Genomic DNA, 122773 nt, shown 5'->3' on the forward strand with positions numbered 1-122773 from the left:
CATCAGTGTGAAAGCAGCCTTGGGCCCCTTTCACACTATCAGTCTGACCCAATTGGACCCTCCATTCACCTCTAAGGCCGGGTACTCACGACCAAACATGTCCGTTCGGACAGGATTTCAGCGGACGGTTTTAAAACAAGTTTGGAAATAAATGTCTGCTGAAAAACGGCCCGGCGGGCAAATGTACGGTGAAATTCTGTACGCTCGTAACTACACACGACCAAACATGTCTGCTGAAACTGGCCCGCGGACCAGTTTCAGCAGACATGTTTGGTCGTGTGTACGGGGCCTAAGGAGTGGCAGATGTAAACCAACTTGTGTCCTACCTCCAATCCGATCTGCATACGCAGAGCAGACACGGACCCGTCATCCGCCCGCTCTGTTTATTGTGGCCCACGATCGGTTACCAAGTCGCTTAAGTGGCCCTTGCGCTTCAAAAAATTTGGGGACCCCTGGTGTAGATCGTGCTGGACTGACTCGATCGGTCAGTGTTGTAGGTTGGTAGGGTGTGGGCAGATGTAAAGAGTTGGTTTCCAGAGGTCCGAGTTTAAGAAAAAGATGGTGGTGAGCCCTGTTTGGCTGCTGTTGGGCTGCTACCTCGGTGTGCGGCCTTAAAGTAGATGTAAACCCACTGACAGCTAATTTACATGCATAGAAGATTTCTACAGTAGGATGTAATACATGTCGAATGCATGTACCCTACTATACATAAAGTCCCCCCCTTACCTGCCTGGAGCCCCGCAAGCTTGGAGAATCCGTGGGCGTTTCATTGATCGCCGTTCGGTGGGTGGAGTCATGACGTCAGCGGACTCCTCCGCCCACCACTACATGCCCACAGGCCAGCCAGCCAGCGTTGCGAGGACGAGCCTTGTGCTGGGGAGACTGGCGTGCATGTGGAAGGAGTGAGAGAGCGCGTTCTGGCAAGAAACAGAGCGCGCTCGTGTCACTCCTTCCGCATGTGCAGGAAAGGCAGACACAGAACGTTTCCCGGGAGTCGGGACAGAGAGGCAGACAGGCGCAGACAGGCAGAGAGGCATTTAGGCACCCTACATCTACAACCTACATCTGGCACAAACCCCCCCCCCCACCTTGAAATGTAAAAACACCCCACTGTGCCCCTTGCCTACATCTGCTTCCTTCAATATATTTTTGTCAATTCTGTGTATCTCCCTCTCCACAACTGCACCTCTGATCCCCTTTACATTACACAGCACCCTGCACCTCTGGACCCCTTTACATTACACAGCAACCTGCACCTCTGGACCCCTTTACATTACACAGCACCCTGCACCTCTGGAACCCTTTACATTACACAGCAACCTGCACCTCTGGACCCCTTTACATTACACAGCACCCTGCACCTCTGGACCCCTTTACATTACACAGCACCCTGCACATCTGGACCCCTTTACATTACACAGTACTCTGCACCCCTTTACACTACACTGCACCTCTGGACCCCTTTACATTAAACAGCACCCTGCACATCTGGACCCCTTTACATTACACATCACTCTGTACACCTTTACACTACACTGCACCTTTGGACCCCTTTACATTACACAGCAACCTGCACCTCTGGACCCCTTTACATTACACAGCCCCCTGCACCTCTGGACCCCTTTACATTACACAGCAACCTGCACCTCTGGACCCCTTTACATTACACAGCAACCTGCACCTCTGGACCCCTTTACATTACACAGCACCCTGCACCTCTGGACCCCTTTACATTACACAGCCCCCTGCACCTCTGGACCCCTTTACATTACACAGCAACCTGCACCTCTGGACCCCTTTACATTACACAGGACCCTGCATCTCTGGACCCCTTTACATTACACAGCACCCTGCACCTCTGGACCCCTTTACATTACACAGCACCCTGCACCTCTGGACCCCTTATATATTTAAAAAATAAAACCCCACCCTCCCATCAATAGTACAAAAATATATTGTAAAAAAAAAAAAATTATTGTAAAAATGTATAAAAATTATAAAAATGCATTGGTCACCAAAAAATTTTTGAATAAAAAAAAAAAAATTTAATTAGAAAATAAAAAAAGAATCTGACACTGTCCACTATCCTGACACCATCCCGCACGTACTACCCACCACTGTACACTCCGCATTCCTGTGATTCGCACCGCATTGCTGTTCAGATCACATGCGATGTCTGTGTAATGCGATTTTAGACATACAGGGCCAGATTCACAAAGAGATACGACGGTGTATCTACAGATCCCCCATCGTATCTCTGACTTACACTGGTCCTATCTATGCGTCTGATTCATAGAATCACATACGCATAGATAGGGCTAAGATCTGACAGTGTTACACTGTGTTACACTGTCGGATCTATTTTTAAATTTAAAAATGGCGCCGGGGGCGTTCCCGCTGATTTACGATAAATAATATGTAAATCAGCGAGATACGTAAATTCACAAACGTACGCGGACCCGTCGCAGTGTTCTTACGTCGTTTCCGTAGCGGTTTTCCGTCGTATACTTACCCCTTCTTTTATCAGGCGCAGCCAATGTTAAGTATAGCCGACGTTCCCGCGTCAAATTTGAAATTTCCTACGTCGTTTGCGTACGCCGATTCACGAACACGCGCGTCGCAAGTCCCGCTCACGTCGCAACCACTGACGTCCTAGTGACGTCAGTGGGGGCAATGCACGCTGGGAAATTCCCCGGACGGCGCATGCGCATTTAAATCGGCGCGGGAACGCGCCTGATTTAAATATGACACTCCCCTAGCCGCGGAATTTGAATTCCGCCGGGGGATTTAGGATCCGCTGTCGCAAGTATGGAGGTAAGTGGTTTGTGAATTACCCACTTGCCTCCTAAACTTGCGGGAGCGGATCTTAATTCACGTAGATCGAGTGGATCTATAGATCCGCTGAGCTACGTGAATCTGGCCCACAAACTGTATGGCTGAAATCGCATCACATTTGGACCAAACACTCACAGGACCCTTTTTTTGGTCCACACCAGAATCGCATAGGTGTTTACACCCATGCGATCCGATTCATGTCCAAACTGTCAGTTCACAGTGCGATATGCGAGCTGAAATGGGGGGTGTCATTACTATTGTATGACACTCCCCAGCAGTTCGCACATGGCAGTGTGAACTGCTGTGCGAGTTGTGTGCGATGTGGGAACCCGCAGTGGATTCGCAGGGTTCCCGAATCGCACCAGTGTGAACCAAGCCTCAAAGCATACAGCCTACAAATGTCACCTGACTGCTCCCACCAAGGCTCGGGTTCACACTGGTGCGATTCGGGAACCCTGCAAATCCACTGCGGGTTCCCACATCGCACACAACTCGCACGGCAGTTCACACTGCCATGTGCGAACTGCTGGGGAGTGTCATACAATGATAATGACACCCCCATTACAGATGGCTCTGGCTGGGTCTTGGCAGAAACCAGGTGGCTGGAGAGCGCTGGGTCAGAACTGAGAACAGGAGCCCTGTCAGGAAGGGCATGCCAATGTCCAAAATGGTGGCCATAGAAGTCGGCCAGTGACCTCTGTTCCTGCGGGAGCGCCTGTGCGCGGCGTGCACCCCCCTGAGCGTTTGGCGCCAGACAGGCTATTTAAACTGGGCCACTTCCCGGACTCAGGTGCTGTCCGTTTCTATAGCGTTTAGTGTATCAGATCCTGTTATCTTGATTCCTGTTTCTGTTTATCCGACCCGGCTTGTCTCTGACACTCCTGCTCTCCGCCTGCACCCGACCCGGCTTGTTTGACCCTGCTTCCGCCTGCCTCTCCTGCTACCTCGCTGCCAGCCCAATACCGACCCGGCCTGCACCTTGACTTCGCTCCTGCCTCCACCTTGGTTTCTGACGTGCCCGATAGTGTATGACCCGGCCTGCCTACTTCCGCTGCTCCTGGACTCCTCCGGCACCAGTGTCCTCCTGCGGTTCCTTCAGCGATTCCAGCCCAGCGACTCATCAGCGATCCTGCCAGGCACTCGTGCGACTATGTACCCTTGCGCTTCCTGTCTACTCTATCAGGAGCTCGGCGTCAGAGCTGTAAGAGAGGCCGTCCTCCGCACATCAGGCTCTACCGCCAGGGACGTGACAAGCCCCGTGTCGCTGGATCAGCAGCTGGAAGCGTAGCCGGGACGTAAGCCAGGGGGTCATCAACACCCGGAGAGAGCAGGTACAGAGACGTGAGGCAGAGGCAAAGACGGGACACAAGCCAGGTTCGGTACACAGTCAGGCAATGAGGCACAGGAACATCAGGCAGAAGCGGAGTCAAGCACAAGCCGGGGTCACAAGTAGGCAGGCGGAGGTCAAAGAGAACGTTCAGGCAAGCCGGGTTAGGATACGGGAAACAGGCACTAGTTGAAAGACCACTCAGCAAAGTGTGCATGTCACTGGCAGGCTTAAATAGGCGGACTGGCACCAATGGGCGCACTCGTGCACGCGCACGCTGGCTCGTGCGCTCACGCATGCACCAGTACATGTCCTTTCTTGTGCATCTCTTGGAATGTCCACACCTGCGCACCACTGCGCGCTTGTTGCCCGGGTTTCTCTTGCACACACGCTTTGGCCTCTTTTTACTGCTAACACTTCAAATAAAATACAAATATACTTACCTATTGGATACCGGGCGCTCCATTACTTTATTTTCTTCCACATAAGCCTGAAGAAGAGGCACAGTGCTACTTTCAGGTTGGTGGATGCTTTCCACCTTCACCACTAATGGTCGCAAAGAAGGTGAGGTCGGTTTGCTTTTGATATGCCGAATGACCTGAGGCCAGTGCTGTTTGGTTTCAATATGAGAACCTTCCTGGAGGTTACCAGATCTTGTCTTTCTCTGAAACTTTTTTTTTTTTCACATAACTTTTTTGTCATTGAAGTACCAATGTGGTCTGCAGCTGAAATTCATATTTTCCATCTTCAAGCTGTTTATTTTCACACTACAGGTCACTCTTCACCAAAATACCATGACGCAACATGTGGTCTGCTCGGAGGGTGGAGTCCAGTTATTGGGTGACATCTGACAAGGGCGCTGGTTCCACTTGTAACAATGATCTCGATGGTGCTGCTCCTGAGTCTGATTACAGGTACATTGGCTGTGGTTGGAGAACCCCTGTATGGTTGGAGAACCCCTTTATGGTTGGAGAACCCCTGTATGGTTGGAGGACCCCTGTATGGTTGGAGGAACCCTGTATGGTTGGAGAACCCCTGTATGGTTGTTGGAGAACCCCTGTATGGTTGGAGAACCCCTGTATGGTTGGAGGACCCCTGTATGGTTGGAGAACCCCTTTATGGTTGGAGAACCCCTGTATGGTTGGAGATTTTTATTTTTAAAACTACAAACATAAAAAAAAATTAACAAATATACAAAATAAACAAAATAACACAAAACAAACAACACACACAAACCATCATACCACTGACCTCCACCCTCCAACTGCAAAGAAAGAAAAATAACATCAGAACGGGTATTTACAACAGGCTCACTGGTACAAGACCCCTGTATGGTTGGAGGACCCCTGTATGGTTGGAGGACCCCTGTATGGTTGGAGAACCCCTGTATGGTTGTTGGAGAACCCCTGTATGGTTGGAGAACCCCTGTATGGTTGGAGGACCCCTGTATGGTTGGAGAACCCCTTTATGGTTGGAGAACCCCTGTATGGTTGGAGGACCCCTGTATGGTTGGAGGACCCCTGTATGGTTGGAGAACCCCTGTATGGTTGTTGGAGAACCCCTGTATGGTTGGAGAACCCCTGTATGGTTGGAGGACCCCTGTATGGTTGGAGAACCCCTTTATGGTTGGAGAACCCCTGTATGGTTGGAGGACCCCTGTATGGTTGGAGGACCCCTGTATGGTTGGAGGGTCCCTGTATGGTTGGAGAACCCCTGTATGGTTGGAGGACCCCTGTTTGGTTGGAGGACCCCTCTATGGTTGGGGTAACCCTGTATGGTTGGAGGACCTCTGTATGGATAAGGAACCCCTGTATGGCTGGAGAACCCCTGTATGGTTGGATGACCCCTGTATGGTTGGAGAACCCCTTTATGGTTGGAGAACTCCTGTATGGTTGGAGGACCCCCTGAATGTTCCCTCCATAATCCACCATAATCTAAGGACCTCTTTTGTCTTTGACAATGAGTTCTGATACTTTGTATAACCATGGTCCCTGGTTTGGTGTGTTGTGTTTTTGTTTTTGTTTTTTTGTTTTTTTGTTTTTAGCTTAAATTAGCTTTTATGTGTTTTGGAACAAATCTACAAGAAAATATGAGATTTCTTTTTTTTTTTTATCATGAGAGCTTTTAGTGAATGGAAATGTATTGGCTGGAATTTAGTCCAATTTGGTTTTAGTGTGAAAACACGTTGCCGCGTGTGTTTGAAGCTTGTAATGTGAGCGCCCTGTGCAGGCAACAGGATAAAATCTTGTAAAAGTCACCTTGATCCACTGCAAGGGGAACGTTTTTCATAATCCAAGTTCAGGTGTAACATACTACAGTAGTGTGTGTGTGGATAAATATCCCAAGTATTAGTTTGGGGGATGTGTGTAAGACTATCAGTGCTGGGGCAGCCAGTCACACCTCCCTAGTTCATTAACTCTGACCCCCGGCCATCCCTTTAGTCTTACAATTGTACCGGCTCCTTTACTGGAGCCGATCGGCGCCGTTCGGCTCCGGCCCCCCCCCTCAGGCCAAAAGAAGTACTGCACACCACTTTGGCCTGAATCCTGCTCGTCTTGTGAGACAACACTCGCAAACCGAGTCAGGATTTTTAGAAATACATTACTCATATTGCGAAAACGCTCGTTAACAGCTTTACTCGCAATCCGAGGTTCCACTGTACTCTGATTTCACTGCACACTATGAGCTTCTCATCTGAGGAGCTGCTGAAAGTCAAAAAGAGCCCGACTTATTTCCTGGCTGGAGAGATTACCAGCACCATCTAGCTTTTTCCTCCCCAGCCTGACTGTCCCTGGCCCCAGTGCCGATCCTGACCTCCCTGGGGCCCTTAGCAAAATGACATGGCACATTAAAAATGAGACACGGGGGGCGCTGACGACAGTGACATGTCACATTAAAGAAAGTTGAGAAGCGGGGGTAGGGGGCGTTCTGCTGTCGGAAATGATATCCTACATTAAATTGAGAAGCAGCAGGGGGTGCTGACTTCTTACCTCTTCTCCCATGCAGCCAGCGAGTTGAGAAGCAGGGTGAGGGGCGAAAATTACTTCTCACCAGGCGGGGCCTCTAGTAATTTAGGGGGCCCTTCGCAGCTTTACGGGGCCCTAAGCGGCTTGCATAGTGAGCCTATAGGGCGGATCGGCCCTGCCTGGCCCCATCCGTTTCATTCATTGGATCTCGGCTCTTTTAATCATGGATGCTCAGGATCATCTATAGTAGGGCTGTATCTATGGTAGTCTGCATGCAAGGACAGTCTGCCTATCAGGGCCGATCCTAGGGTCACGGACGCCTGGGTGCAGAAATATTTCTGGCGCCCCCCACATGGGCGTGGTCATCTTACTAACTCCTCCCCTTTACAAATGTTTCTATGGCTACGACTCAAACACAGAGATGCTCCTCTAAGAAGTCTTCATTACCCTGGGACCCTCCCATGATCTTTTAACAATAAAGAAAATTAGTACACTAATGGGACCTGGAGTCTGTTAGAAAGAGCCCCCAGACATAGTACAGGAGATGGTCAGAGACTGCAGACATAGTACAGGAGATGGTCAGAGACTGCAGACATAGTACAGGAGATGATCAGAGACTGAAGACATAATACAGGACATGGTTAGAGACTGCAGACATTGTACAGGAGATGGTCAGAGACTGCAGACATAGTACAGGAGATGATCAGAGACTGAAGACATAATACAGGACATGGTTAGAGACTGCAGACATAGTACAGGAGATGGTCAGAGACTGCAGACATAGTACAGGAGATGATCAGAGACTGCAGACATAGTACAGGAGATGGTTAGAGACTGCAGACATGGTACAGGAGATGGTTATAGACTGCAGACAAACTACAAAAGATGGTCAGAGACAGAATAATGGTCAGAGACAGAATAATTAGTGGAGCCTAGTACCAGAGCGAGTTCCGGTACTAGGCTCTTCTGCAGTACTCAGCCCAGATTCCGTGGACAGCGGGAGGTATGCACTCTTGTCAGTTGCAAGCAGGATGGGGAACCGCAGCACCCGCTACATGCACTCCACCTCTGGACACACACAAGGAGGAAGGAGGGGAGTTCTCTAGAGCTTCGGCGCCCCCACCTCTGCGGCGCCTGGGTGCGGAAGCACCCCGCGCACCCTGCCTAGGATCGGCCCTGCTGCCTATAAATGCCCACTCGTCCAGACTGACATCAACCCATCTAAAGCTCTTTTCTTCCTGGGGTGCTCAAAACACTTAGCAAATACAGGTAGATTTTGGGATCTTTGGTGTTGATGTTGGGAAGATTTCCCCTCACTTCCTTTCCTGGTAACCTTTCCACCACACAGGAAGTGTAAAGCCTCGTACACACGATACGATTGTTGGCCAACCGAGCGTCTGATTTTTGTCAAAAGGGGGCGTGTGCCAAGATCTTGTTCCGCATACTAACGGTACACAATCGTCGTGCCACAAACATGATGAAGCCTGTTTTAGGCGCATCTTAGTTTGTGGGTCTGGCGCACAGATACGACGGCGCACATTTGCACTTACGTCGGCGTATCTTGTTATACGTCGGCGTAAGTGCTTTGTGAATCTGGGCCTATATATATTCTTCTGTGGTGCATAGGTGGGATTGTTGCTTTATATTTTTTACAGATCACAGATCCTGAGTTTATTTTTATTTTTATTTATTTTTTTAAAGTGTATTTTGTGCGTGTACTCGAGAGAGGAGCCGGACTGCAGGAGTTGGGAGTAGGCAGGCCTCCCCCAGAGGCAATCTGCCACCTTTCTCCATGCCCCGGGTGGCAATGGCAGGTGTGTGAGGGGGTCCTCCCACACAGCCCGCCCTACCTGCTCCGCTTTGAAGCCCAACGGGGCAGAGGGACTCCCTATAAGGGAGTGAGAGGATTAGCCCGCTCAACCAGCCCCATTAGTCCTTCGCCTCTCTTTAGAGACCGCGTGGTCAATGTGCGTGTGTTAACCCAATTTAGAGTGCGTGTGTAGGTGTGGTGGTTTTTGTGGGAGGGGGGTGGGCGTACTAAGCACAGGCTTACCTTGCATAGCACACCCACCGGGAGCCGGGCTGAGACCACCAAACTCAATTCACATGAAGCCGAGACCGGGATCCGAACCTCTAGCTGCAGAGGTGAATGGCTTTTCAGCGCAGTGCCAATCGCGTTGAGTCACCGCAGCTCCCTCTGAGTTTAGTTAATTAATAAGTATACTTCATATATATAATAAGTGGGCGGTGAATGTGCTTTGTTCCCCCCAGGTGTCGGCTCTATGGCGGTGATCCAGGATCCTCCGTTCCTCAACCTATCTGCCGGTGACACGGCCCGGATGTCCTGCGTTGTGAAGAATGTGAAAGTGGGGGTGACTCTGCACCATTCCTGGAATTTAAATGGATCCTGGGATAATCTGGTGAACTCATCCCGAATGACCATCACCCCGAACTCTCTCACCATCTCCTCTGTCACCCCTAATGACTCCGGACTTTACATCTGCACAGTGCGGGACAAGTACTTGTATCCATACACCGGGGACGGGACATTGCTGTCAGTCACAGGTAAGAAACAATCATTTCAGTCATTGTCTAATAATAACCAACCAGTCACATTGATGCCCAATCCACACTCAGATCCAGTCCACACCTCCAGGGGGCTCTTTTAGGAGATTTTGCACTTTTCAGTTTTAGTAAATAATCCCATTTACACTATTATTATTATCCATTTATATAGCTCTGACCAGGGCCATCTTAATAGCATCATGGGCCCCATGGCAAAGAAATGCTCTGGGGCCCCTACAATGGAGACAGTGCAGTTAACCACTTAAGCCCCGGACCAATATGCTGCTAAATGCCCAAAGGCGTTTTTACAATTCGGCACTGCATCGCTTTAACAGACAATTGCGCGCTCGTGCGACGTGGCTCCCAAACAAAATTGGCGTCCTTTTTTCCCCACAAATAGAGCTTTCTTTTGGTGGTATTTGATCACCTCTGCGGTTTTTATTTTTTGCGCTATAAACAAACATAGAGCGACAATTTTGAAAAAAATTCAATATTTTTTGCTGTAATAAATATCCCCCAAAAACATATATAAAATTTATTTTTTCCCTCAGTTTAGGCCGATACGTATTCTTCTACCTATTTTTGGTAAAAAAAATTGCAATAAGCGTTTATCGATTGGTTTGCGCAAAATTTATAGCGTTTACAAAATAGGGGATATTTTTATTGCATTTTTATTAATTATTTTTTTTTTACTACTAATGGCGGCGATCAGCAATTTTTTTCGTGACTGCGACATTATGGCGGACACTTCGGACAATTTTGACACATTTTTGGGACCATTGTCATTTTCACAGCAAAAAATGCATTTAAATTGCATTGTTTATTGTGAAAATGACAGTTGCAGTTTGGGAGTTAACCACAGGGGGCGCTGAACGTTTTAGGCTTCACCTAGTGTGTGTTTACAACAGTAGGGGGGTGTGGCTGTAGGTCTGACATCATCGATTGTGTCTCCCTATAAAGGGGATGACACGATCGATGCACCGCCACAGTGAAGCACGGGGAAGCCGTGTTTACATACGGCTCTCCCCGTTCTTCAGCTCCGTGGAGCGATCGCGACGGAGTGGCTATAAACGAATAGCCGCGCCGTCGTCCCGGATCGCTCCCCGAGGGAATCCGCCCGCCGCACGCAGCGGGGGGGGGGGGTCCCGATCGGACCCCCGACCCGCGGAAAGGCAGGGACGTATATATACGTCCTTCTGCCTGTCCGTGCCATTGTGCGGACGTATATAGTCGTGCGGCGGGCGTTAAGGGGTTAAACAGAAATCAAGTAGGTCGGAGGCAGACAAGCAGAGCTTCCTCTTTTGGGTGGAGCTCCGCATTAACTACATGAACAATCATTCTGTACAGCAAAGTAACAAAAGGGCAGCGTGGGCTCAAGGACCAGCTGCTTTGGGGAAAGTGCAGGGCCCCCCCCATGCAGCTGGGGCCCCTGGGCAGTGCCCTTTCATTAAGACAGCCCTGGCTCTGACATATGTTGCAGTGCTGTACAGAGAATACTGAGCCAGTCACATCAGTCTCAGCACCAGAGGAGCTTCTCCACCAGGTGGTGCTGTTTTTCAGGGAGCTTTTGGCTAAAGCCTCATACACACGGTCGGACATCCGACAAACTTTCCCTTGGATTTTTGTCCGAAGTGATTTGTCCGGTCACACCTATAGCATACACACGCTCGGACTTTTCTGAAAGCTTTTCTAAAACTTTCCCAGCATCACAGCCCGGATTCAGATAGGAGTTACGACGGCGTATCTCCGTATACGCCGTCGTAACTCTGAGTGCCGTCGTATCTATGCGACTGATTCGTTACGCATAGATTTCCCTAAGATCCGACCGGCGTAAGTCTCTTACACCGTCGTATCTTAGGCTGCATATTTACACTGGCCGCTAGGTTGGCGCTTCCGTAGATTTACGCGAGGAATATGTAAATTAGGTAGATACACCGATTCAGAAACGTACGTCCGCCCGGCGCATTTATTTACGTCGTTTACGTAAGGCTTTTTCCAGTGTAAAGTTACCCCTCATAAAGCAGGGGTAAGTCATGTTAGGTATGGACGTCAGAAACAACCGAACAGCGTTGTATTTTACGTTGTTTGCGTAAGTCGTTCGCGAATAGGGCTTGTGACGAGATCCTTTCTCGCCCAGGTCCTGCTCTCCCGACACTCCTCTGCTACCAGTGAGTCAGCTTGCAGATTGCAATGTCTGATGGTCCAGTCATCCAAGGTTCCGGGATCCGAATTACAGCTATGTGCCATTCGGACCCATTAAGAACAAACACCAGGCAGGCTGTATGTAAGTTCAAACAGGACTCTTTATTTTCAAGTACACAGCACACTTTTATACAGAATTTTGGAACATCCCACTCCCAACAACCGCTTTCCTATTGGTCAATTGTAAAGTATATGCAGTCTTCACTCAAGTCCTCCTTGACCATGCAAATGAGGACTTGAAATTGTCAACAGGGATTGGTCCAATAGCTTGGATAGAAAGACTTGTGTATTGAGACAAAAGCCCCAGGGGGTAATCAATGTACACAATAACCCGGTCTACTTAATTACTACCTCTGAGAGGTTACATTGCTTTAGACAATAGAATGCTAATTCAATACAGCTGACAGGCTTCTAACCTTTAGAACAATACAAAGTCCCTTAGCGTAAACACATACATCTTCAAACATACATAATAGATTCAATTAACCTTCAATCCCCAATTCTAGCCAGACGGACTGACTCCGACACCCGCTCTTAACCTGCAGAACACAATAAAAGGTATTTCACAAGCTGGTTCCACTTAGCATTTCAAAAGCCTTGCATTGAATGTCCCTCTCCTGTGTAACAGATGTCAAGTAGAAACACTTTAATATCTCAAGGTCCATGACAGGGCTGTACGTAAGTTACGTTCACATCGAAAGCATTGACAGTTTGCGGCGGAATTTGGAGCATGCGCACTTGGAAACATTCACAGCATCAATTACGTGGGGTCATGAGAGTTTTACATAAAACACGCCCACTACTAGCCACATTTGAATTAGGCGGGCTTACGCCGACACATTTACACTACGCCGCCGTAACTTAGGGCGCAAGTTCTTTCTGAATTCGGAACTTGCGCCCTAAGTTACGGCGGCGTAGTGTATCTGAGATACGCTACGCCCGCCGAAAGATACGTAAATGTATCTGAATCCGGGCCCACGTGTTTTTTCTGCTCTTTACCCCCACCCTTTGGTTAACTGTTGCTATTGTTGGTTGATTTTCACATTGGTTCTGAGCATGCATAGTTGCACTTTGTACAAAAGTCCGATGGCTTGTTGTACACACGGTCGGACTAGGCACCATCGGACTTTTGTTGTCGTAAAGTTTGTCTGTTTGCAGACCGAACTTTTTGTCCGATGAAACCCAAAAAAAGTTGGTCCGATGGAGCGTACACACGATCGGACAAATTTGAAAACTTGTTGATTTTGAAATTTGTTGGCCGAAAGTCCGACCGTGTGTACGGGCCTTAAATCTGCTGGCATCTCAGGTGAGAGAAGCAGCAATCCTGGGGCCTGTCCTGCAGGATTTTCCCAGGCAAGCATAAACCATGTTGGGGAAGACGAAAGTGGGGGCTCCCGAGAGGCCTACACCATGTGCTCATGCTGCATTGGATCCTGGGCCTGTCCCCATGCAAGGGGAGTCCTTATCAGCATTCCAGGATAAAGTGGTGAACAGACTTCGCCGCATTTCAAAGGAGGTACAGAAACTTGCTGTCCTGAAAGCGGATTTCAGGAAAAAGAAATCTCTGCACAGTAAGTCTGGAAGCAGTAGGAGATAAAACTCCAAGCTAAAGTCTCTGGAGGAGGCATTGAGGAAGCAGGAGAAGCTGGTTGCTTCTCTGAAGGAAAGCAGTGGTGCGTTTAGAGAAAAATATGAGAATGGGGAGAGATTCCAACAGATGAAGGAGAGTGCCTGTGTGAGTACCAACCAGAGGATGGATGCCAGAGCACCAATGACAGTATGGATGGGGGGTAAGGAAGTGGCTTCACATGGTGGCCCCAGTACTACCCCAGTCTCAGGATCTGTCATGTCTGTGTCAGTATCTGCCCCCTTCCTCCCCAGCAGCCTGGGCCATCTCAGGAGGAGGTTGAGGAAAATGGCGGATTGCTGCAGGCCATTACAGAAATGGAATCTCCCTTGAGTGGCACCAACTCATCAGATGAGGATCATGGTAAAGGAGTGCTTGCTGAAAATCTCTCAGGCCTCGTACACACGACCGAACATGTCTGCTGAAACTGGTCCGCGGACCAGTTTCCGCGGACATGTCCGACCGTGTGTAGGGCCGACCGGACAATTTTCCGGCCTAGCGGACAGGTTTCCAGCGGACAAACTTTCTTAGCATGCTAAGAAACTTGTCCGCTGGAAGCCTGTCCAAGACATGTCCGCTGGCCCGAGAACCCGTGCATGGCGTCAAAGTGATTCGACGCATGCGTGGAAGCATTGAACTTCCGGGTTCACACACGTCGCCGCGTATTCTGTCCGCGGGGAATTTGGTCTGATGGTGTGTACACACATCAGACCAAATTCAGCCAGCAGACATGTCTGATGAAAACGGTCCGCGGACGGTTTTCATCGGACATGTCTGGTCGTCTGTACGAGGCCTCACAGTGTATGGATGCCATTCCTGTGATTGCTACAGAGAAAGAGACTGCATCTGTCAATGGATCCTTGCAATCAGAAGGGAATGCAGGAGGAGATGGTGGGAATCCAGACAAAAAAGTTCCTGTTGGCTGTGAGGACAAGGAACAGGAATCCCATATGGACACCAACACTGCAGAGAAGGAGGGCCGTATGGACACTAAAGCAGCCAGTGTTTTTTCTGAACAGAAGACTTTACCTGATGTCGGGACTGCTAGTAATTGTGGTACTTCTGGGACTATGGTGAGCGGGAATGCTATGTTGGAGGGGAGGAGGGAGGATCAGGTGGTGGGTAATTTACCAAACCTGATTGCAGAGGTTCCATAGATTTCCCTAAGATCCGACCGGCGTAAGTCTCTTACGCCGTCGTATCGTAGTTGCATATTTACGCTGGACGCTGGGTGGCGCTTCCGTATATTTACGCATAGAATATGCAAATTAGGTAGATACGCCGATTCAGAAACGTACGTCCGCCCGGCGCATTTTTTTACGTGGTTTGCCTAAGGCTTTTTCCGGCATAAAGTTACCCCTGCAACATGAGGCGTACGTATGGACGTCGGGCCAGCGTTGAATTTTCAGTCGATTACGTCGTTTGTGTAAGTCGTTCGCGAATAGGGCTGTGCGTAAATTATGTTCACGTCGAAAGCATTGACTATTTGCGGCGTAATTTGGAGCATGCGCACTGGGATACGTTCACGGACGGCGCATGCGCCGTTCGTTAAAAACGTAATTTACGTGGGGTCACACTGAATTAACATAAAACACGCCCACATCTTCCAATTTTGAATTAGGCGGGCTTACGCCGGCCCTTATACGCTACGCCGCCGTAACTTCGGGCGCATAATCTTTCTGAATACCATACTCGCGTCACAAAGTTACGGCGGCGTAGCATATAGGAGATCCGCTACACCCGCCTAAAGATACACGGGCCAGATTCAGATACCTTTAGGCGGGCATAGCGTATCTCCTATACGCTACGCCGCCTTAACTTTGACAGGCAAGTCCCGTATTCAGAAACAATTTATGCCCGAAGTTACGGCGGCGTAGCGTATACGGGCCGGCGTAAGCCCGCCTAATTAAAAACTGGCTGGTAGGGGGCGTGTTGTATGCTAACTAATCGTGACCCCACGTCTTCGACGTTTTTAACGAACGGCGCAATGCGCCGTCCGTGAAAGTATCCCAGTGCACATGCTCCAAATTACGCCACAAATAGTCAATGCTTTAGACGTGAACGTAACTTATGCAAAACCCTATTCGCGAACGACTTACGCAAACGACGTAAACCGTAAAAAATTTGACGCTGGCCTGACGTCCATACTTAACATTGCGTACGCCGCATATTGCAGGGGTAACTATACGCCGGAAAAAGCCTTACGCAAACGACGTAAAAAAATGTGCCGGGCGCACGTACGTTTCTGAATCGGCGTATCTACCTAATTTGCATATTCGACACGTAAATCTCCGGAAGCGCCACCTAGCGGCCAGCGTAAATATGCAACTAAGATACGACGGCGTAAGAGACTTACGCCAGCCGTATCTTAGTAAAATTCTGGCGTATCTTGCTTTCTGAATACAGAAAGAAGATACGCCGGCGCTTCCTAGAACTTACGCGGCGTATCAATAGATACGCCAACGTAAAGTCTATCTGAATCCGGGCCACACATTTGTATCTGAATCTGGCCCTAAATGTGTCTAAAACCCTTAATTCCGTGTCATCTGTCCCAGGTAGGAGCTATGCTAATGCTGGACACTCTACGAAAAATCGTCCAAGCAAACTTTGAAAAACGAACGTTCGGCCGTGAGCGCAAACGATATTGCCATCATGTAATGACCGATAAATCGTTCAGTGGACATAAATAAAAAAAAAAGGGTAATTTTTTTTACATATACCTAGTACCTGCGAGTGTATGTAAAGTGCCTTACAAGTACTGTACAGACATTTTGCAGCCGCAGTAGAAGGAGTTGAAGCTCCGAGAGCATAGTCTGCCCTGTTCCAGTGTGCCCCTGACACCCCCACTACAGCCCCTGAGACCTTAACTACAGCTCCTAACACCCCATATACAGCCCCTGACCCCCTACTACACCCTAGACGTGAAAAAGGGTATTGTTTCACTTTAAGTAAATTTTCGTTTTACATACATGCTCTGGTCCCGTTGTGTACTTAAAAGTGGGGTATGCCTGTACCAAATAACTGCATCCTACCACTATATATATTTTATTGTAATTCATAAATTAAAATGTTTATTTTCTTCTATTTTTTCCCCGTAGCATTAACCACCCTGGTCACTCCTATTAATAATACTCAGCATAAAGGTGAATCTTCAAGCAATGACTATCTCTACCTGTGCTCTCTGATACCCCTCACCCTCCTCTGCTTGGCGGTGATCCTGTACTGGAGATGTGCGGCTAGAAGAGGTGAGGAAGCCGAATTCTTCATGTCAGATGATTTATAAATACAATTATATAAAAAAAAAACTCTGGGGCAGGATGTAAGTGTAGATATGTGGATTGGAGATCCTGGAACCCACAATGATAAAGGGACGTACTAAACTTCATATTGGGATGATGGGATGATGGGATTATTGGCTGCAATACTGAGAACTCTCACTAGATGTCAGTGTACCTTATACACATATATATGGAAAGGACTCTGTTGTTTCTCAAAATATGTTATTCGTTCCTGCAGTGCTTTTCACTTGCTGATTTTTTTTTTTTTTTTTTTGCAGCTGTACAACAGAATCATATTTTTGCTTCTAATAAATGTAATAAAAATTAATTACTTCTTAACCACTTCAAAACTATTTTTGTTTATAGCGAAAAAAATAAAAACCGCAGAGGTGATCAAATACCACCAAAAGAAAGCTCTATTTGTGGGGAAAAAGGACGCCAATTTTGTTTGGGAGCCACGTCGCACGACCGCGCAATTGTCAGTTAAAGCGACGCAGTGCCGAATTGCAAAAAGGGGCCCGGTTCTTTAGCTGCATTTTGGTCCGGGTCTTAAGTGGTTAATATATATTTTATGGGCCAGATCCACAAAGAGTACGCCGGCGTATCTACTGATACGCCGGCGTACTTTCAAATTTGCCGCGTCGTATCTTTAGTTTGAATCCTCAAACCAAGATACGACGGCTTCTGGCTTTGATCCGACAGGCGTACGGCTTCGTACGCCTTCGGATTGTAGGTGTAATACTTCCGCGCCTGCTGGGTGGAGTTTGCGTCGTTTTCCGCGTCGGGTATGCTAATTAGCCTTTTACGGCGATTCACGAAGTTACGCGCGGCCGTCGCATTCTCTTACGTCGTGGCTAGTCGGCTTTTCCCGGCGTATATTTAAAGCTGCTATTTCTTGGCCTATCTTTAGACTTGCCATGTTAAAGTATGGCCGTCGTTCACGCGTCAAATTAAATATTTTTTTTTTTTTTGCGTAAGTCGTCCGTGAATAGGAAAGGACGTAACTCACGTCGACGTTGAAAAAAATTACGTCGGTGCGACGTCATTTCGCGCAAAGCACGGCGGGAAATTACAAAACGGAGCATGCGCAGTACGTTCGGCGCGGGAACGCGCCTAATTTAAATGATCCACGCCCCATTTGAATTAGGCGGGCTTGCGCCGGAGGGATTTACGCTACGCCGCCGCAACTTTACAGGCATGTGCTTTGTGAATCAAGCACTTGCCCGTAAAACTTGCGGCGGTGTAACGTAAATGCGATACGTTACGCCGCCACTATTCTACCTGAATCTGGCCCTATATATATATATATATATATATATATATATATACACACACACACCCCAAGGGTCTTTTCTGTGTATCATTTTTGCATCATTAAGTTTATTATACAGCTGAACACTATTTATTTATATGTTCATTTATTGAAAAAAGTTATTCCCCGTTGATGATATTCTCAGCATTGCACCTTATGTTTATTCTTGCAGGATCCCAGACACCATCAGCTGAGAGAAGAGATGGACAGACACGTACGCAGGTTAGTGGCAGAGCTCTTACCCACTGATCCACCACAGACAGTCCCTTATTGCACTAACCCAACCCAGAATGGCTCCTTGGCCTTTCTTTCTCCCTTTTTGGCTCCTTGGCAAAAATCCCCCCCCCCCTTAAGTTGGAGGCACGTGGCCTGGGATCAGGGCGGCCATCAGGAATTATGGGGCCCCTTACACAGCTTCAGGCATGGGCCCCCTTCAGGCATGCTGCCGCCTCAAATTGAGAAGTGGGGGTCTGCCACGAATTGAGAAGCGGGGGGGGGGGTGCTGCCTCTAATTGAGAAGCGGGGGGTGCCATGAATTGGGGGGTTGCCCTGGGGACCTGTGGGATCCTTACAAAAAAAATATATATATATAAAAAGGGGGGCCCTGGGGACCTCTGGGTCCTTTAATAAAAAGTAAAAGAAATAAAAAAATATATAAAAAAAATAAAACAAATGTTTTTTTATAAAAACATGGGCCCTTTAATAAAAAAAAAAATATTTAAAAAAATATTATTTTTTTTATAAAAAAAAGAAAAAAACGGGGGTTGCCATCCGGGGGCTCTGGGGACCTCCGAGCCCCTAAATAAAAAAAAAATATATATAAGACCTCAGGGCCCCTTACAAAAAAAAATTGGAAAAAAAAAGGGGGGCTGCCATCGGGCCCCCTGGGGACCTCCAGCCTCTTACAGGTGTACTTCCTGTACCCCCCTGATGGCCTGATATGGTTCAGGGGGGGGAGGGCCCACGCTTTGTGCTTTAGACACTGGCCCAGATTCAAGAAGCACTTGCGCCCGCGCAACCATAGTTGCGCGGCGCAAGTGCTTACTTGCTCCGGTGCAACGAGTGCTCCTGATTCAGGAACCTCGTTACACCGAATGCAGCCTAGGATGTGACAAACATAAGCCTCCTTATGCCTTCATATCTCAGGCTGCGTTCTTGCGTTGGCCGCTAGGGGGCGCGGCCTTTGTGATCGGCGTGTAGTATGCAAATTGCATACTACCACCGATTCACAAAAGTTGCGCGGGCCCTGCGTACGCAAGGTACGGAGTTTCCGTACGGCGCCTTTAGCATAAGGTTGCTCCTGCTAATAGCAGGCGCAGCCAATGCTAAAGTATAGCTGCGCCTCCCGCTCGCGACGTTCAAATTTCACGTCGTTTACGTAAGTGAACCGTGAATGGCGCTGGACGCCATTCACGTTCACTTACAAGCAAATGACGTCCTTGCGACGTCATTTGCCGCAATGCACGTCGGGAAAGTTTCCCGACGGAGCATGCGCTGTTCGCTCGGCGCGCCTAATTTAAATGATTCCCGCCCCCGGCGGGATCATTTACATTAGGCAGCCTTGCGCCCAGCTGCTTAGCATATTGCACGCGCAATTTACGGAGCAACTGCTCCGTGAATCGCGGGCAAAGTGCAATATTTGCGTGGGCGCAGAGAAAAAAAATTTGCTCTTTGCCCACGCAAATATTGCGCGATTCTACTTGAATCTGGGCCCATGCAGGGTTCATATTGTTGGAAAAGTAGATGAAAACCCAACCTCCTCTTGTGCTTGAATAGAAAATGTTGCATTTGAGATGAATGGCCATCTACACAAGTTCCTAATTCGTTTTCTCTTGCTTTGGTCTCCCTAGGAGAACGACGCCGGTGATCTCCATTATTCCACCCTTCTGCATCACCCATCTGCTGGACAGAGGAGGGAGGAAAGAAATGGGAATAAAGGGACTGATGTGGTAGAGTACGCTCCAGTGAGGATAGCCATTCCTCCCCAGCCCTTCACAGGTGACTCTACAGACAAGGACTTGGGCAACGTGTGTTATGCGTCCCTGAGGATGTCCACTCCGGATTCCAGACCCCTGGAGCAAAGTGCCACTTACCCCGACTGGGAATAATCTGCCGACTTACCTCAGACAGAACAGTGACCATAGTCCAGGCGGACAGCGAACTAAACCAAATTCAGCTTCTGTTCAACTGCCTATTGTCCTCAAATTTAAGGAACTCACCTAGTTTAGGATTGTCCCTGGATAACTTTTTACCACTGGAAACATACAAATTTCAAATAATTACCAACGTTACCGTTTTACCCTCTTTGACTGCCCTAGATCCTCTTCTTCTCATCACGATGACCGAGGATTGTATGTGTTCAATAATGGAAGATCAATATTTAAAATATGGATAGCCAGATTCAGAGAGGTTTACCAGTAGATACGCCGGCGTAACTCTGAATCTGCGCCGTCGTACCATTTAAGTGTATGTTCAAATTGAGATACACTTAAGTGTAGCTAAGATACGACTGCCTGCGCTGTCGTATCTTAGCTGTCTAGTCCTGCCGGCCGCTAGGGGCGTGAACGCTGATTTACGCCTAGAATGCGTAAATCAGCGAGATACGCCTATTCACGAACGTACGCCTGCCCGTTGCAGTAAAGATACGCCGTTTACGTAAGGCGCTTTCAGGCGTAAAGTTAGCCCAACAAAAAGCTGGCCTTGCCAATGTTAAGTATGTACGTCGTTCCCGCGTTGAATTTTGAAAATTTTACGTTATTTGTGTAAGTCGTCGGTGAATGGGTCTGGATGTAATTTACGTTCACGTCGAAACCAATAAGTCCTTGCGGCGTACTTTGGAGCAATGCACACTGGGATATGTCCACGGACGGCGCAGGCGCCGTTCGTTAAAAACGTCAATCACGTCAGGTCATGGTTTATTTACATAAAACACCCCCACCTCTTCACAATTTGAATTAGGCGCGCTTACGCCGGCCCATTTACGCTACGCCACCGTAACTTAGGAGGCAAGTGCTTTGTGAATACAGCACTTGCCTCTCTGACTTACGGCGGCGTAGCGTAAATACGATACGCTACGCCGGCTGAAACATACGCCGCCCTACGTGAATCCAGCTAGAAGTATTTATAGTTTCAATTTATTATCTCATGATGTAGAAGAGATGCATTAGATCTAAATATTTAATTGTATTCGTTTTTTTGGTTGCTTCCATAGCTGAGCTACGGATCAAGTGTATGTTCTATTTGATTGATATACAGCTTTAAATGAAAATGTATAACGGTTTTGTATTTATTGTCTTTCTTTTTCCAGTTTATACTGTAAGCATTAATTGCAATGTGAATAAAATTACTAAAACTTGTCTTGTCTTGTGTACTCTAGGAGAATGGCTAGGATATAGTGCAATGTCCCTTGAGAGGTGCCTCTTAGCATAAGCAATTGGTGAAGGTTTCTATGCAGTAGCTGTAAAGGGACAGTCTTTAGTCCTAACTCTTCAGCCGGCATCAGTTGGGGTCCAGTTGTACTGTTGGTGCACATGAGAATAGTCCCAGTCAACCCTGCAGGCATCAAAAAGGCTACTCTATGGCTGTATGGTCAGTTTCTAAGGGGCTAGGTCATGCTTTCTAGCAGCAGATAGTAAATCACAGCAACAGAAGCTCACCAGCGCCAGTGATATCGCAGCTCACCCTCCGGCCATACACATCCATTAGTCCACTCTCTTCTCTGCACCTAGGAGACTCTGGCTTTTGGCACATCCGGCCTCAGCACTTCAGGCCCCGTCCAGGCTACTGCTATGCAGCAGTGGTGGTGCTCACTGGACAGCGATGTGCACTCTCTGGGCTCTCTAATGGCAAGAGGAAGGTGACAGCCTGAAGGAAATGCAGCTTTTTACCTTCCTCCTGACAATCTCCCTCTGGCAAATGCAGTTCAAAAGCTCTTGATTACAGTAGAGTCTCTCTCCTCTGGACTACAGGGCCCACAGCACAATGCTTTCCTGACCCAGGGCAGCTGCAAACAGTGTTTCTCTCACTCTCTATTGTTAACCAGGCATTTGGCTACACCAAAAAAAAGGAGGGGCAGAGTCCATCAACATATAATGTCCACAACTTTAGATTAAACTAAATAGATGACTGAAAGCAAACTTAAGTCAACATTTACACAAACCCTAATAATTCTAATTTGTCAGGACTATTGGGGTTAAAAAGATTAATTCCTGAGGCCTTTTATATTGTATATTTTATATATATATATATATATATATATATATATATATATATATATATATATATATATATATATATATATATATTATGAACAAACCAGAAGCCATATTATTATTTGGTTGTACTCATCCGTCTTCTTCCTCCAAACACGGCGAGTGGAGTTTAAACCAAAAAGCTCTATTTTTGTCTCATCAGACCACCTTCTCCCATTCCTCCTCTGGATCATCCAGATGGTCATCCATGACGGCGTAGTGTGTTACTAATGGTCTTCTTTGAGACTGTGGTCCCAGCTCTTTCCAGATCATTGACCAGGTCCTGCAGTGTAGTTCTGGGCTGATCCCTCACCTTCCTCATGATCATTGATGCCTCGCGAGGTGAGATCTTGCATGGAGCTCCAGACCGAGGGAGGTTGACCGTCATCTTGAACGTCTTCCATTTTATAATAATTGCTCCAACAGTTGTTGCCTTCTCACCAAGCTGCTTGCCTATTGTCCTGTAGCCCATCCCAGCCTTGTGCAGGTCTACAATTTTATCCCTTGATGTCCTTACACAGCTCTCTGCTCTTGGCCATTGTGGAGAGGTTGGAGTTTTTCTGATTGAGTGTGTGGAGCAGTGGCGGCTGGTGCTCAAATTTTTTTTTTGGGGGGGGCAAACGTAAAAAAATAAATAAAAAATAAAAAAATTGCAGCCTCACTGTGCCCATCAAATGCAGCCACTGTGGCATCAATTGTCACCACTGTGCCATGCCATCAAACGCAGCCACTGTGGCATCAATTGTCACCACTGTGCCATGCCATCAAACGCAGCCACTGTGCCATCAATTGTCACCACTGTGCCATGCCATCAAACGCAGCCACTGTGCCATCAATTATCACCACTGTGCCATGCCATCAAATGCAGTCACCATGTAATCAATTATCACCACTGTGCCATGCCATCAAATGCAGTCACCATGTAATCAATTATCACCACTGTGCCATGCCATCAAATGCAGTCACCATGTAATCAATTAGCACCACTGTGCCATGCCATCAAACGCAGTCACTGTGCCATGCCATCAAACGCAGCCGCTGTGCCATGCCATCAAACGCAGTCACTGTGCCATGCCATCAAACACAGCCACTGTGCCATCAATTGTCACCACTGTGCCATGCCATCAAACGCAGCCACTGTGCCATGCCATCAAACACAGCCACTGTGCCATCAATTGTCACCACTGTGCCATGCCATCAAACGCAGCCACTGTGCCCCTCAATTGTCCCCACTGTGCCAATTGTCACCACTGTGCCCTTTAATTGTCGCCACTGTGCCCATTGTCACTACTGTGCCCATTGTTGCCACTGTGCATGTCACTGTGCCCTTTAATTGTTGCCACTGTGCCCATTGTCACTACTGTGCCCATTGATGCCACTGTGCCCTTTGTCGCCACGGTGCCATGTAAAATGCACTTACCTTAATCCTTCGACGTCCCTCGATGTCTTCTCCCGCTTTGGTGACGCTTCAGCCAATCAGGTTAACGATAAACAGAATCGGCGAACCTGATTGGCTGAGACGGCCGTCAGTCTTATCCAAGGAATGCACCCCGTACGTCCCGAGGATAAGCATCCGGGAGACGAGGGCTGTACTCGGAAAGCATATAAGAGCCGCTAGCTCTGATAGGCACTTCCGCACAGCCAACCAGCTGCCGTTATTCAGGTGGTTGGCGCTCAATGTCCGGACCCCTTGAATAGACCAACGGCAGCTGGCAACAATAACATTCATTCATGCAATGCATGAATGTATGTTATTTTCAGTGGCGGTGCGGAGCCAGAGGGGGCGGCGGTCCAGCGCCCTTTATGGACGGCCTGCCGCTGGTGTGGAGCGGTGTCTTTTATACAGGTAATGAGTGGAGAACAGGAGGGCTTCATAAAGAAAAACTAACAGGTCTGTGAGAGCCGGGAATTCTTACTGGTCGGTAGGTGATCAAATACTTATATCATGCAATAAAATGCAAATTCATTATTTAAAAATCATACAATGTGATTTTCTGGATGTGTGTTTTAGATTCCGTCTCTCACAGTTGAGGAAAAGATTACCTGTGATAAAATAGATAGAACTCGCTCTGTAAGTAGGAAAACCTGCAAAATCGGCCGTGTATCAAATACTTGTTCTCCCCACTCTATACCCCTAAAAACTTTCCACATTTTTTCATATTACAACCAAAAACGTAAATGTCTTTTATTGGGATTTTATGTGATGGCCCAACACAAAGTGTCACATAATTGTAAAGTGAAAGGAAAATGATACAAATAAATATATGAAAAGTGTGGGGTACATTTGTATTCAGCCCCCTTTAACCACTTAAGCCACGGACCAATATGCTGCCTAAAGACCCAAGGTGTTTTTACAGTTCGGGACTGCGTCGCTTTAACAGACAATTGCGCGGTCGTGCGAAGTGGCTCCCAAACAAAATTGGCGTCCTTTTTTCCCCACACATAGAGCTTTCTTTTGGTGGTATTTGATCACCTCTGCGGTTTTTATTTTTTTCACTATAAACAAAAATAAAGCGACAATTTTGAAAAAAATTCAATATTTTTTACTTTTTGCTATAATAAATATCCCCCAAAAACATATATAACATTTTTTTTCCTCAGTTTAGGCCGATACGTATTCTTCTACCTATTTTTGGTAAAAAAAAATCGCAATAAGCGTTTATTGGTTGGTTTGCGCAAAATTTATAGCGTTTACAAAATAGGGGATAGTTTTATTGCATTTTTATTAATAATTTTTTTTTACTACTAATGGCGGCGATCAGCGATTTTTTTCGTGACTGCGACATTATGGCGGACACTTCGGACAATTTTGACACATTTTTGGGACCATTGTCATTTTCACAGCAAAAAATGCATTTAAATTGCATTCTTTATTGTGAAAATGACAGTTGCAGTTTGGGAGTTAAACACAGGGGGCGCTGTAACATTTAGTGTGTGTTTACAACTGTAGGGGGGTGTGGCTGTAGGAATGACGTCATCGATCGAGTCTCCCCTATAAAGGGGATCACTCGATCGATGCAGCGCCATAGTGAAGCACGGGGAAGCCGTGTTTACATACGGCTCTCCCCGTTCTTCAGCTCCGGGGAGCGAACGCGACGGAGCGGTTATAAACGAATAGCCGCGCCGTCGTCCTGGATCGCTCCCCGAGAAAACCCGACCGCCGCGTGTAGCGGGGGGGGTCCCGATCGGACCCCCGACCCACGTCTAGGCAGGCACGTACAGGTACTTTGATGTGCCTGTCCGTGCCATTCTGCCGACGTATATCTACATGCGGCAGTCGGGAAGTGGTTAACCACTTCCCGCCCGGTCAATAGCAAATTGACGTCCGGGAAGTGGTTTCGTTATCCGGACTGGACGTCAAATGACGTCCAGCAGGATAACAGCCGCCTGGCGCCCGTTGGGGTGCGCATCGTGGCGATCGGTGGTGCGGTGTGTCAGTCTGATGCACCGCTACATCGATCGCGGTAAAGAGTCTCTGGCGGAGGCTCTTTACTACGTGATCAGCCGTGTCCAATCGCGGCTGATCACAATGTAAACAGGAAGAGCCGCTAATCGGCTTTTCCTCACTCGCGTCTCACAGACACGAGTAGAGGAGAGCCGATCGGCTGCTCTCCTGACAGGGGGGATCTGTGCTGATAGTTTATCAGCGCAGCCCCCCTCAGATCCCCGCCCAGGACCACCAGGGATGGGCATCCACACTGGACAACCAGATATGCCCCCTAGACCACCAGGTAAGCCTATCTGTGCCAAGGCAGCTGCCAATCAATGGCCAGGCAGCTGCCAACCAGTGCCCACCCAAAATCCCTGCCAGTGCCACCAGGGATACCTATCAGTGCTGCATATCAGTGCCCATTAGTGCCATGTATCAATGCCCAGTAGTGCCTATCAGTGCCACCCATAAGTACTCACCATTGCAGCCTTACAGTGCCCACCAGTACACCCATGAGTGCCCATCAGTTCAGCCTATCAATGTGCATCAGTGCTGCATATGAGTGCCGCCTACCAGTGCCCATTATCACTGCCACCTCATTGGCGCCACCTTATCAGTGCCCGTCATTGAAGGAGAAAACATACTTATTTACAAAATGTTATAACAGAAAAAAAAGAAAAACCGCAGAGGTGATCAAATGCAACCAAAAGAAATCTCTATTTGTGGGAAAAAATGATAAAAAATTCTGTTTGGGTACAGTGTAGCACGACCGCGCAATTGACATTTAAACAGCGACAGCGCAGAAAGCTGAAAATTGTCTTGGACAGGAAGGGGTTTATGTGCCCGGTATTGAAGTGGTTAAACTGACCGGGCCGGGCAAGGAGAGCATTCGTCAGAGAAGCAGCCAAGAGGCCCCATGGTAACTCTGGAGGAGCTGCAGAGATCCACAGCTCAGGGGGGAGAATCTGTCCACAGGACAACTATTAGTGGTCTCTCCACAAATCTGCCCTTTATGGAAGAGTGACGAGAAGAAAGACATTGGAGAAAGAAAGACATAAGAAGTCCTGTTTGCAGTTTGTGAGAAGCCATGTGGGGGAGGGGACACAGCAAACATGTGGAAGAAGGTGCTCTGGTCACATGACACCAAAATTCAACTTTTTGGCCTAAAAGCAAAACACTATGGGCTAGATCCAGAAAGAATTTACGTTGGTGTATCTATTGATACGCCGCGTAAATTCAAAGCTGCGCGGCGTATCTTCCTTCGAAATTAGGCTAAGATCCGACTGGCGTAAGTCTCTTACGCCGTCGTATCTTAGGGTGCATATTTATGCTGGTCGCTAGGTGGCGCTTCCGTCGATTTCAGTGTAGAATATGCAAATGACCTGGATACGCCGATTCAGAAACGTACGTGCGCCCGGCGGATTTTTTTACGTCGTTTGCGTTCGGCTTTTTCTGGCGTAACGTTACTCCTGCTATATGAGGCATAGCCAATGTTAAGTATGGACGTCATTCCCGCGTCGAATTTTGAAAATGTTATGTCGTTTGCGTAAGTCGTTCGCGAATAGGGATTTGCGTAAATTACGTTCACGTCGAAAGCATTGACTATTTGTGACGTGTTTAGGAGCATGCGCACTGGGATACGTTCACGGCCAGCGCATGCGCCGTTCGTATGAAACGTCATTTACGTGGGGTCATGTTTTATTTACATAAAACACGCCCACCTCTTGACAATTTGAATTCGGCGCGCTTACGCCGGCAGATTTACGCTACGCCGCCGCAATTTACGGAGCAAGTACTTTGTGAATACTGCACTTGCCTCTCTAAATTGCGGCGGCGTAGCGTAAATAATATACGCTACGCCCGCACAAATTTACGTCCCCCTACCTGAATCTAGCCCCATGTGTGGGGGAAACTAACACTGCACATCACCCTGAACACACCATCCCCACCGTGAAACATGGTGGTGGCAGCATCATGTGGTGGGGATGCTTTTCTTCAGCAGGGACAGGGAAGCTGGTCAGAGTTGATGGGAAGATGGATGGAGACAAATACAGGACAATCTTAGAAGAAAACCTGTTAGGCCCCGTACACACGACCGGATCTGTCCGCTGATACTTGTCCGCGGACCAGTTTCAGCAGACATGTTCGGTCGTGTGTACGGCCTATCGGACAGTTTTCCAGCGGACATTTGTCCAGCCGACCGTTTTCCAGCGGACAAAAATTTCTTAGCATGCTAAGAAATCTGTCCGCTGGAAGCCTGTCCGTCGGACATATCCGGTCGTCTGTACAGACTCACCGGACATGTCCGATCGACCGCCATCCCTCGCATGCGTCAAAGTGATTCGACGCATGCGTGGAAGTATTTACCTTCCAGGGCCACGCACGTCGCCGCGTAATCGTCGCCACCACGTCACTGCGTATCCTGTCCGCGGAGATTTTGGTTTGTTGGTGTGTACAACCATCAGACCAAAATCCGGCAAAATCCGGCAGCGGACATGTCCGATGAAAACGGTCCGGCGTACCGTTTTCATCGGACAGTCCGTCCGTGTGTACGAGGCCTTAGAGTCTGCAAAAGACTTGAGACTGGGGGGCGGAGGTTCACCTTCCAGCAGGACAACGACCCTAAAGTAGAGCCAGAGCTACAATGGAATGGTTTAGATCAAAGCATATTCATGTGTTAGAATGGCCCAGTCACAGTCCAGACCTAAATCCCATTGAGAATCTGTGACAAGATTTGAAAATTGCTGATCACAGACGCTCTCCATCCAATCTGACAGAGCTTGAGATATTTTACAGAGAAGAAGAATGGGCAGAAATGTCCCTCTCTAGATGTGCAAAGCTGGTAGAGACACCCCCAAAAAGACTTGTAGAGAAAGGGGGTTCTACAAGGTATTGACTCCGGGGGGCGCCATACAAATGCCCCCCCCCCCCCCCCACACTTTTCACATATTTATCTGTATCATTTTCCTTCCACTTCACAATTATGTGACACTTAGGCCCAGATTCACATACAATTACGTTGCTCCTGGTCAGCGTAACGTATGTGATTTAAGTTACACCGCCGCAGGTTTACAGCGTTAGTGCCTGATTCTCAGAACACTTACCTGTAAACTTGCGGCGGTGTATCGTAAAAGCGCTCGGCGCAAGCCCGCCCAATTTAAATGGGGCGGGCACCATTTAAATTAGGCGCGTTTCCGCGCAGAGCGTACTACGCATGCTCCGTCGGGTAAATTACCCGACGTGCATTGCGCTAAATGACGTCGCACTGACGTCATTTGCTTAGACGTTAACGTAAATGGCGTCCAGCGCCATTCACGGACGTCTTACGCAAACGACGTAGATTTTTTTAATTTCGACGCGTGAACGACGGCCATACTTAACATTGGCTGCGCCTCATAGACCCAGGGGCAACTTTACGCGTCGCAAAGGCTACGGAAACGTTGTAAATTCTGTGCGTCGAGCGCGCGTACGTTCGGGAATCGTCGTAATTTGCTAATTTACATAAGCGACGGGGAAAACGACGTCGGCGACACCTAGCGGCGGGAAAAAAAATTGCATTTAAGATCTGACAGCGTAAGAGCCTTACACCTGTCAGATCTAATGGGTATCTATGCGTAACTGATTCTAAGAATCAGTCGCATAGATACCCGGGGCCAGATTAGGACTTACGACGGCGCAAATGGTGTTGCGCCGTCGTAACGCCTTTGAGAATCTGGGCCTTTGTGTCTTATTGCACAGCCTGCAAAGGAGGTCTATGACTACAGAACACCATTCTGAAGTCTTCTGCTGTAGGTCTGACCTCCGTTCCCATCTATTGGAGATGTCACGGGGGGGAGGGGTCGGTGATAAAAGCCCCCTCTACACCCCATAATAATACAGTACTTTATGGGGGTTATCTTCACACACAGATTTTCTATGTTTCATTTACCTGAAGAGCCCCCCTCCCGGGCCACATAGCAGCTGCGTGGGCTTTTATGGATACTCTTACGTCACTAGTTCTTCTGAAACTGATATCTGTGGTGGGAAGCAGAGGAAGAGGTGTGCAGATCTCGTTCTTGAGGAATAGAAAGTACTAAAGACACAAGAATTTCCAACAGAGTCTGAACAGGACAGAAGAGCCAATCAACCGCAGAGAAGATCTCTGATCTCCATTTTATTATTATAAAGAAATGTAGCGCTACCCCCTCAGGAGCTGCTGGTTGTTTTGGGATCGGCGTATTAAGTTACCTCTTACCGTTGTCTAGGGGTGTAGTTGATGAGTAGATTAGTGAGCGAATGTCCAGTCAGTAAATAAAGGTTTTCTGAATGCTTTATTCTCGGCCCAACATGACCAACATCAAAATGAAGTATAGAGAGGAAAAGTTGATGAAGCGAGAGAGAACTTTGCAGTATCAGGCCTGGATATGAGAAAAGAGCAATCCTGCTCTCAGTAGTAGTAGATACAGTTCGTCGTCACTCTAGCCAGAGTGGGTGAAGTGCCCCCGGACAGACTCCTGCCACAAGCCTGGCAGCCGAAGTGTCACTTTAAAGTTGCTGGGAAGAACAGGCCTCTGCCACAGACCTAGTACTTGGATGAGATGAATAGATTGAGCGAATCCTCCCAGTAGATTAGATTAGGGTCACCGGGTGACAGTTGAAGTTAGGGTTGCCAACTTTCTGAAATTGAAATAAGGAACATGGGAGGGGGCGGGGCGGGGGGCATGGGCGGGGCAGGGGCGGGGCGGGGATGTACCATATTAAGAATATAGAAAGTGAAAAAATGCGCATACCAAAAAAAACAGGTTCTAGAACAGCAGCAAACTCAAAAATGTTATACAACATAAAAACGGATAATAATGAATGGGAGTTGCGCTAAAAAAAGAAATATATGGGTGACCATATGAAAAAACAAAAATAAAAAAGTTGTGCTAGAGACACCTCTTAATGATGACCACAAGGTCAACTGAATACAAAGTCCCAATATGTGTACACATGTAACAAGGGTGAAACAAATGTGTATTAATCCAAAAAGAATAAATAAGTTCAATTCTGTGGATAATGCTGGATCAATTCTTGTGGATAATGCTGGATCTGTATCCGGGTAAACACATTCAAGCTGACCCTTACCAGAAGTATAGATCCCAAGGATCAAAATAAGCCATCCACGATGTAACCAATGAAAGATCCAATCTAGATTGGTGCAGAAACTCCAACTTCAAAGGACTCGACCCAATAAAGAAGAAAAACAAAGAAAACAATAGTGCAAAAACGTATGGTGAACAGACACTCTGGCTAACTCCCAGTGACTAATATTAACAGACACTGTGAAGGGAAGAGGGAGCACCACCACCAGAGAGAACACACTGACCCTTACCGGAACTAGGCGACCCTCTAGGGATCAATATTGCATAGTAGTGTGTTAACGGTAATCAGCGGAGAAGCGTTCTCAAAAGGTCCTTGGCTTGTGCAGGTCTAGCAGAGTCCCCCTCTATGCAGCTCTGTAGGAAGCAATAATACAGCTTCCTACAGAGCTGCATAGAGGGGGACTCTGCTAGACCTGCACAAGCCAAGGACCTTTTGAGAACGCTTCTCCGCTGATTACCGTTAACACACTACTATGCAATATTGATCCCTAGAGGGTCGCCTAGTTCCGGTAAGGGTCAGTGTGTTCTCTCTGGTGGTGGTGCTCCCTCTTCCCTTCACAGTGTCTGTTAATATTAGTCACTGGGAGTTAGCCAGAGTGTCTGTTCACCATACGTTTTTGCACTATTGTTTTCTTTGTTTTTCTTCTTTATTGGGTCGAGTCCTTTGAAGTTGGAGTTTCTGCACCAATCTAGATTGGATCTTTCATTGGTTACATCGTGGATGGCTTATTTTGATCCTTGGGATCTATACTTCTGGTAAGGGTCAGCTTGAATGTGTTTACCCGGATACAGATCCAGCATTATCCACAAGAATTGATCCAGCATTATCCACAGAATTGAACTTATTTATTCTTTTTGGATTAATACACATTTGTTTCACCCTTGTTACATGTGTACACATATTGGGACTTTGTATTCAGTTGACCTTGTGGTCATCATTAAGAGGTGTCTCTAGCACAACTTTTTTATTTTTGTTTTTTCATATGGTCACCCATATATTTCTTTTTTTACCATATTAAGAAACCCATCAGGATTCAGAAATGATTGACACATTATGAGGGAGTGGGACATCACAGGAACACAAGGGGGAACACTGGGTAGACAGATGGAATGTTAGGCTAAACTTGTACTATCTCTTTAAATATTATCAACTATATTTGAGTTTTAAAAATCCACATAATTACACATAGCCTACCATATCAGCCTCTGGAGACGTCTGACGAACAAGGAACCTCGACATCGTTCCCTCCTGTGCCCACAGCCTCTCGCTCCTCTTGTGATTATCTCCTGCTGCCTGCTGCTTAATATCACACACTCCGCCGTGAGAAATAGAAAAAACGCGACGGCATATGGTACAATTGGCCTTGTATTCATTGTCCCTCACGCATTCCAGCCACGGGTAGTAATTTTCCCATTCAATTCTGTATTTTTGCGCTCTTTTCTTTTTTGCTGGCTGCTCGGAGGAGGTAGTAATTTTTAAAATTCTTCTCTCTGTCATCATCACCGCAGGCGCCGGGCGGAAAAAGTAAGGGGGGGGGGGTTGTTGTGATGAGTGACTGTCTGTGGCCTTCTGACCAATGCCTGTGAGCTGTGACCAACCATTGACCAATGACTGTCTGTGTGCGTCGGCGTCCCCTCCCCCCCGCGGCCTTCTGACCAATGCCTGTGAGCTGTGACCATTGACCAATGACTGACTCTGTGTGCGTCGGCGTCCCCTCCCCTCCGCGGCCTTCTGACCAATGCCTGTGAGCTGTGAGTGTGACCAATAACTGCCTGTGTGTGCGTCGGCGTCCCCTCCCCTCCGCGGTTCTGACCAATGCCTGTGAGCTGCCTGTGAGTGTGACCAGCAATGACTGCCTGTGTGTGTCGGCGCTCGGCGTCCCCTCCCCTCCGCGGCCTTCTGACCAATGCCGTGCCGTGCCGGATGACGTCACGACGTCATCCGGCACGGCATTGGTCAGAAGGCTGCGGAGGGGAGGGGACGCCGAGCGCCGACGGCGACGCACACAGAGTGACGAACTGAAGTACCTGTACCGCGGAAAACGGAACAAAGTGCGTTCCGTATCGGTCTGATACGGAACAGCACTTTTGTGTTGAAAATACGGTACGATTCCGTATTTTACGGAACGGTTGGCAACCCTAGTTGAAGTGTACCTGTCAATGTCCCAGTCACCAGATCCCTGATGGTTCGTCCAAGCCCCTCAGATAACCTGCCTCCGGGTTCTCCTTGAGCCGATTCCCCACCGTTCAGCACATAGCTTGGGATCTCTTCAATAGAGCCGGGGACCCAGCAAGTCACTGGGGCCCCTTTCAGCAACATGGAGCTCTGCGTAGCATGCCACCCCGGCCTGGTAGGCCATATCACCGGGGTCTGTTGGATGCGCACACCCTAAAGGTGGGTGCGGCACCTGGAACCTGGAACCCGCGAAGAACCAACGAAAATGGCGTCTGCCACAGATATACTCTCCCCCAACATGCCCCGCAAGGGAAAACTCCTCTAATTGGCTGCTGGGGAAAATTGCTCTGCCAGAACCCCTCTAGTGCCAACTGTCACCCAGGGGTGGGATCGCATCCCTGGAGCGCAGACTGACCTACAGGACAGTTCAGGAATGACAGCAGCCTGAATTTAGCAAATTATGAATGGGAGCAAAATAACCCTCCCATTCCCCACTAACTTTAGCGTAGTGCCCATACTGAAAGTAAGGGGGCGCTACTGAAAGAATATGAAAACCTTAGTGAGCCCATTCACATTTCTCCATTGTGGCATTGCGCGGTAGAATACGGACGTTCCTGCAATACACCCTGTCCCTGTGCGATCTATGGTGGGACATTTATTGTTAATGGCACCCAAGGCATTGTACAGTGAAGTAAAGGGCACAGCGATGCACATAGCGAGCTTTGTGGTGCGATGTATTTCTAAAAAAGGCTCATTGGTGTCAGTGGGAGGAATAGTGTCCCATCATTGGTGTCAGTGGGAGGAATAGTGTCCCATCATTGGTGTCAGTGGGAAGAATAGTGTCCCATCTTTGGTGTCAGTGGGAAGAATAGTGTCCTATCATTGGTATCAGTGGGAGGAATAGTGACCCATCTTTGGTATCAGTGTGAGGAATAGTGACCCATCTTTGGTATCAGTGGGAGCAATATTGCCCCATCATTGGTGTCAGTGGGAGGAATAGTGTCCCATCATTGGTGTCAGTGGGAGGAATAGTGTCCCATCATTGGTGTCAGTGGGAGGAATAGTGTCCCATCATTGGTGTCAGTGGGAGGAATAGTGTCCCATCATTGGTATCAGTGGGAGGAATAGTGTCCCATCATTGGTGTCAGTGGGAGGAATAGTGTCCCATCATTGGTGTCAGTGGGAGGAATAGTGTCCCATCATTGGTATCAGTGGGAGGAATAGTGTCCCATCATTGGTGTCAGTGGGAGGAATAGTGTCCCATCATTGGTATCAGTGGGAGGAATAGTGTCCCATCATTGGTGTCAGTGGGAGGAATAGTGTCCCATCATTGGTGTCGGTGGGAGGAATAATGTCCCATCATTGGTGTCAGTGGGAGGAATAGTGTCCCATCATTGGTGTCAGTGGGAGGAATAGTGTCCCATCATTGGTGTCAGTGGGAGGAATAGTGCCCTAAGGGCCGGATAAATGCAAGCAAAGGGACACAGTTTGGAGAGCACTGCTTAGAGGAACAAGAGTACATAGGAGGGTTCCACAGTTACTAATAACTGTGATGGCAAATCACAGGCTAGCACAGTGATCATGTGATTGGGTGCCGGTCCTCCCGGGTCCCAATTGTCAGTGCGAGACCTGGACCTGTTGGTGACAGCTCAGTCTCTGTGATGGGGGGGGGGGGGGGGAACAATCGTTTGCAGCTCTGACACTAACAGGTAAACTCATATGGGGCCCCATGGAAGAAGGCCCACCGCCATGAGGCCACATATTCTGGGAATAGGTTAACATTGAATCTTAAGTAGGATTTTAGCGCAAGTAAAAAAAAGCAACAGAAAAGTAAGCATCAATGTTTAAATATTTTTTAGCCACTTCAATACCGGCCACTTTAACCCCCTTCCTGCCCAGGCCAATTTTCAGATTTAAGCCACTCGCAGGCGCCCGCAAAGGCGCACAGAACGTCGCTCTGACACACCACATCTCCGATCCTGGTAAAGAGCCTATGTGTGGTCTTTACCATGTGATCAGCTGTGCCCAATCACAGCCCATCACATGGTAACCAGCTTTTCCTCTATAGGCGTGGGTAGAGGAGAGTCCATCAGTGGCTCTCCTGACAGGGGGGGGGTCTGCACTAATAATCAGTGCATTGATTATCAGTGCAGACCCATCAAGGATGTCCACAACTGCCCACCAGGGATGCTAATTAAGGATGCCAATCAGTGCCCATCAGCAATGCCTGTCAGTGCTTGCTCATCAGTTCTGCCTATCAGTGCCCATCAGTGCCACCTATAAGTGTCCATCAGTGTGGCCTATCAGTGCCATCTATCAGTGCCCATCGGTGCCACCTATAAGTGTCCATCAGTGTGGCCTATCAGTGCCATCTATCAGTGCCACCTTTAAGTGTCCATCAGCGTGGCCTATCAGTGGCATCAGTGCCACCTATAAGTGTCCATCAGTGTGGCCTATCAGTGCCATCTATCAGTGCCACCTATAGGTGTCCATCAGTGTGGCCTATCAGTGCCACCTATGAGTGTTCATCAGTGTGGCCTATCAGTGCCATCTATCAGTGCCTATCAGTGCAACCTATAAGTGTCCATCAGTGTGGCCTATCAGTGCCATCTATCAGTGCAACCTATAAGTGTCCATCAGTGTGGCCTATCAGTGCCCATCAGTACTGCATATTAGTGCCCCATCAACAGTACCCATCAGTGCCACCTCACAGCGCTCATTAGTGAAATAGAAAAAATACTTATTTACAGAATTTTATAAACAGAAACAAAGAAAAACTTTATTTTTTTTCAACATTTCAGTTTTTTTTTTTATTTGCTTAGGAAAAAATTAAAAACCCCAGTGGTGAGAAAATACCAACAAAAGGAAGCTGTATTTGTGGGGGAAAAATGATAAAAATGTCATATGTGTACAGTGTTGCATGACAGCGCAATGACAGCGATGAAAGCTAAAAATTGGCCTGGGTAGGAAAGATGGTCGTGAAAGTGGCCCCCCGGTAATGAAGGGGTGAAGCTATGCTATGTGAATGGGAACCTGTAACAGATATAAAGTAAGTTTTATTGCAATTTGGCAGCAAAAGTGGAAACTTTTTGTATCCCTGAAGAACATGGAGAACTTTGAGCTCCTGAAACGCGTCGGGTATTTTGTGTTGTCTTGTTTGGAGTCAATGGGATGGATTCAGGTACAGCTGCGCGCTCCTTACGGAGGCGCAGTGTACCCTTTTTACCCTGCGCCTACGCAAATTATTTGCGCTACGCTTCATTCATGAAGCAGTAGCCACGTAAGGGCGCCTAATGTAAATGATCCCGTAGGGAGCGGGAATCATTTAAATTAGGCGCCTTCCCGCTCTGAGCATAGAGCGCATGCTCCGTCGGGAAACTTTCCCGACGTGCATTGCGGTAAATGACGTCGCAAGGACGTCATTTGCTTCAAAGTGAACGTGAATGGTGTCCAGCGCCATTTACGATTCACTTACGCAAACTACGTAAATTTCAAACCTCGCGACGCGGGAACGACGGGTATCCTTAGCATTGGCTGCCCCTGCTTTTAGCATGTGCAGCCTTACGCGAAACCCGACGTACGCAAACGACGTAAACTGCGTACGCAGGGCTCGCGTAACGTTGTGAATCGGCGTTAGTATGCAATTTGCATACTATACGCTGACCACAACGGGAACGCCACCTAGCGGCCAACGTAAGAATGCAGCCTAAGATATGCGGGCATAAGAGCCTTAATGCCACGCATATCTTAGGCTGTAGTCGGCGTAACGAGCTCTCTGAATCAGGAGAACTCGTTACGCCGGGGCAAGTAAGCAATTGCGCTGCGTAACTATGGTTACGCAGGCGCAATTGCTCTTTGAATCTGGGCCAGTGTTTCTGGATTTTTGGACCTGTCCTTTGGCGCTCTCGTTACACTTTGTAGACGTGATTCTGCCTCAGTGGTGTGAAATGCTCTGTGTGGTCATACAAGGAGCAGGATGTCTCTAAACTCACATATGGTCACATACGGTCCCTCGTCTATCGTCATTCTCAGAAGTTTTGTTTTTTTCTTCTACAAGAGTCTTCGGAGGATTCTATTTCACGGGAGTTTCGGTATGACACAGGTCATGACAAGTGCAACCAACAAATAGAATTCTCCACCATCACCACATACAGAGGATGAGGGGCGAGAGAAGTTCTGTTTTGTGTAAATGTCGTGTGCAGATCCCTTCCATTGACCCCTCAAGACTTCCAAAAACGACAAAATCAGGATGACGATGACCATCTGGCTGCGGGTCAAGAATTGTTAGACAAACTTCCAAAAAAATTGAATTACGAAACACATTACTGAATCTGTTAAATTGAAAATGGCAATTTTTGGAACTAATAGGCAAGGGGGTGTCAAAAAATATCATTGAGGGGGTGTGTAGTGCACTGGGGAACATGTGCCAATGCAAAAAAAAAATGACATTTGGCGAGGAGCAGTGATTTCTTTTTTTTAAATGATTAAAGTGGAACATTAAAAATGGCCAATTTCTTTAAATAACATGCCTGGGAGGTGTCCTCATCCTGCGAAGTGTCCTCAACCTGCGAGGTGTCCTCAACCTGCGAGGTGTCCTCAACCTGCGAGGTGTCCTCATCCTGCGAGGTGTCCTCATCCTGCGAGGTGTCCTCAACCTGCGAGGTGTCCTCATCCTGCGAGAACACTGGGAGGCGTTCTCATCCTGGGAGGTGTCCTCAACCTGGGAGGTGTCCTCATCCTGCGAGAACACTGGGAGGTGTTCTCATCCTGGGAGGTGTCCTCAACCTGGGTGGTGTCCTCAACCTGGGAGGTGTCCTCATCCTGCGAGGTGTCCTCATCCTGCGAGGTGTACTCAACCTGGGAGGTGTTCTCAACCTGCGAGGTGTCCTCATCCTTCGAGGTGTTCTCATCCTTCGAGGTGTCCTCAACCTGGGAGGTGTTTTCAACCTGGGCGGTTTCCTCAACCTGGGCGGTGTCCTCAACCTGGGCGGTGTCCTCAACCTGGGCGGTGTCCTCAACCTGGGAGGCGTTCTCAACCTGGGAGGCGTTCTCAACCTGGGAGGCGTCCTCATCCTGCGAGGTGTCCTCATCCTGCGAGGTGTCCTCATCCTGCGAGAACACTGGGAGGTGTTCTCATCCTGGGAGGTGTTCTCATCCTGGGAGGTGTCCTCAACCTGGGAGGTGTCCTCAACCTGGGAGGTGTCCTCAACCCGGGAGGTGTCCTCAACCCGGGAGGTGTCCTCAACCCGGGAGGTGTCTGTAACGGGAGGGCCCGTGGAATGCAGAAGCTCCTACAAAGTATGAGCCAGGAAATAATGGACATATCTTGGATTGCTTTAACATGGGTCGGTAATTCATAATATATTCCAGGATATCTTGAACTATTACTGGCTGTTGATTCTGAACTCAACAGGTTAATTGAAAGATGTCATCACCTCCAGCTACCTGGCTGTTGTGTACTATAAAGCTTGCTGGGATAATTAAGTCTGCTACTGTGATGTAAATGAAGCTAGGATGGCTTCTGAAGCATCTGTCATTGTGTTGTGCTAATTGACCCTGTATTGTGTGAAGGTCTATTGATGATAATGTGTGTATTGCAAGTTAACAGACAGTCTAAAGGTCAGATGTCTGACTTATCAGCTGTAGTTAATTAGCTCATGTAAAGAATGAAAGAGCTGGTGCCAGAATGTCTACTAAAAGAATGTGTATTGTATAGCAGGTGAGAAGGGCCGGGATGTCTACCTTGAAAGGTCATATCTCAGAGTCACCTTGTCTGGGTAAATGATTACTTAATTAGCTCATGTAAAGAGCTGGTGCCAGAATGTCTACCAAAAAGATGTGTATTGGGTTCATTGTTCATTTTGGTTACTAACTGTATATAAGAGCCTGATTTTCTCATTAAAGAGTCTATTCGTTTTAGACCTCAAACTGAGCTGTGTCACGTTACTGGGGGAATTCATATGGGTCATGTTCGCCGGATTGTGAAGAGTTCGAAATGGAATATCTTAAACGGCTTTAACCCCTGTCCTATTTGGGGTTCCATTACAGTGTCCTCATCCTGGGAGGTGTCCTCATTCTGGGAGGTGGCCTCAACCTGGGAGGTGGCCTCATCCTGAGGGGGGGGGGGTGTCCTCATCCTGGGAGACGTCCTCGTCCTGGAGGTGTCCTCATCATTGGGGGTGTCCTCATCCTAGGAGGTGTCCTTATCCTGGGAGACGTCCTCATTCTTGGGGGTGTCCTCATCCTGGGAGGTGTCCTCATTCTGGCAGGTGTGCTCATCCTGGGGGGGGTGTCCTCATCCTGGGGGGGGGTGTCCTCATCCTGGGAGACATCCTCGTCCTGGAGGTGTCCTCGTCATTGGGGGTGTCCTCATCCTGGGAGGTGTCCTCATCCTGGAGACGTCCTCATCCTTGGGGGTGCCCTCATCCTGGGAGGTGTCCTCATTCTGGGAGGTGTCCTCATCCTGGGGGGGGGGTGTCCTCAACCTGGGAGATGTCCTCATCTTAGAGGACGTCCTAATCTTGCCTGTGAAGGGTCATCCCTGAGTGTGATGTACAGAAATTCCTGCAGCAGTGCTGACATTTACAAAGAAATTAAGTATTTGAAATGGCTGGAAAATGACATTTCACTGACAGCTTCTTTGTTTTTGTTTTTTAATAAGACAGCACACAGACCCCTCCAAGGGTCTGCTATGTGTTTTGGGGAAAAACAAAGAGAAAAGAAAGGAGGGCGCACCGACCTAATGCATTACCACTTAAAATGTTATTAAAAACAGAGTAAAAGCAATAGTCCTATCACAAGGAAAATTGAGTAAGCGCTTTTCAGACAGCTGGACTGGACCTTGCGGTACCTGCCAGTGGAACCTCAGACATCTGGATGGCCGACGCGTTTCTGGGGCGTACCCCCTTCCTCAAAGCCTAAGTGGTCCGTGTTTTGGGGGACCTTTAGAGGGATCTGTGCACTGAAAAAAAAAACATTTAGATTATAAATAATGAGTATTCTAAAAATGGTTGGGATTATTTTGTAATTTTTGTGCTGTAGCACATCCTACAGCAAGAATGAAATTTTTTTTTTAGCCCCCACAAAATATATACCAGACCCTCAGTCATGGATTCTAAAGGGATACCTTGGGCAAAAAAACAAGAAAATATGTGAGGTCCCCCAGAAAATCCATACAAGATCCTCAATCCAAGGCATGCATTCTGGCTGGGCAGAAAAGGAGGGGGAACAAGTGAGCCTCCCTCCTGAACCATACCAGGCCACAAGCCCTCAACCTAGAGGAGTACCCATGCTTATAAACACAAGGGCCTCTTCCTCACAACCCTGGCCTGGTGGTTGTGGGGGGTCTGTGGGTTGGGGGGCTTATCACAACCTAGAAGCCTCCTTTAATAAGGGGTCCCCCAGATACCCCCTGGGAAAGAGTGTGGGGTACTCATTCACAAAAATGAGTGACCCAGAAATATAGACATGTGCATTTTTGTCTGAATTTCTGGTATTTTCATGTTCGCTTTTTAAAAATATGATAACAAACGCGCAGATTCTGAAATCCGAAATAAAAAATGCTTTATTTTCATATCCATTACATTTTCGTTTCTTTGCGACAACAGTTCGATATAGACAGATAGAAGATTCGGTGACAATAGCGATCTGTGTCTATCGCACCTGCAGTTCAATGTGCCTAACCTAACTATATTAGTCCGAGATTATTCGACATAGAGAGAAAAGATTCGGCATTATAGAGAGAAAAGATTTGACATTATAGAGATATGAAGAATCGACATTATAGAGAGAAAAGATTCAACATTATAGAGAGAAAAGATTCGACATTATAGAGAGAAAAGATTCGACATTATAGAGAGAAAAGATTCCACATTATAGAGAGAAAAGATTCGACATTATAGAGAGAAAAGATTCGACATTATAGAGAGAAAAGATTCGACATTATAGAGAGAAAAGATTCGACATTATAGAGAGAAAAGATTCGACATTATAGAGAGAAAAGATTCAACATTATAGAGAGAAAAGATTCGACATTATAGAGATATGAAGAATCGACATTATAGAGAGAAAAGATTCGACATTATAGAGAGAAAAGATTTGACATTATAGAGAGAAAAGATTCAACATTATAGAAAGAAAAGATTCAACATTATAGAGAGAAAAGATTCGACATAGAGAGAAAAGATTTGACATTATATAGAGAAAAGATCCGACATTATAGAGAGAAAAGATTCGACATTATAGAGAGAAAAGATTCGACATTATAGAGAGAAAAGATTTGACATTATAGAGAGAAAAGATTTGACATTATAGAGAGAAAAGATTCGACATTATAGAGAGAAAAAATTCAACATTATAGAAAGAAAAGATTCAACATTATAGAGAGAAAAGATTCGACATAAAGAGAAAAGATTCGACATTATAGAGAGAAAAGATTCGACATTATAGAGAGAAAAGATTCGACATTATAGAGAGAAAAAATTCAACATTATAGAAAGAAAAGATTCAACATTATAGAGAGAAAAGATTCGACATAAAGAGAAAAGATTTGACATTATAGAGAGAAAAGATTTGACATTATATAGAGAAAAGATCCGACATTATAGAGAGAAAAGATTCGACATTATAGAGAGAAAAGATTCGACATTATAGAGAGAAAAGATTTGACATTATAGAGAGAAAAGATTCGACATTATAGAGAGAAAAGATTCGACATTATAGAGAGAAAAGATTCGACATTATAGAGAGAAAAGATTCGACATTATAGAGATATGAAGATTCGACATTATAGAGAGAAAAGATTTGACATTATAGAGAGAAAAGATTTGACATTATAGAGAGAAAAGATTTGACATTATAGAGAGAAAAGATTCAACATTATAGAGAGAAAAGATTCGACATAAAGAGAAAAGATTTGACATTATAGAGAGAAAAGATTTGACATTATAGAGAGAAAAGATTTTACATTATAGAGAGAAAAGATTTGACATTATAGAGAGAAAAGATTCGACATTATAGAGAGAAAAGATTTGACATTATAGAGAGAAAAGATTCAACATTATAGAGAGAAAAGATTCGACATAAAGAGAAAAGATTTGACATTATAGAGAGAAAAGATTTGACATTATAGAGAGAAAAGATTTTACATTATAGAGAGAAAAGATTTTACATTATAGAGAGAAAAGATTCGATGAAGCAGCTAAAAACATCCGATTGCCGTGAGTGGACATTTCTGGTGAAATGCTCCGCACATAGGCTATAGAAGAATTCTAATGTTGATTGACTAGTAATAATAATTAATAAATATATAGAACTACTGTCATACAACATTAGAATTCTTCTATAGCTTGTGGGCGGAGCATTGGACTGGAAATGTACGATCGCCGCGTCTTACAGTTTATCTGCTTCGTCGAATCTTCTTAGAACATAAGCCTTCAATGACAGATTCGACCTTCATTAAATTCTGATTTTCGGACGAATGCATTTTCTTTACGAAACAAAATCAATAAAAACGAGTGCATCTGTCTAGAAATAAATACACTCAAATGTTTATTATGTAAATGTTTATTAATAAGAGGAAAATCCCCAAAAATCCCTCCTTGTTGTTAATCCATCACCAATCATGATACCTGCTGCTGCTGCCGCCACCCTGCCTGAAACAAAACCCCCCAAAAAACTTGAAAACGCAGCGCACCTGACCGACCCAAAGGATACTCCTAGCTGAAGCATAGCTGTTATCATCTATATAAGGGAAGGGGCGGGGATAGTGGTGACATCATTGCCCAGAGGTCATATTTAGGGAGGGATTTCACTGCTATCCCCGCCCCTTTGCTTCCTTAGGAATCAGCGATGTGGGAAGCTGTAAAAAGTCGTTTTGAATGGAAGATCCCTCAGGGGGTTTATTTAGCAGCGAAATTTGCGTTTCAAAAGAGAAGCAATAAAATTTACGTAAAAATTAATACTTACAATGGAACCTCGGATTGCGAGTAACGCGGTTAACAAGTGTTTGGCAATACGAGCGCTGTCCTTTAAAAAATCATAACTCGGTTTGCGAGCGTTGTCTCGCAAAACTAGCAGGATTCAGGCCAAAGCGGTGTGCAGTACGGCGTTTGGCCTGAGGTGGGGGGCGCCGGAGCCGTTCGGAAATGCTCGGAAAGACCCAGAAATACTCCATTCCCAAGCCTTTCCTAGGTTTGCCGGGGTCAGCCAAGCTGGCCTCGGGCCTTTCCAGGCTTTTTCCAAGGCTCTCCGGAGCCCCCCACTACTGGCCAAATGCGGCAATGGTGAGTCTGCATTCATGGCAATGGTTAGGCTGCATTCATGGCAATGGTGAGTCTGCATTCATGGCAGTGGTGAGGCTGCATTCATGGCGATGGTGAGGCTGCATTCAAGGCGATGGTGAGGCTGCATTCATGCCGATGGTGAGGCTGCATTCATGCCGATGGCGAAGCTGCATTCATGGCAATGGTGAGGTTACATTCATGGAGATGGTGAGGCTGCATTCATGGAGATGGTGAGGCTGAATTCATGGCGATGGTGAGGCTGCATTCAAGGCGATGGTGAGGCTGCATTCATGCCGATGGTGAGGCTGCATTCATGCCGATGGCGAGGCTGCATTCATGGCAATGGTGAGGTTACATTCATGGAGATGGTGAGGCTGCATTCATGGAGATGGTGAGGCTGAATTCATGGCGATGGTGAGGTTACAATTATGGCGATGGCGACGCTGCATTCATGGAGATTGGGAGGTTACATTCAGGCCATGGCAAGTCTGCATTCATGGAGATGGCGAAGCTGCATTCATGGCAATGGTGAGGCTGCATTCAAGGCGATGGTGAGGCTGCATTCAAGGCGATGGCGAGGCTGCATTCATGGAGATGGAAAGGCTGCATTTATGGAGATGGAAAGGCTGCATTCATGGAGATGGCGAGGCTGCATTCATGGCAATGGTGAGGCTGCATTCATGGAGATGGCGAAGCTGCATTCATGGCAATGTGGAGGCTGCATTCATGGCAATGGGGAGGCTGCATTCATGGTAATGGGGAGGCTACATTCATGGCAATGGTGAGGCTGCAGATGGGCACTGATTAGGCTGCATTGATGGGCACTGACCTTCTTTTTGCTTCACAATTCTTTATTTAAAATTTAAGTTTTTACCTGTGTAGCGCCCCCTTACTTTCAGTATGGGCACTACGCTAAAGTTAGTGGGGAATGGGAGAGTTATTTTGCTCCCATTCGCAATTTGTTAAATTTAGGCTGCTGTCATTCCTGAACTGTCCTGTAGGTCAGTCTGCGCTCCAGGGGGTGTCGTTTCCACCCCTGGGCAACAGGTGGCGCTAGAGGGGTTCTGGCAGAGCCGCTTTTCCCCAGCAGCCAATTAGAGGAGCTGAGCCTCGCTGTGCATGCTGGGGGAGAGTATATGTGGGGCAGACGCCATTTTCGTTGGTTCTTCTTCTTCGCGGGTTCCAGGTGCAGCACCCACCTTCAGGGTGTGCGCATCCAACGGACCCCGGCGATGGCCTTCCAGGCCGGGGTCGCACGCTACGCGGAGCTCCATGTTCCTGATAGGGGCCCCAGTGACTTACTGGGTTCCCAACTCCACTGAGGAGATCCCAGGCTGGGTGCCGTTCAATTGGGGGGTCGGCTTGAGGAGAATCCGGAGGCAGGTTGTCCAACAGGGCTTGAATGAACCATTGGGGATCTGGTGACCGGGACATTGACAGGTACACTTCCACTGTCACCCGGTGACCTTAATCTAATCTACTGGGAGGATACACTACGGCGGTGTAGTGTATCTCTCGCGGCGTAACGGCGCCTAATTCAAATCGGCGAGTAGGGGGGTGTGTTTCATTTAAATGAAGCGGGCCCCCGCGCCGAACGAACTGCGCATGCGCCGTCCCTAAATTTCCCCGCCGTGCATTGCGCTAAATGACGTCGCAAGGACGTCATTATTTTGACTTGGACGTAAATTACCGATTCACGGACGACTTACGCAAACAAAATTTTTTTTTTTTAATTATACGCGGGAACGACGGCCATACTTACCATTGCGTACGCCACCAAACAGCAGCTTTAACTATACGCCGAAAAAAGCCGACTAGAGACGGGGTAAAAGAATGCGACGGCCGCTCGTACGTTCGTGGATCGTCGGAAATAGCTAATTTGCATACTCAACGCGGATTACGACGGGAACGCCACCCAGCGGACGCCAAAGAATTGCATCTTAGATCGGAAGCCGTACGCCTGTCGGATCTAACCCAGAAGCCGTCGTATCTTGTTTTGAAGATTCAAACCAAAGATACGACGCAGGAAATTTGAAAGTACGCCAGCGTACTCGCTTTGTGGCTCTGCCCCGGTATATCCAAATATCACGCCCAAGTTCATCTCTTCACCACACACAGCCACAAAGGCAAGACAATTCTTATTGGGCCGTGTATTAGTTAATTTTAATAGTTCAAAGAATGTCAGGCGAAATGGTCGGGGGGCGCAGAAGCCGAGCAGAGCCGAAAATGGGCCTGCAGTACCTCATTTGGCCTAAGGGAAGCGGGCGCAGAAAACACGCCGAAGTGTCCCTAGGCCTTTTCGGACGTATTCGGCGCTCTCTGGCGCCCCCCCCCCCCACCTCTGGCCGCAGTCGGTATTACATCTCATTGAAGTCAATGCGGAACAAATTATTTTTGTTTCCATTGACTTCAATGGGGAAACTCGCTTTGATATGCGAGTGCTTTGGATTACGAGCGTTCTCCTGGAACGGATTATCCTCGTAATCCGAGGTTCCACTGTACTTGTTAATTCTCTCTGACCATTTGTGGGGTCAGGCACTGATGTTGGACGAGAAGGTCTGGCTCGCAGTCTCCACTCTAATTCATCCCAAAGGTGTTCTATCGGGTTGAGGTCAGGACTCTGTGCAGGCCAGTCAAGTTCCTCCACCCCAAACGCGCTCATCCATGTCATTTATGGACCTTGCTTTGTGTACTGGTCCAAATCATTTGATGGAGGGGGGTTTTGGTGTGGGGGGATTATGGTGTGGGGGGAGGGTGGATTATGGTGTGGGGTTGTTTTTCAGGGGTTGGGCTTGGCCCCCTTAGTTCCAGTGAAGGGAACTCTTAAGGCGTCAGCATACCAAGACATTTTGGACAATTTCATGCTCCCAACTTACTCACTGCACTCCAATGGCCTCCACACTCACCACATCTCTTCCAATAGAGACCCTTTGGGATGTGGTGGAACGGGAGATTCGGCATCATGGATGTGCAGCCGACAAATCTGCAGGAACTGCGTGATGTCATCAGGTCACTATGGAGGGAAATCTGTGCGGAATGTTTCCAACACCTTGTTGTATCTATTCCACCAAGAATGAAGGCCAAAGGGGGTCCAACCCGGGACTAGCAAGGGGGACCTAATAAAGGGGATCCAACCCGCTACTAGCAAGGGGGACCTAATAAAGGGGGTCCAACCCGCTACTAGCAAGGGGGACCTAATAAAGGGGGTCCAACCTGCTACTAGCAAGGGGGACCTAATAAATGGGGTCCAACCCACCACTAGCAAGGAGGATCTAATAAAGGGGGTCCAACCCGCTACTAGCAAGGAGGATCTAATAAAGGGGTCCAACCTGCTACTAGCAAGGAGGATCTAATAAAGGGGTCCAACCTGCTACTAGCAAGGAGGATCTAATAAAGGGGGTCCAACCCACTACTAGCAAGGAGGATCTAATAAAGGGGGTCCAACCCACTACTAGCAAGGAGGATCTAATAAAGGGGGTCCAACCCACTACTAGCAAGGAGGATCTAATAAAGGGGGTCCAACCCAGGACTAGCAAGGAGGATCTAATAAAGGGGGTCCAACCCAGGACTAGCAAGGAGGATCTAATAAAGGGGGTCCAACCCAGGACTAGCAAGGAGGACCTAATAAAGGGGGTCCAACCCGCTACTAGCAAGGAGGATCTAATAAAGGGGGTCCAACCCGGGACTAGCAAGGAGGATCTAATAAAGGGGGTCCAACCCGCTACTAGCAAGGAGGATCTAATAAAGGGGGTCCAACCCAGGACTAGCAAGGAGGACCTAATAAAGGGGGTTCAACCTGCTACTAGCAAGGAGGATCTAATAAAGGGGGTCCAACCCGCTACTAGCAAGGAGGACCTAATAAAGGGGGTCCAACCCGCTACTAGCAAGGGGGACCTAATAAAGGGGGTCCAACCCGGGACTAGCAAGGAGGATCTAATAAAGGGGGTCCAACCCGCTACTAGCAAGGAGGATCTAATAAAGGGGGTCCAACCCAGGACTAGCAAGGAGGATCTAATAAAGGGGGTCCAACCCAGGACTAGCAAGGAGGACCTAATAAAGGGGGTCCAACCCGCTACTAGCAAGGAGGATCTAATAAAGGGGGTCCAACCCGGGACTAGCAAGGAGGATCTAATAAAGGGGGTCCAACCCGCTACTAGCAAGGAGGATCTAATAAAGGGGGTCCAACCCAGGACTAGCAAGGAGGACCTAATAAAGGGGGTTCAACCTGCTACTAGCAAGGAGGATCTAATAAAGGGGGTCCAACCCGCTACTAGCAAGGAGGACCTAATAAAGGGGGTCCAACCCGCTACTAGCAAGGAGGATCTAATAAAGGGGGTCCAACCCGGGACTAGCAAGGAGGATCTAATAAAGGGGGTCCAACCCGCTACTAGCAAGGAGGATCTAATAAAGGGGGTCCAACCCAGGACTAGCAAGGAGGACCTAATAAAGGGGGTTCAACCCACTACTAGCAAGGAGGACCTAATAAAGGGGGTCCAACCTGCTACTAGCAAGGGGGACCTAATAAATGGGGTCCAACCCACCACTAGCAAGGAGGATCTAATAAAGGGGGTCCAACCTGCTACTAGCAAGGAGGATCTAATAAAGGGGGTCCAACCCAGGACTAGCAAGGAGGATCTAATAAAGGGGGTCCAACCCACTACTAGCAAGGAGGATCTAATAAAGGGGGTCCAACCCACTACTAGCAAGGGGGACCTAATAAAGGGGGTCCAACCCTCTACTAGCAAGGGGGACCCAATAAAGGGCGTCCAACCCGCTACTAGCAAGGAGGATCTAATAAAGGGGGTCCAACCCACTACTAGCAAGGAGGATCTAATAAAGGGGGTCCAACCCACTACTAGCAAGGAGGATCTAATAAAGGGGGTCCAACCCAGGACTAGCAAGGAGGATCTAATAAAGGGGGTCCAACCCGCTACTAGCAAGGAGGATCTAATAAAGGGGGTCCAACCCACTACTAGCAAGGAGGATCTAATAAAGGGGGTCCAACCCACTACTAGCAAGGGGGACCTAATAAAGGGGGTCCAACCCGGGACTAGCAAGGAGGATCTAATAAAGGGGGTCCAACCCGCTACTAGCAAGGAGGATCTAATAAAGGGGGTCCAACCCAGGACTAGCAAGGAGGATCTAATAAAGGGGGTCCAACCCAGGACTAGCAAGGAGGATCTAATAAAGGGGGTCCAACCCACTACTAGCAAGGAGGATCTAATAAAGGGGGTCCAACCCACTACTAGCAAGGGGGACCTAATAAAGGGGGTCCAACCCGGGACTAGCAAGGAGGATCTAATAAAGGGGGTCCAACCCAGGACTAGCAAGGAGGACCTAATAAAGGGGGTCCAACCCGCTACTAGCAAGGAGGATCTAATAAAGGGGGTCCAACCCAGGACTAGCAAGGAGGATCTAATAAAGGGGGTCCAACCCAGGACTAGCAAGGAGGATCTAATAAAGGGGGTCCAACCCAGGACTAGCAAGGAGGACCTAATAAAGGGGGTCCAACCCGCTACTAGCAAGGAGGATCTAATAAAGGGGGTCCAACCCACTACTAGCAAGGGGGACCTAATAAAGGGGGTCCAACCCGGGACTAGCAAGGAGGATCTAATAAAGGGGGTCCAACCCGCTACTAGCAAGGAGGATCTAATAAAGGGGGTCCAACCCAGGACTAGCAAGGAGGACCTAATAAAGGGGGTTCAACCTGCTACTAGCAAGGAGGATCTAATAAAGGGGGTCCAACCCGCTACTAGCAAGGAGGATCTAATAAAGGGGGTCCAACCCAGGACTAGCAAGGAGGACCTAATAAAGGGGGTCCAACCCGCTACTAGCAAGGAGGACCTAATAAAGGGGGTCCAACCCAGGACTAGCAAGGAGGACCTAATAACTAGTGTTGCTCACGAATATTCGTATTGCGAATATTCGTTACGAATATTGCATATTCGATTATTCGCGAATAACTCGAATATCGCGGCCAAAATTCGATATTCCGAATATTCGCATTTTTTCAAATTTATTTTTAAAACAGATCACATCCTAGTGATCTCCATCGACGTCTAAAAGCATTGCTGGTATGATTAGAGACCCTGGGCCGAGTAGCTAAGCTGAGGCGATCCTTTTTATGTTGACGAATATTCGCTATCGCGAATATTTGTATTACGATTATTCGCGAATACTTTCTCCGCCCTTCTTTTGCATCAGAGCCAATCAGAGTTCTCCTACCACAGTTGTCAGAGGTTAGCAACCTCCATAGCAACCAATAGGAACCTGCCTGCACGACCATTATATAAGATCACTCCCAGCAGTATTTCAGTGCAGATTCACAAGGTGGCTAGAGAGAGTGGAGTGTTTCTGTGCGTTTTTCCAGTGTATCACATCTTCAAAGAATTTTCCATCTTTTGTCCCGTCTCATCATTTGCATTTCACCTCTTTAATGAGAATAATAACTGTTTAACATAAAGACATTTAAGAGATGTCAACGTAAACGGTTTACTTGGCTTTTTTTTAACTCAACAGAATCAGGGGCCCCAGTGTGCGGTTGATCTTTACCTAACTCAATACAGGTCAGCCTAGAGGAGAGATCTGTATTTTCCAAATCTATGGTTATTCAATATTTATTAAACTAATCAATATACAAATTGGTCAAAGTAAACCCTCAAATCTATATAACAATGTATTTATTTGATTAATACCTTGTTGTTAGTTGCAGGGTCCATTACGTAAAACCACACTTTTTCCAAAGGGCAGGTGAAATTGAATGTTTCAGAATTTCGTAATCAATTTCGCATTCGCATTAGAGAAATTTCGCGAAAATTTTTTTTTGATAAAATATCACGAATATTCGATTTTAGCGAATATTTCACGAATATTCATCTATATATTTGTGATATATATTGCGAAATCGAATATGGCGTATTCTGCTCAACACTACTAATAACATGGCCGGTGTATATAAATACACACATATTATTATATGAATACCTTTAGAAATACAGAAGAGTGACCTCAATCCCGTTCATCAGGTTTTGCAACTTTCCTGAATGTTTGTCTTTATTATTTCAGTATTCAGTAGTTTGAATATTATTTGAATACTGAGTCTGTCACACCGTCTCTGGATATCTAAACTTCAATGACATGAAATAGACCCTAATACTAAACTTCCACCCCCCCGACCACACCATACCCCCCCCCCCCCCCCCCCTGTTATATTTGATATCTTTTTATTTTTAGTATTCTCAGCTTCTTCAGATATTTTCAGCGGTCGTCTGACACTTCCTTTTTCCAACAGTGCTCAACAAAGCCAAGGGCGGCATTATATCATTACGCTGCAAATACAAACGACCCCCACAGGGCTCAGGCTGATTGTTGCAGAGTGTCACTTAAAGCGGGGGTTCACCCGAAAAAAAAATGTAACATGACATTCAGCCGAGTTGTCAGAATGACAATCGGCTGTTTTTTTTTTTTTTTTTTCAGTGCAGCACATACCGTATTTTCACCGCCGCTTCCGGGTATGTAATGTGCGGGACTGGGCGATCCTAAGTGATTGACATCCTTCCGACCGGCGCATACAGAGCGTCACTAGTTGATGAAAGAAGCCAAACGTCAGTGCGCAGGCGCCATATAGAGCCGACTCGCAGTCCAGCTTCTTTTGGCAACTTGTGACGCTCTGTATGCGCCGGTCGGAAGGATGTCAATCACTTAGGAACGCCCAGTCCCGCAGATCACATACCCGGAAGCGGCGGTGAAAATACGGTATGTGCTGCACTGAAAAAAAAAAAAAAAAACAGCCGATTGTCATTCTGACAACTCGGCTGAATGTCATGTAAAAAAAATGTTTTTGGGGTGAACCCCCTGCTTTAAAGGGGAGGTTCACCCAAAAATAAATTTTTAACATGACATTCAGCCGAGTTGTCCTAATGACTTTCACCGCCGCTTCCGGGTATGGTCTTCCCTGGGCGTTCCTATCTAATTGACGGGCTTCCGACCGTCGCATACAGCGCGTCACGAGTTGCCGAAAGAAGCCGAACGTCGGTGCGGCTCTACACGGCGCCTGCGCACCGACGTTCGGCTTCTTTCGGCAACTCGTGGCACGCTGTATGCGACGGTCGGAAGCCTGTCAATCAATTAGGAACGCCCAGTCCCGCAGAAGACATACCCGGAAGCGGCGGTGAAATACGATATGTACGGGAAAGAAAAAAGAAAAAAACAGCCGATTGTCATTAGAACAACTCGGCTGAATGTAAAGTTAAAAATTTATTTTTTGGGTGAACCTCCGCTTTAATCACTTGAGACCCGCGCTATTGACAAAAGACGTCAACAGCGCGGTTTTCAGGGGCCAAGTGGACGTCTTTGGACGTCATTTGAAATGCATTACCCGCGCGCGCCACTGGGGGGCGCACGGCGGATAACCACTGTGCCGGCGCATCGCTGGGGACCCAATGCGTGTACCTGGCGGCCGCGATGTCCGCCGGGTACACACGATCAGCGGTGACACAGCAGGGACGTGGAGCTCTGTGTGTAATGATGGGGTGTAAACACAGAGCTCCACGTGCTGTCAGGGAGAGAGGAGACCGATCTGTGTCCCTTGTACATAGGGACACAGCATCGGTCACCCCCTCCAGTCACCCCCCCTCCCCCCACACAGTTAGAACACACCCAGGATACACATGTAACCCCTCCCTCACCCCCTAGTGTTAACCCCTTCCCTGCCAGTCACATTTATACAGTAATTAGTGCATTTTTATAGCACTGATCGCTGTATAAATGTGAATGGTCCCAAATTTGTGTCAAAAGTGTCCGATACGTCCGCCGCAATATTGCAGTCCCAATAAAAATCGCAGATCGCCGCCATTACTAGTAAAAATAATAAAAAAAATCATAATTCTGTTCCCCATTTTGTAGGCGCTATAACTTTTGCGCAAAAACTTTTACAAAAATACGTCGAAAAATACGTATCGGCCTTAACTGAGAAAATTTTTTTTTTTTTTTTTTTTTTAAATGGGATATTTATTATAGCAACAAGTAAAAAAAAAATATATATTTTTTTTAAATTGTCGCTCTTTTTTTGTTTATAGTGCAAAAAATAAAAACCACAGAGGTGATCAAATACCACCAAAAGAAAGCTCTATTTGTGGGGAAAAAAGGACGTCAATTTTGTTTGGGAGCCACGTCGCACGACCGCGCAAATGTCAGTTAAAGCGACGCAGTGCCGGAAGCTGAAATTTCGCCTGGGCACGAAGGGGGTTTATGTGCCCAGTAAGCAAGTGGTTAAGTAAGACGACTAAGGACATCTAGTGACAGAGAAGCGGTATTGCGGGTCACAGTTGCGGAAGTAGCAGCGCTGTTTTTTTTGTTTTGTTTTAAACCCGTGCTGGGGGGGGGAGGGGAGGGAGGGGGCTGTTTAAAAAACAATTGCAGAGAGCTCGGCTTCAATATACAATATACACATTAACTGTAAGTGCCGGGGTAAGAATTGTAACAAATAGTTAACTGAAGATTGTTTATTTTATTGTGCTCAATGCGATATGAAAAAAAAAAAACTCGGAATGTTTATTATTATTTTAGGGCTCCGGGAAAAAAAACAAAACAAAGTACACCTGTGTCCTGGGGCTGTCCCCGCACTGCAACGGTTAAGATACAACTAACTTTTGGATTCCCATTTTGGATCTTTTTTGTTTCCTGACGCCAACGTGGCAGCACACCTGTGAGCTCCATCATGGATTGGCGTCAGGAATAGAAAATTACGGTAAGTATTTGATACAATTTTATTTTTTTCCCCCCATCTGTGTCCCCTAGGGGAGATTTCCCTTCACTTCCTGTCCCCACAGCCATAACAGGAAGTAAGAGGGGACATTCCTGCAAAGTGAGGGAATCCCTGGTGGTCACCCCATTGGAAGATTTCCCCTCTATTACTGTTCTTTGGGATTTTCTTTCACTTTCACATTTATTAATAACAGTAAACATGAAAAAAATTGGGTGAATTTCCATAACGGGGACACAGACAGCAATAGAAAACTGACAGGGGTTCTAATCCTTTTCCACTCCTAAAAAAAAAAAAAAAAAAAAAAAAAGTTTTGCACACTTTTGACGCTATTTCTGGACCATTGTCATTTATACAGCGATCAGTGCTATAAAAATGCACTGTTACTGTGTAAATGACAGTGAAGCGGTTAACCAGTAGGAGGCGGGGAAGGGGTTAAGTGTGTCCTAGGTATGTGTTCTAACTGTGGGGGGGATGGGCTACCAGTGACACGACACTGATTGCTGCTCCCGATCACAGGGAGCAGAAGATCAGTGTCCTGTCCAGGGCAGCCATCACAAATTTTGGGGTCCCTTACACAGCTTTAGGCAGCCCCCCCCTTGGAGCCGAGAACAAGGGGGGGGGCCTCCTCTCTCCTGTGGTAACGAAAGTGTCATCTCTTCCCAGGGACGGGGGGGGGGACGGGGGGGGGGGTTGGTGCTGACAAACAAAACAAAGTCAAGTCTTCTCTTCTCTCTCCTGCCGCAAGTTGCTGAAGTCAGACGGAAAAAAATGGGGGGGGGGGGGGTCCCCTGCCGCAAGTTGCTAAAGGTGGGGGGGTCAGACGAAAAAAAATAAAAAATTGAAAAAATTTAAAATAATGGGGGGGGGGGGGGTGCGCCTCTGCCGCTAGTTGCTAAAGGTGGGGGGGGTCAGACGAAAATGTGTTTTAAAATAAACGCAAGTTTCTAAAGGTGAGGGGTCTAACGGAAACAAAAAAAAGGGGGGGCTCAGGACCCTGCTGAAAGTTGCTAAAGGTGGGGGGGGTCAGACGAAAAAAAAAAAAAAAATTTTACATTTAAAAAAAAAAACCCTGAAGGCTTTCACACTGAAGCGGGGCGCTAGCGGAACCTCTCCAAAAGTCCTGCTAGCCGCATCTTTGGAGCAGGGTGTTTACCGCTCCTCCCCCACTCCTTCCCATTGAAAGCAATGGGAAACCGCGGTAATACCGCCGGCAATGCGCATTACCGGTGGTAGTAACCCTTTTATGGCCGCTAGCGGGGGTTAAAACCGCACTGCTTGCAGACGAATATCGCGGTAAAAACGACGGTATAGCGGCGCTAAAAAATAGCGCCGCTATGCCACCAGCGCACCTCCCTCGTCCAGTGTGAAAGGGGCCTTAGGCGCTTTTTACAGGCACTTTTTTTTTAATGCTAAGACCCCTTTCACACTGGGGCGTTTTTCAGGCGCTTTAGTGTGAAAGCACTCGGGCTTTCACATTGGGATTGCAGATGCAGCTTCTTTCAGGCGTTTTTTTTTTTTTTTTAACGCTAAAGCGCCTAAAAAACGCCCCAGTGTGAAAGGGGTCTTAAAAAAAAACTGCGAAAAGCGATCTATCCGATAGAGCAGGGGACAAGCGGACATCTTGCCACCTGGCATTTCACTTTGCGTCCTTGGATGGACACAGCCTTCACAAGTCTTGACATGTGGGTTATGTTCCTGTTCATAGGAGAGGTCTCCCAATAGACGGAACATAACCCACTTGTCAAGACTAAAGGAGCCGTGTCCATCCAAGGACGCAAAGAGAAAAGGGTTTTACGGAGAGTACAAAAAAAAAAATCCTATTTTCACACCGAGTTTTACCGCTAAACTCAACTTATATGGGGTATCACCTGGAGGGGGAGGAGCCATCACATGCAATGGGAGGAGTTATATCACCTGGAGGAGGAGGGGTCATAGTAATGGCAGAAAAAAAAATTAAAGACACTGGGGTAGGTTCAGAGAGCAATTACGCCGGCGTATCCATAGATACGCAGCGTAATTGCTAAGTTGCGCCGGCGTATCTTCTTTCTGTATTCAGAAAGCTAGATACGCCGACTTTAGCCTAAGATACGACTGGCATTAGTCTCTTACGCCGTCATATCTTAGGGTGCATTCTGACGCTGGCCGCTAGGTGGCGCTCCCGTAGTTGTCAGCGTAGAGTATGCAAATTACATACTTACGCCGATTCACGAACGTACGTGCGCCAGGCGGGAGTTTTTTACGTCGTTTGCGTAAGTCGTTTTCGTCGTAACGTTGCTCCTGCTATTAGGAGGCGCAGCCCATGTTAAGTATGGACGTCGTTCCCGCGTCGCGATTTGAAAATGTTACGTCGTTTGCGTAAGTCGTCCGTGAATGGCGCTGGACGCCATTTACGTTCACGTCGAAACCAATGACGTCCTTGCGACGTCATTTACCGCAACGCACGTCGGGAAATTTTAGGGACGGCGCATGCGCAGTACGTTCGGCGCGGGAAGGCGCCTCATTTAAATGATCCACGCCCCCTACCGGATCATTTGAATTACGCGCGCTTACGCCGGCCCCTTTTACGCTACGCCGCCGCAAATTACGGAGCAAGTGCTTTCTGAATACAGCACTTGCTCCTGTAAGTTGCGGAGGCGCAGCGTAAATACACTACGCTGCGCCGCCTTAACTTTAGGCGAAAATACCTGAATCTACCCCACTGTTACCATATTGGGTCAGACTTTCAGTGATAGATATCAGAGGAGATCAATCAGTCACCACCGATCACCTAATGAGAGATCACTGTGTCCTTCTAATACAAAAAACACAAATATACCCTCCCCCCCCCCCCCGGATACACGGGGAGGTGGTATGATCCGTGCAGAATAACAGCTGCGACATTGTATCCGGTGACTTGTCGGCATGGTTCCCCTATCCAGATGGTTCCTGTAAGGACTGCGCAGGCGCAATCCTTGCCGACGGAAATCTCCGAACCTCGCCCTGGCATCCAGGCTCATTCCTTTACATCCCCGTGGATTGGATGATGTTAAAAAAAGAGCCAGGAGGCCGAGCGAGCGGAGCGACTGGCCACTTTCCTCAAATTCCACGTCGCCCTGGATGCCGGCCGAGGTTCGGAGATTTCCGTCGGCAAGGATTGTGCCTGCGCAGTCCTTACAGGAACCATCCTGATAGCCGTTTTACTTACCTCACCCCTCGAAAGTCCCTTTGCGCGTTCTCGTCATCCTGTTCGGTTCCCAGCCTGGCCGTTGATTGGCTAGGCTGGGCGGATTGATAGCAGCGCAGCCATTGTTTGGGCTAGATTCAGGTAGATTTGTCTATTGTTACGGCGGCGCAGCGTATCGTATTTACGCTGCGCCACCGTAAGTTAGAGAGGCAAGTGCTGTATTCACAAAGCACTTGCCTCCTAACTTACGGCGGCGTAGCGTAAATGGGGCCGGCGTAAGCGCGCCTAATTCAAATGATGATGGGGGGGGGGGTGTGTTTTATTTATATTAATGGTGACCCCGCACATTTTACGTTTTTTATGAACGGCGCATGCGCCGTTCTTGAAAGAATCCCAGTGCGCATGCTCGAAATTCCGCCGCAAATCGTCATTGCTTTCGACGTGAACGTAAATTACGTCCAGCCCTATTCGCGAACGACTTACGCAAACTACGTAAAAAATTCAAATTTCGAAGCGGGAACGACGTCCATACTTAACATTGGCTGCGCCTCCAAATAACAGGAGCAACGTTACGCCGAAAAACCCTAACGTAAACGACGTAACTAAATTGCGCCGGGCGTACATACGTTTGTGAATCGGCGTATCTAGGTCATTTGCATATTCTACGCCGAAAACGACTGAAGAGCCAGCGTAAATATGCACCCTAAGATACGACGTAAGAGACTTACGCCAGACGTATCTTAGGCTAATGTCGGCATATCTTGCTTTCTGAATACAAAAAGAAGATACGCCGGCGCAGCTTTGAATTTACGCGGCGTATCTATTGATACGCCGGCGTAAATCAATGCTGAATCTAGCCCCTTGTTATTTAAAAAATAAATAAAAATCTTGCCTTTAGTGAATAGGAGTGACAGGGACCATCTCGATAGCCGGAACCATATCGTCAGATCACCGGGAACCAATTAGTTTCACTTTCTATTTACAGGAAGAACACGCCCCCCTTATACACGCCTCCCCCTAGACGTTGAATACACGTGACGTAATATCTGTATTTACCCCACCCAAGGACACGCCCCTCTCCCCGATTTCCAGGGCTCCGATTGGCTGTTTGGGTGGGAGGCCAGGCTTATGTGTTTACCGCCCTAAAGACACGCCCCTCTCCCCGATCTGATTGGCTGTTTGGCTGGGAGGTCAGACTTGTTTACAAACACAGGAATCGGGACTGTAACGGGGCTCCGCTCTCACCGACCTCCGATGTCCTGGTGGAAAAGGAAGCCGACCTACCCGGCCGCGGGGCTCCTCCTGCTGGGCGCCGTGTGCTGGGGTGAGTGGAGGTGCCGCTCTCTACCCTGTATATATATATATATATAGATCCGCCCGCAGTGACCCCGCCCCGTCCTAGATACGCCCCGCCCCCTCCGTCATAGATACACCCCGCCCCCCGTGTATAGGAAATATGTACGCATTGTTATATTATAATAATAGACCACCAATAAGCAGAGTGGGCGGGACCTGGAAGGAGACGGGAGTGTGATTGGTACAACTATAGATGGGAGGGGTCGACGATTCACGATTAATCATCAGTGGGCGGGGGTTCACGCCCCGCCCACACCGCCTTGTCATTTGTCATCTCTTCCTGACTTTATATATAACCACGCCCATCCCCGCCCTTTGTGACACTTGTTGTTTACAATTATGTAACGATCGGTATTTGTTGCTAGAAAATTAATAAGAGAACCCCAAAAAAAATGTTTATATATATATTTTTAGCAGAGACCCTAGAGAACAAAATGGCGGTCGTTGCGATAATGTCACACGGTATTTGCGCCGCGGTTTTTTCAAACACTGGGGTAGATTCAGGTAGGGGCGCGCAATCTAACGGCGGCGCAGCGTATCGTATTTACGCTACGCCGCCGCAACTTTACAGGAGCAAGTGCAGTATGCACAAAGCACTCGCTCCGTAAGTCGCGGCGGCGTAGCGTAAATGGGGCCGGCGTAAGCGCGCGTAATTTAAATGTGTAAGGGGGGGGGCGTGTTTTATTTAAATGATGGTGACCCCGCGTTATTTCCGTTTTTAGCGAACGGCGCATTGCTTTCGACGTGAACGTAAATGACGTCCAGCCCTATTCGCGAACGACTTACGCAAACGACGTCGAAAATTCAAATTTCAAGGCGGGAACGACGGCCATACTTACCATTGGCTGCGCCTCCTAATAGCAGGAGCAACGTTACGCCGAAAAAGCCTAACGTAAACGACGTAAAAAACTACCGCCGGGCGCACGTACGTTTGTGAATCGGCGTAACTAGGTAATTTGCATACTCTACGCCGAAAACAATGGAAGCGCCACCTAGCGGCCAGCGTGAGAATGCACCCTAAGATACGACGGCGTAATAGAATTACGCCAGTTGGATCTTAGGCCAATGTCGGCGTATCTTGCTTTCTGAATACAGAAAGTAGATACGCCGGCGCAACTTTGAATTTACGCGGCGTATCTATGGATACGCCGGCGTAAATCGCTCCTGAATCTACCCCAATATTTTATTTATTTTTTATTTTTTTCGATTTTTTTTTTTAATGATTTAACCACTTCAAAACCGCACGCCGTCATATGACGTCCAAAAAGGGGATCTCCCATCCCGGGTGTATTTTGTGCGGTGATATCTGAATGATGGGGGCACCTAGAGGCATCATTCAGATATCATTTTCTTCCTGGCGGCGATCCTGCGCACCGTAAGAACGATCATAGCGGCGGTTCCACCGCTTGATCGTTCTTATAGGCGGCAGGAGGGGACATCCCCCCCTCCCCTCCCGCCGCCATCCGGTGCTTCTCTGGACTCTTCCGTGCCATCAGGGGCCCGGAGAAAGGATTGCCGTCAGCCGGATGGGAGGCATAGAGATGACTGGTGACCAGATGGTCATCGGTCATCTCTATGACCGTCGGAGGCCCGGGCGCGATGTTATGACGTCATGCCCGGGTACCTGGAAGCAGGGCCGCTGATAAGCCAGTACAACTGGCCCTGTTGAAGCGGGCCCCGGGACAGCAGGGGCCCGGATGGCAACCCCCTTTAAAAAAAAAAAGCGCCCCAGATGACAACTCCCCTTTTTTTATTTATTTTTTATAAAAAATATATATATTTTTTTAATATATTTTTATTTTTTATCAAAGGGCCATTTTTTTTTATTTTTTTAGAGGTCCGGAGGTCCCCAGGGCCCCGGATGGCAACCCCCCTTTTTTTTATTTATTTTTTATAAAAAATATATATTTTTTCTAATATATATATTTTTTATTTTTTATTAAAAGGCCAATTTTTTTTTTCTTAGGGGTACGGGGGTCCCCAGGGCCCCCGGATGGCAACCCCCCTTTTTTCGTATCTATGCGCTTGATTCTTAGAATCAGTTACGCATTGATTTCTATCAGATCCGACCGGCGTAAGTCTCTTACGCCGTGGGATCGTAACTGCATATTTACGCTGGCCACTAGGGGGCGTGTACGCTGATTTACGCGTCAAAACATGTAAATCAGCTAGATACGCAAATTCACGAACGTACGCACGGCCGACGCAGTACAGTTCCGCCATTTACGTTAGGCTTTTCCCGGCGTAAAGTTACCCCTGCTATATGGTGGCGTACATGCGGCGTACCAATGTTAAGTATGGACGTCGTTCCTGCGTCGAATTTTGAATATTTTACGTCGTTTGCGTAACTTGTCCGTGAATAGGGCTGGACGTCATTTACGTTCACGTCAAAACCGATACGTCCTTGCGGCAAATTTGGAGCAATGCACACTGGGATATGTCCACGGACGGCGCATGCGCCGCTCGTGAAAAACGTCAATCACGTCGGGTCATGGTTTATTTTACATAAAACACGCCCACCTCATCACAATTTGAATTAGGCGGGCTTACGCCGGCCTATTTACGCTACGCCACCGCAACCTTCTTTTGAGAATACGGCACTTGCCTGTAAAAGTTGCGGAGGCGTAACGTAAATAGGATACATAAATAGACAAAAAAAGCCGCGCCAGGATACGTTACTCCCGCACAAAGATACGCCGATCTACGAGAATCTGGCCCTTAAAGCGTCGCCTATGGAGATTTTTAAGTAACGAAGTTTCACGCCATTCCACGAGTGTGCGCAAATACTGATTGTTACATACTTACGCCGGCCCCATTTACGCTACACCGCCGCAACTTACGGAGCAAGTGCTTTGTGAATACTGCACTTGCTCCTGTAAGTTGAGTCGGCGTAGCGTAAATAAGATACGCTGCACTGCCGTAACTAGGCGCGCAGGTACCTGAATCTGCCCCTATAACTTGTGCTAAAGTGCAGCAAGTAAACAAGACTCACAATGCATTTTTTTCAAAAATTCCAATCATATAATATGTTTTTCCACTGCCTCCCCCTCCCTCCCCGATCGTCTACCTGAAAGAGACCTCGGGCTACATTCAGATGGACGGCCTGGGGCAGCTGCTGGCAGGAATCAGTCGATGGCCGGCACCATGGCTGCTCACACGGCTCACACGGCGATAGAGCCTCCAACCGACCAGCATACAGCCGTAAGCTCCTCCACTTACTGCCTTGGAGCTCTGGCTGAACACACACAGGCCCGGATTCAGATAGCAGTTACGACGGCGTATCTCCGGATACGCCGTCGTATCTCTGAGTTGCGTTGTCGTATCTATGCGACTGATTCAGAGAATCAGTTACGCATAGATTTCCCTAAGATCCGACCGGCGTAAGTGTCTTACACCGTTGTATCTTAGGCTGCATATTTATTTAGGTGGCGCTTCCGTATATTTACGCGAGGAATATGCTAATTAGGTAGATACTCTGATTCAGAAACGTACGTCCGCCCGGCGCATTTTTTTTTTACGTCGTTTACGTTCGGCTTTTTTCGGCGTAAAGTTACCCCTGCTATATGAGGCGTAGCTAATGTTAAGTATGGACGTTGTTCCCGCGTAAAATTTTGAAAATTTTACGTCGTTTGCGTAAGTCGTTCGCGAATAGGGCTGTACGTAAGTTCCGTTCATGTCTAAAGCATTAACGATTTGCGGCGGAATTTCGAGCATGCGCACTGGGATTCTTTCACGAACGCCATTCGTTAAAAAAACGTCAAATACGTGGGGTCACCATTAATTTAAATAAAACACGCCCACATCATCCACATTTGAATTAGGCGGGCTTACGCCGGACCACAGACGTTACGCCGCCGTAACATAGGGCGCAAGTTCTTTCTGAATACGGAACTTGCGCCCTATTTTACGGCGGCGTAACGTATCTGAGATACGTTACACCCCGCCGATAAATACTCCAATGTATCTGAATCCGGGCCACTGGCTTCAGCTAATTGGCCGGGTTGTAGGCGGCCGTAGCAAAAGAACGTTGCTGCATCTATTGGTGGCATTTAAGCCGCCTCTGAATGCAGCAGACTACGTGCCCCTGCCACGTGAATAAACCCAAATACCCGTTCCTGTCTAGGACTTTTATCAGTTTTCAGCACTGTGATCGTTTGACTGACAATTACTGCAGTCATGCAACATTGTACAGTGGAACCCTCAGTTTACGAGTAACGAGCATTTTGAAAGACGAGCAACTTTTTTTTTTACATTCTGACTCGGTTTGAGAGTGTTGTCTCGCAAAACGAGCGGAATTCAAGCTAATGGGGCGTGTAGTAACGCATTTGGCCTGACGTGCGGGGGCGCCGGAGCCGTTTTCGGAAATACTCAGTTCCTGGGTGTTTCCGAGCCTTTACAAGGGTTTCCGAGGTCAGCTGAGCTGTCCCCGGGCCTTTCCGAGTGTTCCCAAGGCTCTCCGGTGCCCCAACCACCTCTGGCCCCATGCGGTATTGCATGCCATTGACAAGTCAATGCAGAACAAATAATTTTCGTTTCCATTGACTTCTATGGGAAAACTCGCTTTGATATGCAAGTACTTTGGATTACAAGCATTCCCCTGGAACGGATTATACTCGTAATCCAAGGTTCCACTGTACATAATTTTTTTTTTTTATATTATTTTTTTTGAGACCGACAGGATTTTCCTGTGGCATTTAAAGGGGCTGTAAAGACAGAAGGTGCTTTCGATGCATTAAGATAAAAAGCCTTCTGTGTGCAGCAGCCCCCCAACCCCCCCCATACTTACCTGAGCCCCATCTCTCTCCAGCGATGTTACAGGAGTGTCTCAGCTGCCCGGGACTCCCCTCCTCATTGGCTTAGACAGCATCATGGCACAATTGGCTCCCGCTGCTGTCAATCAAAGTCAGTCAGTCAATGAGGAGAGAAAGAAGAGGGGGCCGGGCTGTGGCTCCGTGTCTAAATGAACACAGGGGGCGGCGGCTCGACTCGGGTGCCCCCATAACAAGCTGCTTGCTGTGGGGGGCGCTCAACAGGAGGGAGGCGCCAGAAATACCAAAGAGGGACCTGAGAAGAGAAGGATCGGGGCTGCTCTGTGCAAATCCCTTGCAACAGAGCAGGTAAGTATAATATGTTTATTATTTTTAACTAAAAAAAAATTAGACTTTCTATTAAAAAAAAAAAAAGACTTTACAAACTGTTTAAGCACTTAAGACCCGGACCAATATGCAGGTTAAGGACCTTGCCCCTTTGTTGCGATTCGGCACTGCGTCGCTTTAACTGACAATTGCGTGGTCGTGCAACGTGGCTCCCAGACAAAATTGGCGTCCTTTTTTTTCCCCACAAATAGAGCTTTCTTTTGGTGGTATTTGATCACCTCTGCGGTTTTTATTTTTTGCGCTATAAACAAAAATAGAGCGACAATTTTGAAAAAAAATCAATATTTTTTATTTTTTGCTATAACAAATATTCCCAAAAAGATATAAAAAAAAAGTTTAGGCCGATACGTATTCTTCTACATATTTTTGGTAAAAAAAAATCGCAATAAGCGTTTATCGATTGGTTTGCACAAAATTTATAGCGTTTACAAAATAGGGGATAGTTTTATGGCATTTTTATTACTTTTTTTTTATTTTTTTTACTACTAATGGCGGCGATCAGCGATTTTTTTTTTTTCATGACTGCGACATTATGGCGGACACATCGGACAATTTTGACACATTTTTGGGACCATTATCATTTTCACAGCAAAAAATGCTATAAAAATGCACTGATTACTGTGAAAATGACAATAGCAGTGAAAGGGGTTAACCACTAGGTGGCGTTAAGGGGTTAAGTGTGCCCTAAGGGAGGGATATCTTACTGTAGGGGGGGCGTGGCTGTAGGCGTGACGTCACTGATCGTCGTTCCCTATAACAGGGAACGATTCATGTAAACTGTGCAGAGCCGTAATCTGCTCACAGCTGGCACAGTTTATCACAACATTGCTCAGGGCTGAGATAAAAAGAAACATTGTACCATTTGGTTCTAAAAATTTACATCAAAGGGATGAGCTTCGGTCTGTAAATGAGGTCAGTGTAACCACTTAAGGACCAGGCCTTTTTTTGACATTTGTTGCTTACAAGTTAAAATCTATATTTTTTGCTAGAAAATTACTTGGAACCCTCAAACATAATATATATATATATATACATACAGTGGAACCTCGGTTTAAGAGCAGCTTAGTTTGAGAGCGTTTTAATTGGCAAGCAACTTTTTTTTTTTTTTCATTCTGACTCGGTTTGCAAGACGAGCAGAATTCAAGCTAAATAGGCCTGCAGTACCTAATTTGGCCTGGGGTACAGGGGGCAACAGAAGCCGAGCAGAACCAAAAATAGGCCTGCAGTACCTCATTTGGCCTGAGGTACGGGGGGGCAACAGAAGCCGAGCAGAGCCAAAAATAGGCCTGCAGTACCTCATTTGGCCTGAGGTACGGGGGGCAACAGAAGCCGAGCAGGGCCAAAAATAGGCCTGCAGTACCTCATTTGGCCTGAGGTACGGGGGATGCAGGAGCCGAGAAAAGCCGAACATTGGCCTGCAGTACCTCATTTGGCCTGAGGGAGGGGGTGCAGGAACCCGAGAAAAGCCGGACATTGGCCTGCAGTACCTCATTTGGCCTGAGGGAGGGGGTGCAGGAACCCGAGAAAAGCCGGACATTGGCCTGCAGTACCTCATTTGGCCTGAGGTACGGGGGCGCGGGAAACTAGCCAAAGTGTCCTCTGGCCTTTTTCGGACATTTTCGGCGCTCTCTGGCCGCATTCGGTATTGCATCCCATTGAAGTCAATGCGGAACAAATTATTTTTGTTTCCATTGACTTCAATGGGGAAACACGCTTTGATATGCGAGTACTTTGGGTTACGAGCGTTCTCCTGGAACGGATTATGCTTGTAATCCAAGGTTCAAGTGTATATGTATCAGCAGAGACCCTAGAGAATAAAATGGAGATCGTTTTTTTACCGTACAATTGGCCATACATCAAGTTTTGTTTTTGTTGTTATGTTTGGTCACGTGACCGCTAATTCTCCCCCGATTCTTTTCCTCGGTCAGGGATGGGCGACGCTTTCCTCATAGCTGGACGTCGGTGAAGGAAGTGACATCATTGGACTGAGTTTTGTCAGAGCTCAAAGAAGGAGCTCCGACCCGCAGAGACTTAGAATACAGCGGCACAGCTTTCGGGGAACCGACAACGTAAGGGGGATCAGCCAATCCCCGTTGTCGGCCCGGGACAGGAAGTGAAACTTGTTATAAAGCAAGCGGCGGGTAAGCCAGGTAATTTATCAAAAATAAAGGTACACTGAGGTGAGCTGTAGCCTATTTTTTTTTTAACTTTTGCTTGGAAAGTCAATTTAATGTTTTTATCCACTGAATATATTTATAAAAAAAATAATAATAATAATTTGTATCGCTTTCTTTCATTGAAATTGCATGCAAATAATTTTGTGTGAATAGAGCAAAATTGAATATTCTGAAATTCCAATGTGTGAATGTAGAAAATACCACTTTATGGTCACTAGATGGCGCTGAGGTTCAGACTTTTTTTTCCTATTATATTTTCTGCCATCTAGTGGCCATGATTTTCCGCATCCACGCGTTCGATTTGCAGAGAACATTCGACTTTGCCCCATTTGCACAGAATGAATTTGCATGCAGTCCTGATGGACAGACAGCTATGAATTTTTGTTTTATTATTACACCTTTATGTGTTCACCAAAAACTTGTATTTCAAATGTTTTTATCTAGACTCAGGTACCATCCACATGCCTGAACTAGTGGCTTGGTGGTGGTCTCCTGTATCATCATATGGACATTTTCTGTTGATTTTAAGCTTTTTTGTGTGCATTATTACGCGCGTAGACGTGCATTTTTTTAAGTGTTTTGCAACCATTCTGGAAAAGAAGTACAGAAGGGTTAATCAGAAGAAGAATGGTTGAGATTCAAGCCGGGGTCGGTTTCAGTCTGGCAGTACAAAAGGGGCAAAGAAGTAGAATGGTCAAGGTACAAATCCGAGGTCAAAGGCAAGCAAAAATCAAGAGTAGTCAAATAGGTTTCCAGGTCACAATAAGCTCAGACATGTCACACACTAGCACAGGAACAAGGGGGGACTGAAGATAATCCAGTAATTTGGCAGTGTAACGGTCAGGGGTTAACACCGTTTACGATATTCCATTCCACCAACCCAAGAAAGCTTATCCGACACTCCAACAATCCAACAGACACGATCCATTAGAATTCCCAGAAGGACGAGACACACACAGCTCTGTCTCTGGTTCAAAAACGAATAAATGCTTTAATGGTAACTCAGCCTTGTTATATACAGTTACAAAGCATGCTACAGTAATCACAGGGACAATGAAACTCTCCACCCAAAACATCACACAATGGGTGCTTAACGAGTTCCCGCTCAATCCACATTCTTTTAGATAATGACATTCAGGTGAGTTAATTACCACTCATTACCCAGACGGTCTGGCTCTGCGACAAGTTATCCTTACCTGTTACACAAAACACATTCCTTTACTAAACATAATTGACATGCTAATTCCCTACCCCTGAAAGGTCAGACTTTCTGGCACCGAATCTAGAGGAGTTAATTACTACAGCTGACAAGTCACATTCCACATCTATTATCAATAGTATCTTCACACAAAACAATGTCATTAGCATACACATTGAAAGCTCTTAGGAGCAGACTTAATTAGCATCTCAACAGTCTATGTTACACATTAAATGAGACTCTATTGACCTGTTGTGGTAAGAATAAACCACCTGTAATGTGTCAATATATCCTGCAATACATGAATTATCATTAATGTCCCATCTCATGTAATTCATGATATCATTTCTCAGTCATCCTATGATCCTAGACCCAAGAGTCATTAGTGAAGCTGGCACAGGAGTACCCCACATCCTTCAAAAGTCTCTGGGTATCACGGGCCATTCCGTTACAGGCAGTGTCTGGGCTGGGCTTATATAGGGAAGTTTGAGGTCACTTCCTGTGCACCTCCTAGGCATTTTCCCACCTTTTTTCCATCAGGTTGAGGTCACTTCCTGTGTGCCTCCTGAGCATTTTCCTGCCTTTTTTCCATCAGGTTGAGGTCACTTCCTGTGCTCCTCCTGGGCATTTTCCCACCTTTTTTTCCATCAGGTTGAAGTCACTTCCTGTGCTCCTCCTGGGCATTTTCCCACCTTTTTTTTATCAGGTTGAGGTCTTTTCCTGTGCTCCTCCTGGGCATTTTCCTGCCTTTTTTCCATCGGGTTGAGGTCACTTTCTGTGCACCTCCTGGGTATTTTCCGGCTTTTTTCCATCGGGTTGAGGTCACTTTCTGTGTGCCTCCTGAGCATTTTCCTGCCTTTTTCCATCAGGCCTTCTGTGAAGGTGCGGGTTGGCGCACTGAGGCGTCTTTGGTGCATGCTCAGTTGGCATGGATTTTCTCTTGTGGCAACGCGCCTTTGGTGCATGCGTAGTAAGCCCTGGACTCTTACATGGACACAATAGTGATCATTTGGCCTGAGGTAGAGGGGTGCAGGAGCCGAGAAAAGTCGAACATTGGCCTGCAGTACCTCATTTGGTCTGAGGTAGGGGGGGTGCAGGACCTGAGAAAATCCGAACATTGGCCTGCAGTTCCTCAGTTGGCCTGAGGTACGGGGACGCAGGAAACGAGCCAAAGTGTCCTCGGGCCTTTTCGACCATTTGTGGTGCTCTCTGGCGCCCCCCACCTCTGGCCGCATTCGGTATTGCATCCCATTGAAGTCAATGCGGAACAAATTATTTTTATTTCCATTGACCTCAATGGGAAAACTCGCTTTGATATGCGAGTACTTTGGGTTACGAGCATACTCCTGTAACGGATTATGCTCATAATCCGAGGTTCAAGTGTATATATATATCAGCAGAGACCCTAGAGAATAAAATGGAGATCGTTTTCAATATTTTATGTCACACCGTATTTGCACAGCGGTCTTTCAAACAAAATTTTTGGGGAAAGAATACACTTCAATGAATAAAAAAAAAAAGAATTAAACCATAAAGTTAGCCCAATGTTCTCTTGTGAGAGAATCGTGATCTATATTCTAAGCAAAAAAAAAATAGTGATTGTCAATTTATCCAGAATCGTGCAGCTCTAATCAAAAAAACTTTTATTCTCTTCAATGAATGCAAGGCCCTTTGCGACTGGGAGAGGCAGAGATGAACGCCACCTCTTCTGAAAGATCTGTACTACTCTGGATGACAAGCGCCTTGAGGCGATTAAGTTCGCATTTGCTGCGCTATACAAGTTACTCACTCACTCACTCACTCACAATTTCCCCTCCTCCAATCACAGAGCCCCTTACTTTCATTGAAGAGTACAGTGGAACCTCGGATTGCGAGTAACACGGTTAACGAGCGTTTTGCAATACGAGCGCTGTATTTGGAAAAATCCTGATTCGGTTTGTGAGTGTTGTCTTGCAAAACTAGCAGGATTCAGGCCAAAAGGGTGTGCAGTACCGCGTTTGGCCTGAGGTGGGGGGGGCGCCGTTCGGAGCTGTTTGGAAATGCTCGGAAAGACTCTGAAATACTACGTTCCCGAGCCTTTCCAAGGTTTGTCGGGGTCAGCCGAGCTGTCCTCGGCCCTTTCTGGCTGTTTCCGAGGCTCTCTGGCGCCCCCCCCGCCTCTGGCCACATGTGGTGTTGCATCTCATTGAAGTCAATGCGGAACTAAATTATTTTAGTTTCCATTGACTTTAATGGGAAAACCCACTTTGATATGCGAGTGCTTTGGATTACGAGCATTCTCCTGGAACGGATTATCCTCGTAATCCAAGGTTCCACTGTACGTGAGACTTTTCACGAATGGAAGAGGTGCCAAGCAAGCGCCCCATAGTGATCACTGTTCTGTAGTAGGTGGTACAAATCTCAGCAATTTCGGAGCAGACAGGAGACTGCTGCTGCAAAAGTAAGAGGTGCAACAAATGCTGCAGCGGCCAGAGATGGGGCGAGCTATGTTGGCGCAATCGTATTTTTACCGTACAATTGGCCATACATCAAGTTTTATTTTTGTTGTTATGTGTGGTCACGTGACCGCTAATTCTCCCCCGATTCTTTTCCTCGGTCAGGGATGGGCGACGCTTTCCTCATAGCTGGACGTCGGTGAAGGAAGTGACATCATTGGACTGAGTTTTGTCAGAGCTCAAAGAAGGAGCTCCGGCCTGCAGAGACTTAGAATACAGCGGCACAGCTTTCAGGTACCGACAACGTAAGTGGGATCAGCCAATCCCTGTTGTCGGCCCGGGACAGGAAGTGAAACTTGTTATTAAGAATGCGGCGGGTAAGCCATGTAATTCATCAAAAATAAAGGTACACTGAGGTGAGCTGTAGCCTATTTTTTTTAATGTTTGCTTGGAAAGTCAATTTAATGTTTTTATCCGCTGAATATATTTATAAAAAAAAGAAAATAATAATAATTTGTATCGCTTCCTTTCATTGAAATTGCATGCAAATAATTTTGTGTGAATAGAGCAAAATTGAATATTCTGAAATTCCAATGTGTGAATGTAGAAAATACCACTTTATGGTCACTAGATGGCGCTGAGGTTCAGACTTTTTTTCCTATTATATTTTGTGCCATCTAGTGGCCATGATTTTCCGCATTCACGCCTTCAAATTGCAGAGAACATTCGCCCCATTTGCACAGAATGAATTTACATGCAGTCCCGATGGACAGACAGCTATGAATTTTTGTTTTATTATTACACCTTTATGTGTTCACCAAAAACTTGTATTTCAAATGTTTTTATCTAGACTCAGGTACCATCCACATGCCTGAACTAGTGGCTTGGTGGTGGTCTCCTGTATCATCATATGGACATTTTCTGGTGATTTTAAGCTTTTTTTGTGCATTATTACACGCGTAGACGTGCATTTTTTTAAGTGTTTTGCAACCATTCTGGCAACGAGATTCAAGCCGGGGTCGGTTTCAATCTGGCAGTACAAAAGGGGCAAAGAAGTAGAATGGTCAAGGTACAAATCCGAGGTCAAAGGCAAGCAAAAATCAAGAGTAGTCAAATAGGTTTCCAGGTCACAATAAGTTCAGACATGTCACACACTAGCACAGGAACAAGGGGGGACTAAAGATAATCCAGTAATTTGGCAGTGTAACGGGAGCTTTTGTAAACTCAAGATTGGACTATGCAAATGCCCTTTACCTCGGACTCCCCAAGTACCAAATCGCTCGTCTACAAGTCATTCAAAATACGGCCGCTAGACTTGTGACTGGGATAAAACCCTGGGAATCAATCTCACCTTCACTGAGAACCCTTCACTGGTTACCAGTAAAAGACAGAATCACTTTTAAAGCACTCTGTCTAACGCACAGATGTATCTATGGGAACGCTCCCCATTATGTATGCGAAAAAATAAAAGCTCATAATCCCAATCGCGTTCTGCGATCCACCAATCAAATCTTCTTCAGATACCGAAAGCCAGCTACAAGTCCAAAGGAGAAAGGAGATTCGCGGTCCAAGGACCCAGACTATGGAACGCTTTACCAACCAGCATTCGGTTGGAGGAGAACCACTTGACGTTCAGGAGAAAGATCAAGACTCATCTCTTTTGATACCGAAGGAGACAGGAACAACAAGCGCCCAGAGGCGATTAAGTTCGCATGTGTTGCGCTATATAAGTTTTCATTCATTCATTCATGCAGTTGGTATTCAGATGGGAAGCAATGTGACATTGTAGGACACCATTGTCTCTTCTGGCTGTAAGGTTTTCTTCTCCACTTTTCCCATGTACATTTTAGCTGCAGTAGGAGACAATAGTGTTCCCATAGTACAGCCATGATCCTGGTGCCAGACTGTAGAAATTATCCTTGTACATTTGGCCTGTCTTGAGCTCTGTTCAGCTATCAAGGGCCATATCTAGTTTCAGATATTTCCTTTCATCTGAATAGCCTCTGCAGTATGTATACTGGTGAAAAGGGCCGCGACATCAAAGGACACAATTGTAAGTAAGGCCTTGCTCTCCACTTCCCCATGTACAGACTAGCTAGAGTGGGACACAATTGCGATCCCATAGCATAGCAATGTACCTGTTTGTAAACCTTACCTTTGTACATAAAGTAGGTGGTTTCAAGGTAGAGGTCCAACAAGGAATATACTTGGTCTATTCGCTTGTCAGGTGTCATATCAAGTTAAGATATTTCCTTACATCCCAATGGCCTCCACAGTCGGTATACAGGTGAAAAGTGATGTGACATCATAGGACCCCACATCGTCTCTTCTGCCTGTAAGGCTTTCAAGGGTCTTATCTAGTTTCAGATGTTTCCCCCCTCAATAGTCTCTGTGGTTGGTATACAAATGTGTAAAATGATTTGTCACCATAGAACACCATGGTGTCTTCTGGCTGTAGGCCTTCTTCTCCACTTCCTCCATGTACACTTTCGCTACGGGTGTGGCAATGGATCATTCCTTAAAACAGCCATGTTCCTGTCTGTAGAAGGTATCCTTGTATGTGAAGTAGATTGTGTTGAGGCAAAGGTCCAACTTGGAACATTCTTGGTCTGGCTTGAATTCTGTTCATCTGTCATGTGTCTTCTCTGATTTCAGGTGTCTCTTCTGTGTAGGCCTTCTTCTCCACTTATTCCATGTACTGATTAGCTTTGGGTGGGTCTCTTAGCACAGCCATGTCTGTAGATGATATCCTTATTAGGTTAGCTACTGTAGTAGACAATGGTGATCCCATAGCTCCTTTATTCCACTATCTGTAGAAGTTATCATTGTACATGACGTAGGTGGTGTTGAGACAAATGTTCAACAAGGAACATACTTGGTCTGGCATGATGTCTATTTATCTGTCTTTCGTCTTCTCTGGTTTCAGATGTTTTCTTACCTCCTCGACAGCCTCTGCAGTCTGCATACAGGTTAAAAGTAATGTGACCATTGGCCTTTGTGACTAAACACCATTGTCTCTTTTGTCTGTAAGGCTTTCCTCTCCATTTTCCTACTTGTACACGTTAGCTATAGTCAGGGACAATGGTGGTCCCATAACACATCTATGTCTGTAGACATTATTCTTGTACATAAAGTAGGTGGTTTCAAGGTAGAGGTCCAACAAGGAACATACCCCGTCTAGCTTGAGTTCTATTCATCTGTCAGAGGGTCGTTTCTGGTTTCAGATTTTCTTACATCCTCAATATCCTTCACAGTTGGTATACAGGTGATGTGACATCATAGAGCACCATTGTCTCTTCCACCTGTAAGGTTTTGCTCTCTACTTCCTTAATGTACAATTTATCTATAATGGGATACAATGGTGATCACGTAGCCTATCCAAGTTCCTGTCTACAGAAGTTATCCTTGTACATGAAGTAGGTGGTGTTGAGGCAAAGGTCCAACAAGGAACATACTTGGTCTGGCTTGAGTTCTGTTTGGCTTGAGTTCTGTTCATCTGCCATGAGTCTTCTCTGGTTTCAGATGTTTTCTTATATCCTCAATAGCCTCAGCAGCTGGTTTACAGTTGAAAGGTGATGTGACATCATAGGACACCATTGTCTCTTCTGCCTGTGAGGCTTTCAATGGTCTTCTCTAGTTTCAGATGCTTCCTTGCATCCCTAATAGCCTCTGAAGTTGGTATACAATTGAAAAATGATTTGACATCATAGAACACCATTGTCTGTTCTGGCTGTAGGCCTTCTTCTCCACTTCCTTTGTGTACAGGTTAGCTACGGGGTGTGCCAATGGGCAATCAATTAACACAGCAATGTTCCTGTCTGTAGAAGATATTCTTGTATTTGAAGCAGGTGGTGTTGGGAAAAAGGTCCAACAAGGAACATACTTGGTCTGGCTTGAGTTCTGTTCATCTGTCATGGGTCTTCTCTGGTTTCAGATTTTCTTACATCTTCAATATCCTTTGCAGTGGAATACAGGTGAGAAGTGATGTGGCATTGTAGGACGCCATTGTCTCTTCTGCCTAATGTCTCCATTTTCCTCCATGTACAGGTTAGCTGCAGCGGGAGACAATGGTGATCCCATAGTACAGCCGAGTACCTGTTTGTAGATGTTATCCTTGTACACGAAGTAGGTGGTGTGAAGGCAAAGGTCCTGCAAAGAACATACTTGGTCTTGCTTGAGTTCTGTTCAGCTATCAATCTGGTTCCATGTTTCCTTAAAGTGATTGTAAAGGCAGAAGGTGCATTCTATGCATTAAGATAAAAAGTCTTCTGTGTGCAGCAGCCCCCCAACCCCCCTAATGCTTACCTGAGCCCCATCTCTTCCAGCGATGTCCATGAGTCCCTTGACCATCCACAGCACCGGCACCATTGGCTCCCGCTGCTGTCAATCAAAGTTAGTTAGTCAATCAGGAGAGAGAGGGGGTGGGCCGAACCATAGCTCTGTGTCTGAATGGACACATGGAACTGCAGCTCGGCTCGACTGCTCCCATAACAAGCTGCTTGCTGTGGGGGCACTAGACAGGAGGAAGGGGCCACGAGCAGGAAAGAGGGACCCCGAGAAGAGGAGGATCAGGGCCACTCTGTGCAAAACTACTGCGCAGAACAGGTAAGTATAACATGTTTATTATTTAAAAAGAAACAAAGCTTTACAATCACTTCAAGTTCTCAGTAGCCTCTGCAGTCGGTATACCGGTAAAAAGTTATTAAACATCATAGGACACCATTGTCTCTTCTAGCCGTACCAAGGTGGTTCTCAAACCCTCACACCTCCCATCATGTTCTTGGACTACTAACATCTGCCTAGACACAACTTCCTCAAGATTATAGAACAAATCCAGTTAAAGCGGACTTCCACCCAAAAGTGGAACTTCTGCTTAATCCACTCCTCGCCCCCTTACATGCCACATTTGGCATGTATTTTTTTGGGGGGGGGAGTGGGGGCTCCAGTAGGAGTGGGACTTCCTGTACCACTTCCTCCTTCCTTCCAGGGACCGCTTAGGCGACTCGTCATATTGGCTAACGCTGCCCCTCCCTGATTTTTTTCTTTATCTCTACACAGGTGAGATCCAAGTGACCTCCATTGCCTATGACACTGCACATCTTCCATGTTCGTTTCATTTTATACAAGGATTGGAACACCTACTCGTTGTCTGGGAGATGGAAAAAGATGGAAAAAGCATGCAGGTCTACAAGTCTGTGAATGGTCAGAAAGACCTTTCCAATCAGGATTCTCAATTCAGAGGACGCACAGTTTTTTCAGGAGACATCTCACAGGGGAAGCTGGACCTGACCCTGGTGGGAGTCACCCGGAACGATGACGCAATTTATTACTGCCGAGCTGCCAATAAAATAAATCATGGAGACAATGTGGTGGTATTATCGGTCATCGGTAAGTTCTTTCTCTGTACGTTTTGTGATATTAGATTTGCCCAAAAATATTGAGATCTTCCAGGTATGGCCATTGTGCCAGGCGGGACATCACACTCATGACTGTTCTGGTTTCCTTATTCACTAATTCTCTTTCTTTTTCTCCATCTTTCTCTTCCTAATTCCCTTTCTCTTCCCTAATTCTCTTTCTCCTTCTCTTCCCTAATTCTCGTTCTCTTTCCTAATTCTCTTTCTTTTCCCTAATTCTCTTTCTCCTTCTCTTCCCTAATTCTCGTTCTCTTTCCCAATTCTCTTTCTTTTCCTCTTTCTCTTTCCTAATTCTCTTCATCTTTCACTTTCTCTATCTAATTCCCTTTCTCTTTCTCTTCCTCTTCCCTAATTCTCTTCCTCTCTTTCTCTTCCCTAATTCTCTTCCTCTCTTTCTCTTCCCTAATTCTCTTCCTCTCTTTCTCTTCCCTAATTCTCGTTCTCTTTTCTTAATTCTCTTGCTATTCCTATTCCCTAATTATTTTTCTCATTCTCTTTCTATTCCTATTCCCTCATTCTTTTTCTCTTTCCTAATTCTCTTGATTTTTCTCTTTCTCTTCTTGACTAATTCTCTTCCTCTCTTTCTCTTCCCTTATTCCCGTTCTCTTTCCTAATTCTCTTTCTCTTCCTCTTCTCTAATTCTTTTCCTCTTTCTCTTTCCTAATTCTCTTCATCTTTCTTTCTCTTCCCTAACTCTATTCCTCTTCCATAATTCTTGTTCTCTTTCCTAATTCCCTTCCTCTTCCATAATTCTTGTTCTCTTTCCTAATTCTCTTCCTCTTCCCTAATTCTTGTTCTCTTTCCTAATTCTCTTCCTCTTCCCTAATTCTTGTTCTCTTTCCTAATTCTCTTTCACTTCATCTTCCCTAATTCTTGTTCTCTTTCCTAATTTTCTTCCTCTTCCTCTTCCCTAATTCTTGTTCTCTTTCCTCTTCCCTAATTCTTGTTCTCTTTCCTAATTCTCTTCATCTTTCTCTTTCCTAATTCTCTTCGTCTTTCTCTTTCTCTTTCCTAATTCTCTTCGTCTTTCTCTTTCTCTTTCCTAATTCTCTTTCTCTTTCCTAATTCCTAATCGTCTTTCTCTTTCTCTTCCCTAATTCTCTTTCTCTTCCCTAATTCTCTTTCTCTTTCCTAATTCTCTTTCTCTTTCCTAATTATTTTCCTCTCCCCTAACTATTTCCCTCTTCCTCTTCCCTGATTCTCTTTCTCTTGCCTAATCCTCTTTTTCTTTATCTTTCTCTCTTCCTAATTCTCTTTCTCTTTCCTAATTCTCTTTCTCTTTCCTAATTCTCGTTCTCTTTCCTAATTCTCGTTTTCTTTCCTAATTCTCGTTCTCTTCCTCTTTCTTTTTCCTAATTCTCTTCATCTTTCACTTTCTCTTCCTAATTCCCTTTCTCTTCCTCTTCCCTAATTCTCTTCCTCTCTTTCTCTTCCCTAATTCTCTTCCTCTCTTCCTCTTCCCTAATTCTCTTCCTCTCTTTCTCTTCCCTAATTCTCCTTCTTTTTCCTAATTCTCTTGCTATTCCTATTCCCTAATTCTTTTTCTCTTTCTCTTTCCTAATTCTCTTGATTTTTCTCTTTCTCTTCTTGACTAAGGCCCCATACACACGAGAGAATTTATCCACGGATACGGTCCAGCGGACCGTTTCCACGGATAAATCCTCTCAAAGATTTCCGCAGATTTCTATGCGATGGAGTGTACTCACCATCGCATTGAAATCCGCGCGGAAATCCTCTGGCGATGACGTGTCGCGCCGTCGCCGCGATTATGACGCGGCGACGGGCGCGACGCTGTCATATAAGGAATTCCACGCATGCGTTGAATCATTGCGACGCATGCGGGGGATCCCTTGGGACGGATGGATTCGGTGAGTCTGTACAGACCAGCGGATCCATCCGTTGGGATGGATTCCAGCAGATGGATTTGTTCTGCATGTCAGCGAATATCCGATCTGCTGGAATCCATCCCAGGGGAGATATATCCGCGGATAAAGATCCGCTGGCGTGTACACACCATAGGATCTATCCGCTCAAACCCATTTGCTGGGATTTATCTGCGGATGGATTCTATGGTGTGTATGGGACCTGATTCTCTTCCTCTTCCCTTAGGCCCCATACACACCATAGAATCCATCCGCAGATAAATCCCAGCAAATGGGTTTGAGCGGATAGATCCTATGGTGTGTACACTCCAGCGGATCTGTTTCCGCGGATATTTCTCCCCTGGGATGGATTCCAGCAGATCGGATATTCGCTGACATGCAGAACAAATCCATCTGCTGGAATCCATCCCAACGGATGGATCCGCTGGTCTGTACAGACTCACCGAATCCATCCGTCCGAAGGGATCCCCCGCATGCGTCGCAATGATTCAACGCATGCGTGGAATTCCTTATATGACAGCGTCACGCACGTCGCCGCGTCATAATCGCGGCGACGGCGCGACACGTCATCGCCAGAGGATTTCGGCGCGGATTTCAATGCGATGGTGAGTACACTCCATCGCATTAAAATCTGCTGAAATCCTCAAGAGGATTTATCCGCGGAAACGGTCCGCTGGACCGTATCCGCGGATAAATACTCCCGTGTGTATGGGGCCTTATTCTCGTTCTCTTTCCTAATTCTCTTTCTCTTCCTCTTCTCTAAATTATTTTCCTCTTTCTCTTTCCTAATTCTCTTCATCTTTCTTTCTCTTCCCTAATTCCCTTCCTCTTCCCTAATTCTCGTTCTCTTTCCTAATTCTCTTCCTCTTCCCTAATTCTTGTTCTCTTTCCTAATTCTCTTCCTCTTCCCTAATTCTTGTTCTCTTTCCTAATTCTCTTTCACTTCATCTTCCCTAATTCTTGTTCTCTTTCCTAATTCTCTTCCTCTTCCCTAATTCTTGTTCTCTTTCCTAATTCTCTTCATCTTTCTCTTTCCTAATTCTCTTCGTCTTTCTCTTTCATAATTCTCTTTCTCTTCCCTAATTCTCTTTCTCTTTCCTAATTCTTTTCCTCTTCCCTAACTATTTTCCTCTTCCTCTTCCCTGATTCTCTTTCTCTTGCCTAATCCTCTTTTTGTTTATCTTTCTCTCTTCCTAATTCTCTTTCTCTTTCCTAATTCTCTTTCTCTTTCCTAATTCTCTTTCTCTTTCCTAATTCTCGTTCTCTTCCCTAATTCTCAATTTTTTCCTCTTTCTCTTTCCTAATTCTCTTCATTTTTCTCTTTCTCTTTCCTAATTCTCTTCGTCTTCCCTAATTATTTTCCTCTTCCTCTTCCCTAATTATTTTCCTCTTCCTCTTCCCTAATTCTCTTTCTCTTACCTAATTCTCTTTCTCTTACCTAATTCTCTTTCTCTTTACTAATTCTCTTTCTCTTCCCTAATTCTCTTTTTTGCTGCGTACACACGGTCGGAATTTCCAACAGAAAAAGTCCAATGGGAGCTTTCCATCGGATATTCCGACCGTGTGTATGCCCCATCGGACTTTTTCTGTCGGAAATGTCAGGTTCTCTATTTTTCCATCGGAAATTCCGATGGAGGTTTGTTTGTTGAAAAGTCCAACCGTGTGTATGCGGCATTTCTTTTTCTCTCCCTTAATTCTCTTCCTTAATTCTCTTCCTCTTTTTCCTCTTTCTATTTCTCATGCTCTTCCTCTTCCCTTAATTCTCTTCCTCTTCCTCTCTCTTTCTCTTTCTCTGTCTCTTCTTCCCCTTTTTTCTCTTTTCCACTCTTCTCTTTAGCCAGTGAAAAACAAGTAACTTCCATCTAAGGCTTTTCACACTGGCATTTGACCTTTTTACAGAAAACATTGTAGCTTGTCCTTTGACTCTCTAGTTTTTAATTTTGGGTTCTGTACTGTTTATGTAGCTTTGATCGACAGGCATTTTGAGTGATTCTAGCCTTCGATGTGATTTTACGAATTACCTGTCTATGTTCTTTGATTGGTATAGACTGCATCTGCAGTACCGGAGGAGCTTACACTCTATTGTCCCACCACAGTCACACACTATTATGTTTTTTATTATTACTTTTACTTGTATTACTTTTATTATTACTACTATTAATAATTTTATAAATGTTTAAAGCTCTGACTAATGTCCCCCCCCCCCCCACAGTCACACACTATTATTATTATTATTATTATAAAATTTTATAGCTCTGACCACGGCGCTGTACAGAGAACACTGAGCCAGTCACATCAGTCTCTGTACCAGAGGAGCTTACACTCTAATGTCCCCTCCCCCACAGTCACACATTATTATGCATTTATAAAGCTCTGACATATACCGCAGTGCTGTACAGAGATCACGTGGTTACTGCTTCCATATTGAGGTTGCTCCCTCTGCTCTCTATACAGCTCTGCCGCCACTGATGGTCCAGAAAGCGGTTGAAGATGATGTCACTCTGGTGCCAAAGTTTTCCGGGGTCCCAACAGAAATAAACTGGAAGCTGAACAATAACAAACTGGTGGATATGGAGTTGGAACCACCACAAAGCCATTTTTATCGCCTGGCAGACAGAGCTGACTTACATCGTAACGGATCCCTGACCATAAGAAAGCTGACTAAGGAGGACTCAGGGGCCTACAAGTCGGAGGTCATTGTGAATAATTTTATTCAGGAAACTGAAATACGGCTCGCTGTACTCGGTAAGTCTGTGTGAAGGTAAAATGACAATGATGTAAAAAGATTGTGGGAAGTCCTAGGCTCTGCACAATATTTGCACGTGTGAGCGCAACACGGACACAATATCCCCTCCACGCTCCCCATTGGTCCCGGCTGTATGCCTGCTCCCTGGACATCAAGATAAACAGTGTACCAGTCACGGAATTACCTCCTATGCTGTGCTGGGGTTACCATATTCTACCCTATCATCTCTTCCCCCTTGATGTCCTACCGACCCAATATTTGGAGGTACATCAGTTCCAGGGACACGATCTGGGCACCTTGGTTGGGATAACCAGTTGCTACCCTCCACTACCCTTCAATCAAATGTGCTTCAGCCAAAGTTTTTTCCCCTCATATACAAAGGTGTTTTAAAGGACCTAATACATGCCCTAAAGGCATGTTTAGGCAACAACGCTGTATATACCATACTTTATCATTAATGGTCTGCTCCACAAACCTGTGCGGAGACCTGTTTAACCTACCTCTATGCTCCTGATGAAGCGTCCTGTACGCGAAACATGTTGAGAGTAAAAGCAAGACTTACCATTCCACATACCAAACTCAGTTTCAATGATTAAACGTTTATATACAGCTTTCTGTGCTATATGATCTCATGTCATGAGTATATTTGCATAAGTATAAGCTGTTTTGTAATACTCTTTATAATATATACTACGTTAGTATGCCGATGTTGTACTGTTTTCACGAAATTATGTATATTCTCTTTCATATACTTTTTTTTATGAATAAATATTTATAGATTTTTTACATTCATTACTTGTACCGCTCCAAAGTCCATTCTAGTAGTCCAGACTAATTTCCATTTCCATATGTGAAAGAAAGCCGACTTCCATGGTGCCACATATCTATGTGACACCGGTGTGAGGGTGTTAGAATGGGTCCTTGTTTTTATATTACTGTCTGAGGTTATGATTTTTGCTTACAGATCGAGTTTCCAAACCAACCATCACTGACAGCAGCACCGATCAGCAGATTATCCTGCATTGTGTGTCCTCCACAATCAATGTAACCTACAAATGGCTGGTCAATGGAAAAGAAACTGAGACTACTGACCAGGAATACACTGAACTCCGACCAAAAGAGGACGTGATAGTGAGCTGCACTGTGAACAACAATGTGTCTGAAAATAGCCAATCCAGAAGAATCCCTTCAGGGAAGTCAGGTGAGACACAGAGGCGAATAAAAAAATGCATATCTAACCACTTCCGGACCGCCGCACGACTATATACGTGGGCACCTTGAAGAGCAGTGGTTCTCAACCTTTCTAGTGCCGTGACCCCTTGATAATATTTCCCAAGTTGTGGGGACCCCTAACAGTATAGTTATTTTAGTAGCGTGGGTTGTCAGCAGCCAAGGCAAGACAAGTCATTTGCGCCCCTAACACGCGGACATTTAGCGCTCCCCGAGTCCCTTCCACTCGTACAGTATTAAAACCCCTTATGGTACATTTTTCGAATGTTCCGCTCTTTCTTTTTTACTCCTTTTCTTTCCCTTGTATCTCTTTCCTAATTTCTTGTTTTTCCCCCTCATCCCTCTCTCTAGCCGTATTTCTTGTTCTTTCTCTCCCTTTTTTCCTCTCCCTTACATGTATTCTCTAATTGTATTCCTTCTCTTACTCCTTGGTGGGAGAGTTGGGATTAGTAGCAGTGCTGACGGGGGGGTTAGGATTAGTTGCAGTGCTGGTGGGGAGTTGGCATGAGTGGCAGTGCTGGTGGGGAGTTTGGATGAGTGGCAGTGCTGGTGGGGAGTTGGGATGAGTGGTAGTGCTGGTGGGGAGTTGGGATGAGTGGTAGTGTTGGGGGGAGTTGGGATGAGTATCAGTGCTGGCGGGGAGTTGGGATCATAGGTAGTGCTGGCGGGGAGTTGGGATCAGTGGTAGTGCTGGCGGGGAGTTGGGATCAGTGGTAGTGCTGGCGGGGAGTTGGGATCAGTGGCAGTGCTGGCGGGGAGTTGGGATCAGTGGCAGTGCTGGGGAGGAGTTGGAATCAGTGGCAGTGCTGGCGGGGAGTTGGGATGAGTGGTAGTGCTGGCGGGGAGTTGGGATCAGTGGCAGTGCTGGGGAGGAGTTGGAATCAGTGGCAGTGCTGGGGGGGAGTTGGGATCAGTGGCAGTGCTGGCGAGGAGTTGGAATCAGTGGCAGTGCTGGCGCGGAGTTGGGATAAGTGGCAGTGGCTGGCAGGAGTTGGCATCAGTGGCAGTGCTGGTGGAGAGTTGGGATCAGTGGCAGTGCTGGCGGGGAGTTGGGATCAGTGGCAGTGCTGGCGCGGAGTTGGGATAAGTGGCAGTGGCTGGCAGGAGTTGGCATCAGTGGCAGTGCTGGTGGAGAGTTGGGATCAGTGGCAGTGCTGGCGGGGAGTTGGGATCAGTGGCAGTGCTGGCGCGGAGTTGGGATAAGTGGCAGTGGCTGGCAGGGAGTTGGGATCAGTGGCAGTGCTGGCGGAGAGTTGGGATCAGTTCTGATCAGCCAACTTAGGTGCTCTTGATTAAGGTCATCTGTTCTGAGATCTGAGAACTGTAGTGGGGACTTTTAATGGCAAATCTAATCACAGGTAGATAGGTTCTTCTCCAGCCCCTCCCAATTCACATTCCTCACCAGTCAGCTGACCTCTAGTCTCTGCCCCCCACCCATTCCGTGAACTGAATGAGCGGCTGCAAAGAGGCTGAGTGGGCGGCCGCAGGCTCCAGGGACAGCCCTGCTGGGCGGCCACGAAAAGACTGGTGCGGGCTTCAGGAACAGCACAATGTTTCGGTGACCCCTGGCAAATCGCATTTCGACCCCCAAGTTGAGAATCACAGTTGAAGAGGGATATCTTGGTTATGGCAGCAGCTATCTACTATAACCCACGTACCCATCTCCTCAGGCGACGGTCCGGTTTCCGATAATGGTGGTCTCTGCGGCGGAACCCTGCCCGTTTTTTTATCGGTGTCTGTGTCCCTGTTAGGGAGAATTGGTCTCTCTAATTGTCCTGATTGCCAAAGTCACTGGAAAGTGACAGTGATGGGAAAATTAAACATTTGGAGTTGCTAGCAGAAGAGAAATAGAGGAGAAATATTCTAACAGGGACACTTCTATCTGTGATATCTGTCCAATGCCGCGTACACACGACCGTTTTTCATAACGTGAAAAATGCAATTTTTTTTAAATGTCATGAAAAACGGTCGTGTGTGGGCTTTAACGACGGGAAAAAAAACGCGCATGCTCAGAAGCAAGTTATGAGACGGGAGCGCTCGTTCTGGTAAAACTAGCATTCGTAATGGAGATAGCACATTCATCACGCTGTAACGGACTGAAAAGCACGAAGACTGAAAAGCGCGAATCGTCTCTCACCAAACTTTACTAACACGAAATCAACAAAAACAGCCCAAAGGGTGGCGCCATCCGTGTTGTACGTCACCGCACTTTGCTCCAGATTTTTTTTCACGATCGTGTGTGTGCAAGGCAGGCTTGACGAGAATCACGTCGAGAATTTTTTTTTTTTCTAGGACATGAAAAACGGCTGTGTGTACGTGGCATAAGTCTGGTCATATGCAGTGGCGGCTGGTGCTCAATTTTTTTTGGGGGGGCGCAAACAAACGAAAAAAAAAACAATTGCAGCCTCACTGTGCCCATCAATTGCAACCACTGTGCCCATCAAAGGCAGCCACTGTGCCATCAATTGTCGCCACTGTGCCCATCAATTATCGCCACTGTGCCCATCAATTGTCACCACTGTGCCCAGCAATTGTCACCACTGTGCCCAGCAATTGTCGCCACTGTGCCCAGCAATTGTCGCCACTGTGCCCAGCAATTGTCCCCACTGTGCCCAGCAATATTGTAGCCACTGTGCCCATCAATTTTTGCCACTGTGCCCAGCAATATTGTAGCCACTGTGCCCAGCAATATTGTAGCCACTGTGCCCAGCAATATTGTATCCACTTTGCCCATCAATTTTCACCACTGTGCCCAGCAATATTGTAGCCAGTGTGCCCATCAATTTTCGCCACTGTGCCCAGCAATTGTCACCACTGTGCCCAGCAATTGTCACCACTGTGCCCAGCAATTGTCGCCACTGTGCCCAGCAATTGTCGCCACTGTGCCCAGCAATTGTCGCCACAGTGCCCAGCAATTGTCGCCACTGTGCCCAGCAATATTGTAGCCACTGTGCCCATCAATATTGTAGCCACTGTGCCCAGCAATATTGTAGCCACTGTGCCCAGCAATATTGTATCCACTTTGCCCATCAATTTTCACCACTGTGCCCAGCAATATTGTATCCACTTTGCCCATCAATTTTCACCACTGTGCCCAGCAATATTGTAGCCAGTGTGCCCATCAATTTTCGCCACTGTGCCCAGCAATTGTAGCCACTGTGCCCAGCAATTGTCGCCACTGTTCCCTGTAAAATGCCCCCCCCCCCCCCCGCCTGGCACGTACCTTTCTGGGGTCAGCCATCCTGCTTCTACCAACCCTCGATGTCTTCTCCCGCCTTTGATGACGCTTCAGCCAATTCCAGAACCGGTGAACCTCATTGGCTGAGACGCCTGTCAGTCTTATCCAAGAAACGCACCCCCCTGTGCGTCCCTTGGATAAGCATCTGGAAGCCGGAGGGCTGTAATCGGAAAGCCTATCAGAGCCGCTGGCTCTGATAGGCACTTCCACAGCCAACCACCTGCCGTTATTCAGGTGGCCGGTGCTCACCAGGGGGCCGGCCATCTGAATAGTCGGCGGCAGCGGCAATACATAGCTTCATGCAATGCAAGAATCTATGTAATGTATTCAGTGGCGGGGCGGGAGCGAGAGGGGGCGGCGCTCCGGCGCCCTCTATGGACGCACCGCCACTGGTCATATGGTAGATTTTTATTTGCACAATCATTTAGATAAATCATTCATCAGAGCGTTCGATATTACCATTATGAACTCTATGAAAGCTAAGCCATGATTATTTTGGTTTAATTGCCATGCCGGGGCTTTCAATTCTACATTTGATTTTAAGAATTTACCCCCCTTTCTGACCAGAGCACTTTTCGCGATTCGGCACTGCGTCGCTTTAACTGACAATTGCGCGGTCGTGCGCCGTCGCTCCCAAACAAAATTGGCGTCCTTTTTTTCCCACAAATAGAGCTTTTTTTTGGTGGTATTTGATCACCTCTGCGGTTTTTATTTTTTGCTCTATAAACAAAAATAGAGCGACAATTTTGAAAAAATAAGCAATATTTTTTACTTTTTGCTATAATAAATATCCCCCAAAAATATATAAAAAAATAAATTTTCCTCAGTTTAGGCCGATACGTATTCTTCTACTTATTTTTTGGGGGAAAAAATCGCAATAAGCGTTTATTGATTGGTTTGCGCAAAAGTTATAGCGTCTACAAAATAGGGGATAGATTTATGGCATTTTTATTATTATATATTTTTTTTATACTAGTAATGGCGGCGATCTGCGTTTTTTTTATTTTTATTTATTTTTTTATCATGACTGCAATATTGCGGCGGACACATCAGACACTCTTGATGCTATTTTGGGACCATTGTCATTTATACAGCGATCAGTGCTATACAAATTCACTGATTACTGTGTAAATGACACTGGCAGGGAGGGGGTTAACCACTAGGGGGGGCGAGGAAGGGGTTAAGTGTGTCCTAGGGAGTGATTCTAACTTTGGGGGCTGGGCTACCACTGACACGACAGTAATCACTGCTCCCGATGACAGGGAGCAGTAGATTTCTGTCATGTTGCTAGGCAGAACAGGGAAATGCCTTGTTTTAAAAAAAAAAAAAAAAAAAAAAAAAAATATTTGTATTAGTGTTATAAACAAACACATGAAAAAAAAATGGTTACAACAAACCCACAGAGCAAAAAAAAAAAACGTACATAAAAACATTAGGAAGGCTGCCCGCAGTTACAAATGTGCGTGACGGGAAAAGCCTTGTTTACATAGGCATCTCCTCGTTCTGCCTAGGGTGACCACATGTCCCGGATTGCCCGGGACAGTCCCGCATTTTGCAGGTCTGTCCCGGGCACCTTCATTACAGGACAATACAGTGTCCAGGAATAAAACTTACACAGCCCCCCCCCCCCCCCCCGGGCCAAACTGATTCCCCCAAAAAAGGCCACCACATCACCACTTTACTCACTGACAGTACTTGTCCTGGCCGGGAATGCCTGGAGGAGCACAGTCCCCGCCCCCTGCTTGTGATTGGAGAATCATAAATCCCGCCTCTTGTGTCCAATCACTGTGCTGTGATTCGTTACAGCACAAGCTGATTTTTGGGAAGGGGGGGGTGTCCCCGAATGGTAGTTTGGAAATGTGGTCACCCTAGTTCTGCCACTCCGGCCACACGGTCACGGAGCTCACCGCGCACACGCGCCCACTAGGCGGCAGTTTCAAAGCAACGTACAGGTACGTTGCTTTGCCTGTTCATGCCATTCTGCCAACTTAAATGGATATTAGGCAGTCGGCAAGTGGTTAAAGTTGAGTTACCCTTTAAATAGCCAAAAGGGGCAGACTGTAAGCTGGACTAATGAGGCAGGTAATGGTAACCAGGTGAGTCACTGTGGTAACGAGTGGTTGGTAATTAAAGTGGTTGTAAACCAACCCTTACAGACCACTTTGACCTACAGGGGTCAGCCCCTAGATTAAGGCTTACCTGTAGGTGCAAGAAATATCTCCTTAACCACTTAAGGACCGCCTCCTGCAGATCTACGTCGGCAGAATAGCACAGCTGGGCACAGGTACGTCCTCTGTTAGTGCCCAGCCGTGGGTTGCGGGCGCGTGCCCGCGACCCGGTCTGAAGCTCCGTGACCGGGACTCGCGGACCCGATCGCCGCTGGAGTCCCGCGATCGGTCCCTGGAGCTGAAGAACGGGGAGAGCCGTGTGTAAACACACCTTCCCCGTTCTTCACAGTGGCGCCCGCATTGATTGTGTGTTCCCTTTTTATAGGGAATCACAATCAATGATGTCACACCTACAGCCACACCCCCCTACAGTTAGAAAAACATATGAGGTCACACATAACCCCTTCAGCGCCCCCCTGTGGTTAACTCCCAAACTGTAATTGTCATTTTCACAATAATCAGTGCATTTTAAGTGCATTTTTTGCTGTGAAAATGACAATGGTCCCAAAAATGTGTCAAAATTGTCCGAAGTGTCCGCCATAATGTCGCAGTCACGAAAAAAATCGCTGATCGCCGCCATTAGTAGTAAAAAAAAAGAGTTGATAAAAATGCAATAAAACGATCCCCTATTTTGTAAATGCTATAAATTTTGCGCAAACCAACCGATAAACGCTTATTGCGTTTTTTTTTACCAAAAATAGGTAGAAGAATACGTATCGGCCTAAACTGAGGAAAAAAATGTTTTTTAGATATATTTTTGGGGGATATTTATTATAGCAAAAAGTAAAAAATATTGAATTTTTTTCAAAATTGTCGCTCTATTTTTGTTTATAGCGCAAAAAAATAAAAAACGCAGAGGTGATCAAATACCACCAAAAGAAAGCTCTATTTGTGGGAAAAAAAGGATTTTGTTTGGGAGCCACGTCGCACGACCGCGCAATTGTCAGTTAAAGTGACGCAGTGCCGAATCGCAAAAAGTGGCCTGGTCTTTTAGCAACAAAATGGTCCGGGGCTTAAGTGGTTAACCTATACGGTTAAGGAGATATTTGCAGAAAAGACTGCACCGATGTCTACAGCGCATGCGCGCCGTAGACAACAGTGCAGGAGCGTGCCGCAGTGAAAGGCGATCACGCCGTCACTGCCGGCTCCAGCGTGCATGCGCGGGAGTGACGTCGTCGCTGCTCCAGCCTGTCACAGCACCAGAGCAGGGATACCCGGAAGAAGTCACTCCGGGTATCATGGCGGAGGAGAGGAACGAGGGCCACTATGGGGGCTTTGATCTCAAGTAATTCATAATGAGCTAGTATGCTATGTATACTAGCTCACTATGCCTTTCTCTTACAGGGTTTTTTTAAGGAAAACTTTTAGAGGGTTTACTTCCTCTTTTAGGCCCCTTTACACTGGGGCGGGAGGTTCGGTGGTGGTATTTTTAGCGGCACTATACCGTTGGAATTGCGCGGTATTCGGCCGCTAGCGGTACGGTTTAAACCCCCGCTAGCGCCCAAAAAAGGGTTAATACCGCCGGCAATGCGCCTCTGCAGAGACGCATTGCCAGCGGTATAGCCGCGGTGTCCCATTGTTTTCAATGGGAAGGAGTGGTGGAGGAGTGGTAAACACACCGCTCCAAAGATGCTGCTGGCAGGACTTTTGGAGCAGTCCCGCCAGCGCATCGCCTTCACACCGAGACTGCAGGGCAGGAGTTTTTCAGACGGTACTTAGGCGCTATTTTTAGCGCTAAAATGCCTGAAAAACTCCTCAGTGTGCAAAAAGGGGTCTAACTGACAGCTGAGCAGCCTCTGTGCACTGAAAGAAAAGAGCTGCTAGTTATAGCAGGAGCCCAGCCCTGACAATGGGGGACTTTGCTTTGAATATTAGAAATGAATTAAATAGTTTTTGGGGTTTGTGGTGCTCAGATACAGCGAAGATCCTCTTTAATGTGAAATTTAGATCCAGGGTCGCCATCAGGGGGGAACAGGCATTACACCTGTAAGGGGCCCGGCTGGCCCCCTTCCCGTGTTTTTTTTTTTTTTTTTTGCATTACACCTTTAAGGGGGTCGATGGTCCCCAGTGCCCCTTACAAGCCCGGCTGGCGCCCCTCCTGTTTTTTTATTTTTTATTATTAATTTATTTATTTTTTGCATTACACCTGTAAGGGGCCCAATGATCCCCAGGGCCCCTTACAGGCCCGGCCAGCCCCCCTCCCATTTTATTTTTTGCACTACACCTATAAGGGGCCCAATGATCCCCAGGGCCCCTTACAGTCCCGGCCGGCCCCCCTCCCATTTTATTTTTTGCATTACACCTATAAGGGGCCCAGTGATCCCCCAGGGCCCCTTACAGGCCCGGCCGGCCCCCCTCCCATTTTATTTTTTGCATTACACCTATAAGGGGCCCAGTGATCCCCAGGGCCCCTTACAGGCCCGGCTGGCCCCCTTCCCGTGTTTTTTTTTTTTTTTTTTTTGCATTACACCTTTAAGGGGGTCGATGGTCCCCAGTGCCCCTTACAAGCCCGGCTGGCGCCCCTCCTGTTTTTTTATTTTTTATTATTAATTTATTTATTTTTTGCATTACACCTGTAAGGGGCCCAATGATCCCCAGGGCCCCTTACAGGCCCGGCCGGCCCCCCTCTCATTTTATTTTTTGCATTACACCTATAAGGGGCCCAATGATCCCCAGGGCCCCTTACAGGCCCGGCCGGCCCCCCTCCCATTTTATTTTTTGCATTACACCTATAAGGGGCCCAGTGATCCCCAGGGCCCCTTACAGGCCCGGCCGGCCCCCCTCCCATTTTATTTTTTGCATTACACCTATAAGGGGCCCAGTGATCCCCAGGGCCCCTTACAGGCCCGGCCGCCCCCCCTCCCATTTTATTTTTTGCATTACACCTATAAGGGGCCCAGTGATCCCCAGGGCCCCTTACAGGCCCGGCCGGCCCCCCTCCCATTTTATTTTTTGCATTACACCTATAAGGGGCCCAATGATCCCCAGGGCCCCTTACAGTCCCGGCCGGCCCCCCTCCCATTTTATTTTTTGCATTACACCTATAAGGGGCCCAATGATCCCCAGGGCCCCTTACAGGCCCGGCCGGCCCCCCTCCCATTTTATTTTTTGCATTACACCTATAAGGGGCCCAGTGATCCCCAGGGCCCCTTACAGGCCCGGCCGGCCCCCCTCCCATTTTATTTTTTGCATTACACCTATAAGGGGCCCAGTGATCCCCAGGGCCCCTTACAGGCCCGGCCGGCCCCCCTCCCATTTTATTTTTTGCATTACACCTATAAGGGGCCCAGTGATCCCCAGGGCCCCTTACAGGCCCGGCCGGCCCCCCTCCCGTTCTTTTTTTTTTGTTGCATTACACCTGTAAGGGACCCTGCCTAAAGCTGCGTAAGTGGCCCCAAAATTTATGATGGCCGCCCTGTTTAGATCTTTTTCTGGCCTTGAAGGGAGGCAATCACAACCAAGTGGAGGACTTTTCCCATTGCTTCCCCCACACCTCGTCTCCAGTAGGGATGAGCCAAACACCCCTCTGTTCGGTTCGCACCAGAACTTGCGAACACACCAAATGTTCGTGTGAACTTTAGAACCCCGTTAAAGTCTATGGGACTCGAACATTTGAAATCTAAAGTGCTAATTGTAAAGGCTAATATGCAAGTTATTGTCCTAAATAGTGTTTGGGGACCCGGGTCCTGCCCCAGGGGACATGTATAATGCAAAAAAAAGTTTTAAAAGCGGCCGTTTTTATGGAGCAGTGAATTTTAATAATGATAAAAGTGAAACAATAAAAGTGAAATATTACTTTAAATTTACCTAGGGGGGGTGTAAGTTAACATGTGAAATAGCGCATGTTTCCAGTACATAGAACTGTCCCTGCACTAAGTGTCATTTCTGAAAGGAAAAAAAGTCTTTTAAAACCGGACTTGCGGCTATAATGAATTGTCGGCTCTGGCAATTCAGAGAGAATTCATTCATAAAAAAAATAAAAAATAGCGTGGGGGTCCCCCCAAATTCCATTACCAGGCCCTTCAGGTGTGAAATGGATATTAAGGGGAACCCCGCCGTCAATTAAAAAAAAAATGACGTGGGGTTCCCCCCAAATATCCATTCCAAACCCTTCAGGTCTGGTGTGGATTTTAAAGGGGGAACTCCACCCCAAATTTAAAAATAAAAATGGTGTGGTGTTCCCCCAAAAATTCACACCAGACCCCTTATCCGAGCACGTTAACCTGGCCGGCCGCAGAAAAAAGGGGGGCAAAGAGTGCGGCCCCCCCTCTCCTGAACCGTACCAGGCCACATGCCCTCAACATGGGGAGGATGTCCCCATGTTGATGGGGTCAAGGGCCTCATCCCCTTCCCCCTTGCGTCAGAGGGGGCTTCCCCAGTGATGTAGCGGAGGGTGCGTCAGAGGGGGCGGGGTCATGTGACGGGTGGCCCCGCCTCCCCTATATAAGAAATGTCACAGCTTCAGCCACGTCATTCGCTGGGCTGTGTCCAGCGGAGAGAGGAGGTCGGCGTGGCTACGCTCTGGATGGATGGATCTTCTCATCGCTGGACCGGAGATCACCCGTCGCTGGATACAGACAACGTTGGAGCAGGAAGCCGGGACCGAGAGTGGATTACCACCGCTGGATTTTTATTTTTTTTTTATTAATAAAGGTCTTTTTTCTACGGTGTGTGTGTGTGTTTTTTCCAACTATTTACACTTCCTTTGTGAAATGGTAGGGGTACAATGTACCCCATTACCAATTCACATGGGGGGGCAGGATCTGGGGGTCCCCTTTGTTAAAGGGATCTTCCAGATTCTGATAAGCCCCCCACCCGCAGACCCCCACAACCACCAGGCAAGGGTTGTGGGGATGAGGCCCTTGTCCCCATCAACATGGGGACATCCTCCCCATGTTGAGGGCATGTGGCCTGGTACGGTTCAGGAGAGGGGGGGCCGCACTCTGTCCCCCCCTCTTTTCTGCGGCCGGCAAGGTTAACGTGCTCGGATAAGGGGTCTGTGTGAATTTTTGGGGGAACACCACGCCATTTTTTTTTTAAATTTGGGGTGGAGTTCCCCTTAAAATCCACACCAGACCTGAAGGGTCTGGAATGGATATTTGGGGGGAACCCCACGTAATTTTTTTTAAATTGACGGCGGGGTTCCCCTTAATATCCATTCCAGACCTGAAGGGCCTGGTAGTGGAATTTGGGGGGACCCCCACGCTTTTTTTTATTTTTTATGAATGAATTCTCTCTGAATTGCCAGACCCGACAATTCATTAGAGCCGCAAGTCCAGTTTTAACCACTTACGGACCCCCCACTGTATATGTACGTCCTCTTTTTAAACATGGATATCTCAGTAACGGCAGCAGCTGCTGCCACAACTGAGATATCCATGTTTTCAGCTGGCGGCCGTGTAAACGATAACGGCGGTCTCCGCGAGATCGCCGTTATCGGTGGCGGGAGAGGGGGCCCCCCCCCTCCCGCCGCTTTTCCGCGCCCTCCGCCGCTTACCGGAGCCGTCGGTAGCGGCGGAGGAGATCCGATGCTGCCGCCAGGAGAGTGAGGACTTGAGTGAGGGCAAGATGGCCCCCACCCGTCCTCATAGCTCTGCTGGGCGGAAGTGACGTCAAAACGTCAGTCCCGCCCAGCCTCTTAAAGAGACAATTTTTTTTCTGTCATTTTTTTAAATGACAAATTTTCCTTTTTTTTTTTTTTTTTTTGCATTTAAGCCTAAATATGAGATCTGAGGTCTTTTTGACCCCAGATCTCATATTTAAGAGGACCTGTCATGCTTTTTTCTATTACAAGGGATGTTTACATTCCTTGTAATAGGAATAAAAGTGATCATTTTTTTTTTTTTTTTATATTTTAGTGTAAAAAATAATAAAATCAATAAAATTAAATAAGAAAACAAAAAAAATTTTTTTTTAAAGCGCCCCGTCCTGACGAGCTCGCGCGCAGAAGCGAACGCATACGTGAGTAGCGCCCGCATATGAAAACGGTGTTCAAATCACACAAGTGAGGTATCGCCGCGATCGTTAGAGCGAGAGCAATAATTATAGCCCTAGAGCTACTCTGTAGCTCAAAAAATGCAACTTATAGAATTTTTTAAACGTCGCCTATCTAGATTTTTAAGGGTAAAAGTTTGACGCCATGCCACGAGCGGGCGCAATTTTAAAGCGTGACATGTTGGGTATCATTTTACTCGGCGTAACATTATCTTTCACAATATATAAAAAAATTGGGCCAAATTTATTGTTGTCTTATTTTTTAATTCAAAAAAGTGAATTTTTTCCAAAAAAAGTGCGCTTGTAAGACTGCTGCGCAAATACGGTGTGACAAAAAGTATTGCAATGACTGCCATTTTATTCTCTAGGGTGTTGGAAAACAAAAAATATATAATGTTTGGGGGTTTTAAGTAATTTTCTAGCAGAAAAAAATGTTTTAGTCTTGCAAACACCAAATCTGAAAAACACCTAAGGTCTTTAAGTGGTTAAAATACTTTTTTTTCTTTCAGAAATGACACTTTGTGCAGGGACAGTTCTATGTACGGGAAACATGCGATATTTCACATGCTAACTTTACACCCCCCCCCCCCCCCCCCCCCCCCCAGGTACGAAATTTAAAGTAATATTTCACTTTTATTGTTTCACTTTTAGCATTATTAAATTCACTGCTCCCGAAAAAACGGCCGTTTTTAAAACTTTTTTTTTGCATTGATACATGTTTCCTGGGACAGGACCCGGGTCCCCAAACACTTTTTAGGACAATAAATTGCATATTAGCCTTTAAAATTAGAACTTTAGATTTCTCCCATAGACTTTAACAGGGTGTTCCGCGGCTTTTCGAATTTGCCGCGAACACCACTAATTGTTCGTTGTTAGCCGAACAGGCGAACAGGCAATGTTCGAGTCGAACATGAGTTCGACTCGAACTCAAAGCTCATCCCTAGTCTCCAGTATAGTAGCGGGGGTTGAATGATGACACTCCCAGACACTGTTCAGAGAGGTGTACTGTTTTCCCTCCTTGTAAATCTCACATTTGATGATGGACCACAGGTTCTCAATGGGGTTGAGATCAGGTGAACAAGGAGGCCATGTCATTAGTTTTTCTTCTTTTATACCCTTTCTTGCCAGCCACGCTGTGGAGTACTTGGACGCGTGTGATGGAGCATTGTCCTGCATGAAAATCATGTTTTTCTTGAAGGATGCAGACTTCTTCCTGTACCACTGCTTGAAGAAGGTGTCTTCCAGAAACTGGCAGTAGGACTGGGAGTTGAGCTTGACTCCATCCTCAATCCGAAAAGGCCCCACAAGCTCATCTTTGATGATACCAGCCCAAACCAGTACTCCACCTCCACCTTGCTGGCGTCTGAGTCGGACTGGAGCTCTCTGCCCTTTACCAATCCAGCCACGGGCTCTTCCATCTGGCCCATCAAGACTCACTCTCATTTCATCAGTCCATAAAACCTTAGAAAAATCAGTCTTGAGATATTTCTTGGCCCAGTCTTGACGTTTCAGCTTGTGTGTCTTGTTCAGTGGTGGTCGTCTTTCAGCCTTTCTTACCTTGGCCATGTCTCTGAGTATTGCACACCTTGTGCTTTTGGGCACTCCAGTGATGTTGCAGCTCTGAAATATGGCCAAACTGGTGGCAAGTGGCATCTTGGCAGCTGCACGCTTGACTTTTCTCAGTTCATGGGCAGTTATTTTGCGCCTTGGTTTTTCCACACGCTTCTTGCGACCCTGTTGACTATTTTGAATGAAACGATTGATTGTTCGATGATCACGCTTCAGAAGCTTTGCAATTTTAAGAGTGCTGCATCCCTCTGCTAGATATCTCACTATTTTTGACTTTTCTGAGCCTGTCAAGTCCTTCTTTTGACCCATTTTGCCAAAGGAAAGGAAGTTGCCTAATAATTATGCACACCTGATATAGGGTGTTGATGTCATTAGACCACACCCCTTCTCATTACAGAGATGCACATCACCTAATATGCTTAATTGGTAGTAGGCTTTTCGAGCCTATACAGCTTGGAGTAAGACAACATGCATAAAGAGGATGATGTGGTCAAAATACTCATTTGCCTAATAATTCTGCACTCCCTGTATGGTGAGTGATCAATGACTGACTGTGAGGTCTAACACCAATATCCTTTTCTGGTTTGTTTTACAGAGTATGGAAGACGTCATTCCATTGCTATTATTATTTCTGCTACTCTTCTTATTATTATTATTCTTATGGGCATCTTCATCCTAGTGTTTTGGTTTAAACGTAAGTACAGTGAACTTCACTCAGTATAAATAAATAGAAATTCGTTTTGTGTGTGTGTGTGTGTGTATTGGACATGTGCACAACAAAAAAAAATTGTTTCATTACTTTTGTTTCGTCTCGTTTCGGTAGATTCATAAAGATTCGTAATTTCGTAAGACGCGAGTTTTCATATTCGGACCCCGTTCGCATTGTCGTAACTAGGGTTGTCCCGATACCACTTTTTTAGGACCGAGTACGAGTACAGATACTTTTTTTCAAGTACTCGCAGATACCGAATACCGATACTTTTTTTTAAATGTGTCCCCAAATGCAGCCATGTTCCCCCACAAATGCAGCCATGTCCCCCCCATATCCAGCCATGTCCCCCCCATATCCAGCCATGTCCCCCACATATGCAGCCATGTCCCCCCCATATGCAGCCATGTCCCCCCACAGATGCAGCCATGTCCCCCCACAGATGCAGCCATGTCCCCCCACAGATGCAGCCATGTCCCCCCACAGATGCAGCCATGTCTCCCCCCCATATCCAGCCATGTCTCCCCCCCATATCCAGCCATGTCTCCCCCCATATCCAGCCATGTCCCCCCATATGCAGCCATGTCCCCCCATATGCAGCCATGTCCCCCCCCCCATATCCAGCCATGTCCCCCCATATCCAGCCATGTCCCCCCCCATGCAGCCATGTCTCCCCCCATATGCAGCCATGTCTCCCCCCATATGCAGCCATGTCTCCCCCCATATCCAGCCATGTCCCCCCCCATACAGCCATGTCCCCCCATATGCAGCCATGTCTCCCCCCCATATCCAGCCATGTCCCCCATATGCAGCCATATCTCCCCCCATATCCAGCTATGTCCCCCCATATGCAGCCATGTCCCCCATATGCAGCCATGTCTCCCCCCATATCCAGCCATGTCCCCCATATGCAGCCATGTCTCCCCCATATCCAGCCATGTCCCCCATATCCAGCCATGTCCCCCATATGCAGCCATGTCTCCCCCATATCCAGCCATGTCTCTCCCCATATCCAGCCATGTCCCCCCCTATGCAGCCATGTCTCCCCCCCATATCCAGCCATGTCCCCCTTACCTGCATCCCGCTGCCGCCGACTGGTTAATACGTGCGGGGAACATTACAGCTTTCATTTGAATAGCTGTAATGATTTGCGCCGCGCTGCGTATAGACACTCCCCCTTGCTCGGGATTGGACAGTTCACCCGAGCAAGGTACTCCCGCAAATGCTCGGAATCGGTCCCGATACCGATACTAGTATCGGTATCGGGACAACCCTAGTCGTAACAGTTTTATTTTCTTTGATACGGAATGATTCGTAATTCTGTCCAATTTATTTATTTTCTTTGATTCTAAAATTCGTAATTTTGTTAGATAATAATTTTTGTTTATTCGGCACGCTGCTCGTAATTTCTTTATTGTTACTTTTTTGAGATTTGCCTTTTGCGTTGATTCGTGTCTACTACCGTGCTTCGAATGGATTCGTACTTTCATAAATACATTGCGGTCATTCGCAATCTCGTATTTTAGTTTCGCTTTCAACACGCGGCTATAGCCTCCGCCCCCTGTGCGCCATTTTGAGAGTGTGTATCTTGCTTAGTTTCTAATAAGTCCTGTACTTACTATTAGTCCACTCCCTCAGTCACGAGACCGGACTCCTCAACTGAATCTAAAAAGATTCAGGAATGCATTGTGACTCAGACACAAAAGAGATAAGCGGATTGGCTAAGATATTGAGTGAGTGAGTAACTTGTATAGCGCAACAAATGCGAACTTAATCGCCTCAAGGCGCTTAGCATCCAGAGTCGTACAGGTCCTTCAAAAGAGGTGGGTCTTTAGTTTTTTCCTAAATGCCCGATGGTTTTCCTCCAAGCGGATGGTGGGTGGGTAGAGCATTCCAGAGCCGTGGTCCTTGGACTGCAAATCTACGTTCTCCCTTAGATTTGTAGCGGGATTTAGGGATTTGGAGAAGGTTTTGGTTGGTTGACCGGAGCCTGCGATTGGTGACGTAGGGTTTTATGTTCTCGCTGAAGTATTGAGGAGCTTTACCCTGTATACATTTGTGGGTGAGGCAGAGTGTCTTGAATGTCACCCTGTCCTGTACGGGCAGCCAGTGGAGGGACCTCAAGACCGGGGAGACTGATTCCCACGGCTTTTTACCCGTTATCAGTCTGGCTGCCGCGTTCTGGACGACTTGTAGACGTGAAATCTGATATTTCGGTAGTCCTAAGTAGAGGGAGTTTGCGTTGTCGAGTCGTGAGTTGATGATCGTTCCCACCACTACTGCTGTGTCCTCTTCCGGGATGAAGGGGATGAGTCTACGTAGCATTAAAGTGGATGTAAAGCCGCTCTCATCCTTTCTAATCTCCTGCCATAGTGCTGATCTATACGGATATAGACGCCTCCTGCATGTATCCTTACCTGTCAAATGTCTCCCCTCTGTCTGTTATAAGAACTGAAAACTGAAGATTCTGTGGGTGGGTCTGTTGTCTGGAGCTCGGTGGGTGGAGTCGTGATGTCAGTAGACTGCCCCGCCCTCCTCTACACTCCCCTTGTCAGCATGCATTTTTTCCTGTGTATTCCTTACACTAAATTCTGCTATGATCACCAACATCCAGTCAAAATCCAGAAAAGTTACCACATGACTTCAGAAAAGGAGTGGGGGGTGGGAATTAAAAAAATAATTTAATAATTTATGGTGTCTTCACTTTCGGTGGTGGATTTTCTCAAATTGTGAATTACGGAAGGATTCATTTCAATTGTGTTTTTTCTTTGGACTTCCATGAACTTGATGATTTTTCACAGCCGTTATTACTTCAAATATTTTTTTCACTTGCTATAGTTCATATAGTTTTTTTCAATTTATTATAGCGCAACTACATTTTTTCTATTGTCTATTTGTTGTGTATATCGCTTTTTAGTTGCAGCTTCATATTGGTGTTCACTTAGCGCGGTAATTTTTCCCAAATTAAAAAATAATTCCCGTCTCCAGGCTAGTGCATGAGATGATATGTAAATAACCTGTCACTCAGAGCCAGGGGGCGGAACGGACTGAGGTTTTTCTCTGCAAGTCCGTTTTATCTCACTGAACAATAAAAGAGGATTGCTCAGAGATGGATTAACTCTGTGTGGCAAGACTGGGCACAGATGATAGGAAATCCTATACTCTACATTGTGACATTTTTTTTTTAGCCAAACAGGAAGTGAGAGGAAATTTATGCAAATTAAGGGAATCCAATGCGCCCCCCCCCCCCTCTGTCCCAGGGCCTAAGAACTAGGTTTCCCACTCAAAAATTTCAGGGTGGGTCTTAAACAGAAAGGGGTGTGGCCTTGCCAGGAAGGGGTGGGTCGTATTTAACCACTTAAGACCCGGAGCTTTAGGCTGGGTTCACACTACTACACTACTTTCATCCTATTTTTGCTCTGCTACATTGGTCCTACATCCATCCTACTTTCATGAACAGGATACTACTTTGGTCCGACTTCAATGATATTCAATGGGCCTGAAGTAGGATCAATGTAGGACCAAAAGTAGTACAGGGAGCATTTTCAAAGTCAGACCGACTTGTGTAGGACGCTACAAGACGCTCTCATAGGGAAACATTGAACACAGAGCAAAGTAGGATGAAAGTAGTGTAGTAGTGTGAACCCAGCCTTAGGCAGCTAAAGGACCCAGACAGTTTTTGCGATTCGGCACTGTGTCGCTTTAACTGACAATTGCGCGGTCGTGCGATGTGGCTCCCAAACAAAATTGGCGTCCTTTTTTCCCTCACAAATAGAGATTTCTTTTGGTGGTATTTGATCACCTCTGCGGTTTTTATTTTTTGCGCTATAAACAAAAATAGAGCGACAATTTTGAAAAGAAATGCAATATTTTTTACTTTTTGCCATAATAAACATCCCCCAAAAATATATAAAAAAAAAATTTTTTCCTCAGTTTAGGCCGATACGTATTCTTCTACCTATTTTTGGTTAAAAAAAATCGCAATATGCGTTTATCGGTTGGTTTGCGCAAAATTTATAGCGTTTACAAAATAGGGGATAGTTTTATTGCATTTTTATAAAAAAAAATTTACTACTATTGACGGCGATCAGCGATTTTTTTCGTGACTGCGACATTATGGCGGACACTTCGGACAATTTTGACACATTTTTGGGACCATTGTCATTTTCACAGCAAAAAATGCATTTAAATTGCATTCTTTATTGTGAAAATGACAGTTGCAGTTTGGGAGTTAACCACTAGGGGGCGCTGAAGGGGTTATGTGTGACCTCACATGTGTTTCTAACTGTAGGGGGGTGTGGCTGTAGGTGTGACGTCATCGATTTTGATTCCCTATATAAGGGAACACACAATCGATCACGGCGCCACAGTGAAGAACGGGGAAGCTGTGTTTACACACACCTCTCCCCGTTCTTCAGCTCCGGGGACCGATCACGGGACTCCAGCGGCGATCGGGTCGGCGAGTCCCGCGGCTGTCACGGAGCCTCGGACCGGGTCGCGTGCACGCACCCGCGCGACCCCACGGCTGTGCTTAAAGGGCAACGTACATATACGTTGATGTGCCCAGCCGTGCCATTCTGCCGACGTAAATCGGTGTGAAGGGGTCCTTAAGTGGTTAAATTGGGGGGTCACAAGTTTAGTCAGGCCTATTGCAGCACAAAACTTAAATACCCTACTGATGGCTACCCACCTAATATTGAGTGTGGCCCCCTTTTGCTAAAACAGCCCTCACCCCTTTTCATCGGGGGGCCATTTGGGTAATTTTTGTGGTTTTGGTATGTTAATGATGAGCTTGAAATCAAGGTATTTATGTAACAAATTCACTTATAAAGGTTTAAGGCACTTTATATTTTATTATGAATTGATTTTGTTTTCATCTACATTTATTTATTAGTGAGCACTCCGCTAATTTAAACTTATAATTAGGGTTGTCCCGATACCACTTTCTTAGGATTGAGTACAAGTACCGATACTTTTTTCAAGTACTCGCCGATACCGAATACCGATACTTTTTTTTAAATGTGTCCCCAAATGCAGCCATGTCCCCCCACAAATGCAGCCATGTCCCCCCACATATGCAGCCATGTCCCCCCCCATATGCAGCCATGTCCCCCCACATATGCAGTCATGTCCCCCCCACATATGCAGCAATGTCCCCCCACATATTCCAGCCATGTCCCCCCACATATGCAGCCGTGTCCCCCCCACATATGCAGCCATGTCCCCCCACATATTCCAGCCATGTCCCCCCACATATGCAGCCATGTCCCCCCCACATATGCAGCAATGTCCCCCCCATATGCAGCCATGTCCCCCATATATGCAGCCATGTCCCCCATATATGCAGCCATGTCCCCCCACATATGCAGCCATGTCCCCCCACATATGCAGCCATGTCCCCCCACATATGCTGCCATGTCCCCCCTATATGCAGTCATGTCCCCCATAAATCCAGCCATGTCCCCCTATGCAGCCATGTCCCCCCTATATCCAGCCATAAATAGCTGGGGCCGGTGATCTGACGATATGGTTCCGGCTATCGAGATAGTTTCTGCAAGGACTGCGCAGGCACAATCCTTGCTGACGGAAATCGCCGAACCTCCAGGGCGACGTGGAATTTGAGGTAAGTGGCCAGTCGGCCTCACATCCTCGCTTCGCTCGGATGGCTCGCTCCGCTCGCTCGGCCTCCTGGCTCTTTTTTTTAACATCCTCCAATTCACGGGGATGTTAAGGAATGAGCCTGGATGCCGACCGAGGTTCGGAGATCTCCATCGGCAAGGATTGCGCCTGCGCAGTCCTTACAGGAACCATCTCGATAGAGGAACCATACCGACAAGTCACCGGCAGCATTCATATGTAAATAGCGGCGTCATTCCTATGTAAATAGCTGAGGCTGGCTACATTCATATGTAAATAAAGGCGGCCTTCATATGTATATCACGCCCCTCCAGTGAAGAGATGATGTGCTGTAACCTCTGGCAACCAACCAGTGAGCCGTATTACTGTACAGTAATCTCTAGCAACCAGTCAACAAGAAGAAATCATGTGCTGTAACCTCTAGCAACTAATCAGTGAGCCGTAATAATATGCTGTAAGCTCTAGCAACCAATCGCAATCACTGCCTGATCTGATACAGTAAACTGATTTTAAGTCTAGCTGATATTTATTGTATGTCTCAGAGCAGGTGGAGAGAAAAAATTGCATGGGGGGGGCCCCAAGAATGTTTTTTTGCCCAGGGTGCAATCAAGATTAAAGACGGCCCTGCCTGGAACTAGGTCAGTTCACCAGAACTCAAGGAAGCCCCCAACCTCTGGAGGAATCCTAGGGTTCCTGGCTGTTCTAGATTTACTTCACCTTCTCTCTTATAGAGTCAGGGAAACTTTTTGGCTGACTTCTCATAGGGGTGTATCCATTTTTGCAATTCCTTTTTAACGGCGATTACTTGAGCATGGCCACGTACAACCTCCTACTTGTATTGAAGGCCATATTCGGCATTTGCGGTGTGCCAGGGATTTTATGCTACGACCAGGGCCGGATTTGCTCTCCCTGCCGCCCCAAGGCCAGGTTCCACAATGCACCCCCTCCCCGCCAACCGAACGCCCCCCCCCCAATCAACGGAGAAATTATTTATTCTTTTTTTTTTTACTTTTTTATCACTTTTTTTTGTATTTGTAGCTTGTCGTTTATTTTTTTTTTATTTTTGTGTAATTTTCTTATTATTTTGAATATTATTTTTCTTATTCTTTACTTTTTAATTACTTTTTTAATTTAATTATTATTATTTTTTTTTATCATTTTTTTTTCACTTAACTTTATTGCTATCACACAGGAGAAAACAATTCCCTGTGTGATAGCAATTGGAGGTGACAGGTTCTCTTTATTGACCCTGTCACCCCCAAAACAGAAGTCCTAGCACTGTGCTAGAACTCCTGTCACAGCTGAGCTGGGAAGAGCACAGCTCTCCCCTCTCACTGTGTACATCGGCGGCAGGGACAGGAGACAGACTCGGCGGCCGGGGGGAGGACGGAGGGGTCCCGAAGGAAGAGCCAGCAGAGAAAGGTATGTGGGGGGAGGGTAGGACAGACAGCAGCACACATTTGACAAGTGATTTTGGCGACATCGCCGCAATCACTTAACGAGCGAGCGGATTCCCCCACTCAATTCTCCCACACAGCAACTTACCGCCCTCAACTGTATGTTACGGCCGTCGGGGGGGAATCCATGCCACTGCCGCCCCTTGGCGCCCTGCCGCCCCGAGGCCTGGCCTCGGTGGCCTTGTGGGAAATCCGGAGCTGGCTACGACTGCATTCTACTGATAATATTAGTTACACCATGTGAAACAGATTCGAGGTTCATCATTTCGGAAACCTCCTACCACAAATAAACTCTCACATCTTAAATATCTTTCCTCTGCAGGACACTGGAAATGTAAGAAGTACGAGAGGGATGTTGTTTTTGTTGTTGTTGAGCCCTATATTGCTTATCCCCCTAGTAATAGAATAAACTTGCCTGACGTTTCAGAAAGTGGCTACATGTGTGATGAAAATAGGGATAAAACACCTATAGAAGGTGAGTATACCTGAACGACAACGCACCTTGCCATCACCCTACAGATATTGGCCCATATTCTCATAGAAGTTACGATGGAGTATCTCAGGATACTCCATCGTAACTCCCTTTTTTGGCCCGTGTATCTATGCGACTGATTCTTGGAATCATTTTCGCATAGATACACTTAAGATCCGCCATCTGTAAGTCACTTACACTGGCGGATCTTAAATGTAATGACGCCGGCCGCCGCTAGATGGCATTTACGTGAAGGACTCATTTGCGTATGCAAATGATCCTTCTACGCCGATTCCCGAACGAGTTCGCGTCGCGTAACCGTCGCTAACGTCGTTTGCGTAAGCGGAAATTTAGTCCTGCTATATGAGGAGTAAGTTTCCGCAAGTCCCACGTAGGCCATGTTACGGATGGCGTCGGGTCCGCGTCGTGTTTTTTCGTCGGGTACGTCGTTTCCGTAAGTCGTTCTTGAATACGACTTTACGTCAATGACGCACACGTCGGCGTCATTGACGTTTTCCGCCGAGAACTGGAGCATGCGCACTGGGCTTTTTGAAGCCCGGCGCATGCTCAGTTCATTTGAATCGGGGGCGCGCTTAATTTGAATACAAGCCGCCCCCTTGGAGATCCGCCAGGCTACGCCGGGGCATTTACACTCCGCCGTCCCAACTTATGGAGCAAGTGTTTGGGGAATACAGCACTTGCTCCCGTAGGTTGGGACAGCGGAGTGTAAGTGCCTTAAGCGCAGCCCGCGGATTTTTAGTGAGAATATGGGCCATTGTTGTGTGTGTGTTTTTTTTTTTTTATAAAATGTTGAAGCTGATTGTAAAAAATATGTTTTGGTGGAGTTGTTAACATTTGCTAGTGACTTGTGTGGATATACCTTACCCAGGGCTTTTTTTTTTCTCAAACGATAGGTGCTGGAACTCAACCACGACCCCACACCCCCCCCCCCCCCCACACACACACACACACACCCTCCAAATCACATCAAATAGTAGTAGGTGTGGTCATTCAAATTTTACGAACAGTAGGAGGGTCTTAAAGGGGCATTACATATCAGGATTGCATTACATACAGAGTGCAGAGCTGTCACTTGTAAACACAGAAACCAGACTTCTGTGTTTCTAAGTGATTGTGGTGAGCAGGCACCCAGTGGCGTAGCGTGGGGGGGCGCAGAGGGGGTCGTGGCCCTGGGAACAACATTTAGGGGGGAGGAATTTCGTGCCAGTAGTGTCGCTACTGGCTGCCTCCTCCTAATTCGAATTTCCTGTCTCCCCCCACGCTCTGGCTGCCATGTTCAGTGTCCAGCGCCCTGTGATTGGGTGTATGGGGGTCATGTGCGGCGTGGGGCTAGCCTGTTATACCGCTGTATGGTCTTGGCCACCGTGCTGCAGCTCAGTTTTAGGGTCTTGGCGATCTTCTTATAGCCTAGGCCAGTGATGGCGAACCTTGGCACCCCAGATGTTTTGGAACTACATTTCCCATGATGCTCATGCCTTCTGAATTGTAGTTGAGCATCATGGGAAATGTAGTTCCTAAACATCTGGGGTGCCGAGGTTCCCCATCACTGTCCTAGGTCATCTTTATGTAGAACAACAATTATTTTTTTCAGATTCTCGGAGAGTTCTTTGCCATGAGGTGCCATGTTGAACTTCCAGTGACCAGTATGAGAGAATGAGGCCCCCTACACACGTCCGAGAAACTCGACGGGCAAAACACATCGTTTTGCTCGTCGAGTTCCTTGTGAAGCCGCAGAGGATCTCGCCGAGCCAAGTTTCCCCATTGACTAACGAGGAAATAGAGAACATGTTCCTCGTCGGTTTCCTCAGCCAAAAGTGTACACACGAGTTTCTCGGCAGAATGCGGCTCCGATCGAGTTTCTGGCTGAATTCTGCTGAGAAACTCGGTCGTGTGTACGGGGCATCAGAGCGACAACACCAAATTTAACACACCTGCTCCCCATTCACACCCGAGACCTTGTAACACTAACAAATCACATGACACCGGGGAGGGTAAAGGGTTAATTGGAGCCCAATTTGGACATTTTCACTTAGGGGTGTACTCACTTTTGTTGCCAGCGGTTTAGACATGAATGGCTGTGTGTTGAGTTATTTTGAGTGGACAGGAAATGTACACTGTTATACAAGCTGTACACTCACTACACAACATTGTAGATACAAAGGCCCAGATTCACATACATTTGGGCGTAGCGTAGCGTAATCCATTTACACCACGCCGCCGCAAATTACTTGAGCAAGTGCCGTATTCGCAAAGCACTTGCTCCGTAATTTGCGGCGGCGTAGGGTAAATGGCCCGGCGTATGGCCGCGTAATTCAAAGGGGGCGGCTTGTATTCAAATTAAGCGCGCCCCCGCGCCGATTGAACTGCGCATGCGCCGGGCTGAAAAATAGCCCAGTGCGCATGCTCCAGCCCACGACGGAAAACCATGTCGTCGTCTTTTTCCGTCGGTTACGTCGTTTTACTAAGTCGTTCTTAAATACAACTTTACGTCAATGACGCTCACGTCGGCGTCATTGACGTAAAGTTGCATTCAAGAACGACTTAGTAAAATGACGTAACCGACGGAAAAAGACGACGCGGACCCTACGCCATACTTAACATGGCATACGGCGGACTGGCGTAAGGTTACCCCTCATATAGCAGGGGTAACCTTACGCTTATGGAAACGACGACGCGGCGCAAATTCGTTCGGGAATCGGCGTATCAGGCTCATTTGCATAGTCAAATGAGACCTGAACGTAAACGCCACCTAGCGGTCGGCGTTGTATTGCATTTAGGATCCGACGGTGTAAGTGACTTACACCAGTCGGATCCTAGCCTAATTCCGGCTTATCTTGTTTTGCGAATACAAAACAATGATACGCCGGCGGGAATTTCGAATTATGCCGGTGTATCAGTAGATACACCGGCGTAACTCTTTTGAGAATCTGGCCCAATGTGTCATTTCTTCAGTGTTGTCACAAAGATACAAGAAAAGATTCATAGAAATGTGAGGGGTGCACTTACTTTTGGGAGATAGTGTACTTTACGTGTAATAAAATTGTAATCAGTTTTTTAACTCAAATTTTTGGTGTTTATTTTAGTTTTCTCACACCTACATATCCCCTTTTTGTTTCTTTTCTTTTTTGTTGAATATCACATGGGATGTGTCGTATGAGATAACAAAGTATTTCTAATGGAATGTTCCCGGCACGGATTAGGGCTGAGGAAGACACTTGGAGGAACAGAGGAACATCTTCAACCTCATAGAACATTTCTAGATGAATGTGACCCAAGTCCTACCAGCTGGACCTGGAACCTTACACACGGCCGTCCTCCCATCCTAGATTTACAAATAGATTTGAATAAACTTTATTTAAAAAAAGAAAATCTTAGCACACCCTCACACCTTCCATGTCTTCCCTCTGCAGGATTCCAGAAGACGGAGGAAGACCAGAGAGATGCCGCTGAACTTGAATATACTGGCCGTCTCCATCCTAAATATGATTTAGTGGCGCCACGTACTCATAAATTGTCCTCAGATAGTGACTACTTCTCTGATCAAAGTAAAGAAACTCCGGAATCTGATTGTCTTCTAGAAGGTGGGTCTAGCGGAGATTCAGCCCTTAAAATTGATGTAAAGGCTTCCAAGTCCACCGCTTCCTCAGACGCCATGCGTCCTTAGCAGTCTAAGTTCGCCAAGCCTACAGATGAGTCTTTTTTTTTTTTAAGTGTATTTTGTGCGTGTACTCGAGAGAGGAGCCAGACTGCAGGAGTTGGGAGTAGGCAGGCCTCCCCCAGAGGCAATCTGCCACCTTTCTCCATGCCCCGGGTGGCAATGGCGGGTGTGTGAGGGGGTCCTCCCACACAGCCCGCCCTACCTGCTCCGCTTTGAAGCCCAATGGGGCAGAGGGACTCCCTATAAGGGAGTGAGAGGATCTAGCCCGCTCAACCAGCCCCATTAGTCCTTCGCCTCTCTTTTTAGAGACCGCGTGGTCAAAGTGCGTGCATGTTAACCCAATTTCGAGTGCGTGTAAGTGTGGTGGTTTTTGTGGGAGGGGGGTGGGCGTACTAAGCGCAGGCTTACCTCGCATAGCACACCCACCGGGAGCTGGGCTCAACCAAACTCAATTCACATGTAGCCGAGACCGGAACCCTAACCCCTAGCTGCAGAGGTGAATGGCTTGTCAGCGCAGTGCCAATCGCGTTGAGCCACCGCAGCTCCTCAGATGAGTCTTTTTCCACGTGAAGGTTTGCCCACATTTGTGCTTCTCCAGGGCTGGGGTTAGATGTCTTCCAAGCTTCAGGGACTTCTGGTTGACCCGCCTCTCAGAAAAGTGGGTTGCAAGTTAGTGATATACAGATGCACTACAAGGAAAGAGGGGAGTGGAGGCGCCAACTGTAATATTCCTAATGTTTCTAGATAATGTAAGTATGGTGTATATACTCACAGGTTCACCTGGAGATGTAGTCCATCAAGGGTGGGGGTGTCCTTAGGTCTGTGGTTCCCAGTCTGCAGGCTCTGGTGATGTTTCCCTGGCTTCTCAGACCCTCTTGTCTGACTGTCAACCCTGCCGTGCGACGTCACTGCCGCTTCCGCATTCCACACTGGACAGCGTGGAGCTTTCTGTATGTGATACCGCTGAGAAGCCAGGGAAACATCACCAGAGCCTGCAGACCGGCATCTACAGACCTAAGGACACCCCCATCCTTGATGGACTACATCTCCAGGTGAACCTGTGCGTATATACATTATACTTACATTATCTAGAAACATTAGGAATATTACAGTTGGCGCCTCCACTCCCCTCTTTCCTTGTACTGTTTTGCTGACAGAGGTTATGGACACCCTCTGAGGGTCTCTTCCTGCCTTTTGATACACAGACTGACTTAGAAGTGCCATTAGAGCCACTATTACCACTGGGCTGGATTCAAGAAGCAATTGCGCCTGTGTAACCATAGTTACACAGGCGCAATTGCTTACTTGCCCCGGCGTAACGAATGCTCCTGATTCAGGAACCTCGTTACGCCGACTGCAGCCTAAGATATGCGCGGCATAAGGCTCTTATGTCCGCATATCTTAGGCTGCATTCTTGCGATGGCCGCTAGGTGGCGTTCCCGTTGTGCTCAGCGTATAGTATGCAAATTGCATACTAAGGCCGATTCACAACGTTGCGCGAGCCTTGCGTACGCAGTTTACGTTGTTTCCGTACGGCGTTTTTCGCGTAAGGCTGCCCCTGCTATTAGCAGGGGCAGCCAATGTTACGTATACCCGTCGTTCCCGCGTCGCAAAATTTCAAATTTACGTAGTTTGCGTAAGTGATTCGTGAATGGCGCTGGACGCCATTCACGTTCACTTTGAAGCAAATGACGTCCTTGCGACGTCATTTGCCGCAATGCACGTCGGGAAAGTTTCCCGACGGAGCATGCGCTCTACGATCGGCGCGGGAACGAGCCTAATTTAAATGATTCCCGCCCCCTACGGGATCATTTAAATTGCGCGCGCTTACGCCGGGCATTTTGCCGGAGCACCCACGCAATTTACGGAGCTACTGCTCCGTGAATCAAGGGCAGCGCAGTAATTTTGCGGGGGCGCAGGGCAAAAACGTTGCCCTGCACCTCCGTAAAAAATGCGCAATTGTACTTGAATCTAGCCCACTGTCTTAAAGGCATCACATCACCACGAGCACCGGAATCCCCCCCCCCCCCCTCTTTATGAATATACAGATGCACGTTTGAGGTCCTTTCCTCTCCACCAGAGGTCTTCTTCTCCTCCATCTTCATCTTGTCAGCATCTGGCAGATTTGCATTGTCAGTGCAGGCAGAGCCGGTACAAGGGGGGGGGGGGGGTGAAAGGGGCGGATGCCCTGGGCAGTACAATTTATTGGGGGTGCAGTGAAGTGACGCTCTTGGCCGGACCGCCAGTGTAGTAGCAGTCACTGGCTTGCTGTGACTGCGGGTTTCCCAGCAACCAGTGACGTTGCGTGTGTGCGCCCCGCTTCCTGACCGCGGTTCTCACTCCCGGTCTCCTGTCACAAGAGCACCTGGCCGGATGAGACGTCACGTGCGCGCTCCGCCCCATCCCTCTGCTATTTGCGGCTCCTGACCCTTGGCTCCTGTCCTGACTCTCACTTGCGAGATATATCCTGCAGCTTTCCGCCCCACTGCAGCTTGTGCTGACTACTCCTGAGCTCAAGCGGGGCACATGTTTCCTAAGCTGCACACTAATGGGCATACTTTGTTAAGGGGCACTCTGATGGCCATATTTTGTTATGGGGCACAATGGTAGCCCTAATTTGTTGGGCCCACCAGACTGCCCCATAACATAAAATGTGCCCATCAGCATGCTACTTATTTGCTCTGATGGGCATATTTTATGAGCAACACTAATGGGCACATTTTACGCTAAGGGGCACATGGATGGGGACATTGATTCTTTCTTAAAAATGGGGGGTGCAGTTTGCCATCTTCGCCCTGGGCAGGGCCGGACTTACCATTGGGCTTGACTGGGCTCAAGCCCATGGGCCCCGGGAGGAGGAAGCAGGAAGAGCCATGCCACTGCTGATGAAGAGGTAAGAAGCCCTCTTCACCCCTCCGTTTCCCCCCCCCCCGCTCAACAACTCTGATCAGCGGCACCGCCCCCCCCCCGCTTCTCGGCTCCAGGGGGCCCCTCAATCAACACTGAAGCCCAGGGGCCCCCACCACCCTAAGTCTTGCCCTGGCCCTGGGCACCAAATGGCCTCGTCCCAGCACTGAGTGCAGGGCCTTTTGATGCAGAAAACTCACCGGCCTGTGAAGACCTGAGCAGGGAGAGTGTGTACAGTGTAGGGGAGGCTGGTGTTTTCCTTGACTCCAGGGGGTATCACCTAGTGGTTTTCTCCAAATCCCTGCACTTTGATCTCTACCTATGAGGTTACAATTGAGGGGTGGGGACGTTGAAAATCTTTTTAATGAGGAATGAGAGTTCTATGTTGAAATAGCACAATCATAGTTACCTGAGATATATTCACCATGTGAGCTACACATGCATGGTTGATAAAGAGAACTTTATTCCAAGCAGGGGCAGCTCCAGACACATTTTTTGGGGGGGTTCTGTGTTGGCGCTGAGATTAACCCCTTGGAATGGCATAAAAATGTACTCCCAGCATGGCACAATAATAAACCCCCAGCACAGAACAGTAATTACCAGCACAGCACAGTAATAGAGGAGAAAAGCACAAGGCAATGGCCGGCACACAAGTGAACAGTATGTAGCAATGCACAGTACCTAATGGCAGTGCAGAACAGGCCAGGAGCTGTATGTACTGGCAGTGGCAGGGCAGTAACATAAGGATATTCCGTGGCAGGATAATGTGCAGTATGTAGTGGCAGGGCAGCAAGCATTATATATGGGCAGGGCAGTCAGTGAACAGTAAGTAGTGGTGGGGCAGTCAGTAATCAGTACCTAAATATGCAATGGCAGAGCAATATTTAGGGGGGCAGTGTGCAGTATATAGTGGGGGCAGTGAGCGGCATATAGTGAGGGCAGTGAGGGGTATGTAATGATAGCCGTGAGAGGTATGTAATGGGGGCCGTGAGGGGTATGTAATGGGGCAGTGAGGTTTATGTAATGGGGGCAGTAAGGGGTAACTAATGGGGGCAGTAAGGGGTAAGTAATGGGGGCAGTGAGCGGTATGTAGTGGGGACAGTGAGGAGAATGTAACGGGGGCAGTGAGAGGTATGTAATAATGGGAAGTGAGCGGTATGTAGTGGGGGCAGTCAGTGGTATGTAGTGGGGCGGTAAGGGGTTTGTAATGGGGCAGTGAGTGGTATGTAGTGGGGCAGTGAGCGGTATATAGTGGGGACAGTGAGGGGTATGTAATGGGGGCAGTGAGCGGTATATAGTGGGGACAGTGAGGGGTATGTAGTGGGGGTAGTGAGGGGTATGTAATGGGGGTAGTGAGCGGTATGTAGTGGGGGCAGTGAGCGGTATGTAGTGGGGGCAGTGAGCGGTATGTAGTGGGGGCAGTGAGCGGTATATAGTGGGGACAGTGAGGGGTATGTAATGGGGGCAGTGAGAGGTATGTAGTGGGGCAGTGAGCGGTATATAGTGGGGACAGTGAGGGGTATGTAATGGGGGCAGTGAGAGGTATGTAATAATGGGAAGTGAGCGGTATGTAGTGGGGGCAGTCAGTGGTATGTAGTGGGGCAGTGAGCGGTATGTAGTGGGGGCAGTGAGCGGTATGTAGTGGGGCAGAGAGTGGTATGTAGTGGGGGCAGTGAGCGGTATGTAGTGGGGGCAGTGAGCGGTATGTAGTGGGGGCAGTGAGCAGTATTTAGTGGGGGCAGTGAGAGGTATGTAGTGGGGGAAGTGAGCGGTATGTAGTGGGGGCAGTGAGCAGTATGTAGTGGGGGCAGTGAGCAGTATGTAGTGGGGGCAGTGAGCAGTATGTAGTGGGGGCAGTGAGGGGTATGTAATGGGGGCAGTGAACGGTATGTAGTGGGGGCAGTGAGGGGTATATAGTGGGGCAGTGAGCAGTGTGTAGTTGGTGCAGTGAGGGTTATATAGTGGGGGCAGTGAGTGGTATGTAGTGGGGGCAGTGAGGGGTATGTAATGGGGGTAGTGAGCAGTATGCAGTGGGTGTATGTAATGGGGGCAGACAGATGTAGACATACCTCTGTCCTTCCATCCTAGATTTACAAATAGATTTAAAGTGCTTTGTTTAAAAAAAAACGTTCTTAAAAAAAAAGAAATCTCTGGCTCACCCGCCTCCCACCTTCCATGACTTCCCTCTGTAGGATTCCAGAAGACTCAGAGAGACCCGAAAGATGACCCGAAATATATTGGCAATGACCAGTCTGATGGTTATATAAAGTTTCATAAAACGTCCTCAGATGGTGACTTCATCTCTAAGAAAAGTAGAGAAGCTCCGGAACCTTTTCATGTAATAGAAGGTGAGTCCTGCAGAGATCCAGAACTTACAGTAGATGTGAACCCGATGCCATTTAGTTTGCTCTGTTCTCTGTATATCATAAATTATTCTCATTATCAATACAATCCTACAATTTTTTTTTTTTTGGGGGGGGGGGGGGAGTGGCATCCCAGCGGTGCTGATCTCCTGCAGCTTCTCAGTAGTCACTTCCTGTCTCCATGCACTCCAGCGATGATGGCTGCCTGGCATTTCTCAGGGCGGGTTTCCTGATGGTGACAACAGTACAGGTTCTGTTTATAAAAATACAGCGTTTATGGCCACTAGATGGAGCTCTGGAGGAGCATAGGAAATACATACAGTGTAACAATTCTAGAGAACTCTAGAGGGAATGTGCAAATATATGTAAACATTGATAAAATGTAATTGCTAATTCCCTCTAGTGTTTTCTAGAATTGTTACATTATATCTCTTCTAACTCACATATATTTATGTCCTTCCTATGATCGTCAGCTCCATCTAGTGGCCATAATTTGGTATTTTACTACTGCCCATTCAGTTCAGAAGAGAAAATAGTCTTAACAATGTTAATTTTTGACCCTATATTCTATAGAGAGGAATGAGGACCTCCTTCCTCCTGATGAAGACCCCTCTAGTGATATAAAGATCTATATAGAGGAATCAGGACCTCCTTCCTCCTGATGAAGACCCCTCTAGTGATATAAAGATCTATATAGAGGGATCAGGACCTCCTTCCTCCTGATGAAGACCCCTCTAGTGATATAAAGATCTATATTGAGGAATCAGGATCTCCTTCCTCCTGCTGGTGACCCCTCTAGTGATATAAAGATCTATAGAGAGGAATGAGGACCTCCTTCCTCCTGATGAAGACCCCTCTAGTGATATAAAGATCTATATAGAGGAATCAGGACCTTCTTCCTCCTGATGAAGACCCCTCTAGTGATATAAAGATCTATATAGAGGAATCAGGACCTCCTTCCTCCTGATGAAGACCCCTCTAGTGATATAAAGATCTATATAGAGGGATCAGGACCTCCTTCCTCCTGATGAAGACCCCTCTAGTGATATAAAGATCTATATTGAGGAATCAGGACCTCCTTCCTCCTGCTGGTGACCCCTCTAGTGATATAACGATCTATATAGAGGGATCAGGACCTCCTTCCTCCTGCTGGTGACCCCTCTAGTGATATAAAGATCTATAGAGAGGAATCAGGACCTCCTTCCTCCTGCTGGTGACCCCTCTAGTGATATAAAGATCTATATAGAGGAATTAGGACCTCCTTCCTCCTGCTGGTGACCCCTCTAGTGATATAAAGATCTATATAGAGGGATCAGGACCTCCTTCCTCCTGATGAAGACCCCTGTTGTGCTTTTTTAAGGTCATATTTACCCGCACAGTAATTTATATTGAATTCTTTTATAACGAAGATGCTTTTAAATACAAGACAATCTATATGACATAGTCTATAATATGAAACTTATTCACGGAGACGTATGATCATACAAAATAGCTAATTTATTGGTAGACAAATTATGAATATTTACATGAAATTAAAATACCAGTTGCGTTACATTAACGACTTGAAAATCAATAAAATACCCCCAACATGGGCATGCAATACCTTTGATTTGTGTCATGGTAAGTTCTCATGATAACTTTATGTAAATGACAATGAAACAAAAGCGTTTATTTCACATGCCCAGTCGTTACTATACTGCAGGTAAGTAAGTAATTAACAATGTGAAATATATTGGACTTTTGTTTTGTCAATAAAATTAGGACTATGCAAAAATAATTGTATAATGTAATTAAAATTGTATTCTTTTAAGGAAAAATTACCAGTTATTGATTATGAGAACAAACCATAACTACGCGATATTCAATACTTCAATATTTCAACATTTGTTGGGAACAACAACAGATTTCAGATAAAATAAAAATGGCATAGTTACCACTTCCAAAAATGGCTATTTCCTATTGGCAAGTGACCAGAGCTAAAATCGTTGCAGTCTTCATGCATAGTGCAAGTGCGCCCCCTCCCCATCGGAGTCAGTCCTCCCTGTATCATATTTCAGTCATTGCTTCATTCCTGCTCTCATGGGGCGCTCCTATTGATGGGGTCTTCCTTGGGGTCCTCTTTCATTGTCCCATTTTAAGATCAAGATCCCTTCTTCTTTTTAAGATCTCATTCACTAACTTTATATCGATCAAAACAATAGGACCATAAAGATCATACTCAGTTCTGCCCCTCTGACAACTGTACTTAACTCATAGGCCTGTGGCACATATGGGCGTTCCTGTCAAGACGTGTCTGGTTTCTATTGGCTGAGAGCTTAATAATAATTAACTTGTTCTCTGGGCTTGGAGAACCTCGAGTAATATTACTTCCAGCCACTAGGTGTCTCACCTTTATTGTGAGATCATCCATACGTTGGACATTTATATTTTTGGGTAAACTATCGACAGATATCTATCTATATATATATATATATATATATATATATATATATATATATATATATATATATATATATAAAATCTATATACATCTATGTATATCCATACACATCTACATACGACTCTGGTATCTTCATATTTCATAAAATACAACTAGTATACCTTTTGCATCAATATAATATGTTCCTATATTCCGTTATAAACGTTTTTTTCCCAAAACAGTCTTTTCAATCAATGCATAGGTTACATCTCTCAATCAAATGCAAAATAATTATTAAAATGTGGATACATGAATTATTTTGATATGTGTTTGATGGATATGTGTTACAGGTTAATTCACATTTTTATAATCACAATGTGATATCTTTCATAATGTTGATTAGCTTATTTAAAGCACTTCTATTTATAAAACACATTTCTCATATAATTCTTTCTTCTAACAAAGTTATAAATTAACGGAATATCTCCCATGGTCCGAAGATGTCATTGATTATCTAAACATTACTTATTATTTATTTCATATCAACATATATTCTTTTAATACTATGTGTATTTTAAAATATCTCTGACTTGTATCATATTATAGGTCCGTCTCATAGATGGAGGCCTATCGTTGTCCTTGGTGTTTAATTAACTGGGTTCGTTTGCCATTGTCTAAGACACAGCTGAGACAATACTGCCTGTTTTCCTTAGGGCAACCTTATTCTTTGATACAATGGGAGTTATTTTACTTCAGTGTGATAATAGCCCAGTTTGCTATCTGTGAAAACTTTCCCGATGGCAGGATGACTAACCAGCGGTGATAGTACGCATCTCCTTGTTTATTCACCATTGTTCAGACTTTCACCCAAGCTTGTAAGGCCACGTACACACGTCCGAGGAACTCGACGTGCCAAACACATCGAGTTCCTCGTCGAGTTCAGTGTGGAAGCCGCCGAGATCTCGGCAGGCCGACTTTCCTCATTGAACAACGAGGAAATAGAGAACATGTTCTCTTTTCGGCACGACGAGTTCCTCGTCGGCTTCCTCGCTGAAAAGTGTACACACGATCGAGTTTCTCGGCAGAATCCAGCTCCGACCGAGTTTCTGGCTGAATTCTGCCGAGAAACTCGGTCGTGTGTACGGGGCCTAAAAGTTATAGATTGCTAAGTCAATTGTTAGTGTCCTGGATGCTGGGCAAATATGGCTTAGTTCCTGAAGAGTTCTCATTTCAGTGATTCATCTCAAATTTTAGGCTTAATGGACTTCCCATATTTTTGTCGGAAAATATTAAAATATATTATTATTATCTTCGCCAAAACCCATAACACCCCTCTATTGATATAAAGATCTATATAGAAGAATCAGGACCTCCTTCCTCCTGCTGGTGACCCCTCTAGTGATATAAAGATCTATATAGAGGAATCAGGACCTCCTTCCTCCTGCTGGTGACCCCTCTAGTGATATAAAGATCTATATAGAGGAATCAGGACCTCCTTCCTCCTGCTGGTGACCCCTCTAGTGATATAAAGATCTATATAGAGGAATCAGGACCTCCTTCCTCCTGCTGGTGACCCCTCTAGTGATATAAAGATCTATATAGAGGAATCAGGACCTCCTTCCTCCTGCTGGTGACCCCTCTAGTGATATAAAGATCTATATAGAGGAATCAGGACCTCCTTCCTCCTGCTGGTGACCCCTCTAGTGATATAAAGATCTATATAGAGAAATCAGGACCTCCTCCCTTCTGCTGGTGACCCCTCTAATGATATAAAAATCTATATAGAGGAATCAGGACCTCCTTCTTCTTGCTGGTGAGCCCTCTAGTGATGCACCCCGGAATTCTATTCATTTTTTCCACTCTGAGGCCATACAGTTTGCTCATCTGAAATGAGCATCTCTAAATCTTTTTGAAGGAACAAAACATAACTGAAATGGAAAGACTATATGAAAGAATGAGAGAACACCACAGATGTAGACCAAGTTCAGTAAAAGTTTATTTTTCACAAATGAGAGGTCCAAAGATCTAGTTATCACATTTGGGGGGGGGGTCACAAATCCTCTTTCATCAGGGTGTATATTCTGGTAGTAGTAGACATTTGGAGACAATACTGGACAGGTAGTTGCAGGACACAAAGATTACAGTAAAATGGTGCACAAGAAAAAGTTTTTATTTTTTTGAGTTGTAACAACAAAAGTGATACATTTTACAATTTAAATATATTAAATAGAGCTTATGAATAAAAAATCAGCAGAACCTCGGATTACGAGGATAATCCGTTCCAGGAGAATGCTCGTAATCCAAAGTACTCGCATATCAAAGCAAGTTTCCCCATAGAAGTCAATGGAAACGAAAATAATTTTTTCCGCATTGACTGCAATGGGATGCAATACCGAATGCGGCCAGAGGTTGGGGAGCGCCGGAGAATCTCGGAAAGGCCCGAGGATACTTCAGCTGACCTCGGCAAACCTCTGAAAGACTTCCTACCCGAGATTTGCCGCAGTCAGCCGCGCTGCCCTCGGGCCTATCCGTGCATTTCCGAACGGCGCCGATTGCTGTGATCGGCGACGTTCGGCTCTGCTTGGATGCGGCGCCCCCACCTCAGGCCAAAAAACGATACTGCACTCCGCTTTTGCCTGAATCCTGCTCGTTTTGCGAGACGACACTCGCAAACCCAGTCACAATTTTTTTAAATACAGCGCTCGTATTGCGAAATGCTTGTAAACCCCGTTACTCTCAATCCGAGGTTCCACTGTAATAGAGTAAATCTGGCTTCTTGAAGTTGACCAGTCAGAGATTTAGTTATTGAGGAGTGTTCCAGTCATGTGACTTCTGCTTTCTCATGCGAGCTGAAAGCTGGGCTGAGAGTCGTAGATTCCTCCCGATCTCGGTGTTGGCGGTTCTCCCGGCAAACCCAGCATCTCCGTGCTCCTCCAGGATCCTCTGCAGGGTGATGAACCTCTGGCTGATTCCCTGTATGAAGAGCGGGTTCTCTGCTCCCTCCGGGATACAGTCGGACAGATGTTGGTCCTGGTAGTGGACGAGTTCTTGAAGCCTCTCCCAGGAAGGCCGGTGGTAGTCCAGTCTGTCCTGGTTTCTTCTGTAGAACCGGATGGTTTGGTCGGCCACTTCACACACAGCAATGGCGGCAGACTCAACTTGAGTAATATTGTAAAGCGAGTCAATGACAGGAAGGGGAGTTGGGTTCTCTTGGCAGAGTTGGCCTGTCTTCTCTGAAGGAACCATCTTGTTGAAGCTGTGCAGAACCTGTCTGGTCCATTCTTCTTGGTTTCGGTGGAGCCATTTGCAGGTTTGGGCAGAGACCATGGAGCTGAGGCTCAGTAGGAGGACCATCCAGGAATATGTGCTGATCATTGTGTCTGGGGTACAAGGGATCGTCTGTTCCGTGGGCTCCTTGGTCTCCAGAGGAGGTCCTGGATCTCCTGGATTGCCGCTCTGTGATGAGCTCCATCTTTTAGCTCTCTTCTTATGTGCTGAGATTTAGGATTTATATCACAAAAGTGAAAACTTTTATCTCAAACTTCCCAGACTGACTGATGGGAGTTTCAGTTTCACATTCATTTCACAGTAGGATGACCACGTGTCCCGGATTGCCCGGGACAGTCCCGCATTTTGCAGGTCTGTCCCGGGCACCTTCATTCCAGGACAATACAGTGTCCCAGAATGAAACTGACACAGCCACCCCCCCCCCCCCCCCCGCGGGTCAATCTGATGCCCCCAAAAAAGGCCGTCACATCACCGCTTTACTCACTGACAGTACTTGTCCTGGCCGGGAATGCCTGGAGGAGCACAGTCCCCGCCCCCTGCTTGTGATTGGAGAAATCATAAATCCCGCCTCTTGTGTCCAATCACTGTGCTGTGATTCGTTACAGCACAAGCTGATTTTTGGGAAGAAGGGGGGGTGTCCCTGAATGGTAGTTTGGAAATGTGGTCACCCTATTTCACAGCCACCGAAAATCTCATTTGAGCTTCTTTTACTTCATCCCTTTCTCAACTCTATTTGTTTCCTTTTTCATGACATATTCTACATGGAGTTGAATAGATTCAGCAAACCAAGGAAGGATTTACCCGCCAAGATTCAGCCTCAACTTAACCACTTCAGCCCCCGGACCATTTCGCTGCCCAAAGACCGGGCCACTTTTTTGCGATTCGGCGCTGCGTCTCTTTAACCGAAAATTGCGCGGTCGTGCGACGTGGCTCCCAAACAAAATTGACGTCCTTTTTTTCCCCACAAATAGAGCTTTCTTTTAGTGGTATTTGATCACCTCTGTGGTTTTTATTATTTGCGCTATAAAAAAAATAGAGCGATAATCTTGAAAAAAAAAAACAATTAGCTGGATTCAGAGAGATTTCGGTGGGCGTAGCGTATCTCAGATACACTACGCCGCCGTAAGTTAGAGCAGCAGGTCCTGTATTCACAAAGAAGTTGCGCTCTAACTTACGGTGGCGTAGTGTAACTGGGCCGGCGTAAGCCCGCCTAATTTAAATGTGTAAGATGTGGGCGTGTTGTATGTAAATTCATTGTGACCCCACGTAAATGACGTTTTTTTATAACGCCGCATGCGCCATCCGTGGACGTGGACAGTGTGCATGCTCCAAATTATGCCGCAAAGACTCATTGGTTTCGACATGAATGTAACTTACACCCAGCCCCATTCATGGACGAATTACGAAAAATTTGACGCGGTCCTGACGTTCACACTTAACATTGGCTGCACTATCTTTTTGGTGGTTTATCTTTACGCCTGAAAACGCCTTACGTAAACGGCGTATCTTTACTGCGCCGGCCGGGCGTATGTTTGTGAATAGGCGTATCTAGCTAATTTACATATTCTAGGCGTAAATCAACGTACACGCCCCTAGCGGCCAGCGTAAATAGGCAGCTAAGATACGACGGCGTAGGAGACTTACGCCGGTCGTATCTTAGCAATATTTAAGCGTATCTCAGTTTGAGAATACGCTTAAATATACGACGGCGGGGATTCGGACTTACGACGGCGTATCTACTGATACGCCCGTCGTAAGTCTTCATGAATCTGGCCCAATATGTTTTACTTTTTGCTATAATAAATATCCCACAAAAACATTTTTTTTCCTCAGTTTAGGCCGCTACGTATTCTTCTACATATTTTTGTTAAAAAAAAAATTGCAATATTGATTGGTTTGCGCAAAAGTTAAGTTATATAGCCGGATTCAGGTAGAGCGGCGTATATTTGAGCGGGCGTAGCGCAGCTCATATGCGCTACACCGACGTAACATAGAGAGGCAAGAACAGTATTCACAAAGCACTTGCTCCGTAAGTTACGTCGGCGTAGCGTAAATGGGCCGGCGTAAGCCCGCCTAATTCAAAGTAGGCAGGTAGTGGGCGTAATGTATTACAATGAAGCGTGACCCCATGTAAATGAATGGCCGAACGAACGGCGCATGCGCGCGCATGCTTAGAATCACGTTGCATATACTCCCTAAGATTCGACGGCTCAATGCCTTCGACGTGAACGTAACCTACGCCCAGCCCCATTCACGTACGACTTACGTAAACGACGTAAAATCCGACGGCTGTTCCGACGTCCATACCTTAACATGACTTACACCTGCTATTTGGTGGTTTATCTTTACGCCGGACGTACGCCTTACGTAAACGGCGTAGCTTACTGCGACGGGCGCAAGTATGTTTGTGAATCGGCGTATCTAGGTTATTCAATGGAAGCGCCCCTATGCGCCCAAGATACGACGGCGTAGGAGACTTACGTCGGTCAGATGGAGCCGAAATTCAGGCGTATCTCCTTTGCAGAATCAAGCGCATAGATACGACGGCGCATCCGTGGACTTATGCGGCGTATCATTAGATACGTCGGCGTAAGTCTTTGTGAATCCGGGCCATAGCGTCTACAAAATAGGGGATAGATTTATGGCATTTTTATTAATATTTTTTTTTACTAGTAATGGCGGCGATCAGCAATTTCTATCGTGACTGCGGCATTATGGCGGACACATGTACTCCCTCCCGGAGCCATGCCAAACACAGTCACTGTGCCATGCCATTGTCGCCACTGTGCCTATCAATTGTCGCCACTGTGCCATGCCATTGTCAGCCATCCTCGGATCGATCCCTCAAAGTAGTCCAGAACCTGTGAACCTGATGGGCGGAGACGCCTGTCAGTGTTAACCAGGGAATGCACACCCCCTGCGTCCCCTGGTTAACTATTTTGAAGCCGATTACAGCCCACTGGCTCTGATAGATACTTCCACAGCCAAGCAGCTCACCAGGGGGCCGGCCATCTGAATAGTGGGCAGCGGCGACAATACATAGATTCATGCACTGCATGAATCTATGTATTGTTTTTCAGTGGCGGTGCAAGAGCGAGAGGGGACGGCGCTCCTGCGCCCTATATAGACGCACCGCCACTGGCTGCAGCCATCTTTCGGCTATAGCATGGATGCCAAATGGGTAATATTGTCACATTGTGACATGTCAGATTCTAATGTATACCGTATTTATCTGGGGTATACCGCACGCTGGCGTATAACGCGTGCCCCAAGTTTAGAAGGGAAGTTTAAGGTTTAGGGAAAAAACATTTTGGATGTCTTGCCCGGCGTCCATCAGCGGCCTTGTCTGGCGTCCGTCTGCAGCCTTGCGCGGGGTCCGTCCAGCCTTGGCGGGGTCCGTCTGCTGTCTTGCCCGGCATCCACCGGCGGCCTTGTCTGGCGTCCGTCTGCAGCCTTGCGCGGGGTCCGTCCAGCCTTGGCGGGGTCAGTCTGCTGTCTTGCCCGGCATCCATCGGCGGCCTTGTCCGGCGTCTGTCTGTTTGAGTTTGGCGCCTCGGTCGAGCTGTGCAGAGCCGGATTTCCGGTGTGTTCGGCTCCTCTCGCATGGCTGCGGGCGGAGACGAGCCTGGCCGAGCCTAGCCGAGTGCCCAGTACACTCAGCTCGGCTCGGTCTTTGTCGGTCTTTGTCGGCAGCGCTCTGAGACCGCCAACAAAGACAGGATCGGCGTATAATGCGCAGCCACGATTTTTCCCTGATTATATGCCGATAAATACGGTAATTGTCTTGTAATTAAAGTTTTATATAAATGTCATGTTTCTCTTTTTTGTCTTTTTTGTCTCTTAGAACGCTGATTTCCACATGAATGAGAAGCAAAGTTCCTTAGGAGGGGAGACTGCATTCATTCGCCCCTCGTCCAATCACAGTTTGTGTTCCATGAAAAGAGCCAAAAGTCTGGCGCTTACAGCGGACATTGGGGGCGCTCTCACACCGAACGCAGTTGGCTGCATTTTGAACTCCAACTGCACAGACTGCCTAAAATCAAGGTCACGTCATTGCAGTGCAGTTCAGCGCATGCTGCATTTTTTGCGCACAACAAATGCCGGGAACATGCTACAAATGCGTGTTGAATGCACTGCACCGCGCCCCTTTAAGCCAAGCCCAAAAATGTATACAAATGTGCGCGGCAAAACGCATGCAAAACACATACAAGCACAAATCAAGCGTGCTTTAAATGCATGTTTAACTGACAAATTGGGGTTTCATTTGGTGGTAAATGGCAATGGAAATCAGATTATTATTTTTATTAGCAAAAGAAAACTGACACAAATTAGATTTTTTTTGGAATGTAGCTATATATTTGTATAATTCTTGCTATTTCCATAACCTACCACTAGGGTTGCACTATAATAAATTTATTTTTGCAAACACAAAATATTCACTGTGTATACTATATAGCTCAATAGCTCAAGTATATATATACTTGTAGCTGTGTGTGTACTTTTTAACAACTTACATTGATTTTTGCCTTAAAATGTGTATGTATACATATATATTTTTTGCCAAACACAAAATATTCACTGTGTATATGATGTGTGTTTTTTTTGGGGGGGGGGGGGGTGTTATTAACAGAAGGGGTGTTATTGACAGGTTTTCCTCTGTCTTGCCTCAAAAACCATGGGCCAGATCCACAGAGAGAGTACGCCGGCGTATCTACTGATACGCCGGCGTATTCACTCGTCGTATCTTTAGTTTGAATCCTCGAACCAAGATACGACGGCATCTGGGTTAGAGCCGACAGGCGTACGGCTTCGGATCGTAGATGCAATACTTTGGCGTCCGTTGGGTGGAGTTTGCGTCGTTTTCCACGTCGGGTATGCAAATTTGCTTTTTCCGTCGATCCACGAACGTACGCGCGGCCGTCACATTCTCTTACGTCGTCTCTAGTCGGCTTTTTCCGGTGTATAGTTAAAGCTTGTATTTTGCGGCGCATAGTTAGACTTGCCATGTTAAGTATGGCCGTCGTTCCCGCGTCGAAATTAGATTTTTTTTTTTTTTTGCGTAAGTCGTCCATGAATAGGGATGGACGTAATTCACGTCTAAGTTAAAAAAATGACGTTGCGACGTCATTTAGCGCAATGCACGGCGGGAAATTTAGGGACGGCGCATGCGCAGTTCATTCGGCGCGGGGGCGCGCTTCATTTAAATGAAACCCGCCCAATTTCAAATCCGCCGCCAGAAATACACTACGCCGCCGTAACTTACGGCGCAAAATCGATGAGGATTCGAAAATGCGCTAGGTAAGGTACGGCAGCGTAGTGTATCTCTGATACGCTGCGCCGTTCTACAAGTATGCGGATCTGGCCCTGAATATCTCTAACAAATATGTTATATAGAAATATATATTTTTTTCTTTAGAGTGTTGGTGTGACAAATATATCAAAGTACAAAGTCATATACAATAAGAACAGGTAACATACTGTATGGTAAATAATCAACAATATCTTTAATTTTTATTATTATATAAGTATTAGCCTTTAACCACTTACCCCCCGGACCATATTGCTGCCCAAAGACCAGAGTACTTTTTGCGATTCGGGACTGCGTCGCTTTAACAGACAATTGCGCGGTCGTGCGACGTGGCACCCAAACAAAATTGGCGTCCTTTTTTTCCCACAAATAGAGCTTTCTTTTGGTGGTATTTGATCACCTCTGCGGTTTTTAGTTTTTGCGCTATAAACAAAAATAGAGCGACAATTTTGAAAAAAATTAATATTTTTTACATTTTGCTATAATAAATATCCCCCAAAAATATATAAAAATAATTATTTTTTCCTCAGTTTAGGCCGATACGCATTCTTCTACATATTTTTCGTAAAAAAAAATCGCAATAAGCGTTTATTGATTGGTTTTTCGCAAAAGTTATAGCGTTTACAAAATAGGGGGTATTTTTATGTCATTTTTATTATATTTTTTTTACTAGTAATGGCGGCGATCAGCGTTTTTTTTTTTTCGGTACTGCGACATTATGGCGGACACTTCGGACACTTTTGACACATTTTTGGGACCATTGGCATTTTTATAGCGATCAGTGCTATAAAAATGCATTGGATTACTATAAAAATGACACTGGCAGTGAAGGGGTTAACACTAGGGGGCGAGGAAGGGGTTAAGTATGCCTGGGTGTGTTCTTACTGTGGGGGGGGTGGCCTCACTAGGGGAAACACTGATCCTCTGTTCATACATTGTATGAACAGAAGATCAGCATTTCCCCCGCTGACAGGACCGGGAGCTGTGTGTTTACACACACAGCTCCCGGTCCCCGCTCTGTACCGAGCGATCGCGTGTGCCCGGCGGCGATCGCGCCCGCCGGGCACACGCACGGAAGTCGGGGGCGAGCGGGCGGCGCGCCCCTAGTGGCGGCTGGGAGAGAGGACGTCATACTACGTGCTCTCGCCCAGCCGAGCCAACTTGTCGACGTAGAACGGCGGTGCGCGGTCGGCAAGTGGTTAAACCCAGAATGAGAAGTTCCATTTTGTAATTTTCCTCCACCCCCTAAAAAACAAAAAAAAAATTGGCCCCAATTCATCTTAGCTTCCTTTTGAGAGAAATATGAATGTTGATAATTAATACGTCTGTTAGTTGGAATCATATAAGCTTGCAACACAGAGCACTTTAAGAAACCTACCTCATAAGTTTGATATGTTTTGTTGGATTTTTTGTTGTATATGTTGTATTATATTATAATTGTATTTCCTTCTTTTAATATAAAATAATATTTTGTAAAGTGTTGAGTAAGTTTTTTTTTTTTATTATTCTTTTTTATAAAATTTTCCACGTAAAACTTTTACCTTCTTTTGCAAAACCATTTGCAAATCCTACATAAAAAAAAAAAAAAACATTCTGACATTCACATAAATACATACAAAAAAAAAAAATACATTACTACATATAGGTACATAAAAGGATCCATCCTC

At 46.7% G+C, this 122773-nt stretch overlaps 1 protein-coding gene across 2 annotated transcripts; it reads left to right on the forward strand.

The window, feature by feature from the left end:
* Positions 1–57476: 57476 nt before the first annotated feature.
* LOC120921655 lies at positions 57477–119871 on the forward strand. 2 transcript variants are annotated; one of them, XM_040334169.1, is made up of 10 exons: positions 57542–57627; positions 64744–64965; positions 73684–74013; positions 78377–78667; positions 79633–79869; positions 93463–93561; positions 100993–101145; positions 104574–104744; positions 109921–110076; positions 119643–119871. In XM_040334169.1, the coding sequence occupies exons 3-10, from the start codon at positions 73782–73784 to the stop codon at positions 119648–119650; spliced, it is 1347 nt and encodes a 448-aa protein (XP_040190103.1). In that variant the 5' UTR covers positions 57542–57627; positions 64744–64965; positions 73684–73781; the 3' UTR covers positions 119651–119871. The 2 variants fall into 2 exon arrangements, with proteins under 2 accessions (XP_040190102.1, XP_040190103.1); XM_040334168.1 differs by lacking the exon at positions 64744–64965 and having other exon boundaries at positions 57477–57627.
* The last annotated feature ends 2902 nt before the right edge of the window (positions 119872–122773 follow it).

The sequence above is a fragment of the Rana temporaria genome (assembly GCF_905171775.1).
Source record: "Rana temporaria chromosome 2 unlocalized genomic scaffold, aRanTem1.1 chr2l, whole genome shotgun sequence".
In the NCBI taxonomy this organism is placed as follows: domain Eukaryota; kingdom Metazoa; phylum Chordata; class Amphibia; order Anura; family Ranidae; genus Rana; species Rana temporaria.

Bases quoted from the DNA above. Each gene is read 5' to 3' on its own strand.
- LOC120921655 (XM_040334168.1), top strand. From the start codon at position 57,558: ATGTCCTGGTGGAAAAGGAAGCCGACCTACCCGGCCGCGGGGCTCCTC. The intron at 101,146-104,573 runs GTGAGTATACCT...TTCCCTCTGCAG, and splicing joins GGATAAAACACCTATAGAAG to GATTCCAGAAGACGGAGGAA. The intron at 104,745-109,920 runs GTGGGTCTAGCG...TTCCCTCTGTAG, and splicing joins ATCTGATTGTCTTCTAGAAG to GATTCCAGAAGACTCAGAGA.